Raw genomic sequence first — 143689 nt, 5'->3', positions numbered from 1 at the left:
TGCTGAGCACAATTATCAAGGGCCTCGATTGTCTGGCCTTGACGCTTTCTCTCTTTGGTTGCAGTATCAAAGTAATAATTTCATGCATTACATGTAAATCGATGGACCTCTTAGTCTTTGTCTAACAAACCATAATTCCAAAAAATTTTGATTTGACTGAGCCATTGTGTAATGACTTAATCTAGTATGAATTATGGCATTTCATGGTTATTATAACAGGGTTTCCGTGGGTCTTGAAAAGTCTTAATTCATCCTTCCACAAGTGAAGTCTTTGAAAAGATCTTAAATCAGAGCAGAGAGTCTTAAATTCATAACGTCACAGTGAATGCACTTCATGAAAATGAATATCTTTCTCGGTATTGTTTGTCATTTTCCAGTGCAAATACCTAAACATTCTTAAATCATACTTGAGATGCAAAATTAATTCAAGGGAATATTTATTCTTGTTTTAGGTGTTTTATCTGACCCTTTTGGCAGATATTTGTTCTTGTTTTATTCATAAACTTATTTTGACATTTTGCTTCTCAGTGTATCGTGGTTGAGAATCTTTAAACATTTGCAGTGGAAACGACAAAAATACTGAGAAAGAACATTACTTTTTCCAATTTGATCAGAAGGTACAGTAAAAGTTATTTCCATATACTAGTTAAATAAAGTAAAAAAATATTGGAAATTAGTTGAATGTTTGAAGTGTTGCTGATACAACTTATACATTTACAGTGTGTTTTGATCTGTTCACTCTAATTTATTCCTTATGTTTTTCTTAAGTCAAATTTGAAAACAAACGACATATTACTGTCTATCATTATCATTGAGTTTATTACATACCTGCCTCCTTATTCCTTATATATATATATTCAGGCAGGCAGCAGTGAGGGGGCTAACTGGCCTTAATGGAATTATTTAGCCAGCAAAATTTGATCAGCCTGAACGGCCAGCTTTTCCTTTTCATGAGAGTTAGTATCAGTGCTGAAATGCTGCGTGGGGAATGCTCAGGGAAGCATGTTTTAATTCCTCATTGACTCTTTGACCTTTTCCTCATCGCTGATACTGTAACAGACCTGGAGGAGGAGTAGAGTATCACAGCACGTTGACAGGCCAGGCATTTGTGGCTTTGACAGGCTGACGTGAGCTCTTGAGAAACTCAAGCCCATGTCGCGGTGTTCCCGTTTTTGGTCAGGCCCACAAGTGTGGTGCCAAACCACAGGAGACGACATTAGTCTGAGCAGGTGCTTATCACTTACACCTCACCTCGGTCAATGGTCTAGGATAACAGAGCAGCAAATTGGCTACTGTAAAGTAATGGAAAATTTTACGGTGCCACGTTAGAGATCAGTGCCTTGTTTTAAGGCCCGTGCAATCAAGACTCGTGTTTGTAATTGGAGGTCTAAATTACCCTCTCTTGAATATAAGGTACTAATCAACAAAGGATTAAGGACTTGTATTAACAAGTTCAATTACATGCAAATAAAGGAGACCAAGTTGAAATCTTTAAATACAAACACTATTTACATTTTATGTAACTAATGAAAATGTGAAAGCTGGATTTGATCGTGTCGGGGGTGGGGGAATTCGGAGCTACATGGTGTATAATCTATTATTTAGCAAGAAAAGTCAGACATTTGTGGTTGACGTGGAGATGTATTGGTTTGGCAGAAACAATAATTGTATGAATAACCCCTGCAGCTAATTCTGTGAAGGTTATCATTGAGTTCCCAGACCAACTACGGGCTCCTCTGCCTCGCAGGGTGCTCTATCACCAGGGGGATGTCAGCTGCATTACAGTTTGTGTCATCTGTTCCAGGGACGCCATGATTTTTATGTCAACAGAGGTGCTGAGACAAATAGGTTTAGAATTGAACTCCTTTTGTCAGAAGTCATTAAATGATGGTGACAAACCAAGGTAAGCAATTATAGCTCATTGAATCACATTCATGAGGACATCTTCAAGAATGTCACAAGTCTGCAAGTGTATTAATTGCATTTGTGTCTCGTGATATTACAGTATTGGCTGCAGTCCTAAATTCTGATTAAGTTCATTTTAGTGTGGAAAGAGATTTTCTTTTATGGAATAAGATCACCATTATGAGTGTAGTCATATGACTGTCTTGTAGGTAAATATACAAAATATAATTAGTTTTTAAATTTTTGTCAGTTCCTTGGTTTGGATTGTTTTAACCAACTACTTCAGTTTCACAATTACCATTGTCTTGTTGGATCCACAAGTAGGTGAAGTTGAGAATGGTTATATAACACTTTTTTTTTACGACAGTTATTCTTTGATACTACAGGCTGAGGTGGGTCTGGGAAGGCAGAATATAGTCTTTGAGCAGGCACAGAGCACCCTTAACTCTGTTGTGTACAGACAGCTTTAGTCACTTTCACAATTGTCAGATATTGGCTTATACACTGTACAATTTTTAAGTTTTTGTGAAATAATTTTAAATAAATTGCCATTAGTGTTACAGACCTCTCTGTTTGCTCTGCCATACTATTTCTAATTAAGTGTGTGTGCTTGTTTTTAACGTTTAGGTGATGGTTTTGAGTAATTGTTACATATTAAATTACAACCCGAATTCCGGAAAAGTTGGGACGTTTTTTAAATTTTAATAAAGTGAAAACTAAAGGAATTTCAAATCACATGAGCCAATATTTTATTCACAATAGAACATAGATAACGTAGCAAATGTTTAAACTGAGAAATTTTACACTTTTATCCACTTAATTAGCTCATTTAAAATTTAATGCCTGCTACAGGTCTCAAAAAAGTTGGCACGGGGGCAACAAATGGCTAAAAAAGCAAGCAGTTTTGAAAAGATTCAGCTGGGAGAACATCTAGTGATTAATTAAGTTTATTGATATCAGGTCTGTAACATGATTAGCTATAAAAGCTTTGTCTTAGAGAAGCAGAGTCTCTCAGAAGTAAAGATGGGCAGAGGCTCTCCAATCTGTGAAAGACTGCGTAAAAAAATTGTGGAAAACTTTAAAAACAATGTTCCTCAACGTCAAATTGCAAAGGCTTTGCAAATCTCATCATCTACAGTGCATAACATCATCAAAAGATTCAGAGAAACTGGAGAAATCTCTGTGCGTAAGGGACAAGGCCGGAGACCTTTATTGGATGGCCGTGGTCTTCGGGCTCTCAGACGACACTGCATCACTCATCGGCATGATTGTGTCAATGACATTACTAAATGGGCCCAGGAATACTTTCAGAAACCACTGTCGGTAAACACAATCCGCCGTGCCATCAGCAGATGCCAACTAAAGCTCTATCATGCAAAAAGGAAGCCATATGTGAACATGGTCCAGAAGCGCCGTCGTGTCCTGTGGGCCAAGGCTCATTTAAAATGGACTATTTCAAAGTGGAATAGTGTTTTATGGTCAGACAAGTCCAAATTTGACATTCTTGTTGGAAATCACGGACGCCGTGTCCTCCGGGCTAAAGAGGAGGGAGACCTTCCAGCATGTTATCAGTGTTCAGTTCAAAAGCCAGCATCTCTGATGGTATGGGGGTGCATAAGTGCATACGGTATGGGCAGCTTGCATGTTTTGGAAGGCTCTGTGAATGCTGAAAGGTATATAAAGGTTTTAGAGCAACATATGCTTCCCTCCAAACAACGTCTATTTCAGGAAAGGCCTTGTTTATTTCAGCAGGACAATGAAAAACCACATACTGCAGCTATAACAACAGCATGGCTTCGCCGTAGAAGAGTCCGGGTGCTAACCTGGCCTGCCTGCAGTCCAGATCTTTCACCTATAGAGAACATTTGGCGCATAATTAAACGAAAAATACGTCAAAGACGACCACGAACTCTTCAGCAGCTGGAAATCTATATAAGGCAAGAATGGAACCAAATTCCAACAGCAAAACTCCAGCAACTCATAGCCTCAATGCCCAGACGTCTTCAAACTGTTTTGAAAAGAAAAGGAGATGCTACACCATGGTAAACATCCCCCGTCCCAACTATTTTGAGACCTGTAGCAGAAATCAAAATTGAAATGAGCTCATTTTGTGCATAAAATTGTAAACTTTCTCAGTTTAAACATTTGCTATGTTATCTATGTTATATTGTGAATAAAATATTGGCTCATGTGATTTGAAAGTCTTTTAGTTTTCATTTTATTAAAATTTAAAAAACGTCCCAACTTTTCCGGAATTCGGGTTGTAAATGCAAGTCTGATTCATGTGATGCCATTGCTATTTTACCTGTATTAAGCTTATCAAGTAAAAAAAATAATAATGTTAATCCTTTATATTTTTCAACTTCCAGCTTAGGAGGAAGGAAGTCATGTGTGATAGCGATTGCATCGCTGTACTTTCCAAGTGTTGTTGTTACAACTGACCCCATGCTCCAACCATTCATGGTCTTCCTTAATGCCCTGTGATAGTAAGTATATTTTAATAGAGATTTCCCTTATTGCATCATGTTAGCACAGCTTTATCAGACAGAAAAATGAAAATGGATTTAGTGCAATTGTTAAAGCCTTAGTGATTTCTGTGTATTATAATTGCTGACCTCACACCACTAAGGCTGGAATTACTTGGTGTTTTTTCTCCCATGCTATTGGGTGCTGAGAGTGGTTCTTATAGAAAAGGGAAAAGCCATTAAAAATCTATTAAAGCAGATCTTTTTACCCAGAGGGGAATGCCTTCTCATTACTAAGCAGATTGGAAGGGATGACAAGTGGCTCTATATTTCTATTTTATTTTCCTCTCTCCTTTTTTCCCCCTCTCTGCATTTTTTATTTTGAAAAGGCCAGCTGAAAGGCAGCATGCCCACTGTGCCAATCAGTATTTCTACAGCTACAGGCTGCAGGTGGTTCCAGTGGCTTTCAGTCATGCGAGGCACTGACCCTTTCTGGATTCACGCAAGCGAATTACAATTCACGCAGAACAATTCCTCAAGGCCGTCTCTGAAGCGCTCTTTAGTTGGAGTTTAAATAAATGCAACATTAATTAATGCAGAAGTTCATTTGAAAAGTTGTTCATTTGAAGTGCACAGTGCAGATGATGTTATTTATGAATGCGTGTTAATACGTGCTTTATGTTAATGGCTCATCATCTGACTGACACATCCATGCAAATGTATCTCTAACGCGTTGTCTGAATTCATGTTTTCTGTTTTGATATTTTCGAACATTTAGCTTAATGCATTGTTTTTGGTTCTCCTTCGAGCTGATTACAACTTCGCTTGTGCTTCTCCCTTGGAGCTTGGAATATGCCTTGATCATATTTACTGTTTACAGTGTTGACATTAAGAATAATGGATACTAATGGTGTCTCCATGAATTATTGTGAGAGTTAAATGAACTCTCCATTTTGTTATATATTATGCAGTATTTAAAGTTTTGGGTCATTAAAAACCAGACGGCCCACTCCCCCCGCCCCAAGTTTGTCTTTTACCCCCTGCTAGTTTGCAGCGATGCCCTTGTTGCCACAGGCTACATTATATCTGTTCTTCAGAAAAGCATTATTACAATATTCTGAACTAATGCTTTGTTTTTGCATTCAGATTTTATGTTTTTTACTGAAGGAGTTTATGCTAGTCTAAGGAACCTGAGGTGGTACGACTTGTTTATATTTATATTTAAAATAAGTATGAATGATGTAAAGCTTGTTTCTGTGGTTTAATCCAGCTTTCACTTTCTTTTCTCATTTCGTTTGATGTACAGTAGGTTACTCCTTTAACCCTTATGTTGTGCTGAAATTCTTTCTTGTTGCTGGGCCAAAAATAACCAGTTTTTAAATAATTGCTTGTAAATGTCTGATTATGCTAAGTTATCAAAAACTGTACTTCAGTTTTTGAGTGGAAAAAAACAACAAACAAACATTATTTGTGGATTAATTTTCACTCAAAATCATTGTTCATCATTGTTCACAAACTGAGGTGCATAATCTGAGATCAATGAGGCCTACAATCAAATGCAAAACCTTTGCTAATTGAAAGAAAGCAAGTTGATAAAAACATTGAATCCAATGTTTGGTAATAATATAACATAAAGAGATATTTATATGCAGTTTTTGTAGGCTGCTCTTTTTCCACTATAGGAACACCACAAGTATTACAATATGGGGGGAAAATACCCCAAAAGTCCAAACATTTTGAAAACATTTTTGATAGGTTGTTATACCCTGTGTGAGCAAAGTCATTAAGATTTATTTCAATGCAAAAGCATTAACTTGCATGTTCGGAAAAGAGCAAATCCTCTCCAGGTCAAAATGGCTGGAACACAACATGAGGGTTATCACTGATTCACCTCTTAAATGTGTATTGACCGTCTTTAAGGCTCGCCAAAGTTCACACATCTGCTGCTCCAAGGGCACGTTCTCTTCAGCTGGAGGTTAACGGCATCTACCGAAGGTCAGGATTTTTATTCCTCTTAGAAATGTGTTTTCAGTGTTTTATGCATCCATATATATGCATTCTTATATACAGCAGAAATCGTGTCTAGCCATCACAGATCTTATAGTTGCATTTAGTGAAATAGCCATCCACTTTAAATACACGTTTTCAGGCAGCAAAGAGCAATCCTTTACAAAGGGGGAAAAAACATAGAGGAAAGAGAGTGAAATAAATCATTCCTGTTATCCACTTTGATACTCATTCTCTTTTTTTCTCAAACGTGATGTTAGATCTCCAATCTTTCTGCAAATGAACCCTGGCTCTCTGTAATGGCTTTCTGCTTCTCATGGGAAGTGCGAGTCGTACGCTCGATCCAAAAGCTGCTGATTGAAGAGGAAAATGTAATACAGGTGTAAAGCAGACTTGATGGGGGTCTTATGCAAGGGTTATGAATTTTAACCATTTTCATCTACACACTTGTATGTACATACATGTCGAATTGGATGTGAATGTGCTGGCTGGACTGTTTGTTGCTCCACAGAGACTGGAGGGTTTCTGCTGGGCTGTTGCTAATTCCAGATGAGAGGATTGCTATTATGCCAAATTAATAGGAATTATGGAGGATTGAGTTGGTTAAGCAAGCACTTGATTAAGCTTTACACAGTCCAGCAGTTTCAGGAATGAAGGCAATGCCGACTGTGACTATACAGCACAATAGAACTTGGACAGAGACCTTAAGATGCTTTTTTTCTTATGTATTGCAATTAGACATTGCACAGTAATCTTTTTCTATTCTTTTTATTGATTTTTACTTCTTTATTAAACAATGTATCCATTTATTTATTTATATTATTGTTTAATAATTTGATTCTGTTTTTAGATTATAATTGTTTACATAGTTTTTATTTCTGCTGTTATATTTGTGGGAAATGCATTTCTCTCTTGCGCATAATTGGCTGTAAAAAGTTAATATCAGTAATTACTGTATGCAAATAGTACATTAAGTTTCTACATCTGTGCACAGAATTTTTTAGTTTTGAATGCTCAGGCATGTAATGACATTTATGGGCATTATTTTTCAGAAATCCACTAAATGGAGCTATTTATTGATAATCCCAAAAATGACTTAAAGTTTTCAGTTAAGATGCAGACGCCCTTATGTTGCATAGAAATTGATTTTTTAATGTGTATATATATATAGCCAAACTATTGATTTAAAATTACAGGGTGGCTGCAAATTTCACATTTCTTTGGTGCACATACTTTGATTTGATATATATATATATATATATATATATATATATATATATATATATATATATATATATATATATATATATATATATATATATATATCAAAATATGTGCACCCTCAGTTTCCATGAATATGAGGCCTCTGGTTTCAAATTTCACAAAGAAATGTGATTGTGAATGTGAATGTAATTTTAAATTAATAGTGTGGCTTACTAGTGTCTGTGATGACTTAAACCAGGGAAAATGCTTAACCTGGAAAGCCAAGTGTGTGTCTGTCATGGTCCCTCTTCGGGGATAAAGTAATTGATGGGTGGAGTCTCGTGGCTGCTAATTTATTACCTATATGTAAATTTAATGATGTGATTGGAAGCGTTACAGACCTAAACCCTCAGGCAACAAGGTTTATACAACAGCCCTGTTTAGTTATTGTCCAACAAAGGGGGAATTCACTTAACACAACCTGCAGAGATTAGTGGGTAATTGTTGCTATAATCGATAAGTCACCGGAGCATAAAATAAAAGGTGCTGTTGTGTGAGGGAGGGGGTCTGAAATGGGTTTCCTGGGTCATTTCTTTGAGTTGAGGCAGCTATAGATTGCATATGTTCATTTCATATCAGTGCACTAGCCATGTGTCTGCATTTTGAGTTGAAGCCTGATTTTGGCATGTGAATATATAGGAAAGAAAATATATGTATATGTTTGTGTGTGTGGGTGAGTGGGTGCAAACAGTGGGGCTTGGGTGTGCTTGGATGAGCCTCATTGTTCCTGTGCGGCCTAGTGACAATGCTGGCGGGCAGATAGGGATGAAACCTGAGCAGGGTGACAGTGATAAATAGCCCTTTTAATAACAGCTGCCCCACTTGGCCAGCCACTCACAGCCTGTGTCCTCTGTGTATTTATTTCTATGTTTATTTATGCATCTATAGCAAGAAGGAAATCACAACCGTAGGGCTTCAATATGTCTTTTTGGGGAGGGGGGGGGTCTGGTGATTTCACAGATTTGGATTTTTAGAGGGTGTTGTTCTCAACCCAACAAAATCATTCATCTCTCCTAAGGTCTCCAATGACTTTGTGTTTCTGCATCAAGGCCCTTTGCAGATCTATATTTTGGCATATCCAGCATGAATATTGCCTGTTCTCTTCTTTGTGTTTCTACAGGATGACCTTTAGAATAGTGATGTTTTCTTTATTTCACATCCTCTGGGTAGTTTTTTTTTATAATCAATGTCTACCTATCATTATTGTTCTTTCTTTATTGTTATCTATCTATCTATCTATCTATCTATCTATCTATCTATCTATCTATCTATCTATCTATCTATCTATCTATCTGTCTGTCTGTCTGTCTATCTATCTATCTATCTATCTATCTATCTATCTATCTATCTATCTATCTATCTATCTATCTATCTATCTATCTATCTATCTATCTATCTATCTATCTATCTGTCTGTCTGTCTGTCTGTCTGTCTGTCTGTCTGTCTGTCTGTCTGTCTGTCTGTCTGTCTGTCTGTCTGTCTGTCTGTCTGTCTGTCTGTCTGTCTGTCTGTCTGTCTGTCCGTCCGTCCGTCCGTCCGTCCGTCCGTCCGTCCGTCCGTCCGTCCGTCCGTCCGTCCGTCCGTCCGTCCGTCCGTCCGTCCGTCCGTCCGTCCGTCCGTCCGTCCGTCCGTCCGTCCGTCCGTCCGTCCGTCCGTCCGTCCGTCCGTCCGTCCGTCCGTCCGTCCGTCCGTCCGTCCGTCCGTCCGTCCGTCCGTCCGTCCGTCCGTCCGTCCGTCCGTCCGTCCGTCCGTCCGTCCGTCCGTCCGTCCGTCCGTCCGTCCGTCCGTCCGTCCGTCCGTCCGTCCGTCCGTCCGTCCGTCCGTCCGTCCGTCCGTCCGTCCGTCCGTCCGTCCGTCCGTCCGTCCGTCCGTCCGTCCGTCCGTCCGTCCGTCCGTCCGTCCGTCCGTCCGTCCGTCCGTCCGTCCGTCCGTCCGTCCGTCCGTCCGTCCGTCCGTCCGTCCGTCCGTCCGTCCGTCCGTCCGTCCGTCCGTCCGTCCGTCCGTCCGTCCGTCCGTCCGTCCGTCCGTCCGTCCGTCCGTCCGTCCGTCCGTCCGTCCGTCCGTCCGTCCGTCCGTCCGTCCGTCCGTCCGTCCGTCTCTCTGTCTGTACATCTTTCTATTTATCATCTGTCTGTCTGTCTGTCTGTCCATCTTTCTATCTATCATTTGTCTGTCATTTATCTATCTATCTATCTATCTGTCTGTCTGTCTGTCTGTCTGTCTGTCTGTCTGTCTGTCTGTCTGTCGTAGGTCTGTCTGTCTGTCTGTCATAGGTCTGTCTGTCTGTCCATCTTTCTATCTATCATTTATCTGTCATTTATCTATCTATCTATCTATCTATCTATCTATCTGTCTATCTGTCTGTCTGTCTGTCTGTCTGTCTGTCTGTCCATCATCTATTTGTTTATCTGACTGTCCATAGGTCTGTCCGTCTGTCTGTCTGTCTGTCATCTATCTATCTGTTGGTCTGTCTATCTGTCTGTCTGTCTGTCTGTCATCTATCTATCTGTTGGTCTGTCTATCTGTCTGTCTGTCTGTCTGTCATCTATCTATCTGTTGGTCTGTCTATCTGTCTGTCCGTCTTTCTATCTATCATCTGTCTGTCCATCTCTCTATCTGTTTATCATCTGTTTGTCTATTGGTCTATTTGTCTGTCTGTCTTTCTATCACCTGTCTGTCTATCTGTTTGTTTGTCCGTCCGTCTTTCTATCATCTGTCTATTTTTATGTCATCTGTTTTACTGTCAATCTGTTTATTGGACTGTCTGTTTGTCTGTCATCTGTCTGTCCATCATTCTATCCATCCTTCTGTCGTTTCATCACCTACATTTCACAATATACCCCGCTAGTGCTGTAGAAAACTTTTAGTGAAATTGATTTTTTTTGCTTTTACGCCATTTATATGTCTTCCACCCTTAGAGCATGTGTGGGGCCTGGAGAAGTTCTCTGTTGTATTTAAAGACATGCTGCTTGCTTTTATGTTGATTTTAACCAAGCCATTAGACTGAGGGCAAGTTCTTTTGTCTGCCGAAATATAACCCGGGGCTTGAATGACTGAATAGTGAAAGTCACAGCAGTATATCAGAGGTGTCAGAGCAGGCTCCTTCAGGGCACTGTTTCCCCTGCTCTCATTCAAACCAATTCTCCCTCCTTAATTGGCTCAATTAGTTAAGTTTCCATGTACATTATCATCTATGCATTTTTCATGATCCGTTTTAATGCCGTGGCAGCATAGAACAGGGCAACTTTCGGCTATGATTTAGCATTTGGTGAAATGTTAATGTCAGAGCTAGTAACTGATTGGGATAATTAAGTAATTATAGGCAGATGTTGGAACAAATGCCAAAACAGGCTTTGCCCTGCAGAAACTTTTCTCTGCGCTGATTTTGACACCCCTGTTGTGTGGGGATATCCCAGAGGTACCTGTAAAATAGTTACAGTTTCACCCTTGTGATTATTCGGTTGGAGTCTTTGATATTGAACAAAAATGGGTTTTTATGTTATTGTGTGGAGAGGAAATGGGCTGTAAAGAGAGTGTGATCGGAATAGCAAATCACAGAACCTAATAGCCACGGCCAGCGAACCACAGCTCTGGCCTGGAGTTAACGCAGAAACATACAAACACACATTTTGTTCTTCACAAATTTTTACCCCAGATGGATTTCTGGTAAAGCCAATATGTACTAGTATGGTAGTATCACATCAAAATAAACTGATCAGACTATCGGTGACTTCACATCAGGTGTATGGAGAGCCTGTGAATGCTTTTGACAGCTGTCATAATTGGAGTGTGGCTGGCAGGCATTGCAAAGTGTAGATCGATAAGCAACAAATTTTCCATTAAAGAAAGATTACGTGAACATTGCTGTAAATAGCCAGGAGCGGCTAAATCACTGATAGACTTAAATTGGTCAACATTTTGAACTCTGGAGTGACACTTTAGGTACTCGTGTTAGGGAGTAAGCAAAAAAAAAATTGGCAAAGATTTTCATAGTACATATCTGTTTTTAATGTCAGAGCTGAAGGAATAAAGAAACGCCCCAAATGGTCCTTTTTCTCTCTCTGTCTTGTTATAATTTGTAATAAAATATATATTCATTTAATATTATTTATTATATTTACTTAAAATTGTTTTAATTATATTTAGATTTCATTTATGATTTATTTTACAGAATAGGTTAATTTAGATGCTTCATGTAAATGATTTTTTTTTTTTTTAATTTCCATGTACTTAGTACTATGTTTTTAACTAAGTAATGTACCTGTTCAAGATTAATATTGAAATGCACACTGAGAAAATGCATCTCTAAATGCTAAAATCTTTAATTATGTCATTGAATGTGGCTTACACATACATTGATTTGTTTGGATGGTCCTCTCTTGAATGTAACATTAAAAATTCTGGTTTGTTTAGACCAGTGGTTCTCCCCCTTTTTTGACCCGAAGGTCCCCCGTTGTCCAACATAATATTCAAAAGCCTCTAATATTGGCTAAAAATATGTCTTCTAGTATTTCTGCTGTAATTATGACAATGTTGCATGTTTTCCATTTGTTCTATTAACAGTAACTGGGAATGGTGTAGTAATATATCAATTCTAATTTATCAAATTTGTCTCTAAATTGTACATTTTATCCTTATCCTTTTATCCTTACTTTATCCAAAGCCCCTTAAATAACACTATTCTAGTAAGCTTGACATTTGAAGCTTGTAGCACAGCTAACTACTTTTTCAAAACGAAGTCTTCATTGTAGTTAAACTACTTAAAATTATGATTAGCTTTAACTTTGACGAGCTACAGCTTCACTGTACAGTTTCCCCAACTCTGCTAGGTAGAGCAACACTGTCTCTTTAAGATCAGGTCCTGCTCTAAATATATGTATTAAATATTCATGTAAAGCTATGTATGTATTTGTGCATCTAGACATGTATTAATGTGCATTTATGTTTACCATGAACCACCTAGGGATAACCATAATGAGACAGTGTAGTTTCATCTGGCTAGCAGTCCGAAATGCCAGAGTGCTCATCATAAACACATCATTACACATAGATCTACAGGCCACCAAGGAGCACAAATCTACAGTTAATTGGCAGAGAACTGTGAGGGATGATTAAGAAATAAAGAACGCTGGGAGCTGAAAAAAAAGACACAAAAAGCAAAAATCAACAGTGGCTGCAGCACAATCAATCAAATCTGTCAGTGCCTTTACCACACGGTGTAATTTATTGGAATTGTTCTTAGGAAATGGGAACACTGTGTAATGTGTAGCTAAGATCACTTTGTAACACCTCACAGCAGTTGACATTGAAACCAATCTTGGGCTGTGTCCTTTGATCTGTGACTCTGCCCTTTGTTGTCGTTGCCGGTTTAAGCTTTTTTAAAATGAGTAGGTGAAATATCTTGGCCGGTTGTTAAACGTTTTTAGGTAGCAGTCTCTCCCTAGCCAGTGGAAATTATGCACAAATTAAGTATTAACAAGAAGTGACAAGGTGTCATGGGATTGGAAGTTATGATTGAGGTCAAATGCATTATTGTTTTAGGCAGGAAAATTCAGAATTGTGAGACGGGGTCAAATGCAACATTGACAGCAGTTGATTAGGCATTTGGAATACATTTCTGAATGCATCAGTCATGTCTAAGCTGACAGTGCACTCGCTAGATGATTATCATGATGGTGTATTGCTTAAGCACAGGTCAGGTATATGTGTGTGTGTGTGCTGCAGTGTTTAAATACGAGTCAGACCCGTGTGGTGTGTAAAACGGCCCACTCTAACTCACTCTCGCTCTCTCTCTTTCTCTCTCACACACACACACACACACACAGGCTCTAGCAGACCTCTAAATCATGTTTCCTAATTCCCTGAGCCACATCTCAATCATTTTCCCTGCTAATTTGAGAATCACCCTCATTTCGTTTTAAACGATTCATTTTCAGCACATTTGTACAGTAAATGGCCCCGATGTGTTCTACAATTTAGTCAATTACTGTTTCAGCCACTGGGGCTCCAGGGAGGCCGAGCACACATGGCCTGAAGGTACCATCTCAATAATTGTTTCAGGAAAGTTGGGAATGGATCGGTAACGCTGTGTTCTACTTATTGAAATGTCAATTGGAGCCAGGACTTCACACTTACCATTCTCTATTTATACATTTCTATGTTCCATTAAAAATGTATAGATCTCCTTTCCTCTTTATGTGTCTGACCTGAAGCAAGGAGAGTGCAACAGATGTTTGGCTCGTTTTGTTCACACTTGCTTTTTGGTTGATGATTTAAACCTGATTTTTTTCACTCCGGAATCAAATTGAACGGTAAGGAATGTTCTTTTGCATGGTATCACAGGCTAATTATCGTAATTAACATTATGATGTATTCTTTTTCTGTTTCTGTTGTTGGATTTGTCTTTTGCAGGAATTGCTGTGTTGTGCTTCAGTTGAAGTGTGCAAACAGTATTTGACTCTTTGATGGCTCTCACGAGGTAATTCTTGATTAGATGCATATACTGGTAATACTTTACAATAAGGTTCACTTTGTTCACTTTTAGTTAATGCAATTGGTATCAATAAGTATTAATGTACAGCAATCTTTCTCAGCATTTATTAATCTAGAGTAAAGGAAAAGTTTTCCCAAAAATTATAATTTGCTAAATATTTACTCACCTTTAGTCCATCCAAGATGTAGATGAGTTTGTTTCTTAATCGTAACAATTTTGGATCAAAAGAGTGGATCCGCTGCAGAGAATGGGTACCGTCAGAGTGAGAGTATAAACAGCTTTTAAAAACATCGCAATAATCCACAAGTATTACATCAATTAACATCTGTGAAAAGCTGCATGTTTGTTAGAAACAAACTTAGCCTTTATATGGTCAGAGGACACTTATTTTAGTGAAAATCCCATAATGATGAATTGTTTATTACAAATTTTATGCAGCTTTTTGCTTCACAAAGTTATTGTGATGGGGGTTTTTTTTACGGCTGTTTGGACTCTCTTTGACAGCACCTATTCATACAGAGGATCCATTGGTGCTAAATTTTCTTCTAATTTTCATCTACATCCTTGCTGGCCTGAGGGTGAGTACATTTTCAGCAAATTTTCATTTTTGGGTGAACTATTCCTTAAATGTTAATTTGTAAATTAATTGTTAATTTATGTTCATAATAACAATGTTAATTAATAAAGCTTAAAATGATTAAAAATGTATAAGTGATATGAAGTAAAATTAATCAAGATTAATAAATTCTGCAAAGTATTGCTCGTTGTTTAATGCATATTTCGTTACCCTGTATTTTAGGTTTATAATAATTTTTAAATGATGCTCCTTGTAGACATTTGATGTGATTTTTCTGCTCCACTCTCCTCCTGTTTTGTATTTGCCATAAGTGCCATCAATTTAGCATTCATATTATAACTCAGGGACTCTCACTCTCCCTACATGTAATTTTTCAAAGGGCCATAAAATTTGCAGAACTTCTCCTGAGGTCCTCTTTAATTACAAATTAATTAAACCAGAATCAATTAAAAAATTAGATCCCCTTAAATGAGGTCTTAATGGGTGTTAATGAGGGGGAGAATGTGTAACTGGACCAAACAATGTGACCTGCAGACCCCAATTAACAAGCTAATTTTTTACCATTTGTCTTCTGTTTGGACAAACGTCATTAAATTTAGATTTCATAATGGCAGCTCAGAGTTCTACTTGCTCTGTGTCACTTTGGAGGTCAACCTACTCTTGGCTATAAGGTAAACATGCTCTGATCAGAATTGTGTTCCCATATATGTGCCTATCGCAGAAGCACCTATATCAAATTACCCTTTTGTTTACACCTTTTGCACTTTCAGAAGGTTGCCCTTAATCTAAAATGCAACATCTTTTGTTCTTTCTTTCTTAATGCTGGCCTATTAAACAAGCCTGTTTATTAGATGCTAAGGCTGGTGTGGCATTAAGCAGTCAGTCTATCAGTATGTATTAAGTTGTCACTATGAGGTGATGGAGGGGGACGCAGTGAGCCTGAGCCGGACCAGTCTGCTGAGATGGGCCCAGGCCTATTAACTCCTATTGACAGTGACACACATGTGGCCTCCTCAATGAGTGGTTCCTTATTGATTTTTCTCTCTAGCGCTTTTCACTTCCCCTTTCATGCTGCTGAGAGGCAGATCTTTATCTCGACTGATTGGTGATGTGAATTGTCTCACACATACACATGAGTCGGGCAGGGCAGAGTTTTTGCATCTATTTATATATCATTACTGTTTTTATAAATAAAGTAAGGCCACTTGCATGTTTTATTATGGTGTTGTCAAACCCACGCATCAGATAAATAGCGTAAAACAGCGCATAAGGCTTGTCATTATTCTCCCAATCCGCAATCTGTCCTGCCTCTGTCGCCAAAATGAACTCTGACAGCAGATATCGACTTAATATCAGGGCAGGCCACTGGGAGAAAAAAATGATTATCCTCTAGTAAAATCAGCTATCGATGGGAAAGCAAATAGCTTCCACCTCACACCTTGAAGAGATTTATCGATATTTTATTTGATACATAGTTACTCGGTATCTGACACATGCAGGAGAGGGACAAGAGCACGGTCGCATATTGTGTTTGTTATTGGCGGACTGTGGTCATGGAATATGTCACACTCTCTTATTTTTCACTTAGCTGTTTAGGAGAGATTTGAAGAACATATAGCTGTGATGTTCTGCCTGAGTATGTGGTCTGCAAGAGCTAGATGAAATTGCTTTTCCAACTCCACAAAGGGTTTGGTTCTGTCTAAAAGTTAATCGTAGCAAAAAGACTTTTAATTACATTATATTTCTTTCCTTCCCTTAGTGCCTTAGCGGTTTCTATAAAATGACCTTCATGCCTGCATCCAGCAGATAAAGAATAGATCAATTCTTTAGAATAGATAAAGAATTGGACATTTTTACAGTTTATTTCTTAATGCTGTATGGTTTTGGAGTATGCAGTTTAGTTACAGTCTTTCTCATATGTAGACTGTATATTCCATACATAATGGCAAATGTCATGCATGCACATCCAAAATACAGTTGCATGTGTTGGGAAAAAAAATGTAGAAAACTGCCACAGAATTTTTTCTTTCCAACTGACCGTTATATAGTTTCCCCAGTTTTTAAGAAAGAAAATTAGATCACTCAAACTATGATTCATGTTATTGTAAATAATTTTACTTAAATTCATAAAAAAATTTTTTTGATTTATTAATGATATGAATTTATACTCTTTTATTATGTATTTCTGTAATTTTGCAATTGTTCTATTTATGCCTGCATGCATTATACTATTCCCTAAATGTTAATTTGTAAATGCATGTAAATGCCTGCATGAATTATACATATAGATTTGCAATGTTATCCATGAGAAGCTGGATGAAGACTGAAAGTGAAATGCTTATCATATTCTGTTTTTGATTTCAAAGCATGAGTCCATTTCTAATATTGATTTTGAGCTTGAGGGATGAGCACATTTCCTGACATGCACAGATTAAGTTTAGCCAGATCATCCTTCTCTATTATCAAAATGCTAGAGTGTTGCCAACCTAATAACTTTATGTGTCATGTTTGGCCCTGTCATCTGAATCTTGACAGTCTCGAGTGCTTAATTCCGATTAAAATTATTGATTACCCTCCTTACCGTGAACAATATCAGAGCAATCTAAAGACATGACGGACCGGTTGTCTATTAATGAAAAATTAATCTTGAGGGATTTCTGCTTGCTTCTTAATGTCATAGACCTGCAACCATAGCTCACCATTGCACTGTGGTCTTTTTATGACAGCATAACTGGAGATGAGCAGAAGCACCTGACTAGCCTGCATTCAGGAAAAGTCAATACTGCAAGCCAAACATCTTCTCACTCAATTGAACTCTACAGAAAATCCATACGGCACAGCTCTATTCGTTTATGGCAGTGAGAAATAACCCTGTCTCATTGAAAGCTGCCATGCCTACTTGCTTTCCAAGCAGTGATTCATGCGATTTTATTTTTTGTTCATGAAAAAATATGATGCCATTTTATTTGAAAATATTGGTACTAAAATTTATTAAAGGGATATTCCAGGTTATCTCAATGGACAGCATTTGTGGCATAATGTTGATTGCTACCCAAAAAAGAAAAAGAAAAAAAAAGAAGAAAAAAGTTTTATTCATACCTTCTTTTTGCTATATATATATATATATATATATATATATATATATATATATATAGTATGGCAAATATATTAAACTCATATAAAATGAGTATTTTGATGTAAGTGCCTCACTGTAAGCCAGATTCTGAAATTAATTTGTGTGCTTTTATGCCACAGTTGCTGTCAATGCAATGAAACTTAAATAATCTGATATATTCCTTCCATTATTATATATTACATAAATATTCTTTTTAAAGGGTTAGTCTGCCAAAAATGACAACTCTGTCATGATTTACTCAACCTCGTGTTGTTTCAAAACTGTCTTTCTTTTTTCTGTTGAACATTAAGGAAGATATTTTGAAGATTTTTGGAAATCAAACACATTTGGTTCCCATTGACTTTGAATGTATGGGTGAAAAAATACAGCAGAAGTCAGTGGGACCCAAAACTGTTTGATTGCCAACATCATGTTTCTTCTGTGTTCTGTTGAAGAAAGAAATGCATACAAGTTTGGAACGACATGAGGTCGAGTAAATGACTGAATTGTAATTTTTGAGTGGACTACCTCTATAATACTAGTATATGTGTATAACACATGTATTATAATAATATTATTATAAGATGGTAACAGTTTTTTGTGCCTGTGCGTGAGTTTGTTTTTGTATTCATACATTCCTCCAGAGAGCGACATACCTGAGAAGGTCAGACCTTGACATGGAGCCAGCTGTACTGTATTTTTTCTAACACTGGCTGAGCTCACCCCTGTTGCCATTTGACTGGGCTATAATTTGTTTTTGTACCCCTGTGCTTGTGCTCAACACTGCCTGCGATGTAAAACACAAAGCACTCTGAGGGGCTGTGCTTGCATGCAGTTATTTGTATCAGAATTGGGCATCTGGGATATGGCCCTATATTGCCTTTTTGGAATATAATTCAACCCACTGGTCTATGGGGCTTTAAACCTGCATTTTTCCTGGCCATGTCATTACAAGGCCATAACAAGCATGCATTTTTTTTCTTTTATTTTGACACACACGTCTAGTATTTGCGCACCACCTGCTCGAGACAAAGATATTTTGAAGCCTGACACTTCTATTGTTGTTGATGTGGCTGTTTAATCACTTTCTTACTCTGTAATTAAAGCCCAAGAGAAGCTGTGAAAAGGTAAAAGAAAAAAAGCGTTTAGACTTCGCCAACATTATGGCCTTGCTGTAATTGAAACTGAGGATGTTCCTCCATGCTTATTGTCTTTGGAGTGCTCTGTAAAAGTACCTCATGCTGAATACTTTATATAAGCAAAGCCCAAACGTAGACTCATGGCTGTGCTCTAACCCGAGCGTGGTGGCTGATTTGATACCGGAGGCCAAATGGTATCATACCCTGATGGTGAGCTGATCTTCCTTTCCCTCTCTTTCTCTGAGCCGTTCAGAGTGCAGTAAAGGGTCTTTTAGAGTGGACCATGAATAGTGCATGGCCAAGCTTTCATTACAGGCCACACTAGATTGTAAATAAGATACAGGAAGGCCAGGATAGTGGAGCGCTGTTGCAGGGGTCAGACGAGCCTGAGTAGGTAGGGACTGTCAGTCAAATCTGCATTGCACACGTCCATTCATTCCCCAAGGTTACCAGGTATACATGGCGGCATTGGAAATTTTCTTCGGATTTCATAAGAAGATTCATATTTAACCAGGAAAGTGGGATGAAAAAATTTGTGAAAATTGCATCTGTGTCCTTTGACTCCTAGTTATTATAAATTCCTTTGAATAACGAAACAGAATGTAGAGTGCTCTCACATGCCATCTGATGGTGGAAAAAAATGAAAATCCACAAAAGATTGATATACCAGCAAAATAACTGCAAAAGAGTGTCAGCAGGCCATCGTGGAAACACGGAAGCGCTTAAAAGCATAGTTGCTCAAAGGCTTGTATTGGTTTGGCTTAGGAAAACATCTTGTGCTGACAGAAGTCTAATTACCTTTGTGCTTGCATACATGGAAGAGGGTAATCACTATAAACTGTCAGACACCATAAGGCTCCTTACGCTTCAAAATTAATATCTCTCTCATCATTTAATTAAGAAATGAAAGTGTTGCTTAACAGGTATTGATTGTAGCTCATAGGAAATGTAACCCATCAGTGCTAAAAGGCCCTTGACTAGAAGTTCAAAAGATAATGCAGCGAGTCCAGTGGAGGTGGAGGTAAAATTAACCTCACCCTGACAGCTTTCATCAATGATAGTCTCCCTGCCATCTGCTCAATAAATTAAGGTGAAAAGATCTGATGGGGGTCTCATGCATAACCACTTTTAAAGCCATAGTTCACCCAAAAATGAATCTTCTGTTATTGTTTACCATTATGGTGTCTCAAACCTATAGGACCTTTATTTTTTGAATGAAAAAAAAAGTATCATAAAGTTTTTAATGTGACCTCTTTTAAGTCTTTTAAAGCCATATGAAAGTTTTGTGTGAGAAACAGACCACAACTTTACTAGTCAAATTTGGACAATACTAATATATATATATATATATATATTTTTTTTTTTATCTCTATTTGGTATGATTAATTCTATGAGAGAATTAGAGTTGTCTTATTTGTAAATGCATCCTTGTTTTAAATCTGATCTTTTCATTAAATCCTTTCACAAAACTAGTCTAAATGATTATTTACAAATTTGATTCGATTCAAAGCAATCAAAGTGGTTACCAAAGTGGTTATCAGATTTTAACTGAATAACCATTTAGTTTTTAAGTCTGTTCCTCATGCAAATGTATCATATGGCTTCAGAAGACTTGGGATATAACGCACAAGCCATATGCACCACTTTCATGACACTTTTATGGCGCTTTTTTATTCATAATTGGATAGCTATAGTTCTGATTCACTTTGATGTTGTGGAAAGAGTGGACAGAAATGATGACAGAATTTTCATTTTTGTTTGAATGTTTCTGTTAAGCACAGTTGTCTTGAGAAATGCCATATTTGAATACAGCAAGAGAGCTGGGACTTTACTGATGTGTTAATAAGTTTGTTTGTTTGTTTGTTTTTTAAGAGGAATATAGTTTCTGTTTTTGTCTGGTGTGTTCCACTCTCCAGTGCTTGTTAAATGTTGATCATCATGGATTCTGTAAGTGTCTGGTGTTTCTTCCTTTCTGTATGTCACCCTTTGTACTCTATCAGACATTTGATCTGAGAGTCCAAATGAGCCAGCATTATAATTTAATCATTAGCTCTTTTCTTTTAATTGGCATGCAAACCGATGCACTCCGGGTTCATGTAAGAGTGCACTGGGTGAGGCCTGTCTGCTGACAAACTGATGGGCCCATGTTGCCCTCTGAATAGAGCAGTGAGGCTTGCCCATAGACCCAAGCTGGCCCACCTAACACCCGACCAGTGCTTATCTGAACATCGCTGAACCATGATGCTTGCTTACTGCTGGAGCACCTTTATTTACTGCCTTATTTATTGCTTCTCACTCACATTCGTTTCCTTAAGCTGCACGTGTCTGACCACAATAATTTTGTGTGACATCCTAATATATTATATCACCATTTGAAAGTTTGGACACGCCTCCATTTTTAATACCTGTTTTTCCCCCCAAATGTTAGAATAATTGTGAAGTGATCAAATTACAAAATAATACAAACGTGTGTGCATTATATAGTTACCACAAATCTCTGAAATCACACATCTCTGAACTGTTATTTTAGTATTATTTACATACTTTTAAAGTTGTTAAGATTTATTCATTTTAGTTTTGTAAAGAATGTATATATATATATATATATATATATATATATATATATATATAATTATTATTTTTTTATCTACTAATTTCAAGCATTGAATCATAAGCATTATATATATATATAAAAAATCCACAAATTCAAATATAGTTCAAAAGTATTTCACAACAACACACAAGTGCTGCAGTTCCACACATTTGCAGTAAGCATCAGTCAGTATGAGAGCAGCTTATAGAAGCAGATTCAGCTCCGTAGGGTTGCAGTGGCCAGAGATGGTCATCGTACCCCGTTGACTTGTGGTCCATTGGGAAAGCGAGCTCCAGCAGAAGGTGGGTGATGAATGACTGTGTTCAGTGGGGGGATTGTAATTGTCCTTCTCTAATTGTTAGGTGAGCACAAAAGGCACATTTTGTAATTGAACTGTTTAACTTGGTATTGAGCTAAGAGAGAGCTATTTTGTCCCTAGAATGACCTCTGTACCTTACTGTGTTTCTCCCTCCCTCTTACTCCGTCTATTGTTTCTCTCATTTTATTGCTGTTTCCTCTGTCCATGGTGCTGGCATAGTTCACATTTACCCTTTTCAGGCCAAGGAGGACTCTCTTCGTAGATACATGGAGTGAGCTAGGATCTCTTGTATATTGCACAATACTAAGAGTTGCATGCTGGTCTATAAAAACAAACATATAGTATCATATTAATGTATTTATATTAGTGCTGGGCAACGATTACTTTTTTAATCGCAATTAATCACATTGTCTAATAATAATGTATTCAAAAGTAGTTTATTGTGCACTTTTTTTCTTTTAAAAGTAGGCCTACTGCTATATGAACAAAAGTGTAATAACATTTGGTTTGCAAACACTTTTTACAGCAGTGTTTCTTTTACATAGTAGCAGTTAAAATATTTATTGTACCCTAAATCTCAACTTATAACATTAATATAATTAAATTAAATATAAAACAAGCTATTTGTCACTGCCAGGACATTAACCTTTTTTATAGGAAATATTTTATAGTTTGTTATAGAAAAACAAGTTATCCTCTATAGCCTATAGTTATAATGTTATGATCAAGTATATAGCCTCGATCATAACATTATAACAGGCATCTTCCTATTAGAAACCAGCACGATCCATTGCAGCAGAGTGCACTTGATGTGCGGGTAGAGACTCGTGTGAGGGATGTGAGAGAATAATTAGTGTGTGCTCACACTTGGCAATCTTAACCCCCAGGTTCGTTTGACCAGTGTGATCACTCCGTTTAGCAGTCCCTGGCTCAGTTGGAAGAGGTGAGCAAGAGCGCAGTTCAGTTATATATCGATCAGTGAGTGCTAACCGCTCCGGAGTGCAGATCTTCTGATACGTGCTGCATGATTGTGTTAATATTTCTGAGTGGCAAAAGCGATAAATCTGTAAAGTAATATATTGTGAGAGGGCCGTGTGTTACCGCGTCTCATACGACTAAAAATAATAAACCACAAAGTTAACAAAATGATTCACTCCACTGTGTTGGGCGAGAGCGCTTCTCTGCTGTCTTCATGTGCTATTGGAAACTTCCTATTTCCAACTTATAATGTCATGATTACAAGCACGTTGCATTCTTTTCTGTTAAAAATAACAGTGGACCGTGATTTGTGAATGTTGATACTTAGCCTCAATAATTTGGTCGGGAGCATCCCCTCCTGTGACCCATGATTTGTCTGTATGTGTGTTCAGAGCCAGTTAGCAATGGACTTTCATAATAATAAAAAAACTGTTAATGCGCAAAAAAATTATTGTTGGCAATATGACAATGAATATATGTGAATATTTAGAAATATTGCAATTTGAAATAAGTACAAAGTTCTGTCATGAAACTCTAGATGGCACAGGCCAATGAGTTCTAATTCACTCTGATATAACCTCATTATTATTTACATGGAGCAGCCTATTGTTGGTGGTGGTGTTGTTTTTTTTTTGTTTTGTTGTTTTTTTTTGCATTAGCAGCCAATGAACTTGCTGTACAAGATTCAAATTATTGGCTAATACTCGCTGTAGCAGTTGCAGCAAGCTTCAGAAACCCTTCTCCTTCCCCAGCTCCACCTGTATAGATCTGCCATGGGGCTATTCATATATGTATATGTGGAGCAGTAGTATATCTGCTCACATAGGCATGTCAACTGCAGCAGCATAGCAGATCTATTCCACCAAGACCGAACACATTAACATTGTCATGTATATTACCATGCTAAACTTTCTGAGAGTTGTCATGAAAAAGCTATTTTAATATACATTTTAAAATGTGATGTAAAGCTGAGTTTTGTGCTGATTTAATGCTAAAGATAATGGAAACATTTATTCAGAATTCTGTGAATCAAAAGAACAGCATTTATTTGAATTTTTTTTTTATTGTAAACGTCTTTACTGTCACTTCTGATGAATGTAATACTGAGTAAAAGTATTATCTAAAAAGTCATACTGACCCCAAATATTTGAATGGTAACAGTCAACAGGTATAAAGGGCATATTCTGCTTTAGAGTGAATTGCCATGAGAGTTTGTCATTTGAGTTTAAGTTTAATAGCTCTATATGGAGATGTCAATTAGTATAGTTATTAGATAATATTTTTGGCAAGGTCATGCCAAACCAAAAGACATTTAGGTTAAATTTTTCTGTCTGCTTCTGCTTTTGAATACATTTTTCTTAGGTTTTTGCCTTTAGTAAATGGAGTTTCCTTTAGTGCAAGGATAAGGTCGGTCTAAATGTGAAACAGCTTCACAAATCCACAGGCATCCATCCATTCACACCTCTTGGTTTGAACATGTCTGTAAAGAGCTGTTAGATGTACCGTTGGTCAGTTTGTGTGTGTTAAAAGCTACATGGGCAGATGCAGGCTGCTTTTAATGAGTGGGGAACCAAGGGAATGGCAGTAGTTAACATCGAGAAATGCTGGGATCATTTAGTCCCCTGTGGCTCCTGACAGTGACTTAATAGTTGCACATTTTTGAGTGCAACCAAATTGCCTTTTTGCCTTACTAATGGATTGACTGGCTTTCCATCTATAAAGACTGCTTAAGACCCCTGACACCTATCTTTCTTGCCATAGAATATTAAATTTGCATTAACTGAAGTGGAGTTAAACTAACACTATTGACACTCACAGCTGTAGTCACAATATAAACTTTTTCACATGAAACTGTCATACTGTTGGAAATCATAAACTGGAAAGTTCCAGCACTGGCACTAGTAGATACATTTGATGATGATGATGATGATTTATTAATTGTATTTATAAATTGTTAAGGTTTGGGTTATTTTATAGGGTTAAGGATTAATACTAATAATAATTTATTATTGGGTTTAATGTTGTTATATTTTTATTATTATTATTATTATTATTATTATTAAATTAATAACAAAACTATACATATATACATAAGTTTAAATACAGATGTATCTATTTAAGTAGTAGTAACCATTTTATAAAAGCAGTTGTCAGTGTTCATGTTTGCAGACCATGATTTATACATGATTATACTTGATTTATTATTTGGTTAGGGTTAAGATTAGTAACCCTGTGTTAAGTAGTAATAGCAGTAGTAGTAGTGTTAATTAAAAATTATTAATAATATAAAAATATTTTATATGTAAATATATTCATTTTTTATGGTATCTACTATATACATACAGTATTAATTATTAATTATAATATTTAAGTAACTATTTTATAAAAGCAATTGCAAGTATTCACAGCTGAAAGGTTTGCAGGCCGTGATTATACTCATAGTATCGCCACATTAATGCTTAATTACAAATGTGAAGCAAGGTTTGAGGTTTTATTTGGCAGGATTAAGATTAGTAACGCCTTGTTTTTGCAGCATTACCGTGTATCCTCACATTCTGGCCCGCCGAGAGACCTTCCTCTCTATTCTGTTCCCTGCCCTCTGTGGTCCCATCAGTCCTGCAGTCATTAAGACTCCACACTGCATCACCCTCCTTTCCCTCATGGCCGCCCACCCATTGTATCTCAGCACAAAACTGCCCATGTTGTAATTACCATTAGCACAAACAGGAGAGCAGCTTCATTGATATGCTGTTGGTGGCTGGGCAAGTGGCGGGCTGGCACACAATAACCTGGGCGTAGAGGGGGCTGTTAGCACCAGGGACAAGGGGCAGAGCTGTCTTCTTTCTGAATGCAAAAGGGCTGCCCGAGCCACACGTCATTCACTACACGCACCAACTTTAATTAATTTGCATCCGTCTCTCTCCTGTGTGTTTCAGTGCTGCTGACCCCCACATCTCATTCTGAATGGAGCCATCTACCCCTCCACGGCTGTCAGAAGGGCGGCTTCTTGTACTCCGTTTAAAGAAAACAGGCCCTTGAGAGTCCGCATTGTCTTAAACGTGAGTGAATGTGTGTTTCTATGCAGATACATGATAATCACTGCAGTCGAGATGACTTTTTTGAAATAACGGTCTCATTTTACACTTCAGTATGGCAGCCGTGTTCAGCTTATTAAGACTATTGATTCTACATCTGTTCTGTACGGACTTCCTGTGGCGGCAGCAAATGGCTCTGCATGCCTCCCTCTGCTGTTTATTGATAGTTTGGAACATAATCTTGATTTTATTGATAATTGATAGAACCATTTGAGAAAAATTCCACGCAGTTTGATTTCGCAGCCGCTCACTCCGCTGATTAAACCACATTGCTTTTGGCCACATTTGCACCCGCTTTGATTCCAAGACATCTGTGAATAAGCCTGATCGCCAGACTTATCAAATTGCTGTGGTCTTGAACTTTGCCCGACTCAGATTAAGCCCCAGGAAGAAGTGGATCCTCTTGGTGAGTAAGTCTTTTGTCCTTCATGCTGTTTGGGTGTTTGATGTACTGAAATGGCCTGCTCTGACTTTGTAGGATGAAACAGGGCTTGAACTGTATGTTGTCTCTGAAGTGGTCTGTTGCTTATGATAACTTTAATATATCTAGTGCTCGACCGATGCTCATTGTAGTCACTGTGTTGAGTCGCACTGCAGGAGGCCGTAAGGAGGTGATTAACTAATGGTGGTGGTGTTTTCAGAAGAGAAATCCGGTCGGGAGAGCAGAGGTCCCTTTAAAGCCGCTGGACGCCTATTAGGAGATTAAAGCATGCCTCTGAGCCAGCCTGGCCAGCAGCAGGTAGCCTGACACCAAATTAAGAACGGTCAACACATCACACCTCCCAGACCGGGAGACTGACATTTGACCTCACAAAATCATCAGAACTGAGTATTCACTGGGATGCATGGAATTTAAAATCTGAACAGATTTTAAAACACTAGGCATCATTCACTTGCCAACTTTGTCAATGGTTTCATGGTTTGCGCACCAATGAGTCTTCTGCAGTGAATGGGTGCCGTCAGATTGGATGTCCAAACAGCTGATAGAAACATCACAGTAATCCACAGTCCATCAGGTAATGTCTTGTGAAGTGATAACCTTGTTTTTAACTCAAAATGCTTTTTCTGACTAAAATACGAGTCCTCTATCCATAATATTGCTCCAGTGAAAAAGTTGTCTTATCTCAATAAAGAGAGAAATATGCACAGACCATGCTCTATTTACACATGAAACAGGCCAGAATAGCTCTAAACAAATATGTTTGTGGATCTTGAAGTGATATTTGATATTTTGGCCAGAAGCAACAAAGATAAAACACCTTAATGATGGATTTGTTTCTTACCAACATGCAGCTTTTCACTTTACAAGACATTAATTAATGGACTGGAGTCATGTAGATTATTTGTGGATTGTTGTGATGCTTTTTTTCATTCTGACGGCACCCATTCACTGCAGAGGATCCACTGGTGTGACGCTAAACTTCTCCAAATCTTTTCCAATGAGGAATCAAACTCCTCTACATCTTGGATGAGTACATTTTCAACAAATTATCATTTTTGGGTGAATTATTTCTTGAAATCTTTCAAAGAGCAGAGAAAGTGTACCCTGGCTCATCATAATCCTGAAATCATCTTGCACCTTTAAGCATGCAAATATACATGTAACCAGGATGAGGGCTTAGGTTTTTTCTACCTTAGAAAAATCAGTGGCAAACCACACTGTTGCTACAGAACACCTCCCGTCCTGAATGTATAAGTGATAGTTGTTGACTCGCCCACATTAACATCATCTCCCCTGCGGCCCATAGCCTGTGGAAGAGTGAAAGCACTGTGTCCGCCTCAGGGAAAACAGATGAAGTGGCTCCACACTCTGTCACTCATAGTCATAGTGATGGTGTTGAGGCCTGTGCGACTGGCTATTCCCAGTAGCGGTGTGTCTGCATGCGCTCGTGTGTGTGTGTACGTGGCGCTCTGCCCCCGGCATGTCTTGTTTCAGAGTGCTGTCACTCCCTGCTTCCCAGCATCTATTAACACTGCCATTATCATGCTAATCTACATTGTATGATTACATAAAGTAATTTATGCACACTTTTATTGCAAGGCTACACACAGAGAAGCTTCTCCAGAAACATGTAGAAAAGTGCCTCTGTTTGCTGTCCACTTCTTTTTATCACCCAGTTCACTCACCGCTCACAGTTTGTGGATAATGCTTATCTTAAATGTTAAAGTATATTATTTTATTGTGCTTTTAAAGGCTTTTATTGTGCTGTGAAATCTAAGAGCCTGCTCTTGCTTGTGATATGATTAATATATTATCATATGCTGTACATCAGGGCTTTCAAAAACGTAAAATGTTTATTATGTATTTATTTTATTTTAATACATTTAACAGATAAATGTATTTCATACATATTGATTATTAATTGATATGTATTAAAATAATTAATCATTTAATCATTATATTTTAAGTATTTTTATTTATTAATTTTCTTTTCTAAATACACTCATTAAAACATTCAGTTCAATTCAAAACAGTTCACATAAATTTAAATTGAATATTGTGTAGAAAAAAGTTATCTGTTGCCTTAAGGAAATATGTTTCAAGAAATGTTTTAATCATTTATTTTGGCTGAAGTATCATTACAGATGAAAGTCAATCATTTAATTTTGGAAGCACCATGCTTATTAAATGGGTCGCTCACAAGGGGACCATCATGTTTATTGGTTTTTGGTATTAAAAAGTTTGAAAACACCTGCCTTACATTACAGCTCCTACTTGAGTGTGAACTTTACTATGTACTAAAAATGTAAACAACAAACAGAAGCATAACAAACTGTAGCCTGAGTGTAAGAAGCCACAGATTCTCTCTATTTCTCATTTAGTCACAGACACTGATCTAATTAGAAATGCAGAAGGCTGTTAAATTAAAATTGTATCACACTTATTAACATTTTAACTAGCAACCCCACCTTCCTCCGGTGCCAAACAAGGACACTCTCACCACCAACACGTGGCAGCTGTACCCCCGAGAGGAGAGCTTTATGCAGATCATGCTTTACATTGTTTACGCACTTTATGCAGGTCGCCCCACGCAAATGGCATCCTCCTCTATCGGGGAGCATAAAGTGTAGCTTTTTCCCCATTTCTTGGCTCTACGGAAACACTAGTTGTTAATGGAATCCTATTTGTGCTCCTATTGGATGGGCTAATGGTCTCCCTTTGAGGGGAACGCTCCAAATTAAATAGCACAGATTCACATCTGTCAGACAAAACCAGGAGGCTCTTTGTAATCAATGACCCAGACCGGGAGAGGCTCCATGGGGGACTTTTCCTCCATGATGGTATCAAACATGAGGACACACCAGGGACAATGGAATCTCCCCCAGCATGATCTGCCTGCGTTCAGGACTATCTACCGGAGGTAGAGGGGGGCAAATGGGGTTAATGCACATTTATAAAACAGGGGCGTAAAATACTTAAGCCAGGGTCTGATTTATAATACCACAATATGACCGAACTGTAAGAAGAAATCTCTCTCTCGTTTTTAAAATGTTTTTTTCGTTCTGTGCAAATATTGCCGCCGGTGTTGTGTTAAAGTGTTGAACCCCATTAATTTTATCACCCCCCCCCCTCCTCTCTCTCTCTCTCTCTCTCTCTCTCTCTCTCCCTCTCTCTACATCTTTGAATTTTGTTTGGAGGAGAGGTAGTGCAGAGAGCCAAAGCGTGAGAGAGGGTATGAAGGCCTCCCGCTGCTGTGGAGATTTTCTCCTCGTTGTTAATTTTCCTCGCTCCATATGGCGCCACAGACTCCTCACCTGCAGGCTGTAGCAGGCTGGCAATGGGAAGCGGGTGGAGAGGACCGGAAAAGAGAAGAGAGGCAGGCGGGAGCGGGAAACGCCAACAGACGTCCTCGGGCCCAGCCTGTCATTTACGCATCCCTGTGCATCTGTGTGCGAACCGACCGGCCTCCCCTGTGTGCAAACATACTCACACGTGCCACAAACAGAGTGCGGCAGTTTGCAAGCGCATGTTTGGGAGGGGGTCAGGGGTCAGGAAGAGGGGCTATGTTGAGCTATGGTGTCCCTGTTAGGGGTGTCCACTCCGTTTGGCAGGTGACACTAGCATCACACAGGCTCTGAGGCTCAGTGTGTGTTTGTGTGCCCTGTGGCAGAGGGACGGACACATAGGGAAGATGTGGGAAGCTTTTCTTTGTTACTGGAGAGTAGAGGAATGGATGGGAGGGTTTCATCCTGGCTTGTCATTGATTAGAGAAGGCTCTTTAATTCCCTCTCACCCCATGGTGTGATTCATTTGCATGCTCTGGCAGGAGGTAATGGAGTTTTGTTTTACGATTCGCTCTGAAAATCCTTGAAGACATGAGACATGATCTGATGCATATGCAGCCGCCAGCGAATTGCCTTCTGATTGATTGTTTCTTCCGCTCTCTCTCTTTGCTTTTCTCTTCTCCCTCATTTTTTTTCTTTATGTTTGAAAGTATTTGTCATAGTGATACAACTTTGAGAGCATTATGCTTATGCTATCTGCATATACCAATATTGTTTTGATGTTGCATATGATGTACAAATATGAAGATGTGTTTAGAAAGAGTGACACCTTTACATATGTTGTATGTAAATCATCTGGATGAGTTGAGAACAGGAAGTTTAGCTGTGTAGGGTAAGTGTAGCTGGAGTGCTAAGAATATGTAGATTTTATATACGTGTGTGTGTGTGTGTGTGTGTGTGTGTGTGTGGTGTGTGTGTGTGTGGTGTGTGTGTGTGTGTGTGTGTGTGTATATATATAAATATATAAATGACTTTACACACACTACAGTGCACTACAAGTCTCATGCACATTAAGGCTGCATTTATTTAAACAAAAATAAAAAATACAGTAAAAGCTGTAATCTTGTTTGTAAACTGTTTTCTATTTTTATATATTTTTTAAAAAAATTGTAATTAATTTATGAATCCTGTAATGGCAAGCTAAATGTACATCAGCCATTACTCCAGTCTTCAGAGTCACATAATCTTTTAGGAATGATTCTAATATTTAGATTTCGTTCTCAAATAACTTTTCTTATTATCAATGTTAAAAACAGTTAAACAGTGCTGTTTAATATTTTTGTGGAAACTTTCTTTTTTTTTCAGGATTCTTTATAGAAAGCTTAACTGAACAGCATTTATTTTAAACAAATATTTAGTAAAATTTTAAATGCATGAAATTGTCAATTTAATTCACCTGTGACAGCTATCTTGTTCTTTCTATCAGATGACTCTTTGCAGTGGTTTATTTATTATATATTCACTATATATAATAATAACAAATTAAATCATTATTTTATATCCTTATATTTATCCCTTATTTTTTTGTTTAATGCTTACACTTAGTCATATTCAGCATATAAAGGCTGTTTATTTTAATTTTTAAAACAAATGTGTGAATTATTTTTTACAGTGCAACTACAGTGTACTTTCTCTCAGGGACAATTCTATATTATCATTTTTTCTGAGTTAATTTATTTTGCATGTGTTGATTGGAATATTTCACAGTGAAAGAACAGTTAATTTTTGTGGTTACAATTACATTTAGTACTACAAGACACTACTACTATTAAGAACTACTAGAGAGCAGTTGTTTATACAGGTGTGTGTGTGTGTGTGTGTGTTGGCATTTAACTGTGTGCCAGAGGCTTAGATTTTGGGTAGGGTCCTTCGAAAGTGGGCGTGATAAAAATTTGTCCGCTGCTGAGAGAGGCCATGTCTGAGGTCGCAGCTAAACCCATATGCCGCTGGCGCCTGGCCGGCCCATAATTCCCACACAGATGAACAGTGTGCTAACCTCTGTCCTGACGGAGCTAACTCGCCTGGATTTCATTTCACCCACAGGACTGTCATTTTGATAACAATGGGGCAGAGTGAGGAGAGACACAGAGGGCTTTCCTCTCTCCCTCTCTCATCTTACATTCTCCTTTACTCTTATCTCCATGGAGACCAAAGCCAAATGCCCTTGCTCAGCACCCAGCGTCCTCCCTCTACCCTCCGCTTATTCTCTTCTGAAGTGAATTAGGGGTTCAAAAGCAGCTGTTGATCACAGGTAGTCACCTTTTTTTTCCACAAACTCCAAGGTCTGTCAATTAGAGCTGTGCTTTCATGGGCCTTGAGGTTGATTTTGTTTATTCTGGACGGCTGCTTTTGGATTATTTCAAAGGGAACCAAGAGAATGTGATGTTTTTTTTTTTCAACTTTGGCCTGACACACAATTTGTAGAGTTGGTAAACTTAACGTATTTATAACTTTTTACATGCGCCACACAAAATAATGCAAAGAATCATTTATTAGAACCAAAGTGTCGAAATGGGCCAATATGGCTGATGAGAAATGATGCGATGAAGGGGAAATATGCGCTTTTATGATTACTTTCAAACTCTACTCTGGAACCTTACCCATAAAGATAATAAATATGCAAATTAAACTGTACCATTCATTCCAGAAACATCCCATTTGAATTTTAACATGAAAAAGCATTGTAATGTGATAAGTAATCAGTCTGCAAAATGTGCTAAATACAAGTTTGAATTCCCTGTGAGATAAATAAGCAGGCGAAATGTGAGTTTTATTGCCGCTTTTAATGACAGTTCTTATTGACTTGGACAAATGGATAATACACCTAGCAAATGCGCATTAATATTATTTTCCAATTGCTCCGGCATGTGGTTGGCAATTAGAGTTATTTTAGCAATGCAGGATGAATTCATTATCCACGTCGACTGATACTTCATTTTCCAGCAGCAGAATGGATATTGTGTCAGGTAGGGGGTCTCTAGGTATTAACGCAGAGGGGAAAAAAGCCTTATTTGATTTAGAGAATGAATCAATAAATGCATTGTGGCTTTGTCTAAGAGGCCCTGTAAAATGAGCAAGTAATTTACTGCATCCCGTCCAGGAAATAGGGGCATTGAAAAAAACCACAAGGGGGGTGTCTCAGGCCTGTCCTTTGATTGATCGACTCAAGATACAACAAAAGTTTCTGAATTCCCACCTTTATAACAAGTTTGAGAGTTGCTTTCTGTGTTCTTAATTGCAAATTTTGGTACAACGGTAGTCAAAAGATTTGAATATTGATTTGGTTGTGAATCGCAGGACTTTTTTTTTTTTTTTTACAATTTACAATTGTATTGTTGTTGTTTTTGTTGCTAAAATGTTCTAAAAAAAAAAAAAAAAAAAAGTTGACATCCCTTTCTTGCATTGTCTTAGCCACTCAGCCTAAAGTAAAGGGCAGAGGAAAGGGTGATTCAGCATTCACAAACCTTAACTTCTTAAATGTAATGCTATTAATTTAACCTTATCTGTTCTATGAGCAAAAACAAACTGGATATAGTCATCTCATTTCTTTCTGTCTTTAAACCCTGAGGAAACATGTTGTGTTATTGCGTTTGCACTCTCTCTTCTGTCTGTCTCATGTTGCCTTAATACTCCATTTGAGCATGATCATTGGACGTGCAAATGATTGTTTGTTGTGAATTTAAAAAGAGTTGTATAATCCTTAAGAAGAAAAGAACTTGCCAGGACTTGTTACTTTTTGTTTGTGTTGAGAAAGAAAGCGTTCTCATCAATCATTGCCATTCTGAGCTAAATTGATGGCGCTGAAATCAATTTTTAAAGTAAAAGATACACAACATACACTTTGCCATGCACCCAAATATGCTAATTCCCATTTATGGTTTGATGTCAACTTCAAATTAAATGAGATTTTAATTGAAAATGAGAATTTTTGTGTGGGGCCTCTGGAAAAGAGTGGCATGGGAGCGACGCGTTGTTTTTTCTTTTCAGCCTGAGAAGAACGTCGTCGAATGAGAGACATCGGAAAAACAACATTTGAGAACGGGTTGAGCCTATATATGTGTTTCTTCAACCCTGCAATTCTCCAACAACCTAAGGGCTAGTGAAAGTGCAGTGTGAAATTAACGTTCTTTTCCGTATTCCCCCTCCAAATCAAGGCGCGGGCTATTAACATTTGTGTATTTTCATTATGGAAATGGTGTTAACACATGCCCACAGATTGCCACTAGCAATGCAATAATTTCCTCCCTGTGATCATAATGTGTCCGAATGAGTCGTTTTGATTATGACATGCTAATTACATATTGCCTCTCATCTTTTACTCTGTTTTTTTTTCAGCTTTTCAAATGCACTCCATCCAGGGATCTTTAATAGTGAGCTTTTATGAGTTTGAAGGAAAGGGGAGAGAGTGAGGGAGAAAAAAATATATCATCATGCCCCATGTTCCTGTCGGCAGTGTGAGACCCACGCTTCACTGGCTCCCTTTAAACTTCCCAAATTGCATTTCACAATGAAGAAATACCCAAGCCCTTAACTGCCTGTATTAGATTAGACACCATTAGACGTAATAGAACATTTCTACCCCTGTGATATTTTCATAAGAGTTTGATGCGTTTGATTAATCTGGGCACATTTTATTGCATTAATGATTTTTCCTCGCTGTTCCACTGTAAAGACATCATATGTAGGCTAATGCTGTTTTCTGCCCCCGCTCTCCCTCCTTTTTTTCTCTCTCTCTCTCTGTCTCTGTAGCCTGTTCAAGCCTGCGCGTTTATTGCAATGCATTGCTGATGAGGTGAGTCGCCGTCTTATGTGCTTTCACTCCTAAAGTCATTGGTAATGGAGTGGAAAGCTTATATTTTGTTTCCTAATGAAGCACGGTGGAGTTGCAGGCAGAGCGACTCCATCTCGCTCAGTAACACCAGACTCAACTGCCCCCAGCCATCCTGCTCTGAGCTTGAACAGGCAGAACCACACAGTTGTCCTAAGGAGAAGAGGAGCTCGGGGGGGCAGTACGCAGCATGTTACTGGAGGGTTATGACGAGTCAGGTTCAGACGAGATAAAATGTGCAGACAAACAGGTAGATGCTTTCATTTGTGGCTTTTCAACTTAAATATTTAACAACTGGATTTTGTGAATTGGACATTTAAAGCAATGGTGGTTCACAACTGGTTTTGCTTTAGGACTCATAGACCAAACAGTTTGCAAGTACTTCATGTTATCCAATAATGTAATCCAAGTCATATTGTTTTTTATTTTGTGTAATTGTATGTTTTGTTCATGTTTTTCAAGGATGTCATGCAACCTGTCCATATTGGCATCTTCTGGATTTGTTTGGCTTCTTCCAAGTGGCATGAGTTTGTGCCAAAATTACTGGAGAATTTGACAACAAAAGATAAAGGAACATAAATGTGTGCCAAATACTGAAGTTTGAAAACAAAAGACATAGGGACATGAATTTGTCCTAAACACTGAAGTTTGACAACAAAAGGTATTCAAGTTTTGACTGCAAAAGATAAAGAAATGTGAATTTGTGCCAGAAAAAAAAAATTGGTGTAGAATTTTACAACAACAAAAAAAAGAGACGTAATTTGGGCTAAAAATACTGCAGAATTTGACAACAAAAGATGAATGAATATGAATTTGTGCAGATGTTGACAACAAAATATAAAGGAACATGAATTTGTGCCAAAATATTGTGGCTTTACAACAGACGATATGGGAACATGAATTTGTGCTGAATACTGTAGTTGTACAATAGAAGATAAGAAGTTAACAATGTTTTTTTATTTTTTGCATTTAGCATTGTTTTTTATTGCTATCCCTGTCAGAACAGACCTGCGGCCCACTTTATTGGGTTGTGACCCACCAGTTGAGAACCACTGGCTTAAGGCATAGTTTACAGATCATAAGTCATTTCCATAACAAATAATTCTCAGTTACAATCCAAAAACAGCTTTTACTCAGCAACATTTCATGCAGTGCATCACTTACAGAAAAGACGGTCTGTGGCCTGCCCTGAAACGGTAATATTTTTGCAATACACCTAATTTTGCTAGGTGAGACGAAAAAGATACAGCATTTGAACATTATTACTCTCATATGCCCTGGGTGTCTAAGAGAAGAGTTATTCTGAGTTATTCTGAGCCCAGCTTCAAGAGCAAGGTCATTTTTAAAACACAATGTTTCTGACATTAACTAGGTCACCATTCACTCGCATTTCTCTCTCTCTCTCTCTCTCTCTCTCTCTCTCTCTCTCTCTCTCTCTCTCTCTCTCTCTCTCTCTCACACTGACTTTCTCCTAAACTAACTTCATGCCACAGCTGATAATTAAACACACTCAATTATCCCAAATTTAATGGGATTTCGGCACCAGTGTTGTATTTAAAAGGTAATGAATAATATTTTAATTGCATACAGTAACTGTGTGAGCCAAGTGTGGTTTTCTGTCACCACGTGTAATTATTAAGTTAAATCCATCTCATCTCTTGTTGAACATGAACCATTTCTATGGTATTAGTCTACACCATTTGCATCTGCAGTTAGTTTCAGTGTGTTTGTGTGTGTGAGAGAGAGAGAGAGAGAGAGAGAGAGAGAGAGTGAGAAACAAGCAAGAAAACTTTTGTAGACACTTTTGTATATATTTTCAGTGATGTCAGAAAATTTATTAGTCCACCAGTGACAATACTTATATTTTGCCTTTTTTATTTATCATTAAATATATTGTATATTTAATTTTTTAAAATATTTTTTATGTAATTACACATGAAATATTATTTTAAACAAATATTTAAATATTTCTCAAAAATAAAAAGTCTTAAATAGTTTAATTAGAAAATTAACACATTTAAGAATGTCACATTTTGCCAAACCCTAAGAGCACCTTGTACTTCATTGAAAGGTAATACATCTAATCTTCTGTTGCTAATTTGCATATTTAATTAGTGACCTAAAAATAGCATAGAATGTATATATCTAACTGTATTTCATAATGTCATTTTAAATGTTCCAAATCCTATTAGGATATCCCAGATATTTTAGATATTTGTACCCACTGCATATGTGTATGAGGTTCCACGTATCTCTCTCTCTCTCACACACACACACACACACACACACACACACACAACATAGTGAAGTTGTCCTTTGCTTTATAGAAGTGTGTAATTAATAATTAAGTAGCTGCAGTTGTAATGGGTTGACCTTTCTGACCTGTTCATTACTCAGACGGTAAATCATTCAAATTCAGCCGCTGCGCTGCCGTCCCTCTCTCCTCTCTCGCCCCCCCTTGGCTAGAGAACACCTATTTCAGCTTCTATATTCAGATGACCAGCGGCCTAATATGGGTCTGGACTGAATTAAAACTCTCAGTTCCACTGAGGATGAAAAGCCTCTAAATCCCATTGAACAGCTTCCTTTCATAATCCTGTTCAGTTTTTACTCTCTGGCACGAAGATGGGGATGAGAAAGACAAAAGAGGAAAATATAAGCCTGAGACTGTAAGATGAATGTCAGAACTGTTACACTCAAACTACATTATTTTTGTAGCTTGCTTAATTTACTTCCAAGGAGCTAATGTAACCCAAAAGTCATAATTGATGTCCATGTATGAAAATATTATAACTAAAACATTAAATTTAACTTTGTTATTAAATTATTACTTTATGTATTTATTTATTTGCATGGGAATGAATATACTACCCTAGTAAACATTTAAATTATTTGATGTAGTTTTTAGCTAGATGAGAAAAGGTAGAACTTGCTGATTTTCTGTTTTATGCTTGGATTCCATTTGATTTATTGTGACAGAAATTTGGTTTGTTTTTTGCTATACACACACACTGCAAAATAGATTGTGTAATAGTGCAAATATCTAAGCATTCTTAAAACAAGATACATTTACTTGGCAAAATGACACAAGATAATAAATCTTGTTTTCTTTAAAGAATGTTTTATCAAAATGAAGTGAGTTTTTGGAAGGAAAAATATAGAGTAAGAAAGTAAGTGTATTCATTGGCAGATTTATACTGATTATTTTTTAAGCATAAACTCACACAATTTTGATTTATTTTTCAGAAAACAAAAGTTAATATCTTAAGTAATTTTGCTTCTATCTTGACTTAACATCAGTGCAACCCTTAATCTTGGACAACAAGTTACTTAATAAGTAAGAAATTATGTTATATGTAATATAAATACCAAGAAAACTGAGATGAGAGACAGTTTTCCAAAACTGAATTAAGCTCAGCCAAAAACTTTTTTAATTGCTGGTCTGTCTGCATTTACTCCTCCTTCTGTTTGCAATGACACTGACAAAAATAATCAGGCAACATTACAAGTACCTTGCATTTAACCATCTTTACAGTAATTACCACTCAGCCTCTTTGCTTTAAATCCAATTGAACCGCTGTAGTAATATGTATTTACTAGTCACATTCTGTGGGTGGGATAAGCAGTTATGTGAGTAGCATTTAGTAATGATGAGCATTAGTGTCCTCCAAAAGAGCTTTCATCCCTCTCTCTTTCTCTCTCCTACATGAAAGGCTGCTGCCATTATGAATACATGCATGTCTGCTGGCCAGATTGCCTGGCTCAGTAGATGGAGCTCACGCAAGGCTGCCTAGCCTGCGGTGCTGCAGTTAGGAGGGGATGCAGGACTCTGGATAATGATACATTGCTCCTCTGAGCAGCCACAGCTTTTCCACCCCCTCTCACCTAAAGAAAAGTGGGGGGAAATGTTGTGAGTTAATTTAAATGGCCGAATGCATTGTGGCAGGTTACTGGGGCTGAGGCAAAGCAGCCAAGAGGTGTTTCTGTGAGCTTCAATTAGATTGGGCTTGTGAGGGTTGATAGCTTGCACTTATTGCCCCTGTGTTTCGCTTGTGTTGTTGTGATTGTTGCTATGTTCACAGCATCTCCTGGACTGTTTTGGTATGTAACATGAATGAGATTGATGTCACGGGTGAGTTCTCGCCATATTTGCTAGAGCAGAATTGTACAGCTCTCTCTGCCGTGATTGTAATGCACTTTGAATTGGAAGGCGACCTCTGATCAGATCTTTCTTTTAATTACTAAGCATCGTGTTTGTGGCAGACTGAGCACATTGCCTCACTGAGATCTTTTTGAAACTTTAGATTTTCAGCTATCATTAACGTGAATGAAAATATCTTTCATTCGGAGGTCATAGTACAGAAACAACCTTGATCTGGAATCTTTGGTAACCATGGGGATTTCGGTTAGAACTTTGCAGATCTTAACTTAAAGCGATAGTTCACTCAAAAGTGAATCTTCTATTATTTACTCCCCATCATGTCATTCCAAACCTATATTAGTTTTGTTTGTTTTTTGCTTGTTTAGATTTTATCTGTAGAATGAAAAGTTTTTTTTTTTTTTTTTTATATTGGGGTTCAAAAAACTTTGGATTTTATTTTAATCCAATTTAATATAATTGATTTTAACGTGAATTAAATCGAAGCCATAAGAATGGGCACTCAGTGAATTGTCACAACTTTTAAAACTGTAATCAGCCGAATCATCGGTATGTTGCTAAATAACTGTACAGTCCACTGAACACGCTGTACTTCTATCTCTTACAGCCTTGTTTTAGTTCATGTTAAAATGTATATATGGCACTGCCATGACCAAGGTCTATTGGCTTTCATTGTATAGACATTCTGTGTTCTACAGAAAATAAAAATACCCACTTCCAGGTTTGGAATGACATGACGGTTATTAAATTATATCGAATTTTAATTCAACTATCCCTTGAAGACTTTTACATAAACATCTGGCTTATGTTTTGGAGTATATATATACAACAGTTGATCCTGCTTTGGCTTTTTTTTTAATGGTTCTCCTTGGTAGACAAAATGAAATTATAATATCACCATATTAAAGGGTTAGTTCACCCCAAAAATGAAAATTCTGCAATTAATTATTCACCCTCATCCCGTTCCAAGACCTTTGTTCATCTTCGGAACAAATTAAGATATTTTTGATGAAATCCAAGCGCTTTCTAACCCTCCTTAGATAAGAATGGAACTATCATGTTCAAGGCCCAGAAGGGTAGTAAGGACATCTTTAAAATAGTCAGTGCGACATCAGTGGACCAACCATAATTTTATGAAGCAGACTAAAATAATGACTTTATATAACTATTTCTTTTCTTCCAAGTCAGTCCACCTCCATTCCAAGAGTACTAAGATGCACACAATGTCCTTTCTACATTTCTATGCCTTGAGTACCATTGCTGTCTATGGAGGGTCAGAAAGCCCTCGTATTTCATCAAAAATATATTTTTTTTGTCTTCTGAAGATGGAGGAATGTGTTATGGGTTTGGAACGACATGAGGATGAGGAATTCATGACAGAATTTTTATTTTTGGGTGAACTATCCCTTTAAGAGCAAATATCACACTTGCAGTTGAATCTGAGTTTAGGGGAACCTTTCACACACCTCCACAGCTGTCAATCATTCTTTAGTCACAAACAGACTACAGCAGCACAATTATCTGTGTATTACTGCTTAATTATTGAGGAGATACCTCTTAAACACAGAATATTCCTGATGGGGTGTCTGGCTGTCCTCTGTTCTCTGCAGTAGCACACTTTGTCCATTGTCTGCAAGTAACAAAGTGGGTTCAGTTGCTGAAAAAAAAAAAAACCTTAATGTAGACTGTGATTATTACCCAGAAGGGACATAATGGTTTCTGACTAACTCTTAAGCTCTTAATCAAGGCCAATCTATATACTGTCATTATTCCTTTCTGTTACCCACCTGTTAAGAGATTAATATTGCTCTAGTGAATATAGAGAAAGAGAAAAGAATTCAGACTGTGTGTTTGAGAAAAATTGGTGTATTGATATGGATTGATGCAAATATTACAATGTAATAAACATTTATTTAATTATTTTTTTGACTAGTGATATCAAGGGATTGTGAGACACCAGAGAAGGTCATTATATTGTGTGTGTGTGTGTGTGTGTGTGTGTGTGTGTGTGTGTGTGTGTGTGTGTGTGTGTGTGTGTGTGTGTGTGTGTGTGTGTGTGTGTGTGTGTGTGTGTGTGTGTGTGTGTGTGTGTGTGTGTGTGTGTGTGTGTGTGTGTAACAGCTGCTGTTTGTAGACCGCTGGCCTTATTTACACAAACTAGTTGCCTTAAGCATGACATTGGCCTGGTCATTAGAGGACCAATACCCATCTCTCCATAACTATTTATAGTGTAGCCCTCACATGCATAATTAATCAGATGCTAACAGGCTATACCCTAAAATCCCATTCTCTCTCTTCTTCCTCACATCACATAATCATTTTATCAGGGCCACTGATACATAATGTAAAAATAGATACATATTGCAATTAGTACTGCTGGCTGAGCACATATGGAACAATGTTAGGGGAAAAAATACAATTTACACAAAACTTCCAAACCTGTGTGCCTTTTTTTGAGCATCACAAAATATGATATTTTGAACGCTATTTTTTGTCCATACAATGAAAGCCATTGAGATCTTATTTTGTTTTGGACTCCACTGACTTTGACTCTATGGACAAAAACATTCTTCATGATATTGGTATTATTTTGTATTCCTCAGAGGAAATATAGTCATGCAGGTTTGGAACGACATGAGGAGGAGTAAATGATGATGGAATTTTACTTTTTGTGAACTGTCCCTTTAATACAAATTACAAAAACTTTGACACTGACTGATATTTGCACACTTTCTCACATTTCCAACCTGTTAGAAATGTCAAGCAGATGGTCACACCTAGGTCGCTCAAGCTGTTTGCACTTGGTACCTCTGAGAGTCCACACAGATTTCCGCACATTGGACAACTGTCCCATAAAGAGCCCCAAATGTACACACGCACACCTTCAATCTCACCTCTTGCAGCAAAGAACTTTTAGTATTCTAATAGCAGGAGTTAATTCACTGCTACTCCTACAAGGAAAGATGATGAGGGGGACGAAGATCAGATCAGGGCTTTTGGTGAAGATAGCCGATGGCGTCACCCCACACAGTTGCTCCTTTCTGCATACATATAACCCCTCTAGAGCCTTTCCATCTGTATGGAAATGTAGCCTCCACAGCTGGAATCCAGCAAAGCACTGTCCTTTTACTAATAGTTATTATCTCTGTGGACTACCCCTCTGATAGACCTCACAAAACAAGCAAGTCGCATCTTTATGTTAATGCCCCGCTATAGTATACCAAGCGCCTCGGGCGGCACACGGGCCCAGGCGCCAGATTTCATTACTATAATTCCCATTATCGCGGGCTGAGGCTCGTTCTGTGATTGGCACTATTGGCCAACACGCTGAGGTGATGGAACTGCCTTTTTGAGGTGATGCTCTTTTTCAGATTTAATATGCATTTGCTTGCAGCCTGCAAAAATCTGTTAAAATGAGGTCAAGCAGCACATTCTTACCTCTTTAACTTTGCAACAATTAAAATGTCTTCTACACTGTTAAAAATCATTGGTAATCTTTAAAGAATCTTTAACATCCATGGAACCTTTCCATTACACCAAGCTTCTTTACAAGTTCTTCACACTAAGAAAAAAATGGTTCTTTTAATAACTATTCACTGAAAGGTTCTTTGAAGAACCCAAAATTGTTCTTCTATAGTGCTGCAATCAAACCAGCCTCTATTTCTAAGTGTGTAGCTGTTGTAAAATGCTTCTTTTTAGTATAAAGGAGCTTTGTCAGTCAATCTGGACTCTATATGTTAGCGTGTGGCGAGAGCGTGCTGTGTGCGTGTTTGTGATTGAAGAATGATTGACAGCTGTGGTTGTGTGTGAAAGGGTTCCCCTTTCCTCAGGATGCCCTCACTGTCACACTGCCTTTTAGCACCTTTGTTCCCATCTTCTCTCCTGAGAGCAGGTCTCCGCAGTGACAGATGAGGCTCCGTTTGTGACAAAAGGGTTCTTGTGCTCTTGGCTGTTGTGAACAGACTCAGACACGCATACGCAAGTCGCAGATAACCTCTATAATGCTTTACACTTTTATGTGTGGTACAAATTCAAAAATCAGTTCAAATTTGGCAAGACAAATGCATTTTACAACATGATATAAGTCTGTTTCAAACACACAGACCTCCCACAGTAAGATAAAGTGATGGGCTTTATAGAGAACAGCAGATGTAAGACAAAGTGTTATGATTTGCAGTAGGCAGTGCCGGGTAGTTGCAAATTGTTGTCTGTTACTGATAACAAACTACATGATGAAAATTGTAGTTAGTATAAGATTATACACTATGTAATCACACTACCTTTTAGATTACTTTTAGATTACTTAATAATTCCGTTAAAAAAAAAAATACTAAAAACTTTCAAAAAGATCACATTGAAAAAACGAAAACAGAAAAAAAAAATCAAAAACGCTTGAAAACTAAAGTATTTGTTTTTATAAAAAGTTTATTATTTAAACAGTTTATAAAAACTAATACTTTTTTTTAATTAAAAACCTAAAAAAATTATAAAGAAATATATAAACAGCAGTTGTAAGACAAGGCATTGCTGGGCAGATTACTTACAAAGTGTAGTCTGTTATTGATAGCGAACTATGTGATGGTAGTTAGTGTAATATATTAGATTACACGTTTTTAAGTAATGTAATCAGACTGCTAAAAAAAGTATTCTTACATAAAATAAAATAGAAATATTTTATTTGTTTACCTGCATGTCATTAATCAGTATTAGAGAATTAATGCATTAATTACCGGTAACACAATAATGTGCTGCCATTATGTGAATAATGTGTAGTCATTTAATTAATACAATTTTAAAATGTAATATCATCTAATTACAAGTACTTCATATTTGGAATCTGATTAGGTAATTATGTATAATCAGTTACTACCCAGTGCTTACATATGTGTTTGAAAGCCGTTGAGGTTGACAGGCCAAAGTGCAAGGAAGGATTTTAAGGAGGGCGATGAGCATCAGACTAGGAGTGGAGTGATGTCTTGTTTACACATTAGCAGGTTGAAGGAACCTCTGCTTTTACTTTCAATACCCTCTCACCACCTCACTCCAGAGATTTCCCTAACATCCCTGTCTGCTGCTGTTTCTTTCAAGCATGACATAAACGCATACACACACGGCCGAAGCTCCATTGCTCTCCTGTTTGACCTTGACAGACTATATGGCTTTTGAAGGGCTGGTGTAAATCTGCACTTAGAGAAGCCACTGCACAATTAGTTAAAAAAGAGACATTATTCCCAAAATAATAGAGCCAGTGCTGTGGAACTGAAATTGGCCATGGCCAGCAGTCTGGGAGCTCTGAGCTGCGTTTTACTTTCATGGGAATAAAACTATTAGTATGTAAATCTGTAAAGTCCCCATTATTATACTGACCCTTTTAGCTACCACTCTCATTCTGCCAATCTACTCTCTCCTATTTCCCCAACTTAGCACCGCTTGTGCCTTTCATTTAATGCATGTCATATCATAACTCATACAGCCCCGTTATGCATTATACAATGCACATAAACAGCTGCATAGCTATTCTTCCTGTTGGTAATATATGAGTACGGACAGTCTTATGAAAATCTATGTGCCTCTCAATTTCAGTCGCACACACACAAACACGCTTTTCTTTGCCGCACACAGACATACTGCATCTCCCAATGCCGTCTAATGAGGTGATGACCAACCACTTGTTATAATTGCTTTAGACTCCTTTTAATTTTCAAGCTTATTAATCATATGTAGAGTTATTTAAAAATGCATAAATTAATCTTGGATTAAAAAGCCGATCAAAGCCTCAAAACAATTAAAGAGTAAGGTGAGATTTCCCTAGGGCTGGCAGTTTTATTTTAATGGAGTGTTCAGGTGGTTATCACAGTTTGATGTGCAGGCTGTGATTAATGTAGGAACACTTAAATGAGTTTTTCTTTCCTTCAGTCTTGTAAAGGTAAGCATGATCCACATAATGACCCTCCTGATTCATCTCTTAATAGCGTTCTCTTTTTCTCGCTGTCATTGTGTTATAACAGAGGCTGACTTTTCTGCAGCTTCTTTTAAAACCGTTTGTAATGTTCATTCGGTTTTCTGTCCGGAAAAGCTTTTGATCATCTCTTATGTTGTTAAAATTAGTCTGTTTCAATGTTCATAAATTAATTATAGCGTGACTGTGATTTGCCTTATTTTGGGTATATGATTCTATTTGAGTCTTCATTTGTTTCCTTGTGTATTTCTCTTTTGATAATGTCAAGGGTTAACCAACCCAATTGGTAAACTAAAATAAATACTAATAACCTAGCTGGGTTTCTATCTTTTTATTTTTTTTCTTAGTTTTTTTTCTTTTTTGGTTTTGTTTAGTCTCTGCGATTTAAAATCTTCTAGTGGAGTCTAAGCACAGTGACCCTGTGTCAAGGGAACCAAGAGTGACAAGTTCGTTTTAAAAGCCTTGTTTGTTTTGAACCTAATTTTCTGAGTTGACAAGTAAAATTACCGTAGCTGCCACTCACAAATGGGCAGCCTTACTACCTCATCAGGTGACCCTACCCTGACCCTTATAGACACTCTGAAAGGATGGAGACAAAGCAGCATAAAAACTTATATAATTAATACAGGGGCCTGGGACATAGGAGCCAAGAAAAGGGTTTATGCCAGCTCTCAAAACTGATCTTACTCATTAGTTTCTAGACTTGTTTTTACAGCAGCACAATGCAGCCCACTTTTCATTGAATATTCGGCAGCAAAATTCCACCAGTTTTCTTGTACACATTCAGTGGTTAACCTTTCAAATAATCTTGCGCGAATATATATATATATATATATATATATATATATATATATATATGTATATGTATATATTATATGTTTGAATATATTTTAGTATATATTTAGCGATTTGTAAATTTTTTAAACGTATATCTTATAAATGATCATAAATAATTAACCCGGTGTGATTTGCTGACTGCTTCGCCATTCACAAGCACGCATCCTTTTCAGTCGCTCGTTTGTAGTGCAGCTGTTGCGCCTTTTCTCGTTTATATTGTGCAGTGTGTGCTGCACAGCCTTCACTATTCAGTCCACCTGGGTTGACACAAGTGTGCCAGCCCTCATACACGACTATTACCGGGACGCCTTTATCAATGTCCAGTAATTAAATTGTCACCATTTAATTTTCTGGCCACAGCGATCCTTTTGGAGCTATCCGCTCTTAATAAAGGATCTAATCGAAATGCTATTTCGAAGTGAAACAAAAAAGGCGTTGAAACGCGGCCCAAGTGTGGCGAGCTAGCTGGGATCGATAAAGGAGAAGAGGATTGATTTGTCCCTAAAATTTAATTTTTTGGGGTCATGGTTTTATGCTGATACCTCGTAGAAATAGTGTTTACTCTCAAGCTCCATTCTGAGGCGACTTTGTAAGGGGTTATTTAATGTTCATATTTATAGGTTTTGGCTTGTAACTTTTAAAGAAAGTTACATTTCGTCTGCTCTGTCTTCAAAGACCATTAAACTTGTCTAAACGAGCTGTCTAACAGGAATGAATAGGGGTCACAGGAACCTCCCTGACGCTTTACAACAACATAACACGGTTTCTACAGTGTTCTTGTTCTAATCTGTCGATATGCCAGCACGTGCAATCCAATAGTAATTAAGCTTGAAATATTGTGTTTGGCCAGGCTTGTTACGTTTTTCTTAGCAGGCCTACTATATTTTGAAAAGAAAAAATCATACAATTGAACATCTTTCATTTCTTATAAAACAAGGGGTATAGCCTATATTTGCCCTATAAGGGTAATATCAGCTGCGTTTTTAGCCTAAGGGTAAAAAAATTCTTATGATTTCATAATTTAATTCGTAATTGATAATCTTGGTGTCTAACAGTCTTGCAGAAATGTCCGTCGTCATTATGATACTCAGTTCATAATGGTTTTTTTTTATAAAAGCATAAAGTAATAAATAAATAAGCAGGATAGATAAATAAACAAACAAACAAACAAACAGTAATACAGTCGACACGTTGAATTTACGAGGACGTAAACATACCCCTTTTTTTTTTTTTTTTTTTTTTTTTTTTTTTTTTTTTTAGATTGCAATTTTTAACAGGAACTCAAATTTAACAGGAACAAAAATCGTGTTTAATGCTTTTAATAGGGTTCACGCATGTATGTAGCCATGTCTCTGTCTGTACTTTTGAAAATGAATGCAGCTTTTATGCAGAAATATTGAGTAGAGAAACTACAATGTCTCCCGTCCATTAACCGATTAACGTCCAGTTGATGACATTTAATAAACAACTACTAAATAACTTTTTCAGTTATTTTAATTTGAAATGATAATAATAATAATGCATTATAGATGTTGTTAATTGTTATTGTTCATTATTTGTATTATTATTAGCCTATTATTATTATCATTATCATTAGTATAACTACCAAGGTAGGCTATATTGTCACATCGCTGAATGTTAGAATGGGGTCTCTAATTTCTTAAGGATCAACAAAAGGGCTAAATGAAATATCGTGTGAGGTGTCGGATTCCCGTACCTGCCCCGAATCCAACCATGATGGGTAAGTAAAAGAAATAATGGATAACAATATGGCATTCAGCTCGGTCCCTGAATAATTTAAAAGAAGTGAATAATTACAGTCCAAAATGGTAATTATTGTTGGCGAGAAAGAAAGTCTCTTGTCTGTGAAAGTCAATAGCACTGGGCTGGGTCGCATTACTCCAAACTCCCTCCCCAGGTCCTCCCTTCGCTATCAATATTGCAGAAAGCGTTCGCTTTCACATCACAAGCATTCTGGAGACTATCACGAACAGTTAGCGAGGATAAAAGCAAGAAAATATGGATAAAGTTCACTCTTCACTTAAATCATGAAATACATTTTGGTATTGAGTAAAATGAATTTATAGGAAGTTTTTTTTGCCATAAATTAATGCTTTATTATGCTATTTTATTGTAATCTTTTTTATTATTAATATTATTATTAATTATTGCCCTATGCATCCCATATTCCCTTCAAAATAGAATCCACTTGATTTTGCGTTGTATCTGAAATATTTAATGCAGACACGGATTTCAAGATGAATTTAAGGCGTAACGTTGTAAATTACGCTTAGTCTTCATAAGAATGATTGCTCCTAAAAGATAAACTAACCCGTGGGAACTAAAACATATGCGGGCAACGGCACACCCCTAACCCACGCCGATCCAAATAGCCCCCGGAGACAATCATTGCTTAGCCTATAAGTCCCCCGGCACCATGCAGTTTCAATAACACTATAGTTTATTTTTAAACAGACACTGAATACAGATGAAAAGGCTCGAGGCCATTCCCTTTTCCCGTTTCTGTTTATGCACTCTTTTAATTTATGCTATTTCGTATGATTTCCATAAAATGTTCCCTTTCAAAACAAAACAAATGGTAAGTTGTGCACAAAATAAATGATCTGTTTTAACTACTTTCTTTTTCTTTGGTGAGTGCATGAGTGGATTTGTATAGGTTGTCCAGTCAGACGTTGACATTGGTGCACGAGCTCGTGGTCACTGACTGGTTTGTAAATGCTTAACATTATAAACGTTTCCCTAAATGACTTGGCCTAGATGATTTCTTCTCTTAGTTTTGTAAACATTAGGTTTGGGTCAAGAGACTTGATCGGGTGACGATTCCTTTCTCCGATTTTTTTTTTTTTTTTTGTTAAGCATCATTTTCTTTCTTTTTCTTTTTTCTTTTAAAGTTGGTATTTGCATATATTAGGTTTTGGTTCGATTTAAGAAGCATGCAACAAAACATAATCACCGTTATGCTATGTAGAAAACATTTTATTGTAGCATCAACAACACTACCCGTTTACCTCAGAACGCACCAGCCTAATTCCCACGTTCAAACGCGAAAAGTGGTAGCTATTTCACATTAAACAAACCTTTTCAGAGATTACATACAGCATTTAGATTACTACTACTAGGTTGGCTAATCTAAAGTCTTCCTAAATGCCACACACGCCCCCGCACACACTGGCAGACAAGCAATCACTTTCATGTGTTAAAAGATCACGTGGTGAACTTTAAACGTCTCCAGGCCTCAGTGACAGCACTGACTGTCATCCCCATTGGTCCCGAAGGCAAATAGTTAATGTAAATATGCTGGCGCTAAGTGGGAGTGCCTCGCCATTAGTTTATCTGTCACTTGAGCGCTGTCGAATGTCTTCAGTGGTTGTGTCGTTGAGGTCCGCACTAGCATGTGGTCACCCTCCGCGCGCACCTCAACACTAGTCGCGGGAGAGCCGAGTACGATGCAAGTCCACGCGCTCTAATAGGCCTGAGAGAAAACCGCTAAACAAGCGCTCGTGGACATTTTATATTAGATCGGCGCGATTCCAAGGCGTCTGATTACCAGAACGCTCTAAGAGGACAGAAAGAGCGCATTTATCCAAAGGACTCGAAGGTTTCGAATACGCGTTTTCCTCCAGAAATAAAAGGCACTTCGCTTTCTTCTGAAAAAAAGGTGAGATTTGTTTATGTTTTCAGTGTAAATTATTGTGTATTTAACTGTTCAGAGGCTAGAAAACAGCCTAATCGCGAGGAGCTGCGACAGAGTATCTTTTTTCACAATTTGTCCAAAAGCATAGCCTACTGCTTTGTTGTTAACATTATAAATAAGCTACATGCGTATTAAAACACGGGCTATAAATATGTGCAATCTATTGAAAGCCTCTTTACAATGTATATAGCTAATCAGGTGTAGCCTACTTGCTGCGCAGTTTAAGTTTTATTTAAATTGAGAATAGAAAACCTAGTTGTAATCTTATATGGTTTATCAACAGATCACAGATGTAAAGCGTATCTTTAGTAATTACAATTAAAGCGGCTTAAAGCTTCTTACACCTTTGTTAAACTCTTTGGCATGGCTCAAGGAATAATTTCCTTCCGCTTTTTCCTCTATAATCCCTGGTGTTGACACAACACTTGTTTGCTTTTTCTAGACTGTCTTTTGTTCAACACAAAAAGTAGCCTACTTGTAAACAAACTGTACATTAATTAAAATGGGCAAAGTGGAATTGAAGTTAATAGCTTACCACTACGGCCATCTCTGTAGCTTATATTTACAAATATATATATTTTTTAAGAATAGATTAATGTTACCATGGTGGCCACCGAGGCATTAAATATTATTTTTCTGATTATTTTTCTTTTCATTATTATTCTGTTATTAGATCGCTTTACAATTCTGTGAAATAAGACAATAATAGCCTACGTCGTTTTTTGTTTCAGTTTGTTAGATCAACATACACAATAGTGTACTTAAAAATATTCCTTCTATCCATCTTCGCAGATTTCCAGGAATGGAATCCATCCCAAATCAGCTGCCGGCTGGAAGAGACTCCAGCTGTTCGCCGAACTCTAAACAAGACTTGCAGTCTTACTCTGGGCCAACACTTAAGCCGAACCAAGTCAGTGAGACCTCTTTATATGGAATACCGATCGTTTCACTAGTCATAGACGGTCAAGAGAGACTTTGCCTAGCCCAAATATCCAACACTCTTCTGAAGAGCTACAGCTACAACGAAATCCACAATCGGCGTGTGGCCCTGGGCATCACTTGTGTGCAGTGCACCCCGGTCCAGCTGGAGATTCTCAGGCGCGCAGGGGCTATGCCTATTTCCTCGAGACGCTGCGGGATGATTACAAAGCGAGAGGCCGAGAGGCTCTGCAAGTCGTTTCTGGGCGCCCACAGCCCGCCGAAATTACCAGAAAATTTCGCTTTTGACGTGTCCCACGAATGCGCATGGGGCAGCCGGGGCAATTTCATCCCGGCCAGATACAACAGCTCGAGAGCGAAGTGCATTAAGTGTTCGTTCTGCAACATGTACTTCTCTCCAAACAAGTTCATCTTTCACTCTCATCGCACGCCGGAGTCCAAATACACGCAACCCGACGCAGCAAACTTCAATTCGTGGAGAAGGCACTTAAAACTATCCGATAAAAACTCACCGGACGACGTGTCCCATGCCTGGGAAGACGTCAAAGCCATGTTTAACGGTGGTAGCCGCAAGAGGACGCTGCCAGTCGGTGGGTCTGGTAGTTCGTCCTCGTTTAGTACGCAAGCACCGAGAGGTCAGACCCAGGGGGAACCGTCTGAGGTGCCCCACAAAACTCTCCGATGTGAGGATGAGAGGGGGAGCGTGACGATGCCGAGCAGCATACGCAGTTACCCCGTTATTCCGGTGCCCAGTAAGAGTTTTGGGATGTTACAGAAAATTCCACCACCGCTCTTTCCACATCCATACGGTTTCCCTGCGTTTGGATTGTGTCAGAAGAAGGATGACGGTGTGGTGATGGGAGAGCCGAACAAAACAAACCTGTCAGGTGTGTTCTGGCCGAGCCCGAAGGACAGTACCTATCCTTCCTTTCCGATGTTTTGGCCTACAACAGGCAGCTTGGCCATGCCAACATACCACCATGCCCAGCCTAAACCTCCACCCGACGTGTTGTGCACTAGACATAGTGAGCTAGACGTGTCAGAGCAAAGTGACCGAAGCACGAGCACCCCTAAAGACAGTCTACTTGATAACGAACGGTGTTCCAGCACTCAGTCTACCAGAAACGAGGAGGACAAATCTGGGGACGAAAGCAGGTCGATAGAAGGGATGCCAGCCACCTCAAGAAAAATAAGCTACATATCTGCATTCAGGCCGGTTGTTAAAGATGTTGAGAGCATCGCAAAGCTATACGGAAACCGGGGTCCGTATTCTGGTCCTCGATCTGGTTATATGTCACCAGATTTCTTGAGTGAAAGTTCTAGTTATAGATCGGTGTCTCCGGACGTGGACAGCGTGGACGATCCGGATGTGGATGTGGAGTCACATAAAGTGCACGAGGACGAGGAGTGTTTGCAGCTGACTGTGGATGAGCGGCGGAGTCCTCATGGGTTGACCGTGGCGCAAAGTGACGGGGTTAAAGGTCAAGACCAAGAGAATAGCCAAATGCACACCATGAGTAATCTACATACGACGAATTCAAGTGAAACGCGGTCGTCTGATTTGGAGAGTCACGGCAATAAACACACTAAGCGCTTTGAAGTGAGTAACTACGGAACCATGCGTAATTCCTGCGATTTTGTATTAATAGCTAAATTTTTCATTATTTGGAAAAGCAGTGCTAGCCTATTAAACGGCTTGATTTTTATGAAATTATTTATTATTATATTTATTCTAAACATTATATGTATCCTCTATTATTTTAAAATATAAATAAATATAAGTACCTATATAAAGTTGCCCGTTAGCCTATATAAAAGCCGTCAGAAAAGTAGAATTAAGGAAATGTCTTTTTTTATTATTATTTAAAAATAATAATTTAAATATTTTTCTTTTTCACTTGAACTATGTCAATTTTTCTTCGATTTATTTTACATTTTATTAAGTGTGTTTTATTCTAATCTGATTTATAGAATCCGGCTAATTATTGTTAATGTTTTGAAATGAGAAGGTTAAGTAAGGTGAATGCGTCCAGATGATGGGGATAATTGTCGCGCTGCTTTTGAAACTTACTGATTAATTCAGGACATTTGTTGGTTCTTCATTATCTTAGTTCTTTGAAGATGTAATTAGATCAAAATAGCGGACGTTCCACTCGTATTCTAATCGCATTCAAATAAAAAATGCAAAATTGGGTAATTGCAAATAATAGTCTTCTCAATTTTACAGGTCTATGCACGTGAACGAGACGAGCACGTGCATCAAATGAGCACATCTTATTTTGGTTCAACGACCACTTATCAACGCGAAGCGAGTGGTAGGCCTATTTTCATTCATGTGGATTTTTCTTACTTCATCATTAAGAAAACAAAGTCTCTTAACATAAATATATATGCTTACAGTTAAGGACGTGCATGAAGAAGAACCTTCATCTACGGTGGAAGAGATGGATCCCAAAAATCATCCGGATCAAACCAACATCAGTGAGGAGCGCCTGAAGGAACCAAATGATGGTGCGTATCGTTAACTGGACCTCCTAATATTCAACACTTGTCTGGTGATTTGCTTCATATGTATTTGTTGTGTTCGCAGATGAGGAATCAGTGCGCAATGACGCTGGCAGCAGGGTCTTCTTAATTGAGAAAAACATAGAGAACATGGCCAAAGGTAAACAAAATAATATGTGCTGAATTTATAAGAGCTGAAAAGAAAATGATTCGTTGAAATTGATAAAAGGATTCAGCAATAGCATAACAATTTAGTGTATTTTGGTAATAAAACCATTAATCATTTTGTAATTCAAAGTAATTTTAAACATTTGCATGAGCTGCTGCTTTTATTTATTTTAACAGAGGAATTGCAGAAACAGCTTGTGGAACAAGTTGAGCTTAGAAAAAAGTTGGAGCGTGAATTCCAGAATCTAAAAGGTAGGTTATGTTAAAATTATTTTAAATGTATTATTTACACTTTACTAGACATATGCAAAAATATCACATCATTAACTAATTCTCTGATGTTTATTTATAAGTTGTTACAAACTTACAAGCTTGAATCCAAGTAATTCTAAATTTAAATACTTATACTGATATTTTTATTTATAAGAACTGAAACTTGGAAAACAATAAAAAAATACTGTTTGAATATAATACATTTTATGAAAATGGATACAGATACATTACAAATTGCTTCTGCCTGCTGATTATTAGTTGGTCATTTAAAGTTTAATACTAATAGCTACATTAAAAATTACACTTATAAAATATATAGTCATGTGTTAACAAAGATACAACAAAGAATCCAACAATCAACAAAGCTCAGTAGCTGAAAATAGATTTAGATGAGTTTTGCATAACAGAGGCACCACATAAAAAATCTGCCAAAATTCATAAGCGAAAAGATTTAGCGGTTATTTGGTTGAATATGCTCCCTATGAATAGATACAATTGGATGTTTTTTTAATCTTTTTTTTAAATTGAGAATTGATTTCACAGAAAATAGTGAACTACTGCAACAGAAACAAAATACTGGAACATGTGATAAAGTTTAGCATGACAATGATTTAAACTCAGGAAAAAACAAGTCTTGGAGAGGCTGATGAAAACTGCTGTACACAATTTTAGTTTCAGTACTTAAAAGCAGTCAAAATAATTAATTAAGGTCTGAATATTTTTGAAAAGCACTATCATTTTTTTTATTATATTGTATAGTGATAAACATAAATCTGCTTTGATATTTAATTTACTTCACATTTTTTCTTAGACAGTTTTCAAGACCAAATGAAAAGAGAGCTCTCATACAGAGAGGAAATGGTGCAGCAACTCCAGATTGTTCGAGGTAAGCGTTTGACTTCACATGACAAGTTCTGGCTTTCTATTTAATAGAACAACAGTACACTAATCAGAACTGATCCCATCCTTTTAGGTCTTTTCGTGGTCCTTTCTGGAGTTTGTTCAGTCCTTTTGACTGTTTTATATGATACTAAGCATTAGGTTTATGCATTTGCATTGCTTCAGTAAGGGGCTAGCATAGCCATGGATCTGATTGTTTTTAACAATTTCTGAAACATGTTCACTTGAATGCCAAAAAAAAAAAAAAAATCCCATGCACAAAAGGATTAACTAATGCATTCACTTAGAAGGGACAGTATGACAGTATTCAAGTGTGACCTTAAATATTTTTGAAAACCCACGCCAGCTTAGATGTTCATTTGTAGACACTATATATATTATTTTAGAAGCAGACTTGAGCCACACCGCAGTTTATTATAGCAGTTATTGTCCTAAAACACATTGTTTCTAACACTCTCTATACACATAACAACACAGACAATCATATTGTGCTTTTGCTTTAAATGATTCATTGCCTTTTTTCCCAGAAGCTCACGACGCACTACACCATTTCTCGTGTAAGATGCTGACTCCCCGTCACTGCGCTGGGACCTGCACCTTCAAACCTCCTCTTCTTCCGCCTTGATGGACACCTACTGAAGACATAAATACTGCTGTGTCAAATAAAACGTTTTTCCCTCTGCAAAACACTGTTAACCTTTAGACCTGGAATAAGCAAGTGTGTACTGTAGTATTTTAGCTCTTACACTGTAATGAAATCATTTTCATTTGCAAAAGAGTGTTTTCAGAGTCACTGTATGTACTGTATAATTTATATAAAGTTCTAGAAAACTGCATTATAAAAAATCGACGTCCCACTTAAAAATATTATCATCAGCTGTAGAAATCACTGGTATTAAGTGGCTATGTGCAATGCATATATTTGTTATGTATCCTGTGATACTCTTTTTGTTATAGTGATAGGTAAGGACGTTTTGTTAAATTAGATGAATGTTTTTGTATATTTTATTTATTCCATGTCCATGTTGGTTGTTTATTCTCATCTGCATATTTGTATAATATTGATGTAAAGCACTTTAAATTGGCAGCCCTAACTACTGAAATGTGGATTAAATGATCCTGTTTGAGAGTTGGTCTTCATTTCATCAATTTCCATAACAATGAATAACATTTGCATCTGTGTAAGTCCCAAAGAACAACATTACACTGATATCAAAATCTTAGTTTGAATATACCTATATTCATATTTCCATAAAAAATAACTGTATCATTATGACAGTTTTGATCATTGCATTATTAAAAAAATATAAATTCAGGGTGTTGAAAAAAGTTCCCACTAGTCAATGACGGGCGGATGTATGACCCTCACCCCTTTATTAGACATTCCTTTTTGGTTTATTGATGAGCTGAATATATTAACTAACAATTATTATATATATAATCAATAATATTTTTCCCATTTATTGTGTCTTTTAAGCTTATATTTAGCATCTGAAAGATGATTGCAATATATTGAAAATAATGAAGTATTGTAAAGCAGACATAGTTTTTCAGTTTCTCATAATTTAATGGGTTTTTTTAATGCATGAGCATGAGACGTGGTGTCCTTACATCTATAGGCTAATGAGTCATGAAAGGGTTAAGATGCATTACATGTATCCACTAACACACATTTGTTTTTAGCTTAGTAACTGATTTTACTGCTACATTAGTTCCTATCTCTATGTATTGTTCAGGACAAGAGCTTTGAAGATGAGAAGGTACTGTTGGTTCTTTCCTCTCAGTCCATCAGCTCGCCTTCCACAGAACATGTATTCATGGACAACATAGTCCAAGTAATGAGTAATGAGACCGACTTTTACCAATTCATGAAACTTAGGGTAAAAATAAATGTTCTGTCTACATAAATACTGCTATAATGTTATAATGTAGTCAGCTGTATAGATTTCTAGAACCTTGCTATTTTGGAATCTTAATAGCTATGTCACATAAATTGAATTTTGCAATTATGCCTAAATTGGCAATCTATATTGTTGATTTGTACTTATAGAATTGGGTAAGGTTAGGAAGACTTTACTGCATATTGAACAAGCTGCCCCCCCCCCAAAAAATAAATAAATAAATAAATAAATAAATAAGCAAATAAATAAACATATTACCATAGTCTCTGGTTTATCAATTAAAGTCTCTGCAATCATCTAGCACAAATAAGCAGAATAATTAGATGCAGAATTGTCATTATAATGGCTTTGTTCTGACACAATGAAAAACCAAAATAAAGCGATTTGATGCTAATACAACTAAACGAAACTGGATAAAATAATAAACCCATCCTTATTCCCTCCTGAGTTTGACTGCACTGCTACAAGAAAAGGAAAGAAAACGTCCGCGAAAAGTCGGAATTACAATAAAAGGTGTGCTTCTGCCATCTAGTGGACACCTTTTCCATAGACTCGAAAAATAGGATTCAAAATAGTTATGTGTTATTACACCCTGAAACAAATCCGAAATATTTCACATGCGTAGCTGTATAAAGCTGAAAAATCAAGTAGGCAATGCTTCCTTAACGTGCCTGCTTAAAAGAGTATTTGATTCACCCTACACGCATATGTAGGCCTACTAGAAATGTATTCATTTGTTTGTTTAGGCTGATGGGATACAGAGTAAATGGGAGAGCAAATAGCCAAACAGCATAAATGTTACAAATAAAAGTTACTAGATGTTAAGATTAGAGTTCAGCTGTCAACTCACATATCTGTGTTTTATTTTTTATTTATCAAAGCCAGCCAAAAGATGTAAAGGATTTTAGCATTGTTTAATGTAAATCCATATTATATTTGGTTTTGATATTGAAAGATGGATCATGGTTGTAAAAAAAATCGCCAAACTTTGTTTATTTATTTTTTTTACATTTTTTAATTAGATTTGTGGAATGACTCGGACTTCCCGTCACTGAATGCAAATCGCATCCGATTATCTGGAAATAATGTACCGTTACCTTTTTGTTTAATCAATACAATAACAAATTTATGAATTGTATAGATTGATAAATCTAATCTGGTTACAGGAGATCTGGTCGATACCAGGCAATGTGAAATCACGTAATCCGCGCGCTACTTTTCGAACTAGAGAGGGATTCCTGCACATTTGAACCCGCACGCGTCCTGGTCACGTGCCAAGACACCGATGAGCGCGATCACGCTTGCGCCAGAGAAACAAGATGGCGGAGAGTGCGGAATTGAAGGTAAAGTGTAACCAACAAATTACTTTCAATACAGCCTTTATCCAAGACCTGTTCGGCAATGTTTTTCGTCCGACCCTTTCCTGCGATTTGCTTTTGAACGAGGCGCCGTTCCGTATTTAATTTAAACGCGCTCTTTGTGCAGTTCTGAGGCCGGTTAAAGGAACAGTGTTATTGTTTTGATGGATCCAGCTAGCTGCCAGCTAACTCGCACAACTGTCTGTCTGCTCGAGTAAAAATAGCTCTCTTCCATCTGAATTAGGATATTAATATTTCTAATTGTTGTTTTAATGTTTAAATGAAGGGATTAAATGGTCCATGGGGCGTCAGAGGAGTCGGACGTAAGTGTGAAGCAGCATGTGGGTGGTGCGTAGGCTGCTAACAGCCTGGAGATTCGGTAACGTTGCTTTGGCAGTTAGGACTTCTGTTAATCTGATGCATTTAGAAGAGCAGATGACTGCTCAGGCTCATGACCTAAATATCTGACAACCAAGAGTGAATTTTGGGCATCATAGACACGTTTTTAACCTTTGAATTGAGTATGTGACATCCAAAAATATTGTCTCTGTTTATACAGCACCAGATTTGGTGCACAATCGACAATGGCCTGTTTCTTTTAGTTTCACTGTGATTTCGTTGTGCTTGATTGTCCCACTTACGTTTTCTTGTTATAATCATGATGTGGATTCCTAGTTATATTAAATTCATTTGGTCAGCTATAATGTTATTTCTTAGAGAGAGAAACATGTTGACCTCTACTGGCTTTGAATCTGTCGCTTAGACAATATACTGTCAAAAGTAGCTGTTAGTTCATTTGAAAGAGTTATGTATCAGACCCTTTGGCAAGAGTATTTTCCAAAAAGAGAAGACGAGGCATCATACCATGCCCCCTTATATAGTAGGTTTTTCTTTTTCATAAAATAAGTAGCTTTGTTTGGCCATGACACATTGTACCATGATACTCTTGTTGGCAGTAATAAAACATCTATCTTGCAGAGAACAAAATGACCTTTACTTCTGATAATCCAAATACCTTTTTTTTTTGTTTGTTTTATTTTGAGCTGTGCATTTTGGATTTGACATTTATAGGAGGCATTTCCTGTTCTGTTTTCAAACAATGAGCCACAGATTTAGTTGGAGTAATAGTTGTCTTTAAATTTAAATTAAATTAATATGAAAGCGTAAAATGATGAAATATTGACATTCTCAGATAACTTATTTTCACCTTTTGACTCCAGAATCAGGAATGTTTTATTTATTTATTTATTTTATGTTCAATGACAGAAACTTTTGACCCACCACTGTCTGAAATAACTCCTCTAATAAAATCGTATCTTAAGATGATGATCAAATGTACACCTGTTGTAGTACGTCTAGTTAGTGTGTTATTGTGATTTTAATACTAGCTTTTGCAGTTGCATTGCAAACCTGTATCATAATGTTTGATGTATTATTTAAAACATAAAGCTCATAGTTTAAACCACTTCCTGGTGCTTAATGAAACTGGTGATTTTAAGCACGAATTAAACATTTTCTCTTATAGTTTGATATATTTTATTGTTATTGCGCATCAGTGCATTTGTGGGTTATGCAGGAAGGAAGCCTGCTTCATGCAGGTACCAAAATTACATCCTTTCAGAGAAGTGCTTCCTGTGGTTATGTCTTTATCATAACTGAATCAAGGCTTCTGATAACCACACTTATTGAAACTAAATCGGTAACCTTACTGTTAATTCAAGCAGTTGTTTAATCAAATACACATTTTCTAAAAAGTAGTGCACTAGAACATTGATCTCAAACTCAATTCCTGGAGGGTCACAGCTCTGCACAGTTTTGCTCCAACCTTAATCAAACACACCTGATCCAGCTAATCAAGGTCTTCAGGATTACTAGAAACTTCTAAGCAGGTGTGATTTGGAGCTAAACTCTGCAGAGCTGTGGCCCTCCAGGAATTGAGTTTGAGACCACTGCTTTAGACTGTTCTTAATTCCTAATCAGACCATAGAACAGAGCCTGCTATTGTATTGCTTTGATGTTTTTGGAAGTAGTGCTGAAATTATCTGAGAGCTTAAAAAGATATTCTGTCAGCATTTACTTACCCTCATGTTGTTCTAAACCTGTAAGCGGTTTGTCTTTTATGGTGCACAAAAGAGAAATTCTGAAGTCTGTGCTAGTCACTCACTCTTCATAATGAATGGGTACAAAAGCTTTCTAGATTAAATTTCTGTTTGTTTGTTTTTCTTCTTCTCAAATGTCTATAAAGTTTGTAGCGCAGCAGAGCTTCGGACAGCTTGAGTTTGATTCCTGGACCTTTCCTGATCCTACAGATTTTGTGGAAACAGAAAACACACAACAACAAAAATGCCCCCTAAAAATAGAACTTCAAAGAATGCATCAGTTTTCTAAGAAAATGTCTGTGCTCAAATGATTGCAATGGCTGTTAAACAGTGGATCACGAATTAAAGTATAGCAACCTGCAGGGTTCCCTCGGCCATGTGAAACCATGAAATAACAACTTTCATTTCTATGCTTGGAAAAATAATAAAATCTAAAGTCATGTAAATTTATATAGGTCTAGTCACCTTTTATAGCATTTTATACAATATTGATAGTTTCAAAGCAGCTTCTGGCTCTCCAGGACCGACTTTGTTCTAATATGTTTTGCAAGGTGTCTTTTTCTTTATAAATTTATAATCTCTAACTGTGGCTTTTTAGAAGATTTTTTTTTTTCATGATCTGTGGTACTTGTTTTTTAGCTGCTTAACTGATTAAGTGAAAGTGAAGTGACGTGTGGCAAAGTATGGTGACCCATGCTCAGAATATGTGCTCTGTATTTAACCCACCCAAGTGCACACACACAGTACCTTAGTGAACACACACACCATGAACACACAACCAGGGAGCAGTTGGGGGTTCGGTGCCTTGCTCAAGGGTCTCAACTCAGTCATGGTATTGAAGGTGGAAGAAGAGAGTTCTGGTTATTCACTTTCTCCAATGACAATTCCTGCCGGACCTTAGACTCGAAACGGCATCCTTCGAACTACATGTCTGATTCTAACCATTAGGCCCTCACTGCCTGAATGGACTTAGCTTTTATAGAAACCTTGTCTTCAGCATCCTGCTGCTTAGTAGAGGTATATTTAGACGTGTGTTTACAGACCCAAGAGCCCATTTCCCATAGGCTATCTGTATCATCTGTATCACATTTCAGAAGTTTGGGGTTAGTAAGGTTTTTTATTCAGCAAGTATGTATTAACTTGATCAAAAGTGACAGTAAAGATATTTACAAAAGTTTTTCAAGTAACACTTGCTCTTTTTTTATTATTCAAATAATCATGGTATGTCACAATTTTCACAAAAGTATTAGCCAGTCCAGGATAACTGTTTTAACATTTATAATAAAAAAAAATGTAAGCTCCAAATCAGCATTTTGGAATGATTTCTTAGAATCTCATGAAGATGTCTGAGTGCTTAATCTTCCTGATCTCTCAGCTCACTGTTTTCTAGGGGCTTCAACTGTTGACCAAGAGTCCAGGCTTTCAGACAGGTTGTGGGATATTCATTTGCTTTTAGAAGTACGAAAGAAAAACGTTCTGCAACCATTCTGCCTATACCAAGCTTCTTGGTCTCTTCTAGGTTTATACTAGGGGGCCATTCCTAACTACAGTAGGTTGAGAGGAAGAGTCTCATCATTTGTTTATTTGTGTTAGGAGGTGGGTGGGTGGGTGGAAATTAATAAAGAGTGTTTGTGTCAGTATTTGTGTAAACAGTCCAATTGGCACTTGGCAGTAAACTGGGGAGGGGACTCTGGTCTCTCTGAAGTGGAGAAATATGAGCCTCTGTGGTTCTCTTGTTTTCCCTGGAGCTGTGCTCCACTGCTTTTGTTATGAAAGCTAACTGGCCCAGGCTAAGGCTTGATCTTCCCTTCCCCCACTATCGCACCCTCTTCACCTCTCTACTTGTCCATAGATTTTAATAGAATCCAAATGCCGGTACCATCAACACAGCCCTTTATAGTCTCAGAATATCCAAGAACGACAGGGGAGGTAAATTCTGCACATGAGAAGTGGTTTTGATCCCACACATGTAGGTGTTAACGTTTACACATGTGGTCAGACGCCGTACATCAGGGCTGTCACAATTACAAGTCTGCATCTCAAAAAACAACTACAACACAATGCAAATGTTACTACCTAAAAATCCTACAAAAACCTGACTTGTTTTGTATTTGGCAACATGAACTTATTGTATCATCACTGACATGCCTTTTGGCCAGTATGACTATGTATGACTTATGGTTTATAATGAACACTCGCTGAAGCTAATTTAGTGCTAGTCTGTCTACATTGTGTGTAAAGCGTATAAATCATAGGTCCTATCGAACTGAATGGATAACCTCATATTAAATCACCATCATTGAAAATGAGGCACCTAGAAACTAGTTACCAAGAGTTAGGTTGACTAATGTTTGAGTAGAAATTATGACTCTGTGATTTCACCTTGGAGATATCTATCTGTCAGTAGTCACAAAATCTATTAAAAATACACCACTATATAGAAGTTTTTTTTTTTTAGAAAAAACTGTTTTTTAAAAACAATTTGTTTTTGTTCAGTAAAGATTAGGAATGCTCTGTTCGATCGCCCCGAGATCGGTATCGGCTGATAATCACATTTCTTGACTCGATCGGTACTCACTATTTGGCCGATCTCATGAACTGATTGCAATTTGATGACGTCAACGCCTGACCATGTACATGATGCGTGCCATAAATGATTTTGAGCCCCAGTCATGTCATTGCAAGTGTGAAAATGCTATGACAGTTCAAGAAACAATTAAAAATTAGCATTTTTTCATGTATGTTTTGCATGATGATATGATGAATGGATGGTTTATTTTTATAAGCAGTTTCAGTGACGTTAGAGCTGATCTGCGTTACATCTCCCCTTGATCCGGAGCTGATCGCAGACGCTCTAGTCAGTTCTTGTGTTTATACTGCAGCCGCGGCATGTTTCTGAAGCAGCTCTCCATGTTTCTTGGCTAAAAATAGTCTTTTGTGAGTTAGCACAGCATGGAGAATGGAACAAAACCTTGTTTGAGCCGTAAGGGAATGGTAACATAAGCTGATCGTGGGCTGCTTTTAAATGAACGTTTATTTATAAAACAAAATATCTTCTCTGGCCATATTAGCCTACTCAATAGCATTAACACAGGCTTTACTCCTTTCAACCTTTATCTGGAATGTCACTGTTTCTGTCACTGCAACTTCTCGATCAGGCGAACAAACAAACATACACATACACAGAAGAAATCGCCTGCCTCATGAAAATTCTTTTTAGTTAATATTTGCAGCATTTATGATTTATTTTATCCACCTGCGACACAACCGCATATAATCAGAATGCATTTTATTACCCAACCCACGAATTATCCCCAGCCCACTTGGATATATGAAAAGCAAAATATGTTTGCTGGTAAATCTCTGTCACTGATCCAGGCTGATCATGAGGAAAATGGTCTAATTCCGATCCCTGGCTGATCTATCGATGCATGTCTACCAGGGATGGAAATTAACTTTTTTGTCCACTGGCCACTGTGGCAGGTGGATTTCAAAATCTACCAGCCACTCAATGTTTTTACCAGCCACTTTCTTGTTTTTAACCGACAATGTGTAACTGCATGTGAAAATTAATACTACAAGATCACAATACTTAAGCAGTTTATTTAATCTCAAGTCTCAATGAAATACTGACATTTTCTCTTTCAGTGATGCTCAAAAATGCTGCCTACCTAGGCAGCTTACTAGGTTTTGAAACAGCCGACTCTTGCTGAAGAAGCTCATTCTCTCAACTCCGTAGCCCAACCGGATGATACACAGTGTTTTTAATACATCCTTTTTACGCGTTTTTACGCCAGAGCTGTCAAACATGTGTAGAGATACAATGTTGTTTCTACATAACAACTTACAACCCTCTACGGACACCTTGGCAATTGAATCACCATTGGCTAGTAATTATTTTAGTTTACTCGCCAGTCAGTCAAGCTTTATAATAATCAAGTATCATTTAAGAATAGAACTTTAGTAATTAGAAGTAAACTTGATAACCATGTTTGAATGCTTATTAGTCGTTTTAACTGAACATTTTAACTGGACTGGTGGTGGTGCTTTTTTGGTCGTTCAGTGTTTCTGTAAAAAAAAATTGGGAAAGAAAACCTTACAAAACTCCGGATAAGATAATAATAATACGATTGCTACGAATAAAAACTATAAAACACACTAAGGATTACTAAGGATTAATGAGCTGCTGGATTCATGAATAATAATTAGGTTTAGTGTGTTCCCTCGAACTGATTTGCTGAAATCAAAACATGGACGATAATAGGTGAGCGCCAGCCAATGAGATTGCCATTCGCGCATTAACTCCACCTACTACCGGAAAACCGAAAAGTCTTCCATAGGAATGCCGTTATTTTGACAGGAAAATACAACAAATAATATTATTTAAATGTAGGACGTCAATCCCCTCTCTCTCTTTCTCTATGTAAGAAACCGACGGCGATTTGTGCTCCTTAACACTACAGTTTACGGTACATTATACAGGTGCGTTGCGGATCCATTGAGGAAAAAAAAGAACAGATCGTCTGACGGAGAGTCAGATGGTTTTCGCGAGTGAAAATATATGTGCTAAGCTTAGCCTCCAACTAACACACTGGCGAGTAAAATCTGAGAACTTATTAGCCATTGGCTAATATTAGACCTCATTTAGTAGCCAGAAGGAAGATGTAGTCGCATATGAGAGTAATTTACTCGCAATGTAGAGGGTTGACTTACTAGCCACAGAGCTAACTTCTGAAAAAGTACTTGAAAACTGGAAATAAAATGCATCCCCCGGACAGCAGTTATTAGACACGCGACCGATAATACAGATGGTTAGTTAGTTAGCTTATTATGCCGTTAAAAACAATAAGATAAACTGTCCATATAATCTAAAACGTTGCAGAATGCTGGAGGAAAATGAACTTACCAGGGTTTGACAGAGACGTGACAGTATGCGGAAACTTGTGCACGATAACAAGTTCAACTCTTCACGCGATCTTGTATATCATGAGCGCATGCTATAAAACAAACTGTAAATAACCAACAAATATATCACTCCTCCAGCGGCACTAACTTGTACTGGAAAGCTACTGTACTGGAAACAACGCCACCCTTTCGAGCCCGGTTTACACCGCCTTTCTCCACAGAGCTGCTTCGGATGATATTACACTTTATTGTGGGTTGTACACACACCAGGGATAAAAATTAACTTTTTTTGTCCACCGGCCTGGTGAAACAGTATGCTATTGTTATTTACCTGCCACGGTGGCCGGTAGGTGAAGCGAGTTTACCCGCCAAAACGCAAAATCACCCACAATTGGCTGGTGGTGGGTGCTAATTTCCATCCCTGATGTCTACTTGTTGCTAATTTTGGCTACATTGTCTACATTGTGTATACGTCATATAAATTATAAGTCCTATTGAGCAGACTGGATAACTTTATAATAAATCACCATCATTAAAAATACCACGAGTTAGGATGTTTTAATGATTACGTAGAAATGAAACCATTACAAGAATTCGTCTTTCATATGTCTATCTTTCAGTAGGTGCAACATGTGGAAGTTATTAGTCAGTATTCAATTCAAGTTTATTTGTATAGCGTTTTTTACTATACAGTCGTTACAAAGGATCTTTACAGAAAATTACGTTTCTACAATATTTAGTAGTAGCAGCTTATAAGTGGTGACTGTCAGTTTGTGCACGTATGACAGGATTTTTCAGAAAGATTTATACAAGACGTAGTCAGCCAGACGATGAACATTATTAACAGCAATTATTATATGATGCAATCACACTTGTAGCAATATTTGTTAGTTCTGTTGTTGATTCAGGGTTAGCATCATCTGGGGTCCTCTGAGGGTCAGCATCATCTCTTCTCAGGTGTTCTGGATCCAGACTGGAGCTTGTGTAAATCCTAGTAACATATAAAAAAATAATATATACATATATTTGTATAATTTAACTCCTGTTTGTTCTATTATTTTTTTTTTTACAACAGCAAATGGTGATGAGCCTCCGTGTCTCAGAGCTTCAGGTTCTTTTGGGTTATGCTGGCCGCAACAAACATGGAAGGAAGCACGAACTCTTGACCAAAGCTCTACATTTGTTGAAAGCCGGCTGTAGCCCTGCCGTGCAGATGAAGATCAAGGAGCTCTACCGCCGCCGCTTCCCCACAAAAATGGTGTCCCCAACAGACCTCTCCCTCCCTGGCATACACTCCACTACTAGAGGGGCTCCCGCAGGCCTGCCTGCCAGCCTGACACAGCTGGGATTTGATGGGCATGGCTCACCGTCTCTACTACCTGTCGCACTGCTTGGGCCGAAGCACGAGCTGGGCCTGCCCCATCTGGCCTCCACCCTTCACCCAGTCCATCCAGACGTCAAGCTCCAAAGGCTGCCATTCTACGATGTACTTGATGAGCTTATCAAGCCCACCAGTTTAGGTGAGTAAAAGGAATGATATCTAACAGCTGACTGTTTGATTATTAAGGTTGAATAGTGTTTCTACGGTAATAAATTTAGAAATGCAGCTTTTCAGAGAGTATATAGCTTGGTAAAGCCATTTCCAAGAAATTTTGTCTCTAATGTCATCTCCTTTGAAGCATTATCTTTGTCCTGAATGAACATTAGCAGTTTTGTTCCACTCTGTATTGCAGTGTTTCTGTACAGGAGTTGCAATAAAAGTTACCAGGGATTTTCAGACTTTCTGAAGTCATAGAGAAGGGGTTTTCAGACTGTGGGTCGCAACCCACTTGTGGGTCACAGAGTGGGAGACAGGGTGGGTCGCACTAAGTCACTAGGTTGCAGCTAAATTTGTGTTTCAATGACACAGACTCTCACACAGTTCAGTTTAGGGCTGCACGACATACCAACATTAATTACGAATTGCAGTGTTATAGTGATATTTCTGAATCTTGATTAATTCTGCGATTTTTACAATTTTCCCACTATTTTTAATTGTTCCAAAAACCTACTTTTTCGATCTCGTCCTAAACTAGGGATGTCTCGATCAGGTTTTTTTGTCCTCGAGTCCGAGTCATTTGATTTTGAGTATCTGCCGATACCGAGTCCCGATCCGATACTTCTATAATACATAAAAAAAGAATAAAGAAGAGCGAAAAAACAGATCCAGGATGTTCAATAAATTACATTTTGAAATATATTCAAATATAAAACAGCTATTTTAAATAGGCTAGTAAAATATTTCAAAATCTTACTGTTTTGCTGTACTTTGGATCAAATAAATGCAGGCTTGGTTAATAGAAGGGACTTCTTAAAAAAAAAAAAAAAAAAACCTTAACAAGCTTACTGTTCAAAAACTTCTGACTGGTAGTATAGGCAACTTTATTTTTTCTCTAATTTCTAGCTTTTAATTGGCTTAGAAATCTATAAATGCTGGACAATAACAAATAATAATGATTTGTTTATATACTACAAACACTGTTTATCACATAATAATGCAGAATAGTTTCTATACTGTAATAAATACTATGTCAATCAGCACTGCATTGTTCATACTTTATTTATCACCTGCTGGAGATGACTTGAAGAACAATTTATTGTCGTGATCTTATATTAATGTCTTCGTGTTTGCATAAGTTTCTGTTTTCCTGTGCGCACCACAGCATAGCTGGACGCTTTTGTCCATATTAGGAATTTCCTGATATCAGCGCGAGAGCGTGCTCCTGCTTCGAGTATGAATGAAACACACACTGCATGAGAGTTTAGCGCTCTGTGATGTTCATCTCGCTGTATCCTGAGTCCGAATGAAATATCAGGTCATGCGCAAACTATCATGTCTCTGAGTTTGAATGTATATTTATTCACACCAGCTCTTGAAAACAAAGTGATGTCATGCCGCATGCGTCGCTGTTTCTGTGTGGAGTCAAAAGGGTCTAACTCTGTGCCACCGCATAACAAAAGATGTGTTAAAAATTAATGAGAATATATATATATATATATATCCGAATCCTGATCGGGAGGTAACATCCGATTCCGATCGAGTCTGAAACCACGCGATCGGGCCCGATTTCCGATCACGTGATCGGATCTGGACATCCCTATCCTAAACTGTTTGTCTGATTCTCACCAAAAGTGGCTCAGATCACCTTCAGACCATGCTGGCAAAAGTTATGGAATTCAAGTTGATTAGTCAAACTGTTCTTGAATAACACGCGAATGAATTAGATGAAAAGCATGCAAAAATGGACCTGAGGATGTATCTGCTCAACGGTTTGGTGTATTGAGACCAAATTTGTGTGTTATAACAAGCATGACCTGATGCTACCTGCAGTGTTTTGGCACTGTACCACCTAGTGGTCAGGAGAAATGAAAAATGCATATTTTTACTTATAACTCCTGAATTGCTTGACCAAAAATCAAAAGGTGCATCATGCCAAGTCGAATAATACCCAATTTTCCCATGTCAGTCATTTTGGGCATTGGCCATTTTGAATTTAGTAGTAAATTGCTACATTTTACGAACGCATTGCTGTATCGTTACGAAACTTGGTATGGGTCATCAGCAAAATGCCCTGAAGGAGCCTGAGAAGTTCGAGCCAGCGCCACTTAGTGGTAAAATCAAATATTCACTCGATTATAACTTTGGGTGTGATAAACTTTTCACGGGAGTCACCCTTGCAGACTCCTGAATCCTTGCCGAGTCCAGCAGTTGCAAGCATTCCAGGTTTTGCCTAATGGTTTGTGCAACATTGCATTTTGGCTCTTAAAAAAACATTTGCCAATATCCTAAAAAACGTTACTCTGATCGACACAAAACCACCGTAGGAAATTCGGAAACAAAGCGTGCCCACTATACACTAATGCCCAATTGCCAAAAATTTGATAGTAAGTGGCAAAGTCAACCATCAGTCATTTTTTTTCTCTTCTTATATATTAAAATGTCTAACACCAAAACAAAATTAGAAAGTTCACCAAATTGGACCCACGTATGTATAGACACACTCTGACACATAAAAAATTTGGTGGGATTGTGCCTCTTTGTGGTGCTATAATTGAACAAAACATGAAATTGCCATAGACTACAATAGATGATTATGATATAAAATGCCATATTTAATGCATTGGTGTACCTTTATGAATGTTTGTATGTACCATAGAGACCATGACCTGAAAGTGCTCAAAGTTTGAGACAGTGCCACTTTGTGGTCAAAAGTTGTAATGAAATTTCAAATAAATGCTAATAGCTTTCTCTGATTTATGCCTATTGTAATGAGACTGGTATTAATAGATCCCTTGTGTCATGCTGAGAACAGTGATACCAATGTTGCCATAGTCAGCCAAACTTTGTCCGCCATTTAGATTTTCTTTAAAAACCTACTTTTTCAAACTCATCCAAGGCTGTTGGTCCGATTTTCACCAAAACCGAATCATATCATCTTCAGACCATGCTGACAAAAAGTTATGGATTTTGTGTTGATAAACATGACACCTGAGGCAGTATCTCTGCAATGCTTTGGCATATTGACACCAAACCTAGTGTGTGCCATTGTCAACTCACATGGACGGAACACACCACATCGATTTGTTAACAGTGCCACCTTTTTTTCAAACGTGATAAGCAAATAAATATTTATGGTTTTTCAGCCGTTTTGACTAAAATCATCCTAAAATAGCTTTAATTACTCATTTCTGCAGTTGGTCTGATGCTTGCTTCTGTAAAAAAAATAACGTTATTAACCTGTATTTTTTCTAGGCAAACCAGTTTTGGAACAATAATAATGTAGATGAACGCAGGAACGGAAACGTTAAAATATCGAATCAGCTATGAGTGAACCGATTTGATAGATTTTTTTCATTTTCAAGCCCTGATTAGGACAACCCACCTATTAGTCAATTTTGGAAAAACTGTATTTTTGTACATCCTTTAAAAGCAATCTAGGCCTCTTATGAAGACTTCACCTCCCCCACCTATACAAACCTAAAGGTGCTCTTCAAGTGATTTATGGCTTATCAGATTGGACAAGGGCCACCTGTGCTATATTTAGTTGTCCAGCTCCTGCTAAGAATAAAAGGCCAATATCAGTGAAGAGGATGTGTCATTAAGCACGGAGTCTGTGTTAATGCCTTTTTGTTTTGATAGTTATCTTGTCAGCAGGTTTAAGTGTTATGTACTTTTTCAGATTATGGTCTGTGAGATGTTCATAATAACTAGCCTTTAGTGTTCTCACTTCAGGACATTTATGATTATAATTATGTGGATTTTTTTGTGCAATCCTGTTTTTTTTTTTTATTCTTTAAAAGAAAATTAATGCCAAAGTAAAAACTCAGAATATATGTATTTAGACAGTTATTCCAAACTGCATCAAAAATGAATTGCAGTGAGTGCAGTTTGAATCAAATCTAGGTTCTTAACCAATGCTTACCTCATTTTGGAGTGAGGAAGCAAGTTACCTTATTTCAAGTTTAATTTTCTTACAAGCACTCTTATAGAGTTCAATTTATGTGGAGATTGTCATATAATGAGTGCTTTTCGCTATGCAAGGCAAGGAAGCCTGTAACCTCAAATTGCTTTCAGGAAACACAATGGTCCTTCTCCCATATTGAGTTGAAGCCACTCGGACTGAACATTCTTTCTAGGTCAATGTGATGAAAATGATTGGTGAAATCTGAGTTGTGTTTGAGCTGAGAGAGCAACCAGTGTTGATGGATCTTTTGCGCACCAGAGAACTGGCTCACGTCCTCTCCTTCCTCACGAGTACAGATTAACCATCTGCCAGCTTCTCACTGTTAAACTCTCTCCACTTTAAGTGGAATAGATTTTCCTCTTCACGTGACTACTCAAGTGGTCAGTGTGCAGAAAACGCACCTCTCATTTCAGTCTCTTTCATTGAGTTCAGCCACCTGTGTGTGTGGTGTGGAGCGGAGTGCAAAACGAGGTGCAGAAAGAGCTTCCTCTTATCTCTCTCACTCTCTCTTTTACTCCTGAAACCCTTGCTTCATTTAAGGAGATTGGGTTATGTAGCCCCAAGTTATTTTTAGCCATGTTTTATTAGAGTTTGGCTTTGAACTAAACTGCACAAGCATTTAATGTAGTTCCACAGAAAAGGACCAGAAACCATGTGTCTGTAACTGAGATGATGCTTTGTTATTGGTTTGACTATAATTACTTTCAAGGATGCTGTCAAGAAAAATGCAAATATATGTTATATAACCAAAAGTATGTGGACCAGCAGAAACGATTTACATTACAAGGAAACTGGTCCTCCCTAACAGTTTCCTTTTCAGTAAACTCACCAGACTTAAACATTTATTTAGGACTGTAAGAAACAGAAAAGACCCTCTCTATACATTTGCTACAAAGTCGGCAGCACACAGTTCTCTAAATGTCATTTGTATGCAGTACATATTTTAGAAATTGCTACATAAATGACTAGTTGGTAAGCTCCCTGAACTGTGCTTTTTCATAAGACAGTCACATTTAAATGGTAAACACTTTGAATTCCTTATTATTTGTATCAGTGTAATATGATTGTAGCAATGAAAATGACTCCCTAGCTTGGCTGACCTTTCCTTCACAGAGTTCTTCAACTCTCATCACTGTCATTTTATCAATAGAGCGATTGGTTCACCATCTTTTACAATCGTCTCCTCTCTTTTTGTTTTACAGCCTCAGACAACAGTCAGAGGTTTCAGGAAACATGTTTTGCGTTTGCATTAACGCCTCAGCAAGTTCAACAGATCAGCAGTTCAATGTAAGTGTGTGTGGGGGGGGGGGTGTATTAAATAACATAGATGAGTTAATGTGTTTCTAGTGCTTGAAATACCCCAACTAATTTTGAGCTTGTAATAAATTTGAACTAAAAAAGCTATTTCAGCCAGAACTGAAAACCTGCTGAATTTAAAACGACTGTTTAGCAGTTTATCTTGTCTTTTTATATATCTTCCATAGCAGACAATAAAGCTAATCAAACGTGCCCAAGCGAGCGATCCTGTAGAATGTCTGGTATGCTTTTCTCTCCTACGCTCTATCACACATTCCTTTACTCCCACCCTCTTGTCTCGACAGGGACATCTCTGGGACCAAATGTGACTTCACCGTGCAAGTACAGCTAAGGTATGAGAAGACAACAGTTTCCCACAAAAGATCCTCAATGCTCAGCTGGATTGGAAACATCCATCAAAATAATTATTTAAAGAGTTTTTTTTGCTTTCCCCCCATTGTTTAATGTTTTCTGTTATCACAAAACCTTATGATAATGTAAAACTTAGGGTTTACCATATAAAATACCAAATATGTTGCTATTTAAAGTGTTGTGTGGTTGAATAATGTATTTGAATGTGTTGTCTATTTTCTGATTTCCTGTGTTGAGGCTAATTTACCCCCATTTTCGTAGCTTTCTTTTGTTTGGGTTAGTGAGAGAGTCTTGGAATTCTTTCCCACACATTCCTAAAGAAATCTTAACACATATTTTTCAGGTTTTGCTTATCAGAGACAAGTTGTCCTCAGGAAGATCATTTCCCACCCAACCTTTGTGTGAAAGTGAATGGAAAACCCTGTAACCTCCCTGTGAGTCTGGCTTTATTTTTGGTCACAAATCATCAGGAATTTTTTAGTCTATCTGCGAATGACAGACAAATTGTTTGAAACCATGATAAACAATATACTCATATTTATGGTGTAAGGAAAATATCTCATTACGTTTTGCCCAGTTTCACGAGTAATTAAAGGACAAACATTTTTCACATTTGTGTTTGGCAAACTAGACTTTTAAAGGTTTTCAACATCAGTCTTTTCCCTCAACTTCTGATTTACGTGCTAAACTCAATGACTTTTTGTGGTTGTCCCCAGGGATATCTTCCCCCAACCAAAAATGGAGTGGAGCCAAAGCGGCCGAGCAGACCCATCAACATTACCTCCCTGGTAAGGTTGTCTACAACAGTTCCCAACACCATTGTTGTGTCATGGACATCGGAAATCGGAAGGGTAATAACCATAAATCTGTTTGAAATCAATTTCTTTTGGATTTAAAATTGAAAAGCATCTTCAGAATGTGTTTTAAAAACTGTGTTGTCCATACAGAGTTACTCCATGGCAGTGTACCTGGTCCGACAGCAGTCCTCCTCAGTTTTGCTACAGAGACTACGGTCAAAAGGCATTAGAAACCCAGACCACTCAAGAGCACTCAGTAAGTTAACTTTAGACTTATCACAGTTGGATTGAGCCTCTATATAGCTGAATGTCTTCCACTTCAAGTATTTTGAAACATTTTCACTATTTTGTTTAATTAAGCAATAGTGATTATCAAAATCAAATGTTTTTCAAATATCCTGTATTGTTATAGAGCTTACTTGAGCTACCTGTTAGCAGTGTGTGAATTTGATGGGAGATATTCAGTGTTGTGAATCAAGTGATGTGACTGATTCAATGTTTTGTGCTTTCTCTTCAGTCAAAGAAAAGCTCACGGCCGACCCTGACAGTGAGATTGCCACCACCAGTCTGCGAGTCTCCTTGCTCTGTCCGGTGTGTAATTGACCCTCAACCCTGAATAAAGATTTTATTCTCTTCAAAGTGTTCTTTTAAACCTATTTATGTTCCTTCCGATTCAGTTGCATTAATCATTTTGTCAGAAAAATGATTTCACCAAGGCCACTGAGCTCTCCTTATGACTATCTGACTTCCCATATTGTGTTCTTTGTCAGTTTAATAATTTTAAGGCATGTAGAAAAAAACCACAAGCTAGCAGTTTAGAAATAGGATACTATTATATATTCATCATTCAGTTATAAAATTTGAGAGCAGTATGTGGCCATAAAAAGTATGCTGACGTGTGTCCATCTGTGTGTAAATGAACAGCTCGGGAAGATGCGGCTGACGATTCCCTGTCGAGCTCTCACCTGCTCACACCTGCAGTGCTTTGATGCTACGCTCTACATCCTCATGAATGAGAAGAAACCCACCTGGGTGTGTCCGGTGTGCGACAAGAAAGCCCCGTATGAGCACCTAATTATTGACGGGTCAGTGCTGCTCTCACCGTTTACACTTGTGATTGTGAGCCACCTTAAATCTGAAATCACCTCTGTAATTGTTTTTTTTTTAAGTACCAGTTATTTGCTGTGTCATTCCCTTATTTTTATATATAGTAAAACATTATGAACATCTTTATTTTCTTACTTTACACTGTTAAATTCCATTTCAGTTCAAAATTTAATGCATCCTTACTGGAAAAAAGTATTATTTTCTTAAAAACAACAACTTTTGAATGTTACTGTATGTCTGTAAATTGGGAAGTCTTGGGAAAGATGTTTTTTTTTTAAGGTATGTTTGTTACTGAATAGGTTGTTCATGGAGATCCTGAGCAGTTGTGTGGACTGTGATGAGATCCAGTTTAAAGAAGATGGTAGTTGGGCGCCTATGAGATCCAAGAAGGTGGTACAGGAAGTGTCAGCCTCGTCAAATGGCATTGAAGGTATTACAACAATGACTGTTATGCTTCTTTGGAGTTCCTTTAGTAAAAAAATTAGAATGAGGGTGTAATGGTTCACAAAATTCACGGTTCGGTTCGATACGACAGTAGAGTCACGGTCCGACTCGTTATGGGGTATATTGGTTATGTTACAATGTTGGAAATATTTCTGTTTTAAACCAGGAAGGAGAGCCAATGGATATATATCACACACACACACACACACACAAGCAATGTGCAAACTCTGTGCTAGAGTTATGCCAGTGAGTGCTTCATCTCAGGTAATTCACTATACAGAAAGTGAAAGTAAAAACAGACTGATGGAGTAATGATCGAGCTTTCAGCATCTGATGTCACATATTCTCTCAGAGATCTACTTCAGCATGTGCTGAAAACGCTATATAGCTAACATTTGTTCCCTTAATATTTCTAATATTACTTGGTGGGAAAAAAATGAGAGGAAACGTATTTTGTGTTAAACAGGTTGTTTTTGAAAGTCGGTGCTTAAAATAAAAGCTTTTTATTTCATTGATTTTTATTGATGAGTTTTGATGATTGTTGTTAATCTTTTAATTGTAGGCCTGTAATTCACTCTATAATAGACCTGTTTTAAAATACTTGCTTTTTTTCTTTTACATTTTAATTGAGTAAATAGCCTAATCTTTTGTTATCCTCGCAGCACATCATTTATATGGTAATTATTGCGGGGGAATTTAATTGTAATTTTTATTTTATAATAAAAGTAACTGCATAATAGGCCTAATAAAAAATAAGAATGTAACAGGCCTACATTAATTGGAAGTGACCAATATTTTAATATTGCCAACAGTTGATGTTTTTGACAAATCTCTGGCTGCCGTCGATTCAAGATCATCGTCTTTCGATGCAACCCAGCAAGAGGTGGTTATCGCTGTGCCTTTCGCAGTGCATTTCCTGCGTGCCTGTCATAACGTTATACCACTGGGCATAAAGCATGTTGCCCTCTACATCGTTTGGCCTGCCTTGTTGAGTGCAGTGGCACTGAGAACATTATATTCCACACACTTTAAGATCTTTTATTTTCCAAATGTAATAGGACTAGTCCAATGAATCGAATCGTTCCGTTTGTAAAGCCTCGTACCGAACGTTCAATATGTATACGTGTATCGTTACACCCCTAATTTGCAAGGTACAGTTTTAAAACTAGTAAGTTCATAGTGATTCAGTTTTTTTATGCTTCTCTTTTGAAGACTCTTGTAGGTCAGTTATGTCAGACCACAGAAACAGTTCGTCCCACAGCAGCAGCAGTAAGAAAGTGGAGGTGATTGACCTGACGCTGGACAGCTCCTCCGACGAGGAAGATAATGACGAGCCTCCACCTAAAAGAGCCTGTCCATCTCTGTCACCAACCTCCCCGCCTGTCAACAAAGGGTGAGAATTTACTTTCCCTTTATTTTGAACAGTATATCTATTGTCTTAACATTTAAACCCAACAAATGTTGTTGAAAGATGCTTTAAAAAGTATATTTGTGAATGGTTTATTATAAATGCCAGTTCGATTTATATTTTGTGGAATAAATTCACGTTCAAGTGTGGTTTTAAAATTTTGATGATATTTTGAGCCATTGTATTTGTTACTTAAAATATGATTTTAATAAGTGACTAGTTTTCCTAATTGTTATATTTTGCTGCAGAGTGTTAAATCTGCATCATCAGGCGTCTCCACTGGCCCGAGCTCCCAGCATGCCAGCAATGGAGACAAACTACATCCCTCCCCCTCCTCCTCTCCTCCAGGACTACCGTCACTATTACCACACACCCAATGACCTCTCAGGTACTGTCACTGTCGTCATTTCAAGAATAGAATATTTTATGTATAGTTCGTGCTCATGTGCTTGCGTTCTCATTACCGTTCAAATGTTTGGGGTTTGTAACATTTTGAAAGAATTTGACATTTCTTTCATGCTTCCAAGGGTGCTTTTTAAAATCACAAAAACAGTAAAAACTGTATTTTGAAATAGTATTACTATTTTAACATACTTTTAGATGGAATATATTTCTGTGATGGCAGAAATCATTTTAGTTGGCTGATGTGGTGCTCAAGAAACATTTCTTATTGTCTGTGTTGAAAACAGTTGTGCTGCAAAATATTACTATGAAACCTGTGACACGCTTATTTTTTTAGGATTCTTTTAATAGAAAGTTCAGAAGAGCAGCATGTATTTGAAATGGAAATCTTTTGGAAAGGCTTCACTTCCACGTTTGAGAAATTTAATGCATTCTTGCTAAATAAAGTGTGTATTTCTTTTTCAAAAAAAAGACTAACCCCAAACTTTTGAAGGATAGTGTAGTCATCACTGATTGTAATCCATTATTTGCTTTGCATAATTTAAACACGTAATCTTTGTATATTCAGTCTAGGATTTGTTGCAATTAAAAATATTTCATAAAAATATTAAGCAAATTCATGCCAAACAACTTCTTTTCTTGCTCTACAGATCTGAATTTCTTCTCATTTTTACAAGGGGACAATCACCAGGTAGGTTCACTCTCTGATACAGCAGCTAGAGGGCAGCATTGTGCTCAAACAAACGTCTCTGTTTAACTAAATCTGGTCTGGATGGATTCTGACTGAGAGATAACATTTTAATTAAACATCAGCATAGCCTTGAGCTGTTCATCTCTACTTCTCTGCAGCATTATAACATGGTCATGGCCGCTGCCGCCGCAGCCTCTGCCTCTGCATCAGCATCAGAAGACCACGAGCTGCTGCTGAACCGCTTCATGCCCTACGGTTCCTCTCAGCTCTTCCTGGAGCAGTCAGGGACAGCGGCAAGCAGCTCGCTAGTGCCAGCCAATGGCAGCGGGGGCAGCAGCAGCGGAAGCAGCAGCAGTCTGGTGTCCTCCAGCAGTCTGAGAGACAGCCACCCACACAGCAGTGTGTCCCGCTCGCGCTCCGACACTGCTGCATCCGTAATATACGGCTCCATCCCCGATGTTATTTCACTGGACTGACCCTGCCGGGGGGTCCCGCAAAAAGACAAGCCTTTATCACAAACAACAGGAGGACACAGAAGGAGCTTTGTGCACTTGTGATCAGATTTAGATGTGAATAGGATGGAAGGTGGGAAGAAGGAAAAAAAGAGAACAAAGACTTTTGTAAAGAGAAGAATAAAATTACTGTGTACAGAGAAGAAAAATCTATTTTCAGTTTTACTTTTGTATATAAACAATAGGACGCTGCCTACCCAGTGAGTGACTTCAGTTGGTATTTTCTCCATGGATACTGAAGATGTTTTTCACTGCTCTGTGTGTTGTTCCTTGATTCTCTTATTCTGTACCTTTTATACTTTTTGCTATTTTATTTCACTTCAAATAATTATTTCAGTCAAAGTAATAGAATGGCAGTCATCGTTATCATTTTTATTTTCGAAGACTCTTTCCCTCAGCCATTGTTTGATCAGCGAGGGGGAACATCAAGTTATTTAATGCCATTATCCTGTGCAGGTAATTTATTATTGCTTAAGTTATGTAGGATGTATGCTGTACAGAAGCATTCCCTTTTGCCAATACAGAATCTGGTCATGACATGCTTGAAGAGTGGACAGAGGTCACGTCTTATTCCAGTTGCACATTCTTTCTCATCCATCACCACATTAAGTATGTAAGAAGTGGAGTTTGGTTTCAGTGCCCAGATTGCTGGTTAGTACCTGAGGTAAACTCTTGTACTTTTTTTGATGATGTTTGTCTGAACTAAACCTCAAAAGATGAGGTGTGGTTCGCAAAAACAGCGCTGAGGTTATCAGACGCTATAGCATACCTCATTTAGTTTGTTGCAGATATGACAGAACGATGTTGCATTAGCCGTAGTGCAGATGTTAATCATTTCCTCAAAACGGGAACCTTACAGAAGTGTAATATCCCTCGCCAGCAGACCTTAGGATCCAAATTTGGTCCCAATATTCCAGCTATCAAACACCAGTTAACAGCTTTGTGTAAAAATGGCTAAACGCACTTGCCATTTCCATTTGGTGTCTCCTCCAGTGAATGTCGTTATTCCATTTTAAATGTCGAGAACGCCATGTATAAAATGTCATTTTCTCGAGGTCTGTGTGGTTTGGGCTTTAGGTGGGCTACAATTTATAGATTTTCAAAGCGTGCTTGGAAGGTGACCTTATTGCAACATAATCTGTGCTTTCTGTTTTCGTCTGTTTAAAATGTAATATTTATTTAATCTATATATTATATTTTTACTATTTGTTTGATCACGCATTACTTTCATGCATTTATTTTAAGAGCTCTTAACACTTGCTTTGCATTGTACAAGTAGCTAATTATATGTCTGTGTCTCTCTTTCTCTCATATTTGTACTATATGAGACATCTGAGGCACCAATTCCACAATCATATTTGCTGTGTCACATTCAACTTTGGTTGAAATTAAACAGGATAAAAGCCAGCTGCGTTTGTGCATATCCTCTGGCTGCATTGTAACGTGACAGCTGTTTGTCATTGATTCTCATGCATTAAAAAAAGGTTGTGGAACAGCTAATGTTAGGCCTGGATGAACGTTAGCACACTTTTATTCTCTTGGTGACAGCCAGTACGCAAAAGAGTCCACTAACCTTTCTAAATAAGTGACTTTTGTCTTCAGTGTTGCAAATTAACAATTGGATTGATCAACCCATGCTTGTTTAATTTATGTATTTTTACCTTTGCACTGAGTTACCTGATAGCACACAAAATTGAGACCGCCATCATTCTACACAAATCGCCCCTTCAACATTGCACTGAAATCATACATTTCATGTGCCCACTGATCCGCTACATCCTTGAAATATACCACTAGACAGTCAGTCTGTTATAGCTGTACCAGTAACTGGCAAGTATGAACTCTCTGCCTTAAGTTCTTCTCTTACTGTATGGTACGCTATGAGAGAAATCATTATGTACAGGAAACCAATACCAGTTTGTACAAAATATTATATTAATTATTTATTATTTGAATTGGGATACATTGTTTCTTAATGAATGTTACTTGTTTATGTAGAGAGCGGTTTAGCTGTAATAAAACAAATACATTAAAATCTTTTCTATTTCTGTCTTATCTGTATTTTGGTCTTCTTGTTTGAACTCTGGTTGCAGAAAGAAGGTTACTTTTTATGTTTTTTTCAGGGTGTAATGAAATCAACTCTAACAGGACAAAAAAGTTATTTCTCAGGTGCTCATTGAGTGAGTTATTAAATATTATTTTAAATTGTTAGAAATACATTGCAGGTACTAAATCACTACCATAAAAATTATTTTTTTTGTTTAACAAAAAGAAAAAAATTAATAAAACGACTTTTCACTTGGGTACTCACTTTTCACGCTGGTATTATTTAAATCGGTAGATGCTCTTAATTTATTTAATATTTTGGGGCCAAGCACCAAAGTTCGTCGCCACTGCCTCCTTTCACTTGAGTCTATGGCAGGAAAGTCATGCAATTTGGAACACTGATAGAGGACAGTCTCATTATTAACCATTATTAGCAAATTTGGTGTCTCTAACTCAAAACTCTTTAGGACCACCAGTTGTGCAAACTTTCACTCATATTTATGCTAATAACTTTTGAACTTTAAGGGCTAGAAGAAATAAAAAAATCTTCTGAATCCTTGGCTCATGCAATTTTTTAATAGTTAGAAAAAAATCCTTTTTTAAACCCGTCCTAGATGGTTTGTCTGAATTTCACCAATTTTGGCTCAGATCATCTTCAGATCATGCTGGCAAAAAGTTATGGAATTGAAGTTGATCTGTCAATCAGTTCTTAAATAACACATGAGTGAATTCAACAAAGAGCATGCAAAAATGGATTTTAGACTATATCTCCAAAAAAGGTTTTAGCATATTGAGACCAAACTTGGTGTTTGTTATAATAACCATGACCTGAGGGTATCTGCACTGTTTCAGTGCAGTGCCCCCTAGTGGTCATGAGATATGAAAAATGGCTATTTTTGCTAATGACTTCTAAATAGGGCTGCACAATAAATCGCATGTGATATTTAATGCGCATCTTGTAAGTAAAGCCGGTTCCGTAATCAGCGGTAAATCTCCATCACCTGCGTGGTTTCACATGGAGCAGCATTTACTACACAGAGCCGATGTTCACTGACAAGCTGTGCAAACATCACTAAAGATGGCTGGGTTAAAAATAACCCAATTGGCAACCCAGCGCTGGGTAAATATTGGACAGAACACGTGCTGGGTTAAAGTAACCCAGCATGCTGGTTTACACATTTTAACCCAGCATGCTGGGTTAGTGAGAAAACTTAACTAAGACGCTACGGGAAAAGTCTCTTTTCACGAAATACTGAAGCAAAAAATTATCCTTAATTTTGTATTTTTGTAAAGCGCATTTGCAGCAGTACACAGCCATAGGCGAGACGGCTCGTTCGCTCATTGGCTTGTTCTGCGGCAACTGCACAGCCTATCGAGCACGGGCTGATGCAACATCAGACCAATAAGGGCGCTTCGCGCCCTTCTTGCCACTTCCCGCCGAAACGGGTGTGGCCCAACCTATAAAAGGAGCTCGAAAAGGCTGACTCACCTGATTTATTTCATCGCCGAAGCGAACCAGAGTGAATCGTGCGCACGGCAGAGAACGCAGTACTCGTTCGCTCTTCTAGAGAGAACCGAGGTTACGTTTAGTAACCGAGTACGTTCTCTTACGAGAGCTCTCTCGTACTGCGTCTTAACTAAGACGCTACGGGAACCCAATGTAAAACGCCGTGCGCGCAGGGATCACACACCAATAAACCTGAAGCAACGCCCAGGATTTACAGTGCACAGTCACCTGAGGGACTCACAGAGAGTCCAGGACAGAAAAGGGAAAAAGCCCTCCGTCCCATATCTAGCAGCATCCGTAGATGCGGCAATATGACGTCACACAGCCGAGGCAAGGCCTGACCAATGTGGCAATGCGGGTCTTACGCAATACTGCCCATATAACAGTCGGCAGCGCATAGCGCTCGTGAACTCAGAATTCCCCTCAGGGCCCTGATTCGCCTATACCGACAGCAGCCTTGCTTGCAAGGCGGGAACCTCCAGGTTATAGAACCTGATAAATGTAGACGGCGAGGCCCAACCTGCCGCCATACATATATCCTGCAAGGAGATCCCAGTAGACCACGCCCACGACGAGGCGATGCCTCTTGTGGAGTGTGCTCTGACGCCCAACGGGCACTGAAGGCCCCTGGAAGCGTAAGCTAACGCTATGGCGTCAACTATCCATCTGGATAGAGTCTATCTCGAAACAGCCATTCCCTTGGAACGCCTACCGAACGAGACAAATAGCTGCTCCGTCTGCCGAAAGGCAGCAGAGCGAGACACATAAGCTCTTAAAACCCTGACAGGGCAAAGAAGACTCGAGTCTCCATCCTCCCCTGACACCGGCAGGGCAGACAGGGCAATAACCTGAGCCCGAAACGGTGTGTTGAGGGATTTCGGCACATAACCGTGCCTAGGTTTGAGTATGACTCTTGAGTCATTGGGCCCAAACTCCAAGCACGACTGGCTCACCGAGAGCGCGTGCAAATCACCCACACACTTCACAGAAGCGAGAGCCAACAAGAATACTGTCTTGAACGACAGATGCTGAAGGCTAATCGATTGGATAGGCTTGAAAGGGGGACCTTTCAAGGCCTCCAAAACCGCCGCGAGGTCCCACATAGGGACTGACGGAGGTCTGGGAGGATTCAGCCTCCTAGCTCCTCTGAGGAACCGGATGACTAAATCATTCCTTCCTATTGACTGACCGGACGCCGTTTCAGAAAACGCCGCGATGGCAGCCACATAAACTTTGAGCGTGGATGGGGCTCTGCCCTTATCCAACAGCTCCTGAAGGAAGGAGAGGACCTCCGTTACCTCACAACTAAGGGGTGAATAACCTCGAGCTGTGCACCAGCTGGAGAACACCGACCACTTCGAGGCATACAGACGTCGTGTCGACGGAGCTCTAGCCTGAGTGATGGTATTTAGCACTCTCACTGCGAGATCAGCGGGTAACCATTGAGTGCCCATACATAGAGGGACCACAACTCCGGTTGAGGGTGACAAATCGAGCCCCTGGTCTGCGAGAGGAGGTCTCTCCTCAATGGTACCGGCCACGGGGCGACATCTGCTAACTGCATCAAATCTGGGAACCATGGTTGGTTCTTCCAAAGAGGTGCTACAAGCAGTATTGAACATCTCGTTTCTCTCACCCGTTCTATCACCTGCGGAAGGAGGGAGACGGGAGGGAACGCATAAAGCGGGCAGCACGGCCATCTCTGTGACAGCGCGCTTTCGTTCTTGGAAAAGAACGCGGGGCAGTGAGCGTCTTCGTGGGACGCAAAGAGGTCCACCTCCGCCATGCCAAATCTCTGCCACAACAGCCGGACTGTTTGCGGGTGTAGAGACCATTCGCCCGTAGGAACATTGCCTCTGGACAGCCTGTCTGGACCCAGATTCTGCAGTCCAGGCACATGCACTGCTCTCAGCGAGCACACGTTGCGCTGAGCCCAAATCAGGAGGCGTTCCGTCAGCCTGCACAGGTTTCGGGACCCGAGACCGACCTGGCGATTTATGTAGGACACCACGGACATGTTGTCCGAACGGACTATGACGTGGTGATCCTTGATATGGGGACAAAAGCGCGTCAGCGCGTTCTCCACTGCCAGCATTTCCAGGCAGTTGATATGATGGAGCTTTTCCCATTCTGACCATAGGCCAAAGGACGGTCTGCCTTCGAGCAGCGCTCCCCATCCCGAAGTGGAGGCGTCCGTCGACACCATTTTCACACTCGGGGAAGTCCCCAGGCTTACACCTGATCGGTACCAGCCGTTCGCTGTCCAAGGTGCTAGAGCCACAACACAGCTCTGATCGACCTTGAAATGCAGCCGGCCAGACGCCCACGCTCTGCGCGGCACCCGAGCCTTCAGCCAGAACTGCAGGGGGCGCATGCGGAGCAGGCCCAGCCGCAGAACCGGAGATGCTGAGGCCATGAAACCCAGCATCTTTTGACAGTGTTTGAGCGACACAGTCGCGCCACAGCGGAAAGAACTCGCTGCACGCTGAATGCCCATCGCGCGCTGTGGTGACAGCCGCGCCGTCATGGAACACGAGTTCAGAACTATACCCAGAAACAGGATCGTCTGACTGGGGTTCAGCGAACTCTTCACCCAATTGACACTGAGGCCGAGCTTCTCGAGGTGATCGAGTAAAACGGCTCTGTGGTCCATGAGCTCCGCTCATGATCGGGCCAGAACCAGCCAGTCGTCCAAATAATTCAGCACTCGTGTGCCTCTGAGTCTAAGAGGAGCGAGCGCTGCATCCATGCACCTCGTAAACGTACGAGGAGCTACGGACAAGCCGAATGGCAGGACTGCAAACTGGTATGCCTGGCCCTCGAAGGCGAATCTCAAATATCGCCTGTGGTTTGACGCTATCTGTATTTGAAAATACGCGTCCTTCAGATCTATTGACATGAACCAGTCCCCTCTGCGAATCTGCGCGAGGAGCTTCCTGGTCGTGAGCATTTTGAAACTGCGTTTCATCAATGCCTGTTCAGCTGTCTTAGATCCAGTATGGGCCGGAGACCCCCGTCTCTCTTGGGCACCAGAAAGTATCTGCTGTACAGCCCCCCCTCGCTTTGAGACACAGGCTCTACAGCCCCTTTGCTCAACAGTTTTGATATTTCGGCCCGAAGTATGCGTGCTACTTCTGTTTTGACCGTAGTTTCGACGCGCGCTGAAAAGCACGGTGGGCGTCGAGAAAACTGTAGCGTGTAGCCTCTCTTTATAATGCCTAGCAGCCAATCCGAAACCCCTGGAAGCACTGACCATGCATTTGCATGAATGGCTAAGGGCTGGATGCGAAACGCGCTCTGTTGACTGGGCAACGGCGGCGCTCGAGTGTGCTGCGCATCTGAGGCGGGGAGCGCGTTGATCACAGCGGGCAGATCGCTCTTCCTCGACCCCGTTCCGGCGCTTAACCGACTGGAGGGAGGCTGAGCGGGTCCCGTGGGACTCGATATATCTGCGAGTAACCGTGGGCTGCATGTGTGCACTTTTACCACTTTAAACTCGCTGTCTGCCTGTGCAGAATGTACGTGCACGGGCCTCGTTTTTACAGAAGCCCCGCGCCGTATGTGACATAGTGTATGTGGGCACTGGGAAGTGGGCACGTTTACTATGCGGCGCGCTCGACCGATCTGTGTCGATCTTATGTGCGCTAGCCCTGTTTGCAGGGCTGTGCTTATATGTGGAGATGGGCACTGGGTAGTGGGCATCGTCACTGCATTTATAGCACCATCGGCCGTGGCCGGACGAGCATGCACAGGTTTCGTTTTTACAGAAACCACATGACGCGTGTGACATAGTAATAGTGGGCACTGAGGGGTGGGCACGTTTACTATGCAGTGTGCGCGACCGACTTGAGTCGACATTATGGGCGCAGGCCCTGTGTGCAGGGCTGTGCTTACATGTGGAGATGGGCACTGAGGAGTGGGCATCGTCACTACATTTATAGCACCATCGGCCGTGGCCGGACGAACGTGCACGGGTTTTGTTTTTACAGAAACCACATGACGCGTGTGACATAGTGATTGTGGGCACTGAGGAGTGGGCACGTCTACTATGTAGTGCGCGTGATCGACTTGAGTCGCTTTTATAGGCGCGAGCCCTGTGTGAAGGGCTGTGCTTATATGCGGAGATGGGCACTGAGCAGTGGGCATCGTCACTACATTTATAGCACCATCGGCCGTGGCCGGGACACCAGAAATTACACCTTTTTCGGGAAATATCTGGGTAGCCGTGATAACGGTTTTCGTGTGCAGGCAAGCGGGCAACCGTACAGGCTTGCGCATTGCAAACAACGCTGAAACAGTCACAATCTCTGGAAACTGAAACAGCGGCGCGCTTAGGTGAGAGCCCGGCCGCAGCGGAACTCGTACACCGGCGCTTCGATGAAGCAGCCATCGTGTGTAGTGCCGACGCAGCGTCATGCAGCATGCGTAGATGGCTTTCCCAGGATGGCTTCGGGGCTCCCGGCCTCACCGTAATCCTCTGCCGCGGTCCCCGCGGCGCGGGGCGACGGCCAGTAGAGCGAGAACGGGGGTCTCGAGCTGCGTTGCTGAAGCTGTTGTGATAACGGCTTTTGTGTGCAGGCAAGCGGGCAACTGTGCAGGCTTGCGCATTGCAGAAAACGCTGAGACAGTCACAATTCCTGGAACTGAAACAGCGGCGCGCTTGGGTGAGAGCTCGGCCACAGCGGAACTCGTACACCTGCGCTTCGATGAAGCAGCCATCGTTAGTAGCGCCGACGCAGCGTCACACAGGAGGCTTTAGATGGCAACACCGCTTTTGCCGCCGTCCAGCAGAGGGCGGACAAAGGTGCGTCGCTATCGCCTGTTCCACCGGCGGAAGTGAGTGGTAGTTCCTGTTTTTAGCATCATCAGTGTGGAGAATGCTAGTGAGACAGACGAACGAGTTCGTGCTGAATATGGAGCGTTCCAAGCCTTCGCCACCTCTTCGTGAAGCTCAGGAAGAAATGAGGCGGGCTTTGAGAAGTACGCTCATCCGAAAGGGAATTACCATCCAGCCGGGAACGAGAGGGGGGGCGCTGGTGCAAACCACTCGCGGCCGAGACTCATCGCGGCCAACACGATCATTCGCCCCGGCTCCTTCTCGATGTCAGCTCGTCTGCTGGGCTTCTGAGCAGAAGGCGCGAGATCCTCGGAGCTCGCCCAGCCCTCACTGCCCGAAGCTAGCAGAGAGCGCGTGTCCTCTTCCCCCGACGCGGCCCTGAGATCGACTTCCTCGGACGACGCGCCGGCAAACAGCGGGCGCTGCCCACCGGGAAGCGATGCAGGGGGGGGCCGGTGAAGCAGGGCGAACCGGCGAGCTCGGTTGAGCTGAAGACGGTTCCGGAATCCGCTGGAAGCGATGCTTTTACGGCGCCTCAGCGCAGCGGAGAATGCAGGCTCAGAGAAAAAGGCCAGGCGAGTCCTCATGCACCATGGCAACAGCTCGCAGTGGGGGCATCCGCCGTCAGCGAGCGAGCGCTGCATGATCTTCACCCAGGCAGGAGACACAGATGACGTACCGGTCTCCCTCGCTGAGTGGGGCTCTGACGAGCCGCAGGAAGGCATCTTAAAAAAGACGCGAGCTCTTTTACGAGTGTGTGTCGCAGGGCGAGCACACACACACACATAAAGAACAGCTTGTATATAACAGGATTGAAAGGATATAGGCGCCGGATAGCGCAGCAGGAACGGCAATGGAAGGCGGCGATGCCAGCAGCTTCAGAATGGCTCGTCCTGCTGATGTGCTTTCTCAGACGGCGCTTGCTTCCTCCGTGATCCAGCGATGCGTGAGCTTCGCTGAAGAGATGAAAAATCAGGTGAGTCAGCCTTTTCGAGCTCCTTTTATAGGTTGGGCCACACCCGTTTCGGCGGGAAGTGGCAAGAAGGGCGCGAAGCGCCCTTATTGGTCTGATGTTGCATCAGCCCGTGCTCGATAGGCTGTGCAGTTGCCGCAGAACAAGCCAATGAGCGAACGAGCCGTCTCGCCTATGGCTGTGTACTGCTGCAAATGCGCTTTACAAAAATACAAAATTAAGGATAATTTTTTGCTTCAGTATTTCGTGAAAAGAGACTTTTCCCGTAGCGTCTTAGTTAAGACGCAGTACGAGAGAGCTCTCGTAAGAGAACCCAAGATAGAGTCATTTTTACCATTTGTGTGTTTGCATTTTTATGGTTCTGGGTTATTCTTGCTGGGTTATTCTCATAATTTAACTTTTGCTTAAAGCAATCATGGATTAATAAATAATGAAGAATACAGGGGTATTTAGATTGTTAAAAAATAATTTTAATGCCATCTGACATTCACAAATTTGTACCAATGACAAACAACATGCAATTTTCCCTTTTTTTCAGCAAATGCAAAAAAAATAAATAAATAAAAAATAAAATAAAAAATCACAGAAATACAGTTGCAATGAATAAGGACATTATTTCTGAATGACCTGTGTCTAGCTGTTTAACTATTACATTTTGACATGTTTAGCTATTTAAATACACAGTGAAATGACAGTGACAATTAACATTTTTTAAATTTAAATGTAAAATAATTTAAAGATGTCCTAAAATTTATATCAAGTATATAAAGACTCCTATGTAGGTAGATGTGCACTGCTTGGTAGTTCAACATATAGTTCACCCAAAAAAAAAATTCTGTCATTTGCTGTATTACTCAGCCTTATGTTATAAACCCCTAAGACCTTCGTTCATCTTCAGAACACAAGTTAAGATATTTTAAATGAAATTCGAGAGCTTTCAGACCAGGGTGAATAATTAATGACAATTTTCATTTTCAGGTGAACTATTGTCAAACACTTAAGCTTTGAAGCAAAGATCTACACCTGAGAGCAGTGTACTCTGCTATAGAGCCTGTCTATGGAAGGAAAATTTTCAAATGGAATTGCAAATTATTTTTTCAAAAGCGTTTTCCACAAATGACAAATTGTGACATAATCCAAACACAATTGCAAATCTTGAACAAAAACACTGTTTCAAAAACACTGAACAAAAATTACTGTTTCAGTTTTCATGAATGCACAGTGACTGCCAAATTTCAAATGGAAAAGCAAATGCCGTTTGCAGCTGTATTTTCCATGTATTTTGATGTAAATAGTGCATGTATAGTGTGTAATAATGCAAAGGTACGAAAGTAAACACTCAATTTTCAGTTAAAGTCAGTTCATCATTGATTCAGTGATGTATCGTCCCTCTGTGCAATCAAGTCGATGATATCGCTTGATATTAATTGTCCCCAACTAAGGAAAACCAAGGAACCAAAACTCCATCGGTGACAGAATGGAGAAAAAAACCTTGGGAGAAACCAGACTCAGTTGGGGGCCAGTTCTCCTCTGACCAGAAGAAACCAGTAGTTCAATTCCAGGCTGCAGCAAAGTCAGATTGTGCAGAAGAATCATCTGTTTCCTGTGATCTTGTCATGGTGATCGTCTGAGACAAGGTCTTTACAGGGGATCTGTATCTGGGGCTCTAGTTGTCCTGGTCTCCGTTGTCTTTCAGGGATGTAGAGGTCCATCTGGTCTGGATACATACTGGATCCGGGTGGCTATGGTGACCTCGGAATAAGAGAGAACAGACTAATGTTAGCATAGATGCATCATAAGTACATGATGTGTTATTAATTACCATGTCGCACATGTTACCTGCCAAAACTCAAATGGAATTGCAATTACTTTAGCATCTGAATTTCCAATGCCTCACATTGAAAGCGGTCAAATTTTTGTTAGAGGTGGGACCATACTATGGAGAGTGTTTGTATTGGGAGGTGATGTCACTCAAAGACAATTTTGCCAAATGCTTTGAACAATGGAGGTTAAGGCACTACTAAAGGAAGCTGCCACTCCGAGAGATGCATGTTAAAGAACAGACAGTGCAACCCAGATCTCCCTATATTCTTGGCACCTTACACCATAAATAATTCTGTCATTTTTACTCCAAATGCAGCTACTATCCCCTGCTAACAGTTAGAGCCCCATGGTACTATTAGTCAATATTCACCATTAACCAAATGCTTTTCACCTGAGGAATAAAATATAGGGTAAGATGCAAATAGGTAAATAAGAGTAGAACTGCAATGTTGTTTTGCTGACGTGCATCAGAGTGCAAACAGTGAGAGATTTGGGGTAAAAACTACAAAATATCTCCCAATACAAACACGCCCCATAGTATAGTCCCACCCTTGACACAAATTGACATCTTTATGTGCAAGGCATCTGAAATTCAAATGCTTTTCAATTGCATTTGGACTATGTCACAATATATGCGTCCACATGTAGAAAAATGCAATTAAATATACAATCTGCATTTCCTTTTGAAAATTGTCCAGAATATCCTTACCTGTCCATTGATTATGATCAATGCCTGAGAGATCTGCTGGCATTTTTAAATCGCCACGACAATTGGGTGGGGTTTTGTGGACTCTGCTCGGTTAAGCAATTCCATGTTTGTTCCAACCTATAAAATAAAGTAAAAAAAATAAATAATACAAATTGTTTTAATTTGTCAACTGTTTATGACAGTGATTCAGTTCAATTAACTGTGTGAAGTTCATCATGAAATTGAGTCCATCTTGATTATTTGTTTAATTTCACATATGAGTTGGTCTACAGAAGCGGAATATGCTATAGTGATTTGCTGAAAGGTGTACTTTCAAACTGTCTAATCAATGGGATGTTCCAGTCATTATAAATCACAATATTATGATAATATGCTGCTGGCTATATCAAACACACACAGTCACTGGCACAGATAAGAGAGACCCAACTGCATGCGCGCACACAGACATTTCTATGACAAGTCACGCAGATACTGGGTTACTCCGCAGCTTTAAAACAGTCCATATATAAACACTTATAGGTGTACCAAAGTGATAAGGACAAGTCAAAAACACGATCTGGAAAACGTTATATGATGTTTACGCTCATAAATTATGGACATTCTGAACACAAAGTTACATAGTGCAGCTTTAACTATAACACGAAATAAAAAATATATGTGCGTTTAAGTTACGTGAGGGTTAACGTTAACGTTAGTTGATTATCACAGACAAACAATTATGTAAAATGATTAATAAACATGAACTTACCTTTAGACGCCTCAATAAGACTGCACTCGACGAGTTTGTCTCTCACAAATGTATCCATGTGCTTTTCTGACAGGAAAAAAAACAACATTTTGAATTATAAATTGTATGTAAAAAAGACTTTATAAACCACACAAGCATCAAATCACCTCACTAACGCGGCCCTCGCTGCGCATGCGCGCACTTTAAAATGCCCTGGAACCAGGGGGCAAGGAAGTCGACCGGAAGTTGAAGTCGGCCGCGAGCTGCCATCTTGTAGCAGAACTTCACTTGCGTTAGCATCCCATTGACTTTGCATTCATTTTGGCGTCACTTTGAGCAGCGAATAACTTTACATCTGAGGCGTTTAAAGACTCCATTTGTCCATTATTTATTTCTAAAGATACACGACAATGTATAAAGGGATCCTTTACCTTCTATGTTACATTATGGCCCCGTAGAAACAGTTTTTGTAAAAATAGGCTAACGATTGCGTCATAACCACTCGACTCTCTGTCCCACAGTATAGAGAAATTACCGTACAGACAGGAGGAGAAGCTCGCAGGCAATCAACTTAATATGGCGTACTGGCGTTACATTTTAAAATACTATACAAAATAATTAATCAGAATATTAACTCCTGCTCACTCACGTCAAAGAACTCCCCGCTCAAGCTCGCCGTCTCTGCAAGATTAACGATGGCAGTTTGCATGCACAGCCACTTAGAAGATTTACATCTGTCAGACAGGTTGCTGACGTCATCAAGCTTAGTTTGAGTCTGCGCGTCAGAAACGGAAGTGCTAAAAATCGCTAAAAATGGGCTTCACTTGTCTCAACTGAGTTCCAATGGGGTCGCTGTGTCCATTTTTTTTTACTGTCTATGCCTGAGACTTCTTTACCGGGAGTCACTTTGTTCGAGAATTACTGAACCGGTTTATTTGAACCGGATCGTCGGTTCTTTTAGACCTGCGGTCCGACTATATTGTACGTAATTTGTATGATTTGCATGTCGATATGGACAAACACAGGCGTTTACATTAGAGCAGAAAGTCTTATTCACTTATTTGAACTCATTTGACTCACTTAAAGGTTAAATTCGCTTTTCAGTGTCAGAAACGACTTTTTCCTCTATTTTCACAGATATTCGCATATTTCAGCCATCCGTCACTGTCTGAAATTTAATAAAACTGTATTAATCTGTCGTCTAAGATACCTTTACACGATTATGCGAGTAACGTAACGTAGGTTGGCCGTTTGAGGTAAACTGTTCATCATTTAACGTAAATAATGTTGGCCTGTAGAAGTTTAACAGTATTGTTGCTGCAAAAAAAGTTATAATTCTGCCAATTTAAAATAATTATAAAAAAAAAATTAAATAAACTTACCTTAAAACAGTTGAAAGTCGTGGCTTTGCCCCGTTGTTCTTCCAAAGTGACAGTTGGGGAGCGATTTAAACAGCTTCAAGGCGCGTTAAATAACCCAGCGCTGGCTTCAAACAACCCAGCGACGCAACCCAGCAGGTTTAACCCAACACCTGGTAAATTGAAACTACCCAAAAGTGTTTAAAAAGAAATAAAATAACCCAACAAAATGACCCAACAGACTCAGCCCAGCATTTTGGGTTAAAAAATAGCCCAGCCGTTTTTAGAGTGATGTGCAAAATATGATCTGAATGGTTTGGATAAAAATGTTTAAATAAATTAGCCTAATGTAATGAGACTTAATATATATTTTTTGGGTCATGCCTAGAACAAAGATACCAATTTTGCCATAGTCAGCCAAACTTCCTGTCCGCCATTTTTTTTAAACCTATTTTTTCAAACACCTCCTAGACCGTTGGTCCAATTTTCACAAAAATTGACTTAGGTCATCTTCAGACCATGCTGGAAAAAAGATAAGGATTTTGTGTTGATATACAAAACAGTTATTGTGTAACGCATCAACGAATTTGCTAGAATGATGCCAAAATGCGTCTGAGGCTGTACAACTGTAAATCTTTGTTTATATCTGTTTGGGCCAGAGCCGTTGCGCTCGGGAAAGCCGCATATGCACGAGTCAGCATATATTAAAAACGTATCTACTAAAAACTACACAGCCTTAGCATGATTATGACCACTATTTTTTTTTTACTAAGACTTCTATTCTATTCTATTCTATTCTATTCTATTCTATCTATTAGACTGTGGCTGTCAAAAGGGTTAGGCTTTACCAAGCTCCGAGCAGATATAAACAAATCACCATTGGCTATTTTAAAAAGGGAGCGGGGCTGCTAGAGGTCCCGCCCTCTCTTCCTGTTGCAGTTGAAACTACGTCACCACATAGAATAATGCTGCGTGTTTCAAGGCGCTTTAAATACGTTCATAATCCTGTGAAGCTTTTTTGGCTGTTGATCTTAATCATGTGTATTAACATTAATTCATGTTTTAATTATCATATGATGAGTTCATTGATGACTTTGCCTCAAGAAAAAGCAGTGTGCGCCTTTTTAAATTTTGAAATTTGGAATGCTCCAGCAAATGACGTACATCAGTGTTGATTTTCGGAGTGTCTATTTACACTAAGTGCAAATAAGACGACTTGTTGGCAGAAGCTATTTACATTAACTCTGCCCACCTATGTGTGAAAGACTATTAGCAAGTGACAGCTTCAGGGGCATCGATGGTAAGGCTTGTGCCGTGGATGTTTTGACACGATCATCCCGAACTTGACTATGACTTTATTCTCTCCCTTTTCAAATCTGTTTAGCATCAGAAAGGCATTTATTTTCAATAAAAATGAAGGAAATGATAGAAAAGTTGAAAATAAAGTATTGAGTTGGGTTAGGGTATGTGTAGGGAGAGCTTTATTGTCCAAAAAAGCCATGTTTTAATTAAAATGAACACTAACACTCAATATGTTTTTATTGCATACTGTTTTATAATTAACTACAATACTGAGAGGAAGATAATTGCCACTATTTGAATTAAGTAGTTTAAATAGATTTTATCATAGGGTAAATGGAATCTATAGCTAGCCTATTTGCACTAAGTGTAATTTTCTTTATTAAATGTATTAGTTTATTTTGATCATATTTAATCTTTTAAAATTATTTATTTAATGTGTGTAATTTTATTTATTTATTTTATTTTTTTGCTGCAGAGCTACAATTGTGATTGTATTTATTTGCTTTTATGTTTTATTGAAGTTTTATTTTGACCCCTACACAGTGGGGAAAATATTTATTTGATCCCCTGCTGATTTTGTAAGTTTGCCCACTTACCAATAAATGAAGGGTCTGTAATTTTTATGGTAAGTTTATTTTAATGGATAGACACACAATATCAACCAAAAATACAGAAAAAAAACATTATGTAAAGGTTAGAAATTTATTTGCATTTCAGTGAGTGAAATAAACATTTGATCCCCTACCAGCAAGCAATAATTCTGGCTTCCACAGATTGGTTCGGTGCCCATGTGGAACACAGATTAGTCCTCTCACTTTAAGAAGTTACTCCGAATGTCAGCTCGTTAGGTGACATCTGTCCACACAATCTGTATCTGTCATTCCAACCCTTTCTCACCACCATGGGCAAGACCAAAGAGCTGTCAAAGGATGTCAGAGATGTTAGATTTGCACAAGGCTTGAATAGGCTAAAAGAACATCAACAAGAAGCTTGGTGAGAAGGAGACAACTGTTGGCACAATTATTCAGAAATGGAAGAAATACAAAACAACCATCAATCTGCCTCGGTCTGGAGCTCTGGGCAAGATCTCGCCTCATGGTGTAAGGATGATCATGAGAAAGGTGAGGGATCAGCCTGGAACTACACGGGAGGAGCTTGTTAATGATCTTAAGGCAGTTGGGACCACAGTCGCCAAGCAAAACATTGGTAACACAATTTGTCGCAAAGAACTGAAATCCTGCAGTCCCCGCAAGGGACTCCTGCTCAAGAAGGCACATGTACAGGCCCGTTTAAAGTTTGCCAAAGAACATATAATGATTCAGAGAAGGCTTGGGAGAGAGTGCTGTGGTCAAATGGGAGAGAGGGAGAGAAATGCTAACTATGACACCAAGAACATGCCTTGACCATCCCTACAGTCAAGGATGGAGATGGAAACATTATGCTTTGGAGCTGTTTTTCTGCTAACGACTTGACCGCATTTAGAGGCAAATGGAGGGGGCCATGTACTGTAAAATCTAGGAAGAATACCACCTTCCCTCAGTCAGAACACCGAAGATGGGTCGTGGATGGGTCATCCAGCATGACAATGACCCAGGAACATACCTCATAGTCAACAAAGGAGTGGCTCAAGAAGAAGCACATTAAGGTCATGGAGTGGCCTCACCAGCCTCTAGACCTCAATCTCCTAGCTTTTTAAACAGTTTTTGTGTTATATATGTGCTGTCGACGTTTTCGTGAATCATCGAATTACGTGAATGCGTGAATGTGCTCGAGAAGCTTATGGTTGCCATGGTTACCACGCTAATACCGTCACTGTTCGTGAGTATCTCTTTACCGCCAGCAGAAATTCGCGCCCAAACTTGTAATAGAATTTTTGAGATCAGTACAATTTTTTGTAACGCAGATACAGTCAGACCACTTATGCATGTAAAAAGTACTTATCCCCTGCCTCCCACATTCCCAAAGATTTAAACCCCCAAAATTCCCACCACCTGACATACGTCAAAATTCTCCAACCAATCTTTGCCCTGCAAGGGCGGGTAATACCACAACACGTGTATCTATGTATATATTAGTAGAAGCGCACGGCCGGTGCGCAAACCGTTGAGAAAACCACTTCAACAGCTGAAAGCTGGCTGAGCGCAGCTGGACCGCGCTATTGGATGCTTAACCATGAGTGACCCGTTTAACAGCAGCAGCAGCAGGGTGTTTAACCGAACCCCTCAGGGTCATGTCACATTTGTAAATCTGGAGGACATAGACGTGACCGCGGACAGGAGCCCGGTCCTACGAATCCTGATCTCAGTGGTGTACATTCTCGTGTGCGCAATAGGCTTAGTTGGGAATTCGCTCGTCCTTTTCATCATGAGAGTGAAACACTGCAGACAGAGGACCACCATTAATGTGTTCATCATTAATTTAGCCGTCACAGACCTCCAGTTCGTCCTGACGTTGCCGTTTTGGGCGGTGGATACCGCTCTGGATTTCAGCTGGCCGTTTGGAGACGCCATGTGCAAGATCATACTGTCGGTCACTGTGATGAATATGTACGCCAGCGTCTTCTTTCTCACTGCTATGAGCATCACTCGATACTGCTCCGTGGCTTCAGCCACCAAGAACAGGGTTCGTCCCCAAACATCATTCTCTGACAAATCGGTTTGCGCATTTTTGTGGGTGTTTGCAACCGTCGCCACCGCGCCAACGTCAGTTTTCTCCACTGTGACCGACGTGGCTGGAGAGAAGCTCTGCTTGCTGAAGTTTCCCGCCGGACATTATTGGCTTGCCTTTTATCATTTGCAAAAAATCATGGTTGCTTTTGTTTTGCCCATGTTGATCCTTTCCGTGTCCTATTTGCTGCTTCTGAGATTTGTGAGAAAGCGAAATCTGAATAGCAGTCATTCAAAGCGCAGGATTCATGTCACCAAATCTATCACAATTGTGGTTCTTTCCTTCTTTCTTTGCTGGATGCCGAACCACGCAATTACATTTTGGGGTGTTTTGGTAAAGTTGAACGTGATTCACTGGGATGAGGCGTATTATATTGTCCATACTTATGTATTCCCCGTGACTGTTTGTTTAGCTCATACTAATAGTTGCTTAAATCCGTTTATATATTGTCTTACGAGAAGGGCTTTGAGAAAGAAACTGAAAAACTGTTTGTCAAATATTGCACCTTGGTTATTAAAGAGGTCTTTTCAGAAATCTGCAAGGCATGCATGAACCAGTGCAACGAAATTAAAATGAGAAAATAATAATGTATATGCAAAATATGTATATATTATATATGTATATAAAATATGTATATATGTTTTTCTTTTTTTGTCACAATTTATTATAAAATGATGTATTATTGTTATTATAGCTACGAACAATACATTAGCCTACATTTAGTTGCATCAATAATTATTTAGAGTGATTAAATTTATTGAATAATATTAAAGAACAAATGAACGATTAAGCTGGAAATTGATATATGGGTCATTATAGGTATTTCTGTAATTTGTAAAAATGAAACAAATGTATGCATGTTTGAAAATAACTATTAAAACAACAACACGCTGTCTTCTCAAAAATATTGTAAAACAGAATCTCCAATAAGGTTGACATAATATGAATAAATCACTACTGATGTAGTCCACTGTTGACCATATAGTTTCACATGCTACATACAGAGGGTAAAATAAGTATTGAACACGTCACCATTTTTCCCAGTAAATATATTTCTTCATGAAATTTTCACCAGATGTCAGTAACAACCCAAGTAATCCATACATACAAAGAAAAGAAAACAAATAAATTCAGAAATTATGTTCTGTGTAATAAAGTAGAATGACCCATGGAAAAAACATTGAACATATGAAGAAAGGGAGGTGTAAAAAGGCATGGAAAGCCAAAATACCAGCTGAAATCTATCAGTAATTAGAAATCAATCCTGCCCCTAGTCAGTGGGAATTAGTATTGGTTCTCAACTGAAGGCCTATAAAAAGATGTCTCATTACCAACCTGTCACACAAGAAACCTTTCAGGATGGGTAAAAGCAAAGAGCACTCTCAAGACCTTTGCAACCTTTTTGTGGCAAAACATAGCATTGGTTACAGAATGTTTTCTGAATGTTCCAGTGGGCACTGTTGGGGCCATAATCCCGAAGTGGACAAAAAAACATTATTTCACCATAAACCGGCCACAAACAGGTGCTCCTCGCAAGATTTTTGACAGAGGAGTGAAAATAATTATCAGAAGAGTTGCCCAAGAGCCAAGGATCACTTGTGGAGAGCTTCAGTAAGATCTGTCATTAGCATGTACAACTGTTCAACTACATTAAGTGATGCACTGAACCGCCCTGGCCTGTATGAAAAAAAAAAGCATGTTGAATTTGTTTAAAGTTTGCTGCACAACGTTTAGACAAGCATGTGAAATACTGGGAGAATATTGTCTGGTCAGATGAGACATAAATTGTACTCTTTTGGATGCCATAATGCACACCATGTTTGGAGGTCAAATGGCCCTGCACATCCCCCCAAAAACATCATGGTGTAGCACTGGCAAAAGTTGAAGTTGCCATTAACAACAAAGGCTTTTGTATGAAGTATTAAATACATTTCAGTAAGCATATTCAATACTTTGCCCCTGGGTCATTCCATTTTATTACACAGAACTTAATTTCTGGACTTCTTTGTTTTGTTTTCTTTGTACATATGGATTACTTGAGTTGTTACCAACATCTGGTGAACATTTCATGTCAACAGCACCTTTAGAAATATATTTACTGAGAAATAATGGTGACGTGTTCAATACTTATTTTACCTGCTAGATGAGGGAACTGCACATCTGCTGACAGAAAGGCAATAGCATGAACATCACAAGAATTCCTTGTACCCCCAAACCCATTTAACAACTCTGTTTAACTGGACAAGAGTTTCCTAAGGAGGAAATAGCAAATAATTTGAAAGAGGATGGACTTGAAAAAACAACAACCTTTTTTGCAACTTTTCATTTAAGGTTTAAGTTTCCATACAAAACTACTGAACATTTAAATGAATGCCTAATGTCTTATAATTATAAAACTATATAAGATTATTTTGTTGAAAGAACATCAGATAAAATGAAACATATTTATGAACTGTGGACCTATTAACTAAATTCAAAGATATATTTTAATAGTAAATTAATCTTGAACTGTTTAAATAATATTGTAATAACTAAAATTCATTGCACCACATTCAGACACTAAAGAAAATCATCATTATATATATATGTATATATATATATATATATATATATATATATATATATATATATATATATATATATATATATACAATATACATACAATGAAAATATAAACAAATATTTAAAAAATATATAGCCTACAATAAAATTTAATACATAGAGTACAATCAAATTTAATACTGCTCTAAACGATAATCCTTATGCAGTGAACACATTTTGTGACGCTCCAACAGTCTGCCGGTTAAATATTGTTTATTATGGGAGTCACCTGACAGGGGCGCCAAAAAAGTGCGTCATAGAAACGCAGCGCGGCGCCTTCACCCTGTGTGAATTAAATCGGAGCTGGCAATGCCTGGATTTGATTTTCCAGCTATTTTTATTGTTTAATCTGTGAATGGCGCCTAAACAGGACCCTAAACCTAAATTTCAAGAAGGTAAGATTCGCTATAGGAAAGCTTTGTCTCCTCTAACGGAATCCTCAGTTGCTCAGTGTATCCTCTCATTCAGCCGCGCAAAGGAAGCGGGCGCTGCCTCCGCATAATGGCGCGTGTACACAACAAGATGTGTATAGCAATTTTAGCCGAGCAATGCTAATTGCTTTCTATGAATTGTGCAGATTGGATTATCAGCACTCAAGCGCATGCACGACTGCACGTTAGTGCTTTCTGTTATATGTACCAGTCTTTATACATGCACACAGAGGTGTGTTCCTGAAACAAAACATTAGATGTTGTCTATGTAACGTTAGCCCATTAGCTTGTAGCAGGCCTGGTTTACAGGAAGCTCCCGTTATTGCAATGAAGTCCTGGCGGGAATGGTTATATATTGCCATTCATAACATAATGCTAGAAATGTCGGGTTAGAGCTATTTTAAATTATTTATGTTGCTAATGAAACGATAGAGGCTTAAACTCAATAAACAACCACTAGAAAGGTCCGGTTACTGAACGAAGCTTTGTTCGTAATCGAATCTTTTTTAGTGTGGCACAGTGACCGTCTAAAATGATTAGTTCATGAATTAATTGGTTCGATTCAACAATTGATTAATTGAACAAGTTATCGTGTCTTAAGATTTTTAATTAGCTGATAATAAACGCAGAGAAAAGCGAGGATTTATTTGATTGATAGGGGGAGTTTAATAACTAAAATGTTAACAAATCAGACTTGGTTGTAATACGTTAAATTTTTATATCGGAGTGTCTATTTATACTAAGTGCAAATAGTCCGCATTGTTGGCAGAGGCTATTTACACTAATTCCGCCCACTAAAGTTGATTCGGCTAGTCAATATTACAAAAGACGGTCAACAGTCATCAGCTCAAGTGACGCAGATGTTAACGTGTGTCATACTCATTTTGACGCGATTGACCCGGGGTCGAATCTGAGGGATATATAATCCCAATAATGTGCCATCCATTTAATAATTTTAATTAAATTTACACTCAATAAGTTATTGCATACCGTTTTATAATGTACTACAATACAGATAATTGCCACTATTTGCTATAAGTAGTATAAAAAGCAGAAAAACCTATTATTTTAACATATTGTAAATAGAATCTATAGCTATTTGCACTTAGTGTAAATGTCATCAATGCTAAGAAAATATGCTATTTTCACTCAGTGTAAATAGCATCTAATTGCTCTTTACACTTAGTATAAATAACCTCCATCACTGTTTACACTTAGTGCAAATAGCCGCTGCCTTTTTATATATACACACAAACACACACAACTTGAATAAATAGAATTTTATTAAAACTTGCAGAACCATTTTAAGCCAAGACTTCATGTGGAACTATTTAATAGATATGCAAATTATGTTTCGATTTTAGATATGCAGGCAGAAAATGGAAAATTACAATAAACACTTATATTAATGTATTTTTAAATAAATTTGTTTAGTGTTTTATGACTTGTTTTGAATGTATTTGCTAAAAAAATACACTATAAACATGTAATCATGTGCTTATACACGTTTTCATATGATTAAATGCTTTCTTTATTTGCCTACCTGTGGACGATATTACACATGAATGTTTCTGATGTATTTCAGGTGAACGAGTGCTGTGCTTTCATGGGCCATTGCTATACGAAGCTAAGGTATCTGTCTGAATCATCCACGCCGTTTTGCATCCTTCAGAAGCCTGTTTGATATTTTTAGGTAGCAATAACATAAAAGGCAATATCCTTTTTTTTAGTGTAAATGTAGACTAAGTGTTTGATGTAGTGGTTTTGTAGACTAGGATTTATGCCTTTGATATTGTTTTCTGCATTAAGTTGAATAAAATAGGCACATCAGCCAGCAACCAGGTGCATCTCAATAAATTAGAATGTCATGGTTCATTTCAAATTCATTTATTTCAGTAATTCAACTCAAATTGTGAAACTCGTGTATTAAATAAATTCAGTGCACACAGACTGAAGTAGTTTAAGTCTTTGTTTTTTTTAATTGTAATGATTTTGGCTCACATTTAACAAAAACCCTCTAATTCACTTTCTCCACAAATCAGAATACTTCATAAGACCAATAAAAAACATTTTTAGTTAAATGTTGGGCTTCTGGAAAGTATGTTCATTTACTGTACATGTACTCAATACTTGGTGGGGGCACCTTTTGCTTTAATAACTGCCTCAATTCTGCGTGACATGGAGGTGATCAGTTTATGGCACTGCTGAGGTGGGATGGAAGCCCAGGTTTCTTTGTCAGTGGCCTTCAGCTCATCTGCATTTTTTGGTCTCTTGTTTCTCATTTTCCTCTTGACAATACCCCATAGATTCTCTCTGGGGTTCAGATCTGGTGAGTTTGCTGGCCAGTCAAGCACACCAACACCATGGTCATTTAACCAACTTTTAGTGCTTTTGGCTGTGCGGGCGGGTGCCAAATCCTGCCGGAAAACTAAAACAGCATCTTCAAAAATCTGGTCAGCAGAAGGAAGCGTGAAGTGCTCCAAAATTTCTTGGTAAACGAGTGCAGTGACTTTGGTTTTCAAAAACACAATGGACCAACACCAGCAGATGACATTGCACCCCCAATCTTCACAGACTGTGGAAACTTAACACTGGACTTCAAGCAACTTGGGCTATGAGCTTCTCCACCCTTCCTCCAGACTCCAGGAACTTGGTTTCCAAACTAAATACAAAACTTGCTCTCTTCTGAAAAGAGGACTTTGGACCACTGGGCAACAGTCCAGATCTTCTCCTTAGCCTAGGTAAGACACCTCTGGTGTTGTCTGTGGTTCAGGAGTGGCTTAACAAGAGGAATACGACAACTCTAGACAAATTCCTTGACACGTCTGTTTGTGGTGGCTCTTGATGCTTTGACCCCAGCCTCAGTCAATTCCTTGTGACGTTCACTCAAATTCTTGAAATGATTTTTCTTGACAATCCTCATAAGGCTGCGGTTCTCTCGGTTGGTTATGCATCTTTTTCCTTCCACACAACTTTTCTGAAAAACAAACTTTTCTGTTTGTTGCTCCTTGTGAAGGGTGTCAATGATTGTCTTCTGGACAACTGTCAGATCAGCAGTCTTCCCCATGACAATAACTTTTCCACGACATTCTAATTTACTGAGATGCACGTGTGTGTGTGTGTGTGTGTGTGTGTGTGTGTATATATATATACACACACGTGAATGGGCTGTTTTCTTCCTCCCTGGTTGTGTTGTATTTTAATGTTCAACATTATTTAAATTGTATCAGTTATCTTGGATTTTTTTTAACCGTCATCTTCTGAATGATGATTTGGATGTTTATACAAATTTTGTCTTTCCTCACAGTGTGTAAGAATCAATATCAAGGACAAACAAGTGAAATACTTTATTCATTACAGTGGATGGAATAAGAAGTAAGTCTGTGTATTCAAGATGCTGGTTTGAATGGATAAAAATTCAGTGGTAGTTAGGACACATTTAAAATCCCCATGTTATACAAGTTAAAATGGTTAATGTAGTTTCTGCTAGTTACCATGTGAGTTGGTCACCTAACTCTAAGAATGTGTGTAAAATGTGTTTCTAGCTGGGACGAATGGGTTCCTGAAAGCCGTGTGCTCAAATATGTGGACAGTAACCTGCAGAAACAGAAAGAGCTTCAGAAGGCAAATCAGTGAGTAATAAAGTTTAGAAACAACAAGTGACATAAAACAGATCTTTCAAAGAAATCAATTAAATTCACACAATGCTTCTATGTCCCTATTGTTTTTTTGTTATTCTAGTGGATCAAGAAATGGTTTATGCAATATGTGATGCATGTTTATCTTTTCATGAAAAAAGTTTTAATGCAAAATATTGTTTTTCAGAGACCATTATGTTGAGGGAAGGATGAGGGGTGTCGCACCGAGCAAGAAAATCGCTGCTGTGCAGCAAAAAAATGTAGATGTGTGAGTGTTACTTTGTCAGCTTTAACTGTTTGAAGTGCCCTCAAATTAACTCTTCTTGCTTCATCTAGATTTTTTTTAAAATGAACTGTCAAAACTGCAAACTCATGTTTACTGGCGCATATTTAACCACTGGCTTTCTATTCATTACACTAGAAAAACAAAGAAGAACAAGCAAAAGAGTAAGTTCCTATTCCCTATGCAAATTCTGATGTATTTTGACCTGCCAAAGCAGTTTGATTGAACCTTCTGAGGATAGATGCTAAAATAACAATTTAAAGAGTTTTACAGTTAGTTTACACATCTGTCATGTTGTTCTCCAAGTTGTATTTGTCAAAATGTTTAAGTAGTTGCAGATGAAATAAAATTCATACATAATGTGGTTTGAAGTCATTGATTATTAACTGATAACAATCTCTCGTCTTGTTTGCTTCTCAGCGCCAGGGGCTGGAGAGGGCACTAGCACTGGGGACATGCCTCACCCCCCACGCAAGAAGAGGGCACGTGTTGACCCAACTGTGGAGAGTGTATGTCAGTTCAAAGCCTGTTTAAATTATTCAGAGTCTGTTCTGAGTTGGTATTTTAACAGAAGTTAAAAGTGAGACTGGTTTTGACTCCCTAATTGGTTTTGTATACAGGAGGAGACTTTTATTAACAGAGTTGAAGTGAAAGTAAAAATTCCCGAAGAGTTAAAACCATGGCTGGTAGATGACTGGGACCTGATTACTAGACAGAAGCAGGTAACAACAAACCTCCTCCCATGCTTCATTCAGTTTTATTACATAATACAGAATGCTGTCTAAAGCAGCAACTAGATAATTATATGATGAACAATTTTTTCCAGTTGCACATTTGCAGAAAATTTCCTGGATATCTGCGTAAACTTGTTGTACAATCCAATTTTGACTTTTTAATTATTATGCCCTGTTCACACCATGGTGTAATTAGTGTAATTAGATGTATTTAACTATGTGATTTTGATCTGTTGTTAATTTTTTTAGATGAATGCATTATTCAGACATTGACATTCGTTTTATGCATTATTGACATAACAGATATATTACAAAAGTAGTTTCAGAGTTTACAGGTTATAATTATGAGTTCTATCAAGAGATTAACCTTTTACAGTTTGGAATCTTGTAATTATGCTAATTCTGACATGATATGAACACGCCTTAATGTGCATTGTGAAAATATTTATTTCTTTTTTGTTTAGCTTTTTCACTTGCCTGCAAAAAAGAATGTAGATGATGTCCTTGAGGACTATGCAACTTACAAGAAATCAAGAGGAAACTCTGATAACAAGTATGTTTGTATGCCATAGGTAAAAAAAAAAAAATTCTTACCCAGTTAGTTGAAATCACCTTTGTACAAATGATTCATTTGTTGTGCAAATCATCCCTGCTGTAGAAATTCACAAATAAGCTGTAGAGAGAGTTTTTAAAGCGATACTTGATCTTCATTCAGAGAATTTGCCGTAAATGAGGTGGTTGCTGGAATCCGCGAGTACTTCAATGTCATGTTGGGCACGCAGCTCCTCTACAAGTTTGAGAGGCCGCAGTATGCAGAGATCCTAGCAAACCATCCAGATACATCCATGTCGAAGATCTACGGAGCTCCACACCTGCTGAGGCTTTTTGGTACAAACTTGCTAATGCTAGTTATATTTTTAAACTTAATTGTACCTTCAAAATCAGAGCAACCAGTCAATTTCAGATATTTTAGAAAAAGCTAAATGTTAAATGTAAGCTTTGAATGCTACAAACTTGTTATAGGAAGATGCATAATAGTCCATACCCATAATCACATCCTCAAAGCTTAGGCTACATCCACACAAAGCCAGAGCTTTCTCTATGCAATCCTCGTCTAAAGAAATATCTGCATCCACAAGAAACCGACACAAAACGATGTAGTATACATGCCAGACCAGTATGTGGCGCTGTAATTCTGCCACAGAGATGCACTAAAAATTGAGAAAACGACTTGGAATATGCGCATAAACCTTTCGCGTGGAATACAGACAAACATGGAACAATACATTTATTAATCTGTGTTAATGACAATCGTTCAGTGTTTGTTCATATTTTTGTTGCTGTTACGTGATTTAGCGCTGCCTGACTAGGGGCAAGACCTGGGCTTATGATGTCAACGCTTCAGAAAATATACGGATACGCTGTCCTAATGAATATACAAGGATGGCATTTTCATACAAAATGTATGCGTATACAGCTAAATTCGTCACCGTGTGGATAGGGCCTGAATGTAATCATGAAAATGTTGTAAATTAGTTCTGGGGGGCTTTAATCTGTGTTTGTATCTCAGAGAATGTTTCAATTGACCATTAGTAATTTGATGATTTATAGCCTATTTTGTGTCTGCTGACAGTGAGAATTGGAGCAATGCTGGCCTACACACCTCTGGACGAGAAGAGTCTGGCCCTGCTTCTCAGCTACCTACAAGATTTTTTAAAGTAAGCAGAAATCTGTTTTAATAATGTTGAATTTGTTTTAAGAATTAAAGCAACTTTGTGAGGCTGTCAGGTTAGGAACAAGACATTTTATGATGAACTTATACACTAGTTTTCAGTGAAGCTGGCCTAATGTCAAGCCAAAGCTATGTAGATTATGAACTATTGAAACTTATTTTTTTTTTTAATATATTTATTATTGAACTAAATTTATTTAAAAATGGATCTTTATACATCACTTGCAGAAAGTAACTGACTTTTAATGCTCGATTTTTTTAAATTGACTTTTATGCTCTAGGTATTTGGTGAAGAATTCATCGTCTTTGTTCAGTGCAAGTGACTATGAGGTTGCACCTCCGGAATATCATCGCAAAGCGGTCTGAGGGCAAAGCCAGTGAGGATGCTTGGTGCTACGTTCTGATCCTCATTTTATTTTATTTTTTTAAATCCATTCATCAGTCTTGTGGAAGATCTTAGTGCCCACAACATCAGTCAATATTGATTCAGTACTTTAAGGATGATGTCTGGTATTTCAAATGAGGATTAAATCTCTTCAGAAAGCTGCTGGTAATTGCACCCATTTTATTGATCCATTTTTTTAATGTATTATTGATTAACAGAACCTGGTCATGTATAGTTGAAATGCTGCATCATTTGTTTTTGTTTTGTTTGTCTTTTTTCTTCTTTTTTTTTTTGTCAAATGATTAATTGCGATTAATCACATCCAAAATAAGATTTTGTTTACATAATACATGTATGTGTACTGTGTTTATTATGTATATATAAATACACACACATACAGTATATATTTTGAAAATATTTACATGTGTATATACATTTATATATTTATATTTTACATTATATATAAATATATTTAATATATATTTAACTAAATATTTTTCTTAAATATACATGCATGTGTTTGTATTTATATACACAATAAACATACACAGTACACACTCATGTATTATGTAAGCAAAATCTTATTTTTGATGTGATTAATCGTGATTGATCATTTTTTTGATGGCACTATTTTTTATCAAACACGTCAGTCAATAAATTGTTCTTCTCAGCTGTGACTGCTGCATTTTTTTCCCCCTACATGACTTTTGCCAATTTTCTTTTAAAAATGTTGAATCGCTTTAACGATGGCTCACATCTTATTGTTAAAAGTAAAGGTTATGTAGCAATATTAATTCAATGGTGTGCAGCAGATGCCATCACATCTGAAAATGTATAGTCTTTGTTTTTTGTTCTTTGCTTGCTTCAATCTAATATACATTTGGGGGGTTTGCAATGACAACTTTTAAGTATGTTGTCTTAAACATTATGAAATTAAAAGAGCATGTTACTGTACTGATGAATGTATAATTTTTCAGCAGACTGCAAATGTTCAGAAACCACCCAGCAGCACTGGTTAACTTGAGAGTGTAGCTCAGCTTCACCTAACAGAAGCTGAGCTACAGTGACCGTTAAAACACTTGTAGAACTGCTTTTTGAGAAATACAATGGCAAAGGCAATGTATACGCACCATTTGGGCGGCTGCTGTTACATAAAACATATTTAAAGGGTGGAATGAATGAGGTCTTTCAAGAGGCTCATGTTTGAAACTGGTTTGTCTACTGGGTTTGGTGAGTTCCCAGACTTGAGTAGGAGCCGCTCAATTATAAAATTACATTTTACCTCAAAGAACATAACCCTGGCGTTTAATGTATCAGAAGCAGCACTGGTGTTATTGTTCAGTCATTCTGTACTTCAACAAAGAAATGAATCTCCTTTTGTTAATATGTTTAGAGGGCTGTTACATGAAACCACAAAGTGGATGGGATTCACAGGATGTGATTCATAACATTCCTTATGTAAAAAAGCTGCATAAAGTTTGGGTCATAATTAGAGGTGCAGGAACCAAGTTGTGTTTATTTGTTTTCTTTTTGGGCTTTGGAGACAGTAAATGAAAAAATTTGGAAGCCATACCAATAAGACGCACACACAGACACATTTTTTTTAATAGACACTAGGTGGCGCTATAATGGATAATTTATTATTTCACTAATAACTCTGGAACCTGAAAAGATAGTGGCCTTAATTTTGTGAGCGCAATGTCTAGAACCTGGTACGTATTGACAACAGGTCTTACTTACTTACATGTTTATTTAAATCATATGATGAATTACAAAAGAAGCATATTTCCAACCAATCACTGATGACGCAACTGTGTTTACAAGTTTGCAAACAGGACAAGCTTGCTGACAGTATTACTCGGAAGCTGTATCCAAAACAAACACTCACTGTCGAGCTGGTTTTGAAGGCATGTATCGACTCTGAGGAATCTGTAGCCCGCAAATCATGTGAATCAGCTTTTCTACGGCATGACCTTCATACAGAGAATCCCAGACTCGCCGATTGGCTCATAGTTCCACAGTTTTCCTGACGATTGGTTCATGGGAGTGCGTCAGGTCTCAATAGAGCCTGAACCTTGTAACCGAGGGGGGGAATAAAGTTAGCAGGAAAACTTTGACAAGAGACGCAAATTTGGAGATCTGGACAAGTGCACGGTTACACTGGAACTATGAAAAGTTTCAAACAACGACTTAAGAAAAATGAGGTAAACATTGGATACAAGTTTTACTGTTTCGAAAAGGACTTTGGACCAAGCCCATAATATGTCCTCAATCTCAGCGTGTGTAATAATGGGGCGTTGGATGGTCAGTCTGCGCGTGGTTGTACTGTAAATTGCATATTATCTTGCTGAACACCAGGAATGGATTGTTATGTTTATGTCTATAGTGATAAGGACTCTACTACTCTCCTGACTCGTTTATCGTATCTTCAGATATTACGCAAAAGCTCAGTAGTTGATTTTATCGCTGCATTTCACATATGCTTCTAGTAAAACCCTTTGCGCATGAGTGAGTAAGACAATCAGAGATTGTTTACTGTGCTGTTGCAATGGAATACGACTGTAGAATCATTTCACAAATATTGTTTGTAATGTTATCATATTTCTTTAGGATGTGGTAGACTACGGCTCTTTGAATAACTGTAATAATTTGGCCATATGGAATTGTAACACGGTCATCAGACCTGGAACTACTTCATAGTGCGGTTATTGAAAATAATAGACAGATTAGAACGTCTGACAGCCAATCAAAACCAAGAATTCAGCATCACCTTGGTGTAAACCAGAGCCGTGAATATATACAGCTTTCCAGCTTGCTCAGTATAGTAGCAATGCTAATTTTTTAATTATACACAGCAACATTGTTATTTTAGGAGGAAATATATCATATTGTGGAATTTATGTGGATTAAAATTAATTTTATTATTATTATTTTTTATTAAAACAAATAAAGTGTTTATTAGCAGAGCCAAACATACAATGATTAAACTGATTAGGCTACACTTCCAGTGATGGCTCTGTTGAGCTGCAGTAGAATAGGCTGTGTAATATTGATTATTTTTTATATTTGCCATCGTCTCAGAGCACAGAATGGGGAAAGTATGATGAGCGTCTGATGAAGGCAGCAGAGAATGGAGATATAGAGAAACTCACAGCCACACTCAAGAAAGGAACCAGCCCCACCAAACTAGACCCTGAGGGCCATTCTGCGTAAGTGCCACTTTCAAATGACCATCTCTTACGTGATGCTAAAAATTACTATCCACTGTACAGAGAGCAGTATTTAGTGCTCTTTACTGAGAATAATACCCCACATAAGTATAATCTATATTTTCTACCTGTATGCAGCAAAACTGACTGACATAATATTTTTGCAAAGACAGCTAATTTTAAAGTCAGTCAGCATCCTCTATGGGTCTGTGCACTACCGAGCTCATTCCTGCACTATGTTTTGAAGTGGAAGCGAACCCCTCTGTGAAGGGCTCTAGGATCAAGTGGGCTTGCGATCGTTGATTTGATGTGAATCTCAAAAGCATATCTCTTTCCTCCCTGCTGGGACTCCTGTGCTTACTTCTTTTAAATGCATTTCATCACTCGTCTCTTGCCACAAAAGATAGCTTTTTAATAAAAGTGCAAATGTCCAGTCAGGGAATGAGGGAAGGGATTTCGATAGCACTATTTTTTGTTCCCTCATCCTCCACTGCAGTGCACAATGCCTTGATTGTTGTTGAATTTATTTCCAGTAGCTGCTTCTGAATGAAAAGTAGGGAGTCTGTAGCACTCAAGTTTTGTAGTGTTTTTCTTCTTTTGCATTAGAATTGCCTGGAACATAAGTGTCACATGTACACTAACCCATGTCTTTTACTGCTAAACAAATTCTGAAGCAATTTCACCCTTAATGCTATTTAAATCCCACTTCTGCATTGGTTTAATCTTATATTTTACCCTTAAGGATAAGCTATCCAGAATGCCCTGTTTGCTTTGTGCAGACTTCTGTATTCCTTTATTGTATAATTGACAAAGCTTTCACAATCTGTAATGAGATTTTTCCTCCATGGGCCTGCCACACACTTTTTTTTAAATAATGTAAAAATATGTCATTTTCTGGTCCCCCCCGCCTTGCCTGGCTAAAACCTGTTTAATTACGTAATTTTCACTTGTAAGTCAACCAATTTGAGCATTTCATGTGAATGATTTTGCTTTGCAGCTTGCTATTTTCATGTTCTAAATTATGACTTTATTCTCAGAATATTATAAATTTAATCTCATATTGCAAAGATTTTTTGCTACAACTTTGTTCTGGCAGGTTTGAATTTATTCTCCAAATGTTGCAACTTTAAATCTCAAAATTTCTCAGACTTTTGACTTTATTCAAAAAAAAATTATAACTTTATTGTTGAATTGCTACGAGTTTATTCTCATATTATTGATATTCTCAAAATAATATGACATTAATCCCATAGTCTTATTTTGTAACATTTCTATAGCATAGCAAGATTCTTTCCAGTTCCATCCTCTCTGCTTGCTTCATAGACAGAATAAAATTAGATAAAGAAAAAAAGTTTCTTGCTAACTTCGAAAAACAGTTCCCAATATTAATGGTTGTTGCTTCTTTCATTTGGTTTAGATATTATCTCCTTTTATTTTTTATTTTTCAAAATGAAAGAAAAAGGCAATTACAAGGTTTTAACAAGTGCTTCATTTTTCATACCTGACCAGACAGCATGATATCCCATTTACAATGGAGCCATCTAAGGTGTAAAAGAGGTTCCTAACTGTACATACAGTACAGTTCCATACAGTAAATACATAAATCATAAATGTGTAGCACAGCGGTGCTCTGGTGATAATATGTTTATGGGAGAGAATTTAACATGGTGTGCAGTATTAAATGCAGCCTGTCATTTTCCTATTTTTCTTGTCTTATCTCTTCAGGTCAGCTGTGTTTAAAGGGGTTGTTATGCATTAGGTGTGTCAGGCCTATGACAGGATTTCAGTCATGTCCTGTTTTTGTTAAAGATTTTGTACCTGCTAACGTTTTTCTGTCAAATAGAATATATGTATGTTCTTGCCTTGACCTTTCCAGTAAATATGGAATAAGGAAAGTTTCAAATGTTTTATTTTAGCTCCTGTGCATTTGATTTTCATTCCTTTAAGATTTAATGTTATGCTCCACAGTGTGTCTATACTCATTCCTACATCTGGCTGATCCTTCTTTTGTCCTCTATTTCACTTTTCAGATACCAGCAGTCTTAGTGATTTAATAAACACTGATGCCTCATGCCTATTTTGTATCTAAGCTCAAGGAGTGGCTGCGTCTATTTTCTGTTGAAACAGGCCTAGGCTGCTATGTTACTGCATGTTTCTTTTCATGTTTCTTGGCTCTTAATACATCCTCATATAATAAATCACTGATAAACTCACCTATGTGTTGATAATACTAATTGTCTGAATATATGCACTGATATACATTATTCATGTTGCATTTAAAACCCCTAAACTAAGTTTACTTCGATATATTACAATTAAATCCTAATCTAATCATGACAAACTAAATACCGTTGGTAAGGTCTAAGACTTTTAAATAGATATTTTACCACTGTTTGTTGTTAAGTGTTGTTATGTAGGAGCAGTAATAGCATTATTTATGACAAGAGTGCACTTCAAAACATATACACCAGAACAGGAGCTCTGACCTTTGTCACAAAGAATCTATTCGTTTCCTTTTTTCCCATCTCATGTTTTAGTATTCATCATATATATCATTTGAAAGCTTAAAACCTTAAAATTCATCCTGTGAAATCGGACATTGCATTACCATAGAAATTGTACTTTAATATATTTTAGCGGGCTCCTCCCCCTTAGTGCAGGGTGTCATATTACATAATGTATTATGCTCTTTTTGAATCAAAAGTTTTTAGAATCTTAAAAAAAATCTTTAGAATCTTATTAAGAATCTTAACAAAATACATATCATCGTAAAGTCGCATGTCTCAAGATTCCATAATTGGGGGTTATTTTGTGATAGGAAATGTATAAGAGCTATGAATAATGTATAAAAAAGAAGAAAACACAGAAACAGAATAGCATAGTAACCTACATTTTTTATTTATCAACTTCACATTTGGAACACAACTTATTTACACATATAGCTTTAATTTTATGCCAAATTTGGATTAAAACCTGTTTTGTAAAATTTTTTTTTTTTTACAAAAAATAAAATAAAACGTACAGTACATTTTCTTTCCAGTAATTTTAACCTTCTATAACTTATTTTTTTCCTTTCATTTTTTCACTTCTGCAATAATCTGTTGATTGTCTTCTTTACAAAGAGACCATCCTTAGGTCTGTATTCAGTAAAGAGGTTAAATACATAAAATTAAACTGTTAATGTTATTGATGATAATTATACTTATATGTTTTTATAATTTTAGTTGTATGTTATTTTTAAGGTTTCATGTTGCTGCTAGCAAAGGCCTCTTAAATAGTCTAAATGTTTTCCTGGAGAACGGTGTCAACGTGAAGGCTGTAGATGCTGCCGGTAAGACTTCCTTTCTCTGAATATTTATATAAAAATGTATATTTTTTGAGTAGGTATACGTGTGATATTCTGTGCTAAAATGTCTGAGATCACACTGAAAAATTGGGATTCTAAATCTAATTTAAACTTGGAAATAAACAAGAAGGTTTAGACTGAAAAATATAAAGCGAAGAAAACATTATGGCTTAAAATGAATGAGATTCTGCACTATTTGTAGGTCACTAATCAAATTATTAAATAAGCAAATTTGTGAAATTGATGCTAATTATACAAGTGACCAAATGTTGTTGTTTCCATTGAAGCCCAAGAAGCTCTTTGGATCATTTTCAAATTGTGAGAACATGATCATCAGGCTTTAGACAAACTTGTAGAGTTTATGCAGCTGCTGCTGCCATTACAGCAAAAGAGTGACCAACAAAATTTAGAAAAATAAAGTATTTAATATGTGCATTTCAGACATTTGGACCTAACTGTAAGTTTGTTTGTAAATGTCATTGTTGTTCTTCTTTGCAGGTAAAACAGCTTTGCATCTGGCTGCAGCAGGCGGTCATTCCATGTGTGTGCAAAAGCTACTGCAGGTACAGTCCACTGCTTTCCTCCAATAACAATCACAGGAAGAAAGACTAATGAGAAACCACATTGGAATGTCTCAGTGTTGACATCTAACCAGCCCCTCTAGCGATTGCTCTGCCAAAGACTGCTCAATGCTTTCTTTTCTTCCCCTACCCTCTATAGTTTGTGTTTTATGTTTAAAGCCCTTTTTTATTCGTTTTTTTTCTTTCTCTGGACTTTCTTTTGCTTTTGATCTCCACTTAAAGCTGAGCGCTTATGGCAGGGCTGGAGCAATTTACTTCTCATTTTTGTATCAAAGCAACAGTTCTTTTGCTCACAAACGCACCGTTAAGAATGTGAGGTGTTTTATCTGGTATGAAAAACGTAAATTATTTTTCATAATGCTTTGATGTGAATACAGCAGTAATTAAATGCAAGTGAAAATGAAGGAAATGAATGCAAATGAGTTTCAACGGGCAGTCAATTGCATTAACGTAGCAAAAAAATTAAAATGATAATGATTATTAAAACCATGGACAATGTAAAGTATTAAAAGAAGTAGAAAGGGAAATAAAATGCACCCTAAGCATCAGTGTGAAAATTCCATACAAATGGAATCTGATGACTGAGCCAAATTGCACATTTATATTTGCATGCATGATGAGAGCATGTGCTTTAATATGGCATTTATGCATTTTACATTCTCCTCAGTATCCTAGGTTGTTGAGCAGAGAAATATGTAGCCAAACTTAAGCTGTGACATAAGTCATTTAAGATTTGAAATCACATTTTATATCAATTCAGAATGTATAATATTGCTCAACTGCATGTGTTAAAAATTAATTTCTTTTACAACAGTGTAAATGTCCTGTTGACTGCACAGACCTGCAGGGTCGAACAGCTTTGCATGATGCAGGTATGTGAATTTTTTGCTTTTTAAGATGTGACAAAATTGTATTTTAGTGAAAAATATTAGATCTAGACATTAAAGCGGTCATAATAAAATAGAATTAAATATTTTATTATTTTTCATTTGTTTTATTTATTTTATCATTATTCCACTTAAAATGTTAGTTAAGTTTTCATAATTTATAAAACCACATTTGCATTTGTTTTGCAGACTACAGTGCATCGTTAAAAGTTTCATATTATGCAAACTTTCTCAAAATGAAACATCCTGAAAGTATAAAACAATAACAAACCCTGCTCTTGAACTGTCCTCTCACTCCTGAAGCCTACTGTTGTCTCAAACATTTAGATACACTGTTAACTGTAAATGCTACTGCTTATGTTAGCTTTTAATATACGCGAGTCAATGTTTAACGCTTCTTATAGCTATGTGAAAAATATTTGTCTCTCTATACATATAAAGTGTATAATTGGAATTTGGAACAGTTTATTGGATATAAACAGTTTATAACAGTATATAAAACATGACAAATATGGATTCAGTATTGTATATAAAAACAATGAAGACATAATCTGAAAAACCAAGCCGTGTGCATTATAGGGAATAATATACTGAATATTTTACAGTTGGTTTGTTACTTTTAGATCAAATAGTATTGTTGTTTAATGGATTTATATTATTGCATACATTAAGAGTGGTAAAATTATTATAAAACACACAAAAAAAGCCTTGTGCAATAACAGGGATGTTTTTCTGAACATTTTAGTATTGGTTTTATATTATAATGTCACGTTATTAAATTAAGTAATTTAAATGGTTAATTATTATTTTTTTCCTAGAAATTAAACTTTGTACAATGTAAAGGTAATATATTTATGTCTATCTGAGTTAGTTTGGGCTCAAAACATAACGGCCACAAAGAGTTTAATTGGTAAAAAAAAAAAGTTGTCTAATGAATGCTAAAGGTCAGACTAACTTTGTTGTTTGTGACATGAACCCAGGAAGTAACTCGTTGTAGTCCCTACGAGCCATTTTTATATGCATTAAACTGCCAGAATTTTAAAAGACAATATCTCTGTTTGCATTGAACTTTCAGCATTGTAACTTTGCAGATATTGTTTATGCTCAAACAGCAACATTACAAACTAACTTTAAAAAAAGTGTAATCGCAATCAACTTCCCCTTTAATTAAGATCAAATCCACTATTTAGAAAAGACTTGCATGTGTTCCAAAGCCTTAAAGATGATTGTTTCTTGGCAGCAGATTTGCTGTTTGGTTTGAGAAGATGGCAAAACTATGTATAGTACATGCTCCACTAACAACTGCACAACAGCAACATATTTTAATACCACGCTATAATATTAGATGGCAGATCTTTGGTATGCTAGAATCTAAAATAATTAAATCGATTTGAAATTCTATAGAACATGTATGTACATGTTTTAGGATTCTAAAGCAATAAACTTTTTATGAGCATGGCCCCCTATACTTCTTATAGAAGTGTTTAATTAAATTCAGTGACATGTAAAGTGTTTATCTGCAGATGACAATCCTAAAGAAAAAAACACAAATGAGGCTCTTGACAATGAGTTCTTTCAGTTTCCTTCTTTGCATTTTGGGTGTGTGTCAGATTTATTGTTGTTATTCTTTTGCGCAGATCTTTCATTATAAATTCTTCAGTTACTGCATGGTGATGCATCTAGGACAGATATAGTGTCTAACTGTCAGGTTTGATTGGAAAATTATAATGCCTTGTGTCTTATTGTTTTTTTAGCATATGTAGGCTGCAAAACCGCCATCAAAATGCTCTGTGACAGCGGTGCATCTATTGATGCTGTCGATGCTGTAAGTAAAATAGGTTTTGAAACAGAAATTCATTTCGCACAGTGTGTATGTATAAGAAGCTATGTGAGAAAGGGAGATAGAAGAATTGATTTTGAAATTGAAACCAAAAAGATGTTGCAATGTATGTTGCATTGACTTTTGGTACCTTTTTCAGGATGGTAGATCTCCCTTATTGCTTGCTGCTAAGATGAGCCAACCAGGAGCATGCCAGATGCTTGTGCAATTTGGAGCACGCTCTGTTCTTCGAGATAAGCAAAACAAGTAATTATTTAAAAATGATTAGGTTTTATCTTCTGTATTAATGATGCATAAAAAAACAACTAATCTGTATAACCAAAATACCAGAAGAGGTAGATCACATTTTAAATGCAAATGCATGTTTATATTCAGTTCCAGGCTGTACACTGATGTGAATCAACTTGCAAATTAATATTAAAATGGTGTCTTAGGTCATCCCAGCTGCATTGCGCCAGTGTCCTTAAGAATACCATCTTCATTCCATTGAAGTGGCATAGGGTTTCAATGTAGAAAGCAGCAGTGAAGATTCACCAGATTACCTTTATTTGCTATTCATCAGCATTCAATAAACTAGCAAGTGCAGCAACAATTTTTAGCAATATTTGACATTTAATATTTTGATTTTATATTTTATAACCCTAACCCTAAGGATGCAAGAATTAACTTTACCATTGTTTTGTTTTGTTTAACCTTTACCTAAATGGTGTTACTGGTGAAAAATGCTTGTAAACCTCTCATTACACTATTATCACCAAATAATGGATTCAGTCTTTTTGGCAACTTGTTTTCTTTTCTTGTTTTGTTAGGGCCAAGCGTTTTGAATAATAATACATAAAAACAAATTGTGGGTAAAACTGAAGTCCATAATCTCAATGAAGCGTATACATTCAATAATTTCCAAAAGATCAAATACAAAACCTGGGCTAATTGAATGACAAGCACTTGATATTAAAAACATCTAATCTGATATTTGGTAATGGTATAGCATAATGCGAAATGACAAAACGTTACAAAAAATAGCTTGTACATTTCTCATTTTGCGATTCAAGGCATTAACGATAACAGTAGAAACAGCATTCGATTTATTTAATAAACAATGTAATAATATAGTTTAGAACAGGGTTTGCCAAACTTGTTAGCCCCTTGGTTTAGAACATGAACTGCTTTTGATGTGTCATTTAGATAAAGCTCATGCAAGTAAAGACATTGCAGAAAGAATCAGTTTGATTTGACATTATTATTGCCACACAAACTCATCAATTTTGTTTCTATGTTCCATTTTCCCTGACTTTTTCCTTTATTTGACAGTATGTTCTGTATTTGTGTGTGTTCTGACTAGAACTGCGCTTATCTTAGCTTGTGAGAGCTCTTGTAAAGAAGCAGTGGATATTCTCCTGAAGACTAAGGCAGATGTTTCTGCAGTAGACATTTATGGCCATGATGCTTACCACTACGCCAGACTAAGTCAGAAACAAGACTTGATCACACTTGTACAACATGCCTTGGAAAAAATCACTAAAGGTAACATGTTCCTTGTCAAAAAAAATGTCCCTGTTTTCTAGCAATATTAGTTATTTCACTATGTCATTGTCTGAAGAAGATCATATAATCTTGTGACCAGCAAGGCTGTTTTTTTTCAGAAAGGCAATGCAAATTGGTGGTCTTGTTACCCTTACGTGTAGCAATTACTGAACTTGCTCTTGCAGGCAGCAGGTCAGTTGAGTTTTAAATTTAGACCTGCTGTATCAACCATTTCAGGGTAATGTCATGTCATTTAAGAGAAGTGCCTGATAGATTCAGATCCAGCTGTGCTCACAGAAACTTCTCATATCCTAACACTAAAAGGAAATCATTTTCAAGAGGTGACTAGTCTGTATTTCTTTTCCGAGAACTGTTTTATTTATAGAACGAGACCTTTCTAAGAGAAAGGTTTATTCCAAGCAAATCAGCTGCTTATTGTTAGATGGTCACTAGGGTCCCTGAAAGATGCTCTCAATATCTCAAGATAATTAATGCAACAAATGCTTATCTGAAATGTTGTGCATTACAAACAGTAACATGTTCCAAAAACATTTCTCCCAAATTTGTTTGCAGCTAAAGAAAGTGCCTCTGTTTCACAGAAGATCCAACAGGTAACACTGATATTTAGCTGACTGTATAACGCATTTGCATGCATATTCACAGTCAAGTTCAAGTATTTATAATCCAAGACAGGAGAGACCGTTAACAGCATCCGAAAAGGTCATTGGTTTGCTGCACTCGAACTAACTTCATCTGTTTATTGATCTTACTGCCATCTAGAGTCTTAAACACTAATCCCAGTGGACTTCAATTAGAGCCATCCTAATACCTAGACTTGATAACGATTGGTGCTACTGTCTCCATCTCTGCAATGATGGAAATCAATTTTATAAAATGCAGTGTTCTTCTCCAGCTGTTGATAGAGAGGAAAACTCATTCTCATGTTCATGTGAATAATTCATACATTTGTAAAATGATAGTTTCTTACTACTAACACATAATAGTATTTGAGGTACACGTACTGTTGGGAAAAATAATTTATGATGTTGAATTTAAAATGTATAGATGTTTTTGATTATCATAGTGTTTTTTCTTTCCAAATGCAGGTGAAACCCCCATCCACAGGGATTGGTCGGACCAAATCAGGATCGGTAAAGAATGAGAAACCTTTGTCAGAGCCGCTAACAGTGAGTTTCTTTATTTAAATTAAGGCTATGAGGCAGTCGTTTTCCTCATTACTGTAGCTGATTGTGGTCCTGTGATCAGTTGTGGATGTCATCAGTAAAGGGCTGTGTCTGAATTACAGAGGGAACATGGCAGTCACTTTGCTGAAGGTAACTTGGAACACATGTTTTTATTTTATTTTTATCATGGCAGAACATCAGGATTGATCAGCAGTCAGTCATATCACAAAAGCTTTCAGGCCTGGGCTCTTATGTTTTAAACATGTTTTCTGTTCCCTGAAGGAAAAGGTGCCAAACAAAGTCAGAATCTGGATTGTACACAGGTACCCTGTCTAACCTGACTTGATCTATGTCTGCTATGTTCAGCCAAAAATTTAAATATGATGAAAATGTTCTCTCCCTTAGGCCATCCAAGATGTAGATGAGTTTGTTTCTCCATCTGAAAAGATTTGAAGTAAATAAGCATAATATCACTTGCTCTCCAGTAGGTCCTCTGCAGTGAATGGGTGCAGTTTAAGTTTTTTTATTACAAACATGCAGCTTTTCGCTTCATGTTTACTGATGAACTGGAGATGTGTGGATAATTCTGATGGACCCCCATTCACTGCAAGAGGATCTATTGGTGATCAAGTAATGTAATGCTAAATTTGCATTTACCTTTGATTCACTATTCCTTCAATGTCAGTGGCATTAATATGTGAATTTAATATTTCCTTGATATCTTGCACTAGGGGTGTAACGGTACGTGTATTCGTACCGGAACGTTTCGTTACAGGGCTTTCGGTACGGTGCACGTGTGTACCGAATGACCGAATGCAATATTTTGTTTGCGGAACATAGGTACATTTTCTTGTTTCCAAACGAACATATTAAGTGGCGGAAGTCTCCGCGTTCAGCGCAAATCCCGCCCTGCAGCTGATTCTAAGGCCGGTGACACACTGGCTGCGTGGCGTTTCTGCTGCGTGTCAGTTGCGTGATGGCTGCTTCGCGTTTTCTGTATCTTTACACACCAGAATCGTGCCTGACACGGTGCTGGCGCGCTGCTGCTACTGTAGGTGACATAGAGGGAGGCCGCCGACAGACCAGGATCTTGTCTTCACGACAACAATATCTATAGTCTACTTCATGTTGAGCATAAATATAAAGCCTACTGATAAAGGACACCGTCAACAGTATTGACGGTTAAAATAGACTATGTTTGACAGGTGCAATATGCCAGTGTGTCACCGGCCTAAGGTTTTCAAAAGGCATCACGCGAGTGTGAACATCACTACTACTAGGAAAAAAACGTTTGTAATTCAAACGCAGCTCCCATCGGCATTTAAACAGACCTTTGCTCTTAATTCCGATCGGTCCAACGCAATAACGAAATCTGAGCAGGTCTAAAAACTGAAACTGTTGATGCTGCAACTTTACACTTTGGAAAAGTTATATATATTTTTTAAATATGAGCAGGCCTACAAGCTGGGATTGGTAATGCTGCACTGTAATCATAGTTATTTATTTATATTTTTCATTATATTTTATTATATGATATTGGTTTGAGACTGAGAGTATTTTATTTAGTGGAGAACTTTTCAGCAGTATTTTATTTCTTATTCTTTTTTTATTTTATATATATTTTATTAAAAAATATTTGTAAACAAATTGTAAAAAAAAAAGTTTATAGTAATAAACAACCTGCAGTTTATTGTTTGCATTTCTTTCCCTTACTGTACCGAAATGTTTGCGTACCGTTACACCCCTATCTTGCACAGTTTGTCCTTTTATTAGACAATTAAAATATATTTCATATTAAAAGAATGGTTCACACAAAAATAAAAACTGTCATCATTTACTCACCCTCATGTCATTTCAAACCTGCTTGAGTTGCTTTCTTATGTTGAACATAAAAGAAGATATTTTGAAGAATGCTGGTAATCATACAGTTGCTTCTGAAAGATGACTTCCATTGTATTTCCTTCTCTACTATGGAAGTCAATGGGGACCAACAACTATTTGAGGAACAACAAATTCTTTAAAATATCTTTTGTGTTCAACATAAGAAAGAAACTTATACAAATTTGGAACGACAATAGGGTGAACTAAACAATCAATTAGTATATTTTGTGTGTGAACCAGTAAAAATATAAATGTACTTGTAATACAAAAATTCTACTGTGACTTGTTTTTTAGAAGATGTAATATTCTTCTTCTATATTTGTATACAGTATATTAACAGTAGTAGTAATAATTTAATATAATATAGACTTTTACGCAGTTCACCAACTAATATAGTTAAGTGGTTTTTAAAATGAGAGATTAAAAGGTCATATCCTCACTTGACGTGAGCCATCAAAATAAAAAAAAATACTGCAGTTCAATTAAAACACACAAACAAAGTATTTCCTACTTTATCATTACCTATGTGAATTATTCAGGTCAGGCCCACACAGTCAGCTCCTGTGCCAGTGAGATCTGCTCCAATTGAGTTATTGCCTGGTGAAGTGGAGGCCCTTAAAAGAGAACTAAGAGATTCAAGAAGAAGGCAAGAAGCAGCAGAGGCGGAGGTGCACAGGCTGGACACGGCACTGGCTCTGCATGCTCAGGAGTATGAAGGACTGCGGAGAAGCAGCGAGCAAGCTCTACATGCAGCCCATAACCGGTCATGGGAGCTGGAGGAGGCCCTGGGCGAGGTGCAGCGGAGGATGGCCGGCTCGGAAACCCGAGTGAGACAGATGCAAGCTCATCTAGTGGCTGTCAGGGAGCACTTGGTGGAAGAACTGAGAGTCCAGCTCCAAGAGGTCAAAGGTCAGCGGGAGGCAGCCGTAGCCGAACTAGGGAGGATGCAGAAGGAGCTCAGCCAGAGCAGGAGGGAGGTGGAGCAGCAGAGGGAGAACCAGAGCTCTTTAATGCAGGAACTGAGTCGGATTTCCCATGAGCTTCTCAGCAGGGAAGAGCAAATAAACACACTGAGGACCAGGTTAGCAGAAGTGGAGACACAGCAAGCTGAGATGTTGTGTAAAGAATCTCAAACCCCGTCAGAATGGTGCCCCACACATGAGAAGAGCACCATGACTGACCTCACCACAGAAACCCCTGAACCAACGATAGATCTGGAGAGCTACATTAGCAAGAATGAGCACACAGTCATAACTAGCTCACTGAAAGATGCACTGCAGCAGGCTGAAACCAAAGCTGACGAGTCTCTACAGAAGTACCAGAGGGCCCAGGAGGAGAACCAGAGCCTGCTGAGAGAACTTCATAAACAAAAGACTGAGCTGGACACCATCCAGGAGGCTCTGCAGGCCAGGTTTGTTCCTGTTGCCTTAGTGGAGGAAAAAGAGAAAGAGGTGGAGCGACTCAAACTGGCCCTTGAAGAGATGGAGAAACAACAAAACCAGGCCAATGTGAACATCTCAAACATAAAGGATGAGGGTGTTCAGACAGAAGAACCCAGGCAGCCATTCACAAGTGAAGTACAGCATAACCAAGTACCTTCTTCTACAGTGAGTGACAGACCAGGATGTGAAGTGACTAGAAGTGAAGTGAAAAATGCGCAGCTATCTGAAATAGAAACCAAAAGTAGCACAACTGAAGTCCAGGGGAGCACATTGCAAGATCAAGTTGAAAAGGTGATTATTGCTTGTATATTAGTTATATAATTTTTTCCTGCAGATCCAACCATCCAGAACACTCTGATAACCTTAGGGTTTTGCACAGGGCACATATTTTGTCTTCAGTAAATAGATATACATATGTTCTCTGTCTCAGACATCAGTGGAGCATGAGGGACAGAGGTTGTCTCAGGTCAACATATCAGAACCCATCAGCTCCTGTGGACCATCACAGCCTGACAGCTCCCTCCAGGCTCAGGTCCAAAGCCTGCAACAGCAGCTAGAGGTTAGTTTCTGATTGCTCTATCCTCTAGGGCTATTTCTTTTAGGTTTGGTTTTTGTTGGTACTTTTAGTGCAGATTGGCTCAAAATGAGTAACTGATAAGATTCTTTAGTATATTCATTTTATAAAACTTAAAAAGATAGTCCACCCAAAAATGAAAAGTCTGTCATCATTTACTCATCCTCATGCCATTTCAACAGAAAAGAGGATATTTTGGAGAACGTCTGTAACCAGTTTTGGTTCTCATTGTCTTCCACTGTATTTTTCTTTGTCCATCCAATTGGAAATGAAACTGCTTGTTTTGGTTACCAGCATTCTTCAATATATATAATACAAAATCATAAAACAAAAAGTAAAACATTAAGAAACCCAATAAAATAAAAACACATGATACAGTCCAGCAGTTACAACATATTGTGGAGTTACAAATTACAAATTATCTGGAGTACAAATGTATTTGTAATACTAAGAACAGATTTTGATCAAATTATTATTAGATTATGTTTGGTTTTGATTCTTGGAATATTCTGTTTCTTGTGCTGTCTTTGTGGAGAAGAGAAAGCACAGCATATCCATATTAACCAGATTTAAATTCAATTTGCTAGTAGAGTTTTTGTGCTGTTGCACAGACAGACATCTTTTGTTCAGCTCCATGGGGATGGAAGTATGCTGGCAATATGTTACAGTAGCATGTTTCTTAGCAACAAGGGCACCAGTGGACATGAAACATCCATGGGATGGGTGGCTGGAGAGGTCTTCACCTTGGCAGACTTAGCAGAAGCAATTTTTACAATCCCACGGAGTAACATGAAATTGTCCTGTGGAATTAGAAGAAATCTGCTGTGACTGCGATCAAAAGCATCATTACACGTGATTCACTCTTCAGAGACATCTTAACTTCTCTTAAAATAACTCTCATTTTTCCCCAATGCTTTTATTGTAATCCAACAAAACAGAGAACTTTATGACCTGTATTCTCCATTTCTATATGAGATGTAGGTTTATGCATGGACCTGGTGGGAGATCTAATGTATTCTTTTCTTTTTTATTGCCAGGACTGTGAAACACATTACAGGCATGTGCTTTCAATTTACAGAACACGATTGCTCAGTGCAGCACAGGTAGCATTTTATTTTTGTATGAGGTATATGGTCTTATCTAATGTGCTTTCAAAAGTAGACCCATGGAGATGGTAGCATTTATGTTTCAGAAGCTGTTTTTTTTCAGGGTTACATGGATGAAGAGGCCAAAGTGGCTCTGCTTCAGATTGCCAAGATGAGAGAGGAGCGTGTGTGTTGAGCATTCATTGTGCTGCTGTTGCTGAATGTGTGTGTATACGCTACTGCTAAAAGTGTGGTCTTGTAATCTTTTTTTTTTTTTTTATTGTCTTCTAAAGAAGTAATTCTCTCCAAGTCTGCCTTTATTTGATAAAAATACAGTAGAAACAGCAATATAGTGAAATTATATGTCAATTTAAAATATTTTTTATTTTTCTGTAATGCAAGTGCTGAATTTTGAGTAGCCAATACTCCAGTATTCAGTGTCATGTAATCCTTCAGAAATCATTCTAAAATGCTAATTTGGTTCTCAAGAAACATTTCTTATCAATGTTAAGAACATGTGCTGCTTAATATTTTTGTGTAAACTAATTTTTTTCAGTTCAAAGTTCAAAACTTATTAGTAATTAATTCTTTAACAGAAAACAAATCTAATTTGGTGTAATTTGTTTTATGTTCCCCTTTTATTATGAAATGTCTTCTGCAAGTTAACCATGATCCTTTGTAACTAATTTAATCAACAAATAAACTATAAATCATATTTTGGTGAAATTGTGACTGTTTTGAGACGAGGTATAATGAGGATAAAAACTGCTGCATTTACGATACCAGAGACAATTTATAAGATGATAACCGCCAACAAATAAGGTTTGTGTGCAAATTCACATGTTTTCCTGGTGATGGCGCGCTCGTGCTGTTATGTAAACAAACAGGCGTCAGAATAAAATGCAAGATTGTCATTACTTCAAGTCAATTAACAAATGTAGGTTTGTTTTTCTAAAAGCTATCGAATCTATTTAGGAGACTTACATCACTCAAATCATATGGGATTACTTTTATGGCACTTCATGTGGTGCTTGACAAATGTAATTACCATTCTCTCAGCCATTCTTATCTTTCCCGGGCAAAAGAGGGGTGAGTGACAGAATAATTTTTATTCTGAGCCAGCTTCTGCTGTCAAAATTGCTCTTGCGAAACATTGTCAAGGTTTTGGATATAACTTTCTTTTGGGATATTGTACGTGCCACTTATTTTAAATGAATAAAAAAAATAGAAAATACAACAATGCATGCTTACTGACAAAGGTCCGTTCAGAGTTCATAGATTTCATTAGGTATTATTTAAGAGTTACCCGTTGTTTTTCAGTATTGTTTTATCACTATATACATTGGTTGTTGCCCTCTTGATATAGAAATGAACAACTTCACCTTAAAGGTATAGTTCACCCAACAATGAACATCATTTATTCGAGTCTTTATTTAATCTTTTATCAAAATTACTCGATTAATAAAAAACGCTCATGCAATTTGCCTTGAGACCCTTCTGATCCAGTTCCTGTGAGTCGCAGCTCTAATTACTGTCCGTTTCATCAGACCGTGTACAAAGCCGTGTTCTTTAAAGTGAAGGGATCAGACTGCCTCTTGTGTTCTGTACTAATTTACACGGTTGGTTTTGATGGAAAATGGTAGGGGATTTGTGTTCTCTAGGGTAAATATTTTGCTGTGAAAATGAGTGTTGGATGGTAAGTAGTCATCTCTGATGTCCTAAATACTTTACTGGTGTTTTGTATTAATTAGGCAAAATAATCGACATCTGTAAATTGGAAGACGCTGTTTATGTACTTAATGAAATCTGTCCCTTGGTCTTGGCAAGAAAAAGTTGTGCATTTTTTTTTTCCATTAAGAGGCCTGACAATAAACCCCAATACACAGACTGCACAAACACTCAGCATATGGTTTTGATTTCAGCACTCAACCAAAAAAAAAGAGAGAGAGATTTGTTGTTAAACACTGACCTCAACACAACCATCCATCAAGATTTTTATTTGTGCTAATACGATTTATTGTCTACACTGAGGTTTGGCTGAGGCTCACGCTTGCACAGACCTGTTTTTTCTTCTCTTCTACGATGAACTGACTGTGGTCATTGTGGTTTCATTCAGTTTCTTGGCTGTTCATGTTGTAACCGTAGTTTATCAAAGCTCATGACACTGAGAAGAGCTTTTTGGCACTGCGTTAAAGTTTATTCCACTGAAGTCTTAAGATTTTGCACAGGAAAGAAACATAATACCCTATTAACTTTAAAGGAACCCTGACCCTCCACAAATACAACCTAAACCCCCACTATTCTCATCAATTTGTTCACTTGAGACCCACTTCCCTCCCTAGGTAATATTGGCTCATATTTAATAGGGGAGCGAACCACAACATCGGTTTCATGTTTAGTTCTTTGTGGTCTGATCTGTATAAGCTGTACTCAGTAATTACGGTGAATACTTTTCAATGCCTGGAAATTTTCCTTTAATCAGATTTCCAAAGCACTAACCAGAACCAGATGCCCACTTGGTTTGTCTCATATTACTGTGTGCTTAGAGATCACAGCGTGGTGATCGCTTTTAACAGCCCGCTAACATATACTGACTGCTGACGGTCCCACCTCTTCCCCTGAGGGGGCGTGACCTCTGGAAGTGATGCTGCTTTTACTCATGCTCCTGCACTGGTCAGATCCATTTGAAAAACACATAGGAGCCTGATAAGAATGCTCTAAATAAGAAATTTAGAAAAAAATTTTGCATCTTAGTTCTTCATATAAAAAACGTATCTTTGTAAAACTTATATAAATAACTGAATATATATTTTATGTGTAGTATATTTATACTAAATATACTGTTTATGTATAGTATATGTAGTATAAATAAATATTTAGTTATTTATATAAAACGTATATATTATTTATTTAAGAAGTATGCATCATTGTTGTATTTGATGTTAATTTAAATGTATTAGTTTATGTATTAAAATTAAATTGAAAATCTATTACAGTAATTTGTTAATGAAAACCTAATGGGGATCAACATTGAGAATACTGGAAATTACAAAAAACAAATATAAAGTAATAAAGTAAATAAAAAAAATAAATCAAAAGTAATTTATGTAGTACGTAATTTTATGTTCATATATATACAGTACAGACCAAAAGTTTGGACACACCTTCTCATTCAAAGAGTTTTCTTTATTTTCATGACTTTGAAAATTGTAGAGTCACACTGAAGGCATCAAGGGCTATTTGACCAAGAAGGAGAGTGATGGGGTGCTGCGCCAGATGACCTGGCCTCCACAGTCACTGGACCTGAACCCAATCGAGATGGTTTAGGGGTGAGCTGGACCGCAGACAGAAGGCAAAAGGGCCAACAAGTGCTAAGCATCTCTCGGGGAACTCCTTCAAGACTGTTGGAAGACCATTTCAGGTGACTACCTCTTGAAGCTCATCAAGAGAATGCCAAGAGTGTGCAAAGCAGTAATCAAAGCAAAAGGTGGCTACTTTGAAGAACCTAGAATATGACATATTTTCAGTTGTTTCACACTTTTTTGTTATGTATATAATTCCATATATAATTCAACATGTGTTAATTCATAGTTTTGAAAATAAAGAAAACTCTTTGAATGAGAAGGTGTGTCCAAACTTTTGGTCTGTACTATATATATTATATACGAAGAGTTTGTTTGTAAAAACAGATAACTCTTTTTTTTTTTTATTACTTTTTTTATAACCTAATCTAAACAAACCAGTTATCTGTTTTTGCACTTCATATATATATATATATATATATATATATATATATATATATATATATATATATATATATATATATATATATATATATATATATATATATATATAAACTTAGCTCAGAATTTGTAATTTATACAGTATGTACTGTAGGGATTGTTTTATTATGACCCTTTTCATATAATGTCCAGGAAAGCAGCATCAGAGAAAACCATTTCATTCTTTAAACTGTCTGTATTGGGGATCGTGTTTCACAGTGGTATCACATCTCTTGGTAAGATTCTTCAGTCATGGTGTCATTATGTCTGTCTCTGATCATGCCATCCGTGTTAAAATTAGTCCTGCTTTGGCCATTCAAGTGCTTCTTAGAGCTTTGTGTCATCTGAGTTGAGGGTTGCGTCACTGTTTTTCCCCCTCATTAAGCTACGGTTAACCACCAATGGATCAAGGCCCTGTTCTCATTTTCTCCGCTTCTGTCCCTGCCCAGCACAAATTACACATGCCTGGAGGAGAAGACATCCCACATTCACACGTCTCACAGGGCGCTGACATTCCCTATCTGTTACAGCACCACTGTAATGGGAGAAGAGAGTTAGAGAGCTCTTCACCCCAAACCCTCACATTAGTGTGTGAAACACTGGAACGACGCAACCACAGGGCATATGGGATGTATTTATAGCATCGCTGGCTTATATACTCCGCTGACAGAAATGTTGGCGATATATTCCAGTCCTGATTATGTGAGATGAAGTTGTTTTTATCCCGTCAGGCTGTTGTCAGGTTCTGCTGTAATACTTTTACAGCAGGGTTTCTGTATCAGACTCTCCCCCACATCTCTCTCAATACATAAACCACATAATGAGGCAATCATCTGTCAAATCCTCAGAGATCTTGTTAGAAACTGTCAAAAGGAAGAGATCTTTTTTACAGTTTTGGATAAGAAAATGCCTTCTAAATGCCTAGAATTTTCTTGCTGTTAGTGAATTTATATTAGCTGTGAAACCATCTATATATGCTAGTGTTTGCCAAAAGTTGACAATAATTGTTTAGCAAATCTTTCTTTTTTAGGACATTCTTGATGACACATCTTGGACTTAAGGATATATTCAAATGTTTGTCCATTAATAATGACACTCTAGAATAAGTTATTTCCTTTTTCCCAAATAGCAATTGGAAAATTATGGAATAATAATAATAATAATAATAAAAGAACTGAACCGCAGAACATAACTTTTTATTGTCAAGTGTTTTCAAGGAGTGTAAATTTACTATTAAATGCTCAGTTATTGTTGAGCACTGACATTTCATAAAAATATATTTTACCCTGCAAATAACAATTATATTGTGTCTCTACAAGTTTAACTCCTAAAAAAGAATGACATGTTAGATGACCTCATAGAAAAGGTCTCAAGTCAGTGTTTGCTCTCATTTTAGTCAGGATGGTAATTTAACTCTAACCAACATGATGTATTTTGCTGTCGCCTCACAGACCCAACTTAACAAAACACATGCATGGGCATTACTACATTATTCAGGAAGCTGAAACCTTATCCAGTTTCCTGTGACATGGGGTGGTGACCTAGTGGTTGAAGACTAGGGCTCCACAGACGGAGGTTCAATTCCCGGAGGTGCTTTAGAAATTGGAGAGTGAGTGAGATCACAGTCCTGTCTTCGTGTCATTGTGCAGTTCCCTCACATTCTAAATAATGCTGCTGATGATGTAATTTGGTAATGAAGAAAATTAGAAAAATGCAACATTTCTAACATGCATACATTTTTGGATATTTGTGTATATAAATACTGTAAATGAGTATGTGTGTGGGTGAGTGGTTCATTGCTGTGTTTATGTCTGCATGACTGATCATTTGTTTTGGAAAATACTTTTGCCGCAGAAAGGGGCTGTGGTCTCCACCATCAATTACAACTTAAAAGATCAAACCACTCTCCTCCGGAGGGAGAAATCTGCAAAATATAAACAGGCTGTTAAATGGAGAACTACATCTGTGTTCATTTCTTTCAGCCAAAGATGGCCACATTTGGTAATCCGTACTGAAAATGTTTTCAAATAGCTTTTTTCAGAGTGAAAAAAGACTTTTTAAGCTGTCACTCCTTTCCTATGGGAGTGCTGCAGTGGAAGAGTGTTGAGATGTGGACGTCCAGAGATTCCCTATATACTCACTGGCTCCCACCCGTCTTGCATCACATCCTTAAAGGACTGTAGACATGCTTTGAGAGGCATCTATGGTTTTAATGGAAGCCATGCTCTTTAGAAAGTTATAAACACTGTTTTTGAGATTGAAAGGGCTGCTGTAGGTATTTTTATGGAGCAACATTGTCTTCATTACTTATGTTGTTTTAGAGACAGGAAACTACTAGCCCTTTGAAGGCATTAATATGTGAGATGGATTTGTATGTCACTTAAGTAGCAATAGATCAAGGAGCAATTATGAGATACATGTCAGTCTACGCCTGAGACGTCAGAGTTGTTAAGCAGTCTATGCTGTGATTTGGAGATTCGTAGTTTGCGTAGCATAGCACTTCAAAGTAAACCCTAACAGAACACTTTTTATCACATGCTGATGTGTAACACTGAATGGATGACATTGATAATGGCATTAAAGAACAGGCTGTATGAAAGGTGTTTTAATGAAGACTGGGACTAAAAATAATCTAGCTCACCTCTTTAGGAGCATGAAGAATTGGGCCTTTTGAAGTACATGGGGGTGTGTAAAAGCTGGGCGGTTCTGAGTGTTTGAAGAGGAAAAATATGCTTGACAGTGCTCTCTCTCTCTCTCTTTGTCTTTCGCTCCTCATTAGTCTGCATACAGGGTAAAAACAGCCTTTAATGTCACCTTTACAAGCGGTCTCGTCTGCCCCTTTCATCTCGGATCCTCTACAAGTTTTCATCACTCTGATCCTCCTGTGAACCTGAAACTTTGATTGAGCCTTTGTGCTACAAATTTGTCTGTGAATTGAAATGCAGATTCCCTGATGAGTGACTTTAGGGGTGAAAAAGAAATTTGCTTGAGAAGGTGATTATCCACCTGTAAAACACAAGGAAAAAATTGCCGTAAAAACAGGTTGCTTGTGAATTCATGTAGTTTGCGTTTAGTTTGTGATTGCATGTGCAGGTGAGAATGAATTTGCTTCATTCCAAAAACTGATATAAAAGACTGTAAGAGAAGAGAAGATGAAAATTGCAAAGTTAAAAAAAATAATGACTACTAAGGGTACTTTAGACCTGTTGCCTCACCTTCTATATCTCTATCTATCCATCCATCCATCCATCCATCCATCCATCCATCCATCTATCCATCTATCCATCTATCTATCTATCTATCTATCTATCTATCTATCTATCTATCTATCTATCTATATAATATCTATAATTTAAATATATTAATATATATTAAAATATTTTGTTGAGGTGAGTTGAAGAGCCTAAATCTAGCATTTAATTTTGGTAACACTTATTGAATTAGGTATAATCCACTAGCAATACACTTTTTTTTACGTCATTTATTAATTTTGATTGCTGCCTTTATAATTACACTAATATATACTATAATATTTTCATTATCCTTGTTAATTAATGTCTAATTTATACAACTTGTTAATATTAAAATGTATGGTATATGGTAAATAATAATTATAATTTATAAAATAATAACAATTATGTGTTCCATATATAAATATTCCAGCACTAGCTTTCCCTATTTGAACTATCTAGTTTAGACAAAATGTAGATTTATTTTTATCTGCTGTACTTTTTTTCTCCCGCAGAGAGCAGACTTGTATTGCAGTGAGACATGTTTTTTTCAGCGAGAATATTCTATCAACCCAGCAGATGGCAGCATCAAAAGCTGCAGCACTTGTGTTGCTGCTTTAAACAAAGGCTGATGAATTTGCTGGTGCTTTAAAGGAGGAATGGATTAAGGTAAGTGTGTCAGTGTAACATTAGTCATTGGCTACAAGGTAAATGAGAGACAATTAAACAAAACATTTGTTTAAACAGTAAAAGTGTTCAGGCTGATAACACTGAGAAATCTCCAAACATGTTATACATATGCATATCATTACTACCTAGATATTACATAAAGTAATGTATTATTGCCCAAACTAGATCATTGGTTATGGCCTGATTGTTGTTGCTTATGTACCGGTTAGTTTGCAGTGCGTGTGGGGATAGCTGAGGTGCAGTGGAGAGTGGAGACGGAGTCAGTACTGTGACCCCCCTGTAAACCACAGACCTCAGCATTGTAGGTTTGCACATTGACAGGCTCCACTCCCTGTGGGTTTGGCTGGAGGTGGCCTGGAACTGACCCACAGCCTGTGGGCGCTCAGGGGAGGCAGGGTTAGTACTTTGGCTAAGTGTAATGTGGATAACAGTGTGTGAGTTAGCAAAGCTGACGTTTCTTTCTCACAGATTTCCTCTCACAGAGGTTACAGCTGGGATCTACTGAATATTTTTTAAGCGTAAGAACCAATGAATAAGTATGTGGTTTGGGAGGAAGGGCAAACATCTGCAAGACTCTCCAAATACACTAAAGAGCATTGAATTAAATGTGTTTTTAGCCTAGCCCATTATATATATATATATATATATATATATATATATATATATATATATATATATATATACCTCAACATTCCTTTCTCAGAGTTTTACAGATAGTGGATGTCTTTAAAAGCTGTTGCTGTAGAGTTGAAGTAGGGTAAGGATTTATCGAACAGTTTAGCTCTGGACAGGAGGTATGTTAGCAGGAGAGCAGTAATCCAGAATATGCCCTCCCCTGCGGATCACCAGAGGAGCACGTTGGAAAATCACTGATGTCTTTACAAATATTTACTCTTGCCCCGCAACATCTGCTGAATTTATTGTTGTAAAATCCCCCCACCATTAAGCGCTGGATTGGAGTGTCCAGATGTTCCTAATAACGGCTGCTAGCTTAGCCATGCTGGAGAAATAGAGGTGCCCTTGAGCAAGAATGAACTATTGTTGGGCTCAGCCCATCCCTGCCCAGCTGGATTAGAGGGAGCACAAGCAGTGCAAGGGCCGTTTATTAAATGCGATCTGTTGTGGTCAGGCTTAAGGTGGGCATGGATCACTGGTATGTGGCTGTTTTTGTCTAGGAGCACTTCTGCCCTCTGCACCACAGCGCTTATGTGTGATCTGAATGAAACCGCTGGTATTTGGGTAGAGGGCATTAATGATTTATTCGGCATCTGTTAGCCAAGAACGTTTTGAATAATAATAAGTCCCCCCAAGATGTTTAATCATCTGATACCTTTGGACTGGAACACAGAGTCTGCCTGCCTGCCTGCCTGCAAAGTTTGTTTTATCTGTCTCTCCTCAGCTCGCCGGATAGATATGCCTCTTTGGGCTTCTGCTGATCGTGGGCCTGCTATGGGACTTCTTTGGTGAACACAAAGCCATTAGTTCTGCTCTATGTACAGGGGCTACAGAAAGTTTTTAAACTTATTCTTAAAAATTTATATTAATTTCATTACACATAACAAATTATACTAAGTGACTTTTTTTTCCCTTTACCAATAGTAAAATACAGAAAAATATAATGAATAGTGACTGAATAATGAATATCTGCATATATATATATAATAATGAATATCTGCATATATATATATATATATATATATATGCAGATATTCATTATTCAGTCACTATTCATTATATTTTTCTGTATTTTACTATTGGTAAAGGGAAAAAAAAGTCACTTAGTATAATTTGTTATGTGTAATGAAATTAATATAAATTTTTAAGAATAAGTTTAAAAACTTTCTGTAGCCCCTGTACATAGAGCAGAACTAATGGCTTTGTGTTCACCAAAGAAGTCCCATAGCAGGCCCACGATCAGCAGAAGCCCAAAGAGGCATATCTATCCGGCGAGCTGAGGAGAGACAGATAAAACAAACTTTGCAGGCAGGCAGTACTATTGGTACTTCCCTACACTTTATTTTATAATTTATCACAATTTATAACAGCGTTGTTTGGGGCCACTGTATATGGCCCTGTTCTTCTCATCCAATGCTGGAAGCAGTGATCTACAATTTACACAGAAAATAGTTTTGGCTTATTACTGTATGTATACAGAGTTTCTATAACCGCATACATCTCTAACTTTCTTCACATGTGTGTGCCCATATGTTTAGGTATTTGCGTATACATCCTAGCGAGCACATATGACAAGCGTTTTCCTTGTAACTTGGAACAGACTTGTCAAGGGGGATCTAGCACCCGTTAGTGAGAGGAGAAGGATGGATGGGGCAGGGGGTGCAGTAAATTATTTGTGCTGGCAGATGTTCACAGACCCAAATATGCGTGTTTGTGGACCTGGCAGCTCTCGCCTTCCTCCAAACTTGCTGCTTTTTCATGATGCATGCGGGAGCAGTTGTTATTCTGGCGGCGTTACAGAGTGCATTAATCTGAACTGTCATCACCTCCGACCGCTTTTGGTGGAAATTATATCACCCCTTTATTAAGGGAACTCCAGTGAAACATTACCAATGGCGGTAAGGTCAGCATTCTTGGCAGTTCTGTCATCATGCTTCTGTGCTTTAACACTGGCCTTTCTGTGCAGCGTAATGTAAACCTTGGATGGAAAGTACAGACCGTGAGAGGGAGAAAAGCAAGGACAGCCACCTCTTATATGCAGCGCTTCCTGGCGTTTCACTAGCCATCCCTCTCGTATTTGTTTAAAAAACCCACGCAGTGATTTGATTCCATTTAAAAGGAATGCTCATGCCAATGGCATATTGCTGTAAAGTGCCAATATATGTGGTTTTGGATGCAGTTCAGAATGACTCAAGCTACTGTTGTGGTGCCTTATTAAAGCAACTCTCTCTCTCTTCTCTCTCTCTAGTTGTTTAGCCAAACCATTTGAGCTGATGATTTCACAATTCATTTGAAAGCGATCTTTCTCAGGCCAGCCCAGCGTGCAAATCCAGTTCACTGGTTCTTACCACAGAGTGGTTATGGGAATATTCTCTTACTGAGTGGTCGGTCAGTTTGACCATTATTGTTCAGTACACATGCTTCTAATCACAGCTCAGAAAGGCAGATGGAAAAACTCTTCTACTTCTACCGTAAGAAGCCTTCTCAAATACAGATGCGCAGTTTACATCTATACTTAGTGTCTGTAGATGGTATGTTTTGGCAGTTCTGCTGGACGGGCTGTCGTGCTGTGTAAATTGCATAAGTATTCATTGTGTGATGCCCATTGTGACCTTTGGTCTCTCTTCCTGTTGCGAACTAAAGCCATTTAGCCTGTCAGGGCCTCAACCTTTTTGTAACTGTCACTTTGAGGGATGTGTGAAAGCCATAACAATAGCCATCGTGTAATCAAGTTATCAGCAATGCCCAGAAAAAATTGCAATTATCATAATAACATATCCATCCAGTCACTTACTGTCATGCTTGTTCTGTCTACGCAAGGGGGGAACGGGAGGGGAGTCTTTTCTAAAGGAGGGCTTTGGCAGTCTGCCACAGAGAGCGCTTTTCCCTCGAGGCCTCTTACTCACCAGTCAGAGAAAATGAGAATTACACATATTAAAGAGGGTAAACGGCAGTAATCACCGCACTGGGAGGAGGCAAGAGGATTCACGGAGCTGCTGAACGTGTAGTGCAGGAAGGGAAGTGCTGCTCGGTTCACACACACACCCTTTTGGAGAAACGAGCACTGCTTTGCCCCATATGCTCTCAAGAATGTGTTCCATAAACTCCATGCACTTGTAGGCCAGCGAGCATTATGACTTGTTGTTTTAGGTGTTCTTAGTGTCAGCCCGTAGGTTTGTTTCTAGTCATTGATTTTAGATGAAAAGAGCACTGGTTAATGTACATGCTGTGTTTTCCATCACTTTGAAGGATTTGCATATGTGAAAATACTTGTAGTACTTCTGTTGGTCCTTCAGCATGTGAAGCATGCATTCGATTTAACTCCGCTATGTATTTATCTCCTAATTTTTATCAGTAAACTCGGCTGATTAACACCTTCAGTTTCAAGAAAACTAAATAAAATGTGTGTTTGTGTGAATGACTCTTACAATGAAACAAATAATGTGCAATTATTCAATAGTAAAAACGTAATTTTCTCCCATGATTGATTGTATATGTTTAAAGCTAGATTGGCTGCTGGTCAGCAGTCTGTCATAATCTTTTATTGGTAACATTTTACTTGATAAGATTTGATGATGACTTATTAAAGAGTATGAATGACTTCCATTCTGGGTTTGACTTTTTCACAATAAATGAATAACAATAAGTTAAATAAATAATCCATTCATTTAAAAGTTAAAATGTACCCATGGCTGGCTTTTTTCCAATGGTTTCAAATAGTGTTGTTAATCACACAGAATGGAATTGAATAAATGTGTTTAACAATGGCATTAAACACCCTGAATTCATCGCATTCGTTAACTTTGACAAGCCATAGTAGTTCCATTAGTATTGTTATAAAGGCTGTTACCACTATATATCTGTTTCCAGTGTTGCGTTTGATCTCTGTATCCTGTGTGGTGGTTCTGCATGGCTCGCATCACGGCAGGGCTGGTGAGAATTCAGTCCAAGCGTGAAATCATCTGGCTTTCACCAAGCCCTTTTAGAGCTATGATGTTTCCTCCGGTGCAGTCCTGAAAACATTGACCCCAAGGCTGCTCTGCTTTCCTTGGCAGTGACTGCGGGGCCTTTACAAGGAACAGCCTGTTTATTTGTTTGGTCCATAGAGTTCACTCAGCGTGGGCTGTGTTTGCCAGGTCACTAGAGCCCAGCTGAGTGGCGGAGAGATCCGTGGAATGGCTTGGACTGCTATGGCGGAAAAGGGGAACAGCTGCATGGCGAATCCTGCACTCTAACCCTTTAATTTATTGCTCATCCCCACGTGTGTGTTCCCCATTTCTCTCCATAAGGAAGATGCTAGTGGCTAACGGTGGACCACCCTAACCTCGCTGGATCGAAGTCTTCACCACGAGCCACAGATAAGAGGCCTGGAGCAGATCCAGGTGCATTAGAGCTGGGTTGAGCTTCTGACACGAAACAGCCCTCAGGGGGAACCGCAGGCATCCATAAATATTTAGGCACCAAAGAGGTTTATGGAGTTTGTTGTAAAAGGATTTATGATGGGCCCCGAGTCCATCCAACAACTTAGAGTTGGGGCTTTTTGGGACTTTGACTTAATGCACTGCCGAGCCGCGCTCTTCACAGAAACATCAGTCGTGGCTCAGGGGAGGTCCAAACAAGCACTTTACACACACCAAGAACGCAAACAACATATCGGATCCAGCTAGCTTTTCACAAAACAGGTGTGAGCTTATAAAAGGCTCTATACCTGCTGCATGAACGGTGCATTCTGGTATGCAGAAGAGATCGACAGATGTTTCGGCCCTTATTAGGACAACACAGGAATCGCCTGCTGCTTATAAGCAATTGTGGGAGTTTATTGCATGTAAATTATGGCTTATGCCCATTTTTGGATGTAAGAAGAACATACAGTAGAGCACTGTAAAAAAAAAAAAGAAAAAAAGAAGATTTTTCAAAGATGTAAAAACAAAAATTATTGGAGCATATTTCAGTCTTTTTTACTTCAAAATGTAATGTTTAAGTAAGTGTTACTTGCTGTTTATAAGTAATTATTTGTTACTACTTATTTGTAAATGCTAGCAATTTCTGAGTGAAAATAGTTTGAAACTCTGCACCTTTTTTTCTGTATTTTGCACAAAATGTTGCTATCTTATTGCTTACTGACCAATATAAGTGTTAGTGTTATTAGTGTATATTATTTAAATACTTAATATTTTTGTCTTTGCCAGAGAAGGACAATCTTTTTTAGGTTTACCTACATTAGAGTGCAAGTGTGAGATTGTCTCTTCAGTGAATTGCTTTCATATTAAATCATCAGAGGTGAGGTAAGGTTTGTGCTATGTATAAATGTTTGTATTTGAATGCATATAATGTTATGTATTCTCACCTACAAATAGGTTAATCTCAATGAATTCAGTGAAGTTATTTTGAAATCTTTAGAGTTTCCACATTGCTTCCTTCCAGTGAGTCACCAGTAAAATATTTTCTGGTCCAACTAATTTCCCTTTGAACTATTTACTATCATGCCAATCTGGTTCAGTGGTTCATGGTGCCAATGAAAACACAGAAAGAATAAGTGAAATTGAGTGAATTAAACAGATGCTTCTATTGATATGGGGGCAGTTCTTGATGTTGATTTACTGCATCTACACTGGCATCTAATATGGCAGATGTTAAAGATGATGACATTCTAGGAAAAGCACATTCTGAAATTGAAGGATTCTTATTTTGTGATTAAATTGGAATATGAATACCGTGATTTCTGTTTTACAGTTCCAGGATTTGATGTGAGGCATATCAGGACTATGTATTTTATGAATGTAGGCTTCAGGCCCATGTAGTTTTATTACTCATGTGGCCCACCTTAATGTACACATTGACCATTATCACTCTATGACAATTGAAAGCGAAAGTCATTTTTAGATGAATCTAACCCTTCAGACAATTGCTACTCCAATATCTGGCAATGTAACTCAGGCTGCCTTCTGTTTTCTTTGTCAGTTATCAGACAGCGGTATAATAAAAGAGAGACTTGGGTTAGTCTTTTATATCAGGAAATATGAATTATTGAGCTGTCTGAAGATCAGGCTTAAGATTACAAGGGAACATATCTCCAGCAGACATCATATAATGAAAGAGATTTATCATTTTAATATGTGCATGCTGCTGATGTAAACAGGGCCTGTGTTAGCAAAGACCATAGGAAGGGTCCTTATTGGTGAGGGGTCTGGAGCGAGCAGCAATATTCCACCTGTGCTACCTCTGTTTTCATTAGACCCAGGCTCGTCTTGAACTATATCATGGAAATGTCAATCACACCCCTCTTCTATTTTATGTTCTTTCTGAAGGTGTTCTGATGACTTAAACCTCACACTTTCATTTTAATTACCTACTACATATCTCTCCCAATCCCCCAGATGTGTAAGTTTTCATGTTTATTCATGGAATGTATTAATTTATTTTACAATCTTAGTAAATCAGTGTTGGGGACGTAATCTGGTTCATGCATTTCATACAATATAATTTTTTTACTTAAAAAAATATTATTTAATAAAGCTGCCTGTGCTGTGCCACTATTTCCATTCTGTCTGTCTTGCTCGCTGTATTGTGGATTTAAAGGTGAAATGTGTGATTTTGCACCTATGTAGCTAATCTGATAAATAATTAATGGCCAATAAATGGTTGGTAGTAAAATTCCTTTTTTTTTGTCTAATTAAATTTCAAAAACAAGTGAATTTAGGTATAACAACATTATAAATTATACTTAAGTATACAAAAAAATATGTCACTGGGGCGGTACCTTATCAAAAGGTACACCTTTATACAGGTACCTGGTATCTTAAAGGTACATATTAGTACCCAAGGTGCCAAAGTGTACATTTTAGTACCCAAGGTGTACAAAAGTGTACCTTTTCAAAAGGTAATTTCCTGTAAGTCTACAGTATGGGAAATTAACATTTATTTTGAGATTTAACAGGTTCATTAAATTGTTTGTGTTTTTAAAGAGGAACTTTAAGTGAGTGTAGGATGATAGCAAAACCATGTACAAATATCCAGTATTGGCCCATACTATAGATATCCACTATTGACCAAAATTTGTTCAGTTTGTCTGACCAGCCAGACACAACAACACTGACTTAACAAATTCTTCAAGTTGCAAATCTAACCACTGAAAGATGATGGAAGCGTTTTCTGTTTGTTTTTTTTCTCCCACAGTTTTGTTTGGTGAGACTAGTGGCCTAGAATTTGCAGACTTCATGTTTAAGTCGCTTAGAAATCAAGTTCACGGCACAGCTTCTGCACGCTCTATATCATTTAGCATAATTCTAATGCTGACTCCCCTCCTCCTCACCTCCAGTCATCTGTCCATCTCTCTCCTTGGGGTCAGAGGTCCTCTCTGTCGCAGATTGCCAGAAGATAAAGAATCCTCATTATCCTGTTAACTGTACATTTATCAAACATGACAGTGGGGCTGTGGTGCCCTGGTCATCATTAAGGTTTAATAGAAAGGGGGCAAAATGGGCGAAGGAGCAGTAAAAAGCTGTAGCAGGAACTAACGTTTCCCTTTAATGTATCTGATATCCCTGACAGGATTATTAATCAGGAAACTAAAAGAAATTTCTGGACCTTTTGCTCCCAGCTTCCTCACTTTAGAGTCTTTTAGCTAGTGGCATTACATTGCAACTGACAGGTCATGAGGTCCACCGCTAATTGGTTCTATGGGATTTTGAATAACAATGAGCCGAGCCCAATTACCGTAGCTACAGAGAAGCACAGATGAGAGAGTGTGTAGGAGCCCAGCAGACTCAGAGAGTGGAGAATCGGGGGGGTGGATTGATGGGTCTGAAAGAAGGGGGGAACGTTATGTTTCATCCCTGCTGTGCCTCTCTCTCTTTCTGTATCTCTATTTATCTGTAAGGGCATTAATGAGATTTTCAAATCAACTGCCATATGCTCTAATGGTGAGCTGAGCTGAACAGTAGCATTCCTGCAGGACAGCTCTGCCTCATTGACTATTCCATTTGAGGAAGACATTCACATGTTCTCTGGGAATTATTTTAACGTCCCAGTTATCTCGCTCTTTTTGTATCGCATGTTCATTTATTAGTGATATGTTTTGCTTCGTTGTATCTCACACCGAGGATCTAAATTAAGGCTCCTTGATGATTGGCTCTAAGTGATCTTCATGGGCACTTTAATGTATTCTTCAAAGCTGTAGTCTGCTTCAAAGCTCCCAATTTGTTATGTAGATTATTCTCTTCTCTCTTTTGGGTGTTCCCTCCTCACATATTTTACTTATTATTTTTGCAAACTTGAATAGATTTTACCTATTGTCTATTGTCTACCCCATACATGAATATAAACATTTTGGCATTTTGTAATTTGGTGTGACTCGCTAAAAACCTAATGATAATTGTGAATTAATTATTAATTATTTAAGAAAATAAATATATATTTTGGTAACACTTTATTTTAACGACTAGTTCTCACTAACTATTAATAAACAGAAAATAAGGAATTCATTGAGGGGAAACTCTTAGTTAATAGTGAATATGTGTTCCCTAATATAAAGTGTTACTAATATTTTTTTCCCCAGAAAATATATTTAAAAACTTTTTTTTTAAATGATCGATTTGTTTTCATATTTTCAAGATTTGTTGAAATATATTATTACTTTTTAGTTTGGGAACAAATTCTCACCATTAATTATCATTTTTGTCACAATAAACTTATTGCTTGTTAATAGTTAGTAAGGTAGTTGTTAAGTTTAGGTATGGGTTAAGGATCTAATAAGGCATAAATATGTGCTTTATAAGTACTTATAAGCAGCCAATACGCTATATGCAAGCTATAAGCTACTAGTTAATAGTGAGAATTGGTCCCTAAAACTAAAGAGCTACCATTTTTCTTTGAAAAACTGAAACTTCTCGTGAAAATTATATGTTTTTCAAAACCAGATGAAACCAACGCAATTACATTCCTAAAAACTTTTCACGTGTTTTAAATGATAATTTTCAAAGATTTTTCCTTATACGTCATTGACCCTAAAATCTTCACACAATAGTGATTTGATACCTTTTTCCTCAGAGAACCTACTTTATAAAGGCTTTAGTCTGCAGTCTTTGCCCTTGAACTAATGTGTCCACATCGGGTGCGAGAGCAAGAATTTAATTTGATCCCCGTTTAAATAATCTGTTTCAAATTCATGAATTCACACGGAGAAATCCTCCCCCTTCTGAGTATTCATCATTCTCAATAAGCCCTTGGAGAAGCCGTCATTAGGTTTCGGCCTCACCCGCCTGCACTGAACCGCTCCTCAAGGGCTGCAAATTGGAAATGGGACTTAAATACTGCTTGAAATGGATACTTCATATTCACCTAAGCCCTAAGACTGGGCTGTCAAGCGCAAAGAGGGAGGAAGACGTGCGCTTTCCATGCCCGCTGTACTTACGGCATTGAGTCGAATCCTTTTAATTGCCCGAGCTGAAAGGCTTTACTCTGACCTTTTCAAAGTCATGGAGCAAACAATTCTCTCCAAGGTTAATGTGCATTCCTTGTTTTTTCTTTCGTGTGCGCTTTTGAGTTATTGACCGAATTGATGCAGTGCTTATGACTTCAGCCCTGAGCTTTTTGGAGTGAGCTATATTGAAGAAGCTACTCAGAGGCTGTGCTCGAATCAAGCCGGTGGAGTGCAGTCGCATCACAGTGAAGAGCCTAATCTAATTTTCATTTTTGAATAACTGTAAGTGCAAACGCAGCACTAGCGATATGGCGAGAGACTGTCTGATAAGAAGTGCTGATTGACCTGCCGCTCATATAACCCACTTGATTGGATCTGCCATTTGCTGACAATCTGTCACTGCTTTTGCATCCGCATATCTGATTCATTTGTGCTTTAAAGCAGTTTGAAGAGTTGAAAAGGAAGGCCTCTTTGCCGTAAAATCTGTGTAAATACATCTCTCGAATCTCATCTCAACACAAAGACTCGAAGAGCTCTCTAAATCCCCACAGTTTAAGAACAAACTGGATACCATCCACCAAACTTGACAGTGGGATCTAATTATGCATTAGCAACTTCCAAATCTGCATATCTGCATACAGTTGCGGAGCTGCAGCTGTTGTCTCTGAAGAGTTTATCATTATTTCACATTTATTTTGTTTCCCTAATTACCTAATTAATTCTGTTGTTTTGATTGTCATGTTTACCATTTGCTTTGTGGAGGCATTATCCTGTTCTGTTTGTCTATTTGAAGAAGGAGACATCTCGCTGAATAATTCATGCCCTGTTCCAGCATCAGCTCAACGTTTAAATGCTGAAGGAGTTTGTGAAATTCTGCCTTTAGTTTCTGACTAACATGTGCACACGCACGCACACTGAGTCTATATTTATGCTGCCTGAGGTGACTGTAGGTGGAAAGTAGAAAAGGTGGATTTTACAAAGCACACATGATTCAAGTTGGAAAAGGCTGTGACAAAGATCTCCTCTCATGTATCTGTGCAAGGTTTAGAAGAACAGACAAAGAGTCTAACTGGACTTTAGTGTTTTGGAACTGGATTTGGTCTAGGGAACTACATGTACCTCTGTGTTGAGACTCTTAACCACTTGATTTAGCCAATCAAGGTCTTAATGATGCTAATTTGGGTCCTTACACTGAATTAGTCACAGTACCCTTTAGGCTGAGTAATGGCTTGCCATCCTTGAAGTGGAATGTGGGTCATAATTGGACTGCGTGTCTCTTGGTTGCTTCTGGTTTTGCTCTTCTCTGACATTGGCCTCCTAAGAACTTAATTTGAAGACAGGCCAGTTGTAGTTGGATAAGCAAATATTTCCTGTGCAGTATGTGGTCTGTTTAAGAGGCAGGATACAGGTGCTCCTCCCTGCTAATTCTAGCCCTCCAAGTACATGTGAAGAGAGAGAGATAGCATCTGTTTATGGTTTGCAGGTCATTCCTGTCATGCAGTACATTTTAAACCTTATATAGCATTAATTTATTTGTGTTGTAGTTTAAGTATTTTTATGAAAGTGTTTAAAACATTCTTGCAAATATATGCTCTGGTCAAGCACATGCACTTAAACTTTTAATTATAGCTTGATTACTTCCACAATGAAAAGAAAATGAATAGGATGGAAATAAAGAGCTACGGTTAACTACTGCTCAGTGGAGAGTATTGCATTTTATGTAGAGCGTCGATTTTCATTTTATGTTTAACTTTCATATTTATCTTTTGAAGTTTTGATAACAACAGTGCGTTTTATAATTTTATCAACCATGATTGAATATTTTAAAGTGAGGAAAAAAAACCCTACAAAATACTTAAAGGGGTCCTATTATGCTCTTTTACAAAGTCTTGATTTTGTTTTGGTGGTGTAACCAACCAGGTCTCGTCCCATTTGAATATTTGAATATTTGAAAATATGCGTTGTAGTTCAAACGAGTTGTTGTTTTTGAAAAGGGATTTCTGTTAAATAAAATGTCCCTTTTGAAGTGGACTTTGAACTTTTTAACTTTGCAGATCTTTTTAGTGCTCAAACAGCAACATAACATACTAACTGAAGTTGAAAAAAGGAGAAAAAGCATAATATGATCCCTTTAAAACTGTTAACAGTGGGGTTCAGTGGGTATGTTTGTATGCTTTTTTTTCTGATTTATGTAAATTTTAATGTAATTTTGTGTGATATTCACGTTAAAAACAATAAACAAAAGGCCAGTAAAATGGAAAATCTCTGTATCAAAAACAGATCTTTCAATTAAAGAAAGTACAAAATGAATACAGAGAATATTTAATTAGAAATTATTAAAAACATATATATTACAATTTTTATTCTTTGTTCATGTAATTATGCTGTTGTGGATAATATGATTCAAATCTTAAAAATTATATTACATAATAGTAATGACCCTTGCATTCAGGCTTCATGCACCATTTCTGAGTACATCATTTTTGCCACAACAATTTTCACGTTTCTGTTAGTGTGCATCACAGATCATTGAGTTACACAGACTGATCACCAGCACATTAGCACAGTGTTCATTGTGTACTTATTAGCAATGTCATACCTAATTATTTCAGCTCAACTGCAATCTAAGCTTTCTTTACTTCCTCCATGTCCATTATTTCCAGTCTGTCTCTCGCCTCAAGCAGACGTCTCTATGGATTCTGAATTTACAGTGACACATGCTTCTGCTCTCCACACTCATGATGAGAGGGATCTGCCTTGCCTACATGTGTGTGTATGTTTGTGCGATTAAATTTGTTTGCGCTCAGAGCCCAGGGTGTTTTTTGATGGACGTAATCACATCCAGAACAGAAGCGCCAACAGGTCTTGAGTAGTGTGGCACGCTTTTTGACAATCCCCCTCCTCCCAAAGTTGTAACACTCTCCCCCTGCTTCGTAGGGTTGTGTATTTTCCTGTTTCTGATCTGTTCTTATATGATCATCTTTAATCTTCCCCGCAGGCCTGACTCACTGCAGTACCGCAGTAGACCCGATGGGGGCCATGTTCCAAACAGCACCTCATTTGCCCGCGGCATCTACCTGCGCAGTCGGTGGGGGGAGGAAGGTGGTCTTGGTGCTTGTTCATATCTTCATTAACAAATATCTTTATTACCGCGCTGAAAAACAATGGGAGAAAAAAACAACAGCCGTGCGATGAAACTATGGCAGCCCCTCGGGGCGTTCTGCTGTTTGTAGTGACACAGAGGACGAGTTATGCTAATTGAATGTTCTTTGCATAATTAGAAAAAAGAAACTTTATCATTATTATGAGTACAGAATAGCCAGACTTTGGGTAATTTAGAGTTTCCCAGCAGGGTGCTGGAGAGAGAGGATGCCCTCTCAATGTTATTCTTCTGGATATAGAAACGCATGTTCATCAAGATGCTTAGCCAAAGTGTGCCTTAATGATAATTACTTTCCTCAATGTGCTCTTTTCGAAGTGATTTAGCGAATTTGTTTTTGAAGAGCATCCATTTGTGATTGAAATTCATGAGGAAATATTTGGATTGAAGCAATTGGCGTACATTCAGGCAGATTGCCAGCATCTTTTTAGAAGGACCAGACGTTACTGAACCAATTAGGCATCTTTGAAATATTAAGAGACCTTGCATTTTATTCATGCATCTGGTAAAACGTAGTCGTTCGGAGGGCTGTCATGTCTTCTCTCCTCTACTTTCCAACATGGCTGACTGTGTAGTCTACCTTGAGACAGCAGAGAACATCCCCTCCTGC

The 143689-nt window shown here is 38.1% G+C and overlaps 5 protein-coding genes and 2 long non-coding RNA genes across 10 annotated transcripts; 6 read left to right on the top strand and 1 right to left on the bottom strand.

Annotated features, from left to right (window-relative positions):
• The first annotated feature begins 25784 nt into the window (after positions 1-25784).
• Positions 25785-34805, top strand: LOC132101949 (uncharacterized). The gene is made up of 3 exons (XR_009423250.1): positions 25785-25913; positions 34485-34527; positions 34609-34805. It is a non-coding gene; the product is annotated as an uncharacterized LOC132101949 (long non-coding RNA).
• A 13908-nt stretch (positions 34806-48713) lies between these two features.
• skor1b (SKI family transcriptional corepressor 1b) lies at positions 48714-55147 on the top strand. 4 transcript variants are annotated; one of them, XR_009423181.1, is made up of 8 exons: positions 48714-49197; positions 50026-51772; positions 52400-52487; positions 52573-52683; positions 52763-52837; positions 53023-53097; positions 53934-54004; positions 54549-55147. XR_009423181.1 is itself a non-coding variant. In XM_059506535.1 (8 exons), exons 2-8 carry the CDS (start codon positions 50036-50038, stop codon positions 54641-54643), a joined length of 2256 nt encoding a protein of 751 aa, XP_059362518.1. In that variant the 5' UTR covers positions 48715-49197; positions 50026-50035; the 3' UTR covers positions 54644-55147. The 4 variants fall into 4 exon arrangements, 2 of the variants coding, with proteins under 2 accessions (XP_059362518.1, XP_059362517.1); XR_009423180.1 differs by having other exon boundaries at positions 54546-55147; XM_059506535.1 differs by having other exon boundaries at positions 48715-49197; positions 53930-54004.
• Positions 55148-57128: 1981 nt separating this feature from the next.
• pias1b (protein inhibitor of activated STAT, 1b) lies at positions 57129-78869 on the top strand. The gene is made up of 14 exons (XM_059506533.1): positions 57129-57262; positions 65357-65801; positions 70988-71072; positions 71387-71434; positions 71797-71887; positions 72170-72304; positions 72401-72506; positions 72768-72841; positions 73175-73335; positions 73657-73787; positions 75014-75194; positions 75458-75597; positions 76262-76302; positions 76461-78869. The coding sequence occupies exons 1-14, from the start codon at positions 57239-57241 to the stop codon at positions 76776-76778; spliced, it is 1980 nt and encodes a 659-aa protein (XP_059362516.1). The 5' UTR covers positions 57129-57238; the 3' UTR covers positions 76779-78869.
• A 9145-nt stretch (positions 78870-88014) lies between these two features.
• On the bottom strand, positions 88015-91086 carry LOC132101948 (uncharacterized). The gene is made up of 3 exons (XR_009423249.1): positions 90820-91086; positions 89459-89524; positions 88015-88827 (listed from the first exon to the last, which is right to left on the bottom strand). It is a non-coding gene; the product is annotated as an uncharacterized LOC132101948 (long non-coding RNA).
• A 3112-nt stretch (positions 91087-94198) lies between these two features.
• On the top strand, positions 94199-95680 carry rxfp3.3a3 (relaxin family peptide receptor 3.3a3). Its single transcript, XM_059507156.1, has one exon. The coding sequence runs from the start codon at positions 94270-94272 to the stop codon at positions 95314-95316; it is 1047 nt and encodes a 348-aa protein (XP_059363139.1). The 5' UTR covers positions 94199-94269; the 3' UTR covers positions 95317-95680.
• A 1919-nt stretch (positions 95681-97599) lies between these two features.
• Positions 97600-104729, top strand: morf4l1 (mortality factor 4 like 1). Its single transcript, XM_059506532.1, has 12 exons — positions 97600-97760; positions 99382-99428; positions 101104-101171; positions 101342-101428; positions 101622-101702; positions 101856-101881; positions 102138-102226; positions 102338-102439; positions 102916-103004; positions 103167-103339; positions 104085-104169; positions 104465-104729. The coding sequence occupies exons 1-12, from the start codon at positions 97721-97723 to the stop codon at positions 104547-104549; spliced, it is 972 nt and encodes a 323-aa protein (XP_059362515.1). The 5' UTR covers positions 97600-97720; the 3' UTR covers positions 104550-104729.
• Positions 104730-106438: 1709 nt separating this feature from the next.
• uacaa (uveal autoantigen with coiled-coil domains and ankyrin repeats a) lies at positions 106439-122354 on the top strand. The gene is made up of 16 exons (XM_059506545.1): positions 106439-106772; positions 107650-107777; positions 111020-111108; positions 111622-111686; positions 112519-112576; positions 114346-114416; positions 114571-114677; positions 115774-115955; positions 116529-116566; positions 117062-117142; positions 117262-117289; positions 117422-117462; positions 119560-120753; positions 120893-121021; positions 122074-122139; positions 122246-122354. The coding sequence occupies exons 1-16, from the start codon at positions 106737-106739 to the stop codon at positions 122315-122317; spliced, it is 2385 nt and encodes a 794-aa protein (XP_059362528.1). The 5' UTR covers positions 106439-106736; the 3' UTR covers positions 122318-122354.
• The last annotated feature ends 21335 nt before the right edge of the window (positions 122355-143689 follow it).

The sequence above is a fragment of the Carassius carassius genome, chromosome 23 (assembly GCF_963082965.1).
Source record: "Carassius carassius chromosome 23, fCarCar2.1, whole genome shotgun sequence".
NCBI lineage: Eukaryota > Metazoa > Chordata > Actinopteri > Cypriniformes > Cyprinidae > Carassius > Carassius carassius.
This window is presented reverse-complemented; position numbering and strand designations above follow the sequence as displayed.

Bases quoted from the DNA above. Each gene is read 5' to 3' on its own strand.
- skor1b (XM_059506534.1), top strand. From the start codon at position 50,036: ATGGAATCCATCCCAAATCAGCTGCCGGCTGGAAGAGACTCCAGCTGT. The intron at 51,773-52,399 runs GTGAGTAACTAC...TCAATTTTACAG, and splicing joins AACACACTAAGCGCTTTGAA to GTCTATGCACGTGAACGAGA. The intron at 52,488-52,572 runs GTAGGCCTATTT...ATATGCTTACAG, and splicing joins TTATCAACGCGAAGCGAGTG to TTAAGGACGTGCATGAAGAA.
- pias1b (XM_059506533.1), top strand. From the start codon at position 57,239: ATGGCGGAGAGTGCGGAATTGAAG. The intron at 72,305-72,400 runs GTAATAACCATA...TTGTCCATACAG, and splicing joins GGACATCGGAAATCGGAAGG to AGTTACTCCATGGCAGTGTA. The intron at 76,303-76,460 runs GTAGGTTCACTC...ACTTCTCTGCAG, and splicing joins TACAAGGGGACAATCACCAG to CATTATAACATGGTCATGGC.
- rxfp3.3a3 (XM_059507156.1), top strand. From the start codon at position 94,270: ATGAGTGACCCGTTTAACAGCAGCAGCAGCAGGGTGTTTAACCGAACC.
- morf4l1 (XM_059506532.1), top strand. From the start codon at position 97,721: ATGGCGCCTAAACAGGACCCTAAACCTAAATTTCAAGAAG. The intron at 102,440-102,915 runs GTAACAACAAAC...TTTTTTGTTTAG, and splicing joins TGATTACTAGACAGAAGCAG to CTTTTTCACTTGCCTGCAAA. The intron at 103,340-104,084 runs GTACAAACTTGC...GTCTGCTGACAG, and splicing joins ACACCTGCTGAGGCTTTTTG to TGAGAATTGGAGCAATGCTG.
- uacaa (XM_059506545.1), top strand. From the start codon at position 106,737: ATGAAAAGTTTCAAACAACGACTTAAGAAAAATGAG. The intron at 111,687-112,518 runs GTACAGTCCACT...CTTTTACAACAG, and splicing joins GTGTGCAAAAGCTACTGCAG to TGTAAATGTCCTGTTGACTG. The intron at 121,022-122,073 runs GTTAGTTTCTGA...TTTTATTGCCAG, and splicing joins GCCTGCAACAGCAGCTAGAG to GACTGTGAAACACATTACAG.